The 138,391-nt window shown below is 37.7% G+C and overlaps 1 protein-coding gene across 1 annotated transcript; it reads right to left on the minus strand.

The window, feature by feature from the left end:
- Window positions 1-46,180: 46,180 nt before the first annotated feature.
- GUCY1B1 (guanylate cyclase 1 soluble subunit beta 1) lies at window positions 46,181-117,053 on the minus strand. The gene is made up of 14 exons (XM_036764893.1): window positions 116,787-117,053; window positions 115,912-115,985; window positions 85,935-86,035; window positions 84,073-84,191; window positions 70,128-70,325; window positions 63,264-63,494; window positions 62,030-62,146; window positions 60,362-60,495; window positions 56,698-56,895; window positions 55,596-55,833; window positions 53,889-54,029; window positions 50,520-50,674; window positions 49,930-50,056; window positions 46,181-47,512 (listed from the first exon to the last, which is right to left on the minus strand). Exons 1-14 carry the CDS (start codon window positions 116,787-116,789, stop codon window positions 47,489-47,491), a joined length of 1,860 nt encoding a protein of 619 aa, XP_036620788.1. The 5' UTR covers window positions 116,790-117,053; the 3' UTR covers window positions 46,181-47,488.
- Window positions 117,054-138,391: the final 21,338 nt, after the last annotated feature.

Here is a 138,391-nt window from a genome sequence, read left to right on the forward strand (position 1 = left end):
ATAAACTTGTAGTATTCTAATGTCCTTGTCCTTGATGAGCAGATGCCATTGTATCTATTAAAAAAGAAAATGCAAATATATATGTGTGTACACGTGCACACGCACACATATTCCTTAGGTGGAACTTGCCTTTGCTTCCTCTGATTTAGGAGTTTCCTTTCAGACTCTGTAGTTCCAGATCTAAAGCTCCCTGGACTCGGCTTCTGATTCTGGAACACACAGGACTGTCTTTTATATAAGCCCTTTGCCTCCTCCCCCATCCCATCCAACCCTGTGGACTCATATCTAGTAGGTGCTAACTTGCCTGGTTCACACCTTGATCACCTGGGCTCCACTTTGGAATCTGGTTACAGAGCTTCATCCAGTTCCTGGGCTGGAACAACTAAAGCTTCACACCTCATTGATATCACCTCCACTAACACTTTTCAAATGCCTGTTCTTATCCTTGGATGTTGTTTGTACAAATTTCATAACCCCCATTTTAAAAATGGAGACCTGAAACAGAGATCTGTAATAGAACTAGAAAAAGTAGGTAGATGGACAAGTTTACATGGGAAGAAGATATATGTGATGTGATCCTGTTGTTTCTGAGATGCCTTTGGGAAAGGCAGTTGAAAATATGAGGCAAGAGTTCAGTTGACAGTTGCAAATGAAGATATGAAACTTGGAATCTGTGCTGAAGTGAAACTTTGACCCCTGGGAGTGGATCAGATAGCTAAGGGTAGGGATTTTTGTATTGTTTGCATGGTTGAATTAATTAAGTTGGATTCCATGCATTGGGAAGTGTAAATCTATTTAGCATTTCTGAAGCACTCCTTAGTATATGTGACATCAAATTAAGGGTGAATCAGCCATAGTTATACATCATACATTACATATAGCAATATAGTTAAGATTTTGTTAAGGGAATGACCATAAAGGAAAGGAACTCCCATACTGGGTTCAAGTTAACTGTCAAATATTGAAAAGGTTTTTTAAAGAGAAGTGTCCCACTAAACTCATTTCCTCTGGCACCTTATAGATAAAAGTGGGAAATCACAAACTTCTTCAGTGTCACATTATTACTGACTTGAGGAGACTTCTAAGAACCATGGGTGAGCAAGATAAGGATATTAGATCAGCACCAGAGGACTTAAGATTTTTTAAAAATTAATTTCTTTCTTTCTAGTTTTCAATATTCACTTCCACAAGTTTTAAATTTTCTCTCCTTCCCTCCTTCCTTCTCCCTCCCCTCCCTCCCCAAGATGGTATGCCATCCAATATGGGCTCTACATATACATTCCTATTAAACATATTTTCACATTAGTCATGTTATATAGAAGAATTTGAAATGAAGCTAGGAGTAACTGCTGGGTCCCAGGTATAACCCAAACCAGATTAAAATATAATTGGGAAATATTTAACAAAATAAATAAAAATACAATAAAACAGAGATTACATTTTAAAAACTAAGCCCATATGCCTCAGCAGGAATTCTAATGTATGGATTAGTGGCATCCATTTCTATTTGAGTTTGATACCACTGAGGTACAGTACATGCTGTTAGCATTGTCTGTATTCTGTGTCCTGGTAAATCTAGCTGACCTTTGTGGTCTGATCAGCCAATGGAATAATGGGGAAAAGAGAACACTTCTAAAAGTTTCAAAGTTTTCAAAGTATATCTTTTTATCTCCTTGTTCCTAATTCCGGCTAAATTCAGAACTCATCAAGAGAAAGACTGAGAAAAAGTCCTTGCTTCATTTGTAGATATCTATGATGTTGAGAAGAGAGACTACATTTGTGACTTAAGTGTAATCTGTTTAATGTGCATTTCAAAATTATGATGGGAGTGTGTTTCAATGGCTTCTATATACTGAAATGCTAGGAGGGTTTGTAGGTGTGAAACTCCTTAGAATTATCAAAAGTTGGGGCAGCTAGGTGGTGCAGTGAGCAGAGCACCTCCTGGAGTCAGGAAGACCTGAGTTCATATCCAACCTCAGACACTTGAAACATGTACTTGGCTGTGTGACCTTGGGCAAGTCACTTAACCCCAATTGCCCTGTGCGCCCCCCCCCCCAAAAAAAAAGAATTATCAAAAGTAGAAACTTTGTAGCTTTGTGGACAAAAAGTCCCAGAGTACTCTATCACTTTTCCCTTTCAGTGCAAAGAGAAAGACATTATTGTTTTGGTTTAGAGCAGGAAAGTCATTTCACAGACTACAGAATGCTCATCCCTAAACAGAATTAATACAAGGTTAAAAGTTTTATCTCTGGTAATGCTAAAAACTGAGAGGCAGGAGGGATGTAAAAAAGAGAGATTTGTTTAAAAGAAAAATGTATTTTGGAAAAATGCAAAATTTCATTTTATGAGAGTGATTAGACCTTTCTATGTGGTCTTCTGTAAATAATAGTAGAATTTAATTCCTTAATTTGAAGCAGAATCACCAGAAAAGGTAAAATAATCCATTTATTTTCAAGTTCTTAAGTATGAAACCAAGTTGGAAGCATTTTATTTGGCACAATGAGAAATTAATTGAAAACCTTGAAATTTCATCTTTGGGGAAAATTAAAGTTTCATTCAGAAAATCTGACAGAAAAGTGTGATTTGCAAAGCAGAAATTCAATGAAGTAAAAGGAAACCAGTCTTGAAAACTGTTTGGGACATGATTTGGAGACAGCACTAATAAAGTAGCAATGTTGGAAAAAAGTAGGCTATTGAATAAATATGTAAAAAGAAGCACCATTTGTGATTTTCCATGCTCAGCCTGGGTTTTCATGCTAATGTTGATTAAGGCAATGCCCTAGACAACAAGTAGCAAAGGTTCAGAATTCTTGACCAAAGCAAGAAAATGGGGCTAGGGCCCACCAACCAGAGACACACAGAGCAGGTGCATGCCTGAATGGTCTCAAACCTCCTGTGTATAAGGAGGGAGAATCAGAACAAAATATACCATTGTAGGCAAGTGAGTTTAGGTGATCTAATATCATCCCTCACCTCACCAGCAGTTCTGCCTGTCCTTGATCCTTAGGTCTGTCTTTCATACACATAGAAACTTTTACTCTCAAGCCTCCCAAATTTTTCTAATGAGATATATCCAAATTAGGAATGCTTTTCCTGTGCTATGTGGTAATTATTTCTCTTACGTCCATACTTCTGAATTTCCACATTGAGGAGCAGAAAAGACTTCATTTAGGCTGGACTTGGTCTTTGCAGTATTTCAGGAAACACTTTGATCCCTTCTCTTCCTCAACTTCTGCAATGAACTAGGACTGCCCTATTTTAAGAGAATGGGCATCCAGAACAATACAATGGCACAATTGAATCAAACCACAAGGTAAGAAGGAAGGGAAATAGCAAAAGATAGAGACTTGAGGCTTTCAGATGCTATTTTTAGCAGAGTATAGAGTGCAACTTGTATGGAAAAAAACTAACACAAAATTAATAAAATACCCTTTTATTAAATGAAACAATAGATATATTAACAAATAAAAATAATTGAGTCATATCATATATTGCCATATCATATATAACATAGCTACAATTTCCTAGAAGAGGATGTTTTCCACAAAATGAAGAATCCAGGACCTGATGATGCAAGAAGCCTTATTCAAATTGCATTTGTATGAATAGTGTCATTGCTTGCAGAAAAACTAATTCTGGATCCATGGTTTTCCTCTGGGACATCACTATATTCTTCATCCAAGATTTTAGATTTTAAGTTGCAATGCTACAATCATACTCATTTGTTCTAGTCAAATACTACATTTTTATAGGTGTAGTTGTGAATATAATCTATTACATTTATATGCCGGGTCCATTACTTGACAGATGGTGAAATAAAAGCTGATTATTTAGTGGATGGTTTCATTTGGTGATTGGAGTTGCCTGCAATGTAGTTGATGTAGCAATGAAATGTCGAGTTTCAGTGTAGAAATGAAATAGGATTCTAATTATTTTTATTTTTGATGACCTAATTAAACTATTCTATTTAGCTTATTTATTGGATCCAATTAATAGAAATCAAATCAACTCTTACCATTGACCCTAGAATTTAGTAATGATTTTCATCTTAAACATCTAGTACTTTAAGACCTCATTCCAAAGGGAAGACTAAGGGGCACCAGCTTCCTCAAGAATGATCAGTCATAGTACAGATGGTGAGGGGTCTAATGATGCTGTCTTTGTTTGGCATGCAAGGAGAAAAGAAAGGCCGGAGAGGACCTTGGAAGTCAATATTTAAAACACTATAGATAAGGGACTTGCTGGTGACATTGTAAAATGCTATATGTCCACATTCATAGTCAAGGAAAATGCCTAGATTATGCAAAGGTTCAGGTATTAAAAATGCTTCCATCATGTCATGAACCCAGAGAATGAAATCACCTCCCATTTTGAAGCCTGTAAGAGAAAACACATCTGCAGGCAATGACTTGCCCTTCCTAGCAATGGATTCTCTGCAGATTCCCACTGACCACTCAGTCTTATCTCCCATCTCCACTTCCCAGTAATGTCTTCCCTGGGTGAATTTCTGAGCACCCAAAACAATAGGAGCACAGTCAAATCTCTTGGGGTTGTCAGGAACATCTTGGCAGATACTTCCAAATGTCACACTTTTGAGATCCTCAGACAAGAGGAGATGGGGATTGGCTGTTTCAGGGTCCAGAGTTATATTTCCTGAAAGGAGAGGAAGCATTTTAGATCTGAACATTCTAAACTTCAGAGGTCAACATCAGAGAGTGGAAATAATATTCAGGAAATCACGTAATTCCCTATCATTTATTTTTGTCCCCACTGGGTATACCATTATTTGGAAATCACCCCCTTCCCTGAGCAATTCCTTCTTTCATGCACTTAACGCATGCATGCATTCATTCTTTCTTTCATAATCCATTGTCCATTTAAAAAGTACCGTCTACCTACACATACTATCATGATCATGATTTGATCAACATCAGAGAATAGAAATGCTTAAAACTAGAGGGACCTTATCATAATGCTTAGTCCCAATTGGGTATAATATCAGTCATTATTTAGATACTGTCATTAACACGTTTGCTCAACTGTGCATTAATTCATTCATAATTCAACAACCATCTATTAGGTGCCTTTTCTCTGCAAGCAACATGTGCTTCCTTGTAGTATTTTCTGAAGGAGTGAGTTGCTAATGCCATTTAAAAAGTACAGGTATAAATATCTGATCTCAGATATGCATTGAGGCTTGGTAGAAATAGTTTTCTCTGAAACTTGACTTCAAAATATGCCGAAACACATTTAATAGATTCTGCTCTTCAAAGGTCCCAGTCCTCATGGAGCTTGCAATCCATCAGAGAAGATATTTTTAAAATATGCGATACTATCCAATCAAGATGAAATAATTATGTTGCAGTGAGGGATATTATCAGAAGATTAAATAGTTATGCCTTTCTTCTGAAACAAGAAAGGAAGAGAGACATTGGGGAGATAGAATTCAACCATGGATGTAATTGAGTCACTAGAAAAGTTGACACTCTTGCAGCTTCCTCCATCATAACATTCACTGACCCACAGGTCTGACACATTTTCCTCTGTTAGGGGCACCACAATAACCCTTTTGATCAGTTTGAGGGGGCACAAACATAGGAATCTCAAGACAACTATAGGGATTTAACGCCCCCCCCCATGTCATCATATAGCCAAAGCCATGATTGCTTTACTATAGCCGTACTTCACACCCATCATATTTACAGACATGGTACATAATGGTGAAAATTCAACATTGGCAGGGATGCTGGAGCACACACTAAATTCACTATTGGTGGTGCTATGATTTGGACTAAACTTAAAAAAAAAACAATTTGAAGTTAGGCAAAAACATTTGAAAAACTAATTATATTACTTGACCCCTAAATGCTTCTTTTGGGTTTCTACCCAAGGAGGACATTGACAAGGAAAAAGAAATTCCATCTGTATGACAATATTGGTAGAAGTACTTTTATCAAGGGGACAAGCAGACGACAAATACCAAACCCCATTGTTGGGGAACGGCTGAGAAAGCAAGGGAGTCTTACTGTGGAAGGTCATCAGCACTTCCCTCATCCCCAGGACTCGGCACAGAGGCCACTTTTGGGAAGCAGCCTGTGGACGCTGAAGTAGCAGGGCCTCACTCCTACAAAAAAGACAGCTAGTTACCCTTCCTGCTGTTTCCAGGTCTTATGACTTAAATATTGAGCATTAACCTAATCACAGATATATTTCAGAGATAAGTTATACTCCTAGACTACATCCTCACAAATGCTGTATTTCTGAATGAGTGTCTAATGTGAGCTTACCTTTCCAACATGCTTCTTGCATCCTGTGGGAAGAAAAAGAAATCGATTTAGTCTCTTGAGCTTTTGACAATTCCTAAGATGTTGTGATTTTTAGAGATCACAGAAGCCTCTCTTCAAAGTCTCCATTCCCCTGGAAGCTACTACTCACACACAATACAAAGGTTATAGAACTTAAGATGAAGAAAAAGGGTTTAGAACCATATTCTGATACCTCTTTGGGTGGATTTAATCTAACTGGTCCTCTCCTGAGAGAGAGAGAATAAAAGATCCATTGTGATAATAATCTTATTCTCCTCCTCTTCCTTGAAAAGAAAACCTACCTGACAAAAGTGACTTGCTTCTTTCTCAGAATGAGAGGGCAAGTCCTGGTGAGATCAGAGGCACCAATGGGTGTTAAGGGATTGGAAGAATGCATCTGGCCTCATTTGAGGATAGTTACACAGAGTTGAATACAACTTACCAAGTTTTTAATTCAACAAGGCCCAGAAGACTGAATGAGAGCTTCAGTGGGACTCAAGTCTTCTCTTTGTGCCCTCAATTCAAATCCTTCCCATCTCCTCTGGGAATTTGATTTTTTTAATGATCTTCTCTCCCTAATTCTTAATCTCTCCTAAGCCTTCCCTTCTACCTATCAAAATGTCCAAGGTCTCCTCATTTCTGGAACACTTTCACTTGAACCGACCATCTCATGTGTAATTGTTTTATAAACATATGTGTGTATATATATATACATATATATATACATACACACACACATATATATGTGTATGTCTGTATATATACACACCATACAATACATGTATTTATATATACACGTATACTATGTTATGGAAAGGCTTGTTTTATTCCATAAATTAAAAATAAAATAAAAATTTGAAACAAAAAGTAACCCCACCCCAAAAGAAAAAAGCTATCATTCTAGAACTTTCGATTTTTCCATAAGCAAATCCCTACATCTACCTGTGTACCCTCATCATCTATGCTTCCTTTCCTCTTTCTTCTTAAGACTTTGTAATCTAGCTTCTGACTTCATCACTCTTGTGAAACTATTCTCTTCAATCAAGCAATGCCTTTTACATTCTAAGATCTTAGTTTCTTCTAAGTCCATATTTTCCTTGAGTTTTCAGCAGCATTAGATAATGCTTATGTGGACTACATAATAATATAAGCAGATAGGCACAGAACTGGTTGAATGCATGACTACACATGTATAACCTAACCAAAAAAAAGATATTCCCCTGAAGGGGGCAAGATGTATTGGAAATGAAAGATATATAAAACCAAAAGATATCAATTTAGAAAATCATGAAATAGAAATAAAAGATAATTCATGCTTAAAAGAATAAAATCACAGAAAGGCTCAATTTTTAGGAATGAGGAAAGCTGTAGCCCCTTCTATACCCTCTTCAAACAGCACTTGGGGTGGTATGTTCAGTTTGGGGCAATACGTTTAAAAAGGACATAGTTAAGCTGAAAAAATCCAGAGGAATTCAATCGAGATGGTGAAGAGTCTCTATTTTTGGTCAGGTTAGAAAGAACTGGGGACATTCAGCCATGGGAAGAGAAGACACAGAGGATGGATGTGTGCAAATGTTTGAAGACCTGTCAATGGAAGGAGACTTGTATTTGTTCTGTTTTTTTCCCCAGAAGGCTGAACCTGAAGTACTAGTGAGAGATGTAAAGAGACAAATATAAGCTAAATAACAGGGGAAAAGCTTTCCAACAATTATATGCCTTTTTGAAGAGAGGAATTGCTTCATTGGCTCTGAATAAACATTTATGAATGAGATGAAAGATCAGGTCCCCAGTTGTCCAATCATTATCCTTCAAAAGGGAGGGAGGGAGAAGAACCTACTTCTCTCTTCACCAGAGGGAGAAGAACATACTTCTCTCTTCACTACCAGACAGCTGCATTTGTAAAATTTCTGTTTCTTAGAAAAATAGGAATAGAGTTGGAAGAGTTCTCAGATTCTTCCTTCTCACGTGCATGTGGGAAGCATGAATCTTTTGAGATAGCTGTGTTTCTCCTTCATTTTCGAAGAGGACCATGACATCAGGGAAATGATGACATGACTTGCACTTGACTTTGATTTAAGTAAGGGAGGGCTATGCAAGGCCTCACTTTCTCCTCCAGAGTTATCTGGGTCCAGTGGCCTGATATTCACCAGGATGACTGGAGATGGCCCAGGATGCATTGCGAGATCCTGGCCCTTTTAGGCCAAGGTCTTTTCAGGTGCTCACTGTGAGTGAGGTGACTTTTGGGATAGTGGAACATCTCAGAAGAGTGTTCATCTAGCCTTCACAGCCTTGTTGTGGCAGATGAGGCAGCTCACCATCTCATGAGGCAGCTCATTACATTTTTGCACAGTTCTAATGGCTAAGGAGTTTTCTTCAAGTCACAGGTTCCTTCCTAGTACTTCCATTTGTTGTGCTTCTGTCCATTGTGGCCAAGCAAAACATGTATAACATCTTCATGACAACTCCACTTGGTTGATTGAAGACAAGAGAAGTATTTCTCCTCTAACCTTCTCTTTTCCACTACTAAACATTCTCACAGCCTTCATCTGACCCAGCCACAGTATACTGCTTGCCCTTTTCTGGACACAAATCAGAACAACTATGTTCTTTCTGCACTGTGGCATCAAAACCTACACAGAGTCCTCCAGATGTTATCTGTCAAAAGTAAATTACCACTGAGCCCAAATCATGAGGAAAGAAAAGGAGTGGGGTGGAGTGGAGAATAAAATGCTTGGGGTGAATTAAAAACACCTGATCAAACTTATTAAAAGTGAGCATTCCTTTCAATGTCCCAGGGATGGCACTACATACCCCTTGTGCTCATAGCTTTCCAAAATACAACCATGTTTTGGGGGGTTTTTGTTTTGTTGTTTTCAAATGCTTACCAGGAGCATCTCTGAGGCTGGCCTTTCTAAGACATCCTCTAGTTCTCCAATTACTTTGTGTAGGTGCTGGTTATGCCGGGATGCTTGGGCCTCACTCACATTCTCTCTCATATGATTTTCCAGGCATTCCAGATTTTGCTTTTCAGCCTCCATCAAGAACTGGTACATTTTTGCATATTCAGACACAATTACCTGTTTAAAAGTCTGCATCTTTACCTGCCAGGAAAGAAATTGGGATAAGTTAACGATTTGAATACTATCATATGTATTTTTCCTGTCTACCTATTAGGAATTCTATTGAGTTAAGAAAATCCACACATCCTTCTCTGACACAGTTATGCTTTTTGAACATTTATTTTTCCTCTTATTCCTATTCCTCGGACCCTGGTACCCGTTCACAGAACAAGACAGAGAGATCACAGGCCAAGACAGATAGAAAGACACAGACCTCACACTGTTCCATATTCTTTTTCTCATTGTTGATTGCAATGTCAGCCTCCTTTGTTTTTTCTTTTAAATTCTCCAATGTCTCCTGGAGCTTCTTCTGCAAGGGAGATGTGGACAGTGAACCCCAAAGAAACCCATTTTAGATTCACATCTGATTTCAGATAAGAAGTTTACTAAGGTTGGGAAGTTGGCTTTCCAACTATGAGTCAGAGGCCCACAGGTTCCTAATTAGTTAAAACAGGGGAGGGACCATCAATGGCTAAGGACAGAATGAAGTGAAGGGGCTAACATTTTCCTGGGGATTCAGGATGAGTAGAAAAATCTTACCCTGTAGATCTCAGCAGCCTCTTCTAAAGGGAAGACCTTGTGAGATGTGTGTTCCTTGGAGAATAAACAGGCGTTACAAAGAAGTTTCTGGTCATCCTCACAGAACAGCTTCTGGGCCTTCTGGTGTTCTTCACAGAAGCTTGGGTCTGACAGAAGTTGCAGTAAATAAGGTCTGATCTGTCTGACAGTGGGGGTTAGTTTTTCCACTTCCAGACTTGCAACAAAGCTTCTGGATTCATTGACTGTCTTACATTCCGGGCAAATAGCTTGTGTGGGAGCTTCCTCCCAACACCGGAGCAGACATGCTTTACAAAAGGTGTGCCCACAAGGGACAAGCACTGGCTCAGTGAAATAGTCCAAACAAATGGCACAGGTGAGGGTATACTTCATTTGTGCAACCAGATCTAGAGGCTCCATGTCCCTAGACCAGGAGAGAAAGAAACAGTATTGTGGTTTTACTCCCAGAATCATCCACTCAGTTGTTTCCCTTTTCTTTTCCCTTTTAACAATTTCTATTGATTTTTAAAATTGTCCATCACCTACATTCCCCAATATATTCCTCCTTCTTCTCCCTCCCAGAGAATCTCCCTTCAAAAACAGATTTTAAAAGGTTTTTTTAAAATGAGAAAAGTTAACCATTTAGAAAGACAATGTGACATTATGTGTAGTATTCTATAGACATACACCCTGATTCAGTAGAGTGGAAAGACTGTACTCTTTGAATACAGAGGAGCTTATATATATATATATATATATATATGTGTGTATATATACACACACACATATATATACATATATATATACGTATATACATATACATATATATACATATATATTTAAGCTTATATATTTTAGATAGTAAGTCATTTTCAGAGAAACTTGCCACAAAGATTTTTCTCTTCAAATTTTACCTGTATTGGTTTTGTCTATGAGAAGAATTTTAAATTTTATGTAAATTGTCCATTACCCCTTTTGTGATCCTCTTTATCCCTTGTTTGGTCACGAACTCTTATCCTGTGCCTAGAATGGAGAGTTCATTCCCTTGTATCTCAAATCTATTTTATGATGTGACTGTTTAGATCTAAGTCTCAAATCCATTTGGAACTTATCTTGGTAAATGTTGTGAGATTCCAGCATAAACCTATTTTCTGCCAGCCTGGTATCCAGTTTTCCAAATAATATTTGTTAAATAATGAATTTTTATTCCAGGTTCTGGGGTTTAGGGATTTATCAAACACTGTATTACTATGTTTGCTAGCTTCTGTATGTGGTGGCATTAGTCTGTTCCACTGTTTGATCTATTTTTTAACCAGTTTTTTTTGTTCATTACTGCTTTGTAATAGTTTGAAATTTGGTACTAACACAGAACCTCAGAGCATGTCCCCATTTGAGGCATGGATCATGATGGTAAAAATGATCTGAAAAGAAGCAACCAAGAGAGGTAATGAATTAGCAGACCATTATGAAAACCAGGTTGGAGAAGTAGTCAACACTGTCAAATGTTTCAAAAGCTACAGACTGGCGCTGAGAAAAGGACTGGAGAAAATAATTTACCTGCCATAGCTAGTATTCTGGAGCAAATCCTGAACCCCAAGAATCCAGGCCCTGTTTTAAGGACTTCCCAAGAGGAAATTCACAGTCATTGGAAATCTCAGGTCTTGGGAAGTCAGAGACAATAGAGATAGTGTGTCAGAGTAGACTTACTTCTATCAGAGATCTTAAGCATATGTTTCAGAAATCAATGCCCAAAATCCTGTTCATCATAGACTTCTTCATCTCTGTCTTCCCTATGGCATTTTTTGAAAACCTGACAAAATTCAGACAATTCTCTATCCCTAACTGCTCTATTAAATGTTAGTGGGATTTTCTCCCTATGGCCCCAAATTGGGCCAGGATAAGAAATCTGTTTGCCTCTTGCTCCCTTTCACCACATTCTTCTTCTTCCCCTCTCCTCAATCACTCTGGAAACTATTTTACAGGCTGGCTTCATGTGTCACTCATCCTTTTTGATGAAATAAACTGACCTACAGGTGGCTTCCATTCCATTTTCAAGTAACTGGCTCACCTGTCCTCCTACTTCAGGATTTTAATATATTTTATGTTGATATCTCCTTAGAGACCCTAGCCTCCCAAAATTGTCCATCACCTACAGCTCCTCAACATATACCCACAATACTTCAGCATGTGATCACATTGGTGTCATGTCATATATCTCACCATCACTAACACATTTCTTTGATTTTAAAATTAGAAATTCCCCTTTTTCCATATTCTTAAATCCATTTAGCTCCCTTGTGTCACTCTTCTTAAACCAATTTTTCATCCTCACCATGATATCCAGTCAATCCCTGCTCATTATCCCAAAGTTTCACCACATTTCTGGATTTGCTTTTATCTTGTTACCATTTTCCCTCTAGTTGACCATTCAAAAAGATTGTGTGTTGTGCCTTTGAATTCTTGTCCCCCTGTCCTATCTGAATTCGTGCCTTGTCATTTATCAAGCTAATCATGGCTAAGAAGAAGAAAAAAAGCACACTTACCCTAGAAAGGCTGTTATAAAAACTGGAGTAAGGGTCAGAAAAATGTAGGTGTCATTGTTAAAATTCACTTTTTCAATCAAGAGCTATACTGAAAAACAAAATAAAACAAAAAACCTTATCCTAAATTCATTGACAGAAGTACAGGTGACCTTGAAGAAGCACTGGACATCTTCATCAAAATATTAAATATTCAAGTAAAAATTATCTGGGGGATTTGATGTTCTTCCTTACTTTCACTAAGCCTGGAAGTCTTGTGGCCATTGAGCAAATGAAGGAATCAGATAAACAATCAATATATAGAAACATTTAAATTGTTTCAGAATTTGAGAAATTTTCATTTGAAGCGAGGATACTTCACCAGAACTCTGATAGGAGGCTCAGGAAGTCATCCTAAGTCAGAAATGGCAAGGATCTTGAAATGAGAAACCCTTCATCTTAGTCTTTCACCTCATATTAGCCTGTCTTCTGTGGTATGACTCCACTTTCCCACCCCCCTCCTCCTACACCCAATCTGGCACCTGATTAGCATTCTACCTACACTCTCTTGGAAGACATTAATCAGAAATAAAAAGGAGACACCTGCCCAGGCAAATTTTATTTCAAAAAGCTCAAATTCTCCTAATCACAACAATCATTATTTCCGAATATTAAGAGGTAAACAAAAGTAATAGGTGACAAACATTTAATGAATGTTTGGCACCAAATACCACATAAGATTTAAGCCAAATTTATGAAAGCAGTTGAAAACTTCACTTTCTGAACTCCTAATATGTCCGTGCCTTTCATGTACAAAATTCCCTGGATTGTGGGCTCACAGAAGTCAGTTTGAGAATAAGGTTGAAAGATGATCATATCCAAATCCTTAATTTTACAATAAGTGAATGGAGGCCCAAGATTCACTAAAGTAGATTCCATATCTCACTGAAGGCCAGTTTTAAGTTAAATGTTGGAGCTGCTAGTTAGAGATGAAAAACAAATGCATTTTTTTAACCAAAGTATGGAGTCAGAAACAAACTTTATCTTTGCTATAATCCAAATACAAATCTTTGCCCTGTCTTTGGGGAAGCTTGAATCTCTTTTTTCTATCCTTTCCCCCTTTTTCTATTTGAGCTGGTGTCCTAATATACCCCTCACCTTGAAACAAGGTCATGGCCTTTCTGGACAGGAATTGGTGACTCTCATCATTTACTTATCTCCATTAAAAATGAAAAAAGGAAAAGCAATATTCCCAAGTAAGATGTTTACTGCAAAGAGCTTTCTTCCAGGGTTTACACTTCCCAAGAGTCAGACTTTGGCCCTGACCCTGACCCTTCTATGAAATTCTAAGTCCTTAGTTATCTCTCTGGATTCACACCTACAAGGTGTGAATTTGTGGGTATCTCACAGTGGTGACAAGATCTCTGCTCAATAGCTATATGCCAGGCACATATTCACATGGAGTTTTGGGGTCAATAACTTCATGCAACAACCACCTTAAATGCTATTCATGGAAGGCTCTGTGTTACATCCTCAAGATTGAAGAATTAGAGCTGCTTTTAAGTGTTCTAATAGGATGAATAAGACACACCCACAAATCAATGTGATGTTAATTAGAATAGGATATGCACAAATAGTAGTTCCTGATATTCTGTGGAAATTTATATTCCCAGAATTACTTTCTAATAATTATCTTTTAAACAAATTAACAGTCATATGAGTAGGTTGTTAAATATCTCAATATATCTGTTTTAAATATCAAAACCTAAAGTACAGATTCATGATAAAAATAGGTACATTAGGTAGATGTTCAAATTTGTGGAGGAAGATGGTGAGTTGAAATGTCCAGATGTTTTTATTTGAGGTGCTTTTGGGCTGCCTCAGTGGTTATTGAAAAGGCAGTTGGAAATACAATTATGAATTCCTTGTGATAGTATTTCAGTTTGATAAAATTAATTTTGGAGTCTTTGTCAAGGTGAGAACTGAAACCACACAAATGATTTATTGGCATGAGTTTGAATCTGGCCTCAGACACTTACTAGCTCTGTGACCCTGGACAAGTCACTTAACCCTGTTTGCTTCAGTTTCATCATCTATAAAATGAGCTGGAGAAAGAAATGGCAAAGCACCCCAGCGTCTTTGCGAAGAAAACCCCAAATGAGGTCATGAAGAGCTGGGTGTCATTGAACAACAAATGCAAAGAAAGAAGGAAATTTAGATATAGACAAATATGTCTCTGCTAACATGGAGTCCACTCTTAAGAGCCCCTAAGGGGGCTTTGACAGCTATAATAGCAAAATCATTCCTGAAAACTGGAAAAACAAGGTACTTGAGTAGGCTTTTATGTCCAGAAGGTGCACTGTGTAGGAACAACAGGACCAAAGATGATATTATCATAGATTTTAGGCTAAAAGGCATCTCAAAGCTAATCTAGCATACTAACTATATTGAGAGCTTTAAAGAAAAGGAAAGAGCTGACTCAGCTGCTGATACTGTCAGGTCACATGACTGCCCATAGTTCATTTAACCCACCAGAATATTTGGGGGTGGGGGGTTGAGAGGAAATATTGCCAGCATGTCCAGTATTATTCACAGCTGCTTACCTCCAGTAATATCACAGTGGTGCAGTGGATCAACAGTCAAGAAGACCTAAGTTCAAATCTAGCCTCAGACACTTACTGTGAGACTCTGGGCAAGTTGCTTAAACTCAGTTTACCTCAGTTTCCTCACATGTAAAATGAGAATTTTTTTAAAAAAATTTATTATCTAAAAATTTTCAAAATTTATTTTTTATTTTTAGTTAATAACACTCAGTTCCACAAGTTTTTGAGTTCCAAATTTCCTCTGCCTCCCTCTAGAATGAGAATTATTAATAGTAGCACCTCCCAGGGTTGTTACGAGGATTAAATGAGATAATAATTATAAAGCACTTAGCACAGTTCCGGGCACGTAGTAGGTATAATATAAATGTCAGCTATCATTATTATGATCTATGATAAAGGTTTACACTCATGGAATAACTTCATAACTGGTCTCCCTGCATCCAATCCAATCTCTCCTGCCAACTGTCCTTCATAGGGTTGCTAGAGTATGTGTGTGTGTGTGTGTGTGTGTGTGTGTGTGTGTGTGTGTGTGTGTGTGTGACCATGTTGGCTACCTCAGTACTTGAGTACTTTGGGGGTGAATTTATTGATTGCTTTTGACTAACAACTCAACACTTGGACAATTTGAGAGTGATGAAGCCAATCCCTGCCTTGGTCACTGAGCAGGATTAGAAAATGTTTCAGTGTTTTTTATAAAACGAATGACTCTCTTCCTTAAATCTTCCATGGGCTAATGTAATTATGGCTCTCCCTGAATTGGTGTGCAGGCTGGATGCCTCAACCTTTTTATGACTTCAGTCACCAAAACGCCATGAGCACATGGCAGCCAAATTACATGGTGCCTCTGAGTGATTTCAGAAGCCTTGGCTTTTCTTCTGTTTTATGTTTCTTCATTGTGTTTAGCTTGTTGAATAATGACCTCAAAACCAATATTTCTAGGCTTGGATATGACCTTATGAATTCAGAGGTCAGGAGGTCCATTTTGGGTTCCTTGTTTAAATCTTGCTGGCAGCTGAGAGAGTTTTTGCATCAGGGGACATAACCACTTATACAAAAAGAGGAGTTCAGGTCCTGGCCTGGCCATCCAAATGACAAGGACTTTGAGGGGACAGTGCAGACCTGAGGTAAGTGTAGCAATAACTACTCAGTAATCCCACAAACCTAGTTATATTCTGATGTGCCAACAAACATTTATTAAGTGCCTACTGAGTCTCAGGCACTGTGTTAAGCACAGGAGATACAAAGAATTCCTGCTCTCAAAGAATTCATTCTACTGGGGGAGAAAACACGCAAACAATTCTGTACAAACAAGATATATAGAGGTAAAATTGGAAATGATCAATAGAGAAAGGGCACTAGATTTAGGGGGATCAGGAAAGGCTTCCTGTAGAAGTTGGAGGTTGAGCTAAGAATTGAAGGAAGCCAGCAGTCACCTTACCATGTACTCAATGAACAAATAACAGGGACTTCCTTGTTGTTCTTCAAACAAGTTGTTCCACTCCTCAGTTCTGAGTGTTTTCACTGGCTGTTCCCCATGCCCGGAATACTCTCTTTTCTCATCTTCATCTCCTTGATTCCCTTAATGCCAGTGCCTTCCTTCTCTTGATTATCTCCAATGAACCCTGAATACAATCTTGTTCATCCATGGTTGTTTTCAAGCCTCTTCCCCATTAGCCTATGAAATCCAGGGAGAATAGAGTTAGAGGATAAGAGAGTTAAAGTAGGAGAATGGAGAACACCAAAAAATGGATGTCCTACTGCCTATTGTAGTCACCCATTTATTTAGTCGGTCAACAATTTGACCTAAATTTCTATTTACTGCTACCCAAATGACATTTAGCTGACATCCTGAGATAGCTTGAGAAATGGGGTATTCCTACTTTGCATGTTTTAAAGAACCAAGCTTCTGATTTTTTTGAGCTCAGTGCAGGTTTTTTTCCTTTCTTGTTAGGCAAATCCAGAAGAAAAGAAACTATTGGAAAAAGTGAGAGCAGCAAATGGAAAAGCACCAAATCACTGTTTCCCATCTACCCCCACCTTGACCTCCCAAAGTCATATACTCTATGTTCTAGACTTCCTTGAGAATTTCTCCTCAGCACCACATTTTTTCCATCAAAATGCTTCAATACCTGGATCAGATTCATTTTCTTAGAATAAAAAAGCAGACAACAATTAAAAAATACCTAAGTTCTTAGGTGAAAAATTCACCTCTTCAACATTTGGTCTCAGCTGGCCAGCTGTGTCAGTAACAGATCTCACCTCTGTTAACAGCAAAATTCTGAGGCTACCTTGCTTTGGCATTTATCTGCCTCTCACGGTGAGAAATGACACAAAAGATGACCTAATTCTTATCAAGCTTTTAGTCATTGAATGAGCATTGCCTCAGACAAACAGACTTGGGAAAGACCTTAATTTAGAAAGGCCAATGTCACCCACTGCATCCCCAGTTGTCTCCAGTTGTCTTGACTTTTGTCTTGCCACTGGACTTAATAATTCTGGAAAGGAGAGTGAGACTGGTGAGTTTCTGATGCTCTGCCTCATTTAAATCCAATTCATGGAGAAGTCAAGATATCACTGTCATGATGTCATTCATCCTCATCAAGAACAAGGGGCCAACAAAGTGAAAATATTTTTTTTTGCTGTGACATAACTGATTTCATTTCTTAAGTCTCCATTTGGTGACTGAGTAGTGGTTATGAAATTTATTTTTGTGTAATAAGGTAAGGATTTGAGCAGTATAATTTGGCAATCATGTGTGTCCCTCAAATCTAAAGATATTAGCTGTGATTGATAATTTCCTTTCATCATAAACTTAGGTAATAAACCACCAATCAGAACTTGCGTGTAACCAGTTAGCATCCATAGCTCAAACTATAAAAAACCCATGAGGGACCCCTGATCTTTAGCCTAATTGTGTCAGAGTCAGAATGAGGCTCAGTCTCTTATCCTCTGGTTACAGAGAATGCTCATTCATGGGAAATGACACAATGAGAAAGACATCATAGGTATTCTTCACCCTCAGATTTAGTTATAAAGTCTCTACCTGGTTGTCACTCTTTGTTCCTGTATTTTTTCTCCCTTTCACTGATATCCTTAGGATTTAAGAGAGCTACTAGTATGAATATTAGCAGAGAAAGGAGACATTCTTATGTTAGTCTTGAGCTTATTTACAAAGCTACCTGTGTTTCTTAGTTCCAAATAACACAAGCTTTTGGTATAAGACATATGCTTTAAAATATATTCAAAGAGGTTGTATGCTTCAAGGGGATTTTAGCATAGATGAGAACAATATTTTCTAGCAGGGCTTGTTTTCATTTGTCGTTATGGTTTTTTTGTTAGTTTTGTTGTTTACATGTAGGAAGATTAGTTTATTATTAAGACCCTAAGTGACAGAAGTGACTATGTTTGGTCACCATTGTTGCTGTTCATCCGTCATTTTTGAAGATGATCAATGACATCACGGAGTGATATCTTGACTAGAGCATGAATTGTAATTAAGTGAGGCAGAGTTGCACAAAGTTGTTGGCCTCACTCTCTAGAGTCATCTGAAGTTCAGTGGCAATGATGAGAGTCAAGACAATAACTGGATGGCCTTGGAATCTTGATGTCTGACCAAGCTCTAAGCACTCCACAGAGCCTGCTTCATGGCCATTGGAACAAATTATTCTTGTCCACCTATTCCACCAGGGGAGGCTTTCATATGCTTCAGGCAGACATCTCCCTAACTCACTGATGGGTTTGAGACCTGTTGGTTACCCTCAACGTGGTTTAGACTGGTGAGACAGTTTTACCTGGGTGTGACTGCTGTGCATGCTACAGCTCCTTGGAGCCATAAAATTGGTGGACACCAAAGGTGGATGTTCAGTCATGAGAAGAAGAGTTCAGCAATCCCTCACACCAGGTGTGCTAATCCTCCTGAATACCGCATAGACCCCTGTTTGGGCACTAATTGACTCTTCTATGTAGGAGAAAGTTTCTGTGTTCCCTGTAATTGGTTTAGCATACTTCATCTATTCCAGGTATATAAGATATGAAAATCCGTTCTAATCATGAAACCTCATGGTTTGTATGAAGGATTGAAGTTGGGCTACATATTGAGTGACTACCCCTGTAAATCTTCCCAGCAACAATAATCAGATATAAGGGTAGAGACTGAGAGTTGAGGGCTCTCAGCCAAGTTATGCCCCTCACCTAATATGCATTGCCTGTGCTTTCCATGGGACTGAATGGTTGGGGAATCACATGTTTGCTATTCTGTGTATTGTTTTTTTATTTTTTTATTTTTTTAAATTTATTTAACATATTTAGTTTTCAGCATTGATTTTCACAATAGTTTGAATTACAAATTTTCTCCCCATTTCTACCCTCCCATCGACTCCAAGATGGCATATATTCTGGTTGCCCTGTTCCCCAGTCAGCGCTCCCCTCTGTCACCCCACTCCCCTCCCATCCCCTTTTCCCTTCCTTTCTTGTAGGGTAAGATAAATTTCTACACCCCATTGTCTGTGTATCTTATTTTCTAGTTGCATGCAAAAACTTTTTTTTTTGTTTTTGAACATCTGTTTTTAAAACTTTGAGTTCCAAATTCTCTCCCCTCTTCCCTTCCCACCCACCCTCCCTAAGAAGTCAAGCAATTCAACATAGGCCACATGTGTATCATTATGTATAACCCTTCCACAATACTCATGTTGTGAAAGACTAACTATATTTTGCTCCTTCCCAACCCATCACCCTTTACTGAATTTTCTCCCTTGACCCTGTCCCCTTTCAAAAGTGTTTGTTTTTGACTACCTCCACCCCCATCAGCCCTCCCCTCCATCATCCCCCCCATTTATTTTTATCTTCTTCCCTCTTCTTTCCTGTGGGGTAAGATTCCCAATTGGTTATGTATGGTATTCCCTTCTTAGGCCAAATCTGATGAGAGCAATGTTCAATCATTCCCCCCTCATCCGCCCTCTCCCCTCCTCCCACAGAACTGCTTGCTCTTGCCTCCTTTATGCAAGATAACCCACCCCATTCTATCTTTCCTTATCTCCCTCTCTCAGTATGTTCCTCTCTCATCCCTTAATTTGATTTTATTTCTTTTAGATATCTTCCCTTCCTCTTCAACTCACCCTGTGTCCTCTCTCTCTCTCTCTCTCTCTCTCTCTCTCTCTCTCTCTCTCTCTCTATATATATATATATATATATATATATATATATATATATATATATATATATATGTATACACACATAGATACACACATACATACACATTCACCCATATATATACATAAACATATATGTATGCATATTCCCTTCAGCTACCCTAATACTGAGGTTTCATGAATCATACTCATCATCTTTCCATGTAGGAATGTCAACAAAACAGTTCACCTTTAGTAAGTTCCTTGCAATTTCTTTTTCTTGTTCTTTTTCTTGATTACCTTTTCATGCTTCTCTTGATTCTTGTGTTTGAAAGTCAAATTTTCTATTCAGTTCTGGTCTTTTCACTGAGAAAGCTTGAAAGTCCTCTATTTTATCGAAAATCCATATTTTGCCTTGGAGCATGATACTCAGTTTTGCTGGGTAGGTGATTCTAGGTTTTAATCCTAGCTCCATTGACCTCCAGAATATCGTATTCCAAGCCCTTCGATCTCTTAATGTAGAGGCTGCCAGATCTTGGGTTATTCTGATTGGGTTTCCACAATACTCAAATTGTTTCTTTCTGGCTGCTTGCAGTATTTTCTCCTTGATCTGGGAGCTCTGGAATTTGGTGACAATATTGCTGGGAGATTTCTTTTTGGGATCTATTTGAGGAGGCGATCGATGGATTCTTTCAATTTCTATTTTGCCCTGTGGCTTTAGAATATCAGGGCAGTTCTCCAATAATTTCTTGAAAGATGATATCTAGGCTCTTTTTTTGATCATGGCTTTCAGGTAGTCCAATAATTTTTAAATTATCTCTCCTGGATCTATTTTCCAGGTCAGTGGTTTTTCCAAGGAGATATTTCACATTGTCTTCCATTTTTTCATTCCTTTGGTTCTGTTTTGTAATATCCTGATTTCTCATAAAGTCACTAGCTTCCACTTGCTCCAATCTAATTTTTAAAGTAGTATTTTCTTCAGTGGTCTTTTGGACCTCCTTTTCCATTTGGCTAATTCTGCCTTTCAAGGCATTCTTCTCCTCATTGGCTTTTTGGAGCTCTTTTGCCATTTGAGTTAGTCTGTTTTTTAAGGTGTTGTTTTCTTCAGTGTATTTTTCAGTATTTTTTGGGTCTCCTTTAGCAAGTCATTGACTTGTTTTTCATGGTTTTCTCACATCCTTCTCATTTCTCTTCCCAATTTTTCCTCTACTTCTCTAACTTGCTTTTCCAAATCCTTTTTGAGCTCTTCCATGGCCTGGGACCAGTTCCTGTTTTTCTTGGAGGTTTCTGTTGTAGGCTCTTTGACTTTATTAATTTCTTCTGTCTGTATGTTTTGGTCTTCTTTGTCAGCAAAGAAAGAATGCAAAGTCTGAGACTGAATCTTGGTGCGTTTTCGCTGCCTGGCCATATTCCCAGCCAACTAACTTGACCTTTGAGTTTTTCAGTGGGGTATGACTGCTTGTAGACTAGAGAGTTCTATGTTCCACGTTTGGGGGGGTGGTGCCAGCTCTGCCACACCAGCACTGCTCATTCCCCAAGAACCCCCAACCCGAACTGGGCTTAGATCTTCGTCAGGCAGTGCACCCCTGCTCTGATCCGCCACTTAATTCCTCCCACCAGGTGGGCCTGGAGCCGGAAGCAGCAACAGCCGTAGCTGCCCCACCTCCGCTGCCCCCGGGGCTGGAACCCGAACCGCGAACTCCTTCCACTCCTGCAGCTTTTCCCACTAACCTTCTCAGCAGTCTTTGGTGTTTGTGGGTTGAGAAGTCTCATAACTGCTGCAGCTCACTGATTCAGGGCGCTAAGGCCCCCTCCGCCTGGCTTCTGGTCTGAATGGTCCACGCCGTTCAGGCTAGGTTCTGCTCCACTCCGTTCCCAGCTCCCAGGTTCCAGGTCCCAGCTCCCAGCTCCTAGCTCCGTGTGGGATAGACCTCACCCAGAGACCATCCAGACTGTCCTGGGCTGGAGCCGTGCTTCCCTCTGCTGTTTTGTGGGTTCTGCCGTTCTAGAATTGGTTCAGAGACATTTTTTATAGGTTTTTGGAGGGACTCGGTACAGAGCTCACGGTATTCCCTGCTTACCAGCCGCCATCTTGGCTCCAGCCCCCTATTCTGTGTATTGTTAATGTATTTTTGCTTAATGGGAGTTGCTCAATGGGAAGATCTTTCCCATCTAGTAATAGGCGTACGTGACCTGCTTTGAGCCTGAATCACTTGCAACCTGAATCACTTGAAAACCTGAGTCACATCAGCCGGGGTCACAAGGGTTGTGATGCCCTCTGACCCTGAAGACGTGGATATATACTCTGAGGTTAGCATTTTGCTTTGAGGCTCACTCATGGGAAGAACATTTGTGTGATGTAGCCAGATGAGACACTGGGTAGCCATTAAGGAGCACCCCCTGGCTTTGAAAAACTCAGGTGTTGGTGCTTCTTTCTCTGGTAACTATGTATGTATTACCATGGTCAGACAGTTAGAAGCCCTATATGCTAGTCTTTATTCCTTTGTTTACATAATTTCTCCTTGTAATTTCTGTTCATTTTCTCTGAAGTTCAGGGTGCTGACTTTTCCCCTCAACTAATTAGATATAGATATAGATATAGATATAGATATAGATATAGATATAGATATAGATATAGATAGATAGATATGTGATTAAAGTAAGATTGTTGACCCCTTTAAAATTGCTTTCCTTCAGAAAAGTAGATCAAAGAACCTGTGCCAGCAGCCCTCCTGTGTGCTGGTGTCATTGGTCTTACACCCCCACAGCAGCTGCAAGCAACATTGTTGTTATGTTCTGTAACTAGTCAAATGTTTGACTTGTGATCCTTGAGTGCTTGTTTTCTTTTGGAGTACCTCAATCAAGATGGCACAATATGATTTAGGTTTGCTAATTACATCAGTAGAGAGGAACCATTTCTTCATCTCTGGTATAAATATAATTTAGCTATATTGAGTTTTTTTATCTTTTTGTAGTCTCTCTGCTAAATATCTTATTTAAAGTTTTTTGCTTCATTATTCCATAGAGATTCTGATCTAGAGTTCTCTTTCACTGTTTATCCCTCCCTCCATTATGTATCAGAGCCATTTTTGTCTCAAAGGAAGTTTGGTAGTTTACATTGCCATGGACCATCATTTATGTAGCATGAATGAAAACTGAGTTTCAAAACCTATTGGTACAAGACTCTGTCCTTGTTGGTAGAGATCAGTGTCCTGTGTCTGGTGAAAGGCAGGGCAGAATTGCCAAGAGTGGGAAGGCAGAAAGCTCTTCAGTTTTATTTGAGGTTGGGAGCACTGCAGTTGCTTTATGTGCTTCTGGCTGCCAGCTCTAAGAAAGAAGATGAAGATGCCAATTCTACTTCAGACTGATGAAGGAAAAGATCTTGGAAAAAAGCTGACATGAGAGGAGTTGATAGCCTCCATCATGTCTCTATATCCAGTTTGCTACACTAGAGACTTTGGAGAACTTCCTCTTGGGTGAGATCTAGGATTTCTTTGGTTGAGCTGAGTTACCTCTCTTCCAATGTAAAAGCTTCTTTGATGTGTATTGTTTGATATATATTGTCATACGTTTAATTTCTCTGATTTCTGTTTTGCTATTGAAATGGATGAATGGATTTATTGGTAAATTACTATTTGTATTCTTTGTGGAACTGGTATTTGTTGGAAAAGGAATCAAGCACTAGATCCTGCTTTTCCAGTTAATGAAACAGCAATCGGAAGTGAGATAATAGCTGAAAACCATATCCCTTAGACTAATGATACTTAGAGGAGCAAATAGATATAATTCTAACCCAGAATCTCACCTGTCTGAGGAGAACAGAATTGAGGCTTCTGGACCCAATTTACTGCTTCCCTTCCTGTCAGGAATAAAAATTTCCTTTAGAGAAGGTGGGTGGAAAGAACCTAGAGATCTCTATTCTGCCTCCCTTCAAGTCATATAACACCCCATGCTACATGTCAGGGTCAGCCCCCACAACATAGTTATTAGTACTTAAATTTTCATAGAACTCATTTGTAATTCTAACTATACTGAAACTGTTTTGAGAATTCATAAATTACCTAATTGGATTCTCTTTTGGAGAATATTAAAGATATTAAATATCTTTAAAGATATTTGAGATATTTCTTTCATATTTTGATAATTTAGAATATGTATTTTCTGTAGATACTCAAAACACCTTTAGATGCCTTTTTGCAGTGCATAATTGTGCCATCACTTTATTTTATTTTAATTCCCCCTCAAAATTCTTTGCCATATTATTTTTATTTGGAAGGTTTGATTTTTCTCTATTTTTTGTATTAGATTACTATATTATTTGTATTAGTCTACTTTTTAAACTTTGAAAAATGATATTTTATAACTGTTAATCTTTATATTATCAGGCTTTAAAGATATTTCTGCTCTGATTATGAACTTTTCTTCTGTACTTCTTATGAAATCATTAGCTTTTTTCCTCAGGTAATTTTGATTTCACTCTGAATTTATTCTTTTTATAGTATATTAATGTATGTTTTTATTAATGTATGCTTTTATGGTATATTAAGGTATGTTCTCAGAGGTATAATTTGCATTGCAGCAATGCTGAAGCTTCCTCTTAGGAGTTTTGCTGTATTGTCTCATTGTTATGATCAAAATATTTATGGTTCCATTAAGTTGTTGTCAGACTCACTATTTACTTAAGACACTTTGACTCTTTTCTTTAAATTAGCTCTGCTTCTTTTGCTCCTTTTCTTGATTCATGCCAATTTTGATTGTGAATCATGGCATAATGGAAAGAATTCTGATCCAGTAGGTGGGAACAATTAGGTACAATTTCTGCTTAAGGCACACATACTACCTGTGTGGCCCTGGGAAAAAAATCATTTAACCACAAGTGCCCCCTTCCCACAGATAATGTTCTAAGGCTAAAGTGTTAGAGAGAACATAAGTGTCTGTCAGTATGGGTGTGAGTAGAAAAAGCTTATTGCTAGGCTCTGCTCATGCTGATAAAAGCCATAAGTAAAAACAAATATGAAAGGATTGGCAAAGGATTATTTATTATTTCTGGCCCTAAATTTTATGAAGGGTAAACAATGTAAATAATATAAGCAATGTATGTATAATATGCACATATACATAACATATATATATATAACATACGCAATGTAAAGACACCATGTAATGTCAAAGAATAGCCTATTATTTACTATTCCTATTCACAAGTAGTCATAAGGTGTCAGGGAATTAATATACCAAATCATATACAGGACCAGTATAAATGAAAGTACAAGACAGTCCTTAAGAAGACATAAATAATTGGGAGAAAAAAAACATTGCTTATGGTTGGGACATGCCAACATAGTAGAAATAACAATATTCCCTAAAACGGATGTTATATTTGATGCTCTTCAAAATAAATGACCACAGTGTTCCTTTATAGAACTAAAGTAATAGGGTAATCCAAGACAGAAAATGTTTCTATCTATACAAAATAATCCACAGTAGCTATTTTAAGAGAATGGAAAAATATATGACAAAATATGGCCCATAGATCAGGGAGCGGCTGGACAGATTATGGTACATGAATGTAACAGAATATTATTGCACCACACAGTATTGAGAGAAGCAGCATGGTATACTTACTGGGTAGAGGGATAGACTCACAGACATGAAAGTGTGGGTCAAGTCCCACCCCAGCCATGTAAATACTAGCTATAGGTCCTTGGGCAAATCACTTAATCTCTCAGTATTCTAGGAAACTTTTAAAACAGCAAATTGTATAGCAGGTGCCAACTTGCCTTGGTAAGGGTATTTTCTATAAGTTAAATTCTCCAAAGTTTAAATGTCCTCCCTCTAATGAAACATGCTTTTTGTACCTGTCTCCATCCGATTTCTCAAAATTATATAACATTATATGTCAACCTTTCAAAATAGGCATCCATAAAGCATGGGCCAGGAATGCCCAAGGCACAGATGAATATTTATTCTCCTGAGGAAATGAGTTGGTGACATTAAAAATAATGATAAGTAATGGTCACTCCACTTTTTTCCTGAATGCTCACATACATTCTAGCTTCTCACTGACTCTAGCTTGGGTTTGACACTAACACACCTGTGTCCTGTGGTCCTTGTCCACTAAAGATCCCCTGAAGGAATGATTCCTCAGTGCTCAAATCCTCCATGATCAAATATCCATTTTTTGCTTTATCTTATCATATGTGTGAATAAGAGGAGCCACAATTGGAACTTCTATCCTCTGCCTCCCCCAAATACACACTTGCCATGACCATCATGCAGCTCCTGACATAATTGAGATGAGACAAGAAGTTATTTTTCCCTTTTAACTTTTAATGAGATTACATAGCGATGGTCACATACCTTTATTGAAAGTCAACAACTTATACAAATAACAAACATTAACATAATTTTCCATCGAGTTTTATACTTACAAAGGACTTTAGATACATTATATCATTTGAGTCTCATAATCACCCTTGTACAGTAGGTGGCAAAGGTAAAACCATATTTATTTCTGGAGTGAAAAAACACAAAACCGGCGATATCCTATGTCTTCAAAGCAGTGCATCAGTTAAATGACAGAGCTTCACCTGAACCCACTACAACATCAGATTTTGACTAAGCCCAACTGATGGCTCATTGGCTGTTTACATTGGAGCATAGTTGTCTTTCTGAAGAGGCTCCTTTGATAAATCAGTGTTGCTACCAAATGTTTCCCTACCAATCACTGAATAGGAATGCTTTGAAATCACATGTCATGAACAGTATGCCAGACACATTAGACTTGGAGTTGTGTCTCTTAGTAAACGTCTGGGAAGAGGGCAGCTAGGTGGCACAGGGGATAGAGTGCTGGCCCTGAAGTCAGGAGGACTTAACTTCAAATTTGGTTTCAGATACTTGCTACCTGTGTGACCCTGGGCAAGTCACTTAACTCTGATTGCCTCAAAAAAAAGGAAGTGTCTAAGAAGAAACTAGTTCAGGCATAAATATTATAAATACCTGATAGTCATTGGAATTCCACTTTTTTCCCCCATTGGAGGACAAGGAGAAAAGAGGGGTCGAAGAGGCCCAGGGAAGGGGAAGTGAGGGAAATGACATATGAAGCATTTCTTCAAGGCATCATAAAATGAGATGGTCCCTTCATCACAGTCCAGCAAAATCCCAACCCTGTGGATAGGTACATGGACTTGATGGTTGAAGTAGGGAGGAGTAGTCATGGCAGTGTACATATCTCCATTCCTAGTGTATGAAAGAAGGAATACATCCTCATCAGAGAGGACGTGGCCACATCTACTCAATGACTCCTTGCATACACCAACTGTCCATTGCCTGCTGTCTCTCACATCAACCTCCCAGTAGTAGATTCCAGATATGAAGACCTGAGCCCCCAAAATGATACTGTCTTTACATCCACCAGTTACAGTCTCTGGGTAGCCTCCATGTACAACAGTCTTCAGATCATCAGACACAATAAGACATGCACAGGCACTTTCGTGATCCAGGGTCACATCCGCTGAAAAAAGAGAACAAGTAGTTGAGAGATTTAGCTTCTCAAGGCCTGAATGGATAAACAAGTACTACATGAGGTCCCCACTGTTCCAGGTTTTCTGTACCCATGAGCAAACTTTGTAGAAAAAAATCTATGCATTGTTACATGGTAATAATATTGGGGCTCCTTTGGCTGATCTGTAGGTAGTCTGATGGCTGAGAAAATGTCCCAGTTTCCCTGGATGCCCACCCACCCAACCTCAGTTAACCAAGCCATTAAGCAATACTCTAGGTCCTTTGAAATGTAAGTTCAATACCATCAGGACAGATTCTCACCTTTGAAGTATGTCAGCATTTCCCCCATCAAAGTGTAACAAAAGGTGACCGCTGGAGTGGGGACAGTCTCTGGACGATGACTCAAGAGTGACTCACACCTGCAGAGGGGACAGACTCATTTATCCTGAGTGATAGGCAACAGGCACCTGGTCTCACTGCCCTCCCTCCCATCAGACAGACCCTCCATATATTCATTACATCATTCCATAGCTCCTTTGTATACTTCCCTTCACAAACCTCCTGCTATTCTAGTTCCCTTGGAAGGACCCCAAATTAAATCTTACCTGGTCAGTGTATCTCCTACCACCTGGGGAAAAAGAGGAGAGAAGGTAAGTGCTGGAATTTGCTATGCCTTATACACTGTCACTTCAGTGATATAATTCTCCATTTTCCCCACTAAATCATGTGTACCAAACACAATTTACCCTCAGTTCCCATGTACTGCATTGACCTAGGCTCATTGTGGCTTGAGATTTTTATCAAGAGAATTATGCAGATGTGGAAAATTCAAGGGCCTTATGCTTACACACTTACGTTTGATTTCTAAAACATTTCTCTTAAGTTTTGCAAAAACTTAGGCCTTAGGTCCTTCTGAACCAGAGCACATACGTCATATTTTAATATTTTGGGGTGACATATAAGCATTATTAGGAACATGTGCTACTCCTATGAAGAGTTTCATGAGCCCTTCAGCACTACTGAAGAGTCTGAACTAGCATATTTGCCTTCATACTCATGGTCTACAAGACTTTTTGAATTAGGAAATCTGTTTGTTTTTGTTTTTTGAGGGTTTTTTTAAATTTGTCAGCTGTCATATTTTTAGACCTGTATTTCCAACAACTTTAGGACACCCCCAAAATAATTATCTTTTCTTTATCCAGTGTACCCTTGGAAATCTGAGAACCAAGCGTGTTGGAATTCTTTACAAACTGGGAAGCAACCATTTTCATACATTGCACAATTAATTTCGTCTCTTATTTTCTCATTCTTTGCTAGACTTAGAAGTTCTTAGGGAATTGAGTCAAGTGTTATTGGATTATTAGATAATTTCCAATTCCTACCTGCAGAAGCTGGACATTGGGTTTCTGGAAATTCTGTTCTATGTCTACAATCATCTCCCTCAAGCTTTGAAGGTGCTGGGAGAGTCTGACCTCACTTTCTCTTATATTCTTCAAGTGATCACTTTCCTGCTTGGCCAGGCCTTCAAGACAACAATACTCTTCTTCCTGTAGCAATTCATGGAATCTTCTGTATTCATCTGCCAGACTCTCCCTCTGAGCTTGACCTTTTTTCTACAAGGAAGTAGTTTAGTCTGTTAAGGTTCAAAGATCTCTCAATCAATGTGGAAAACAAAACATGGCCCTTTCTCCATTTCATGAGTAAGACTTTATGTATAAATATGTATTTATTTGTACATGCTAATATTTTATTACTCTCTAATTTGAGAGATCTGTTGATGTAGTGGATAAAGAGATGGCTTCAGAGTCAGGAAGATCAGGCCTACCAGATCCTGCCTCTGATACATAATATCCTAGTGTATAAATGTCTTAACCTTTTGATGGTCTAGGGCAGTGCTATTAAAACAAATAGAAACGGATCCCTGCTGGCTGAATAGTGCCTTAGAAAACTTCAAATTCACATTATCTATGTTGTATTTTCTTTTTTTCTTTGTGGTTAAATATTTCCCAATTACATTTTAATTTGGTTCAGGTGAATTCAGGAATTTTTGTGGGCTTCTTGATGCCCAGTTGACCTTGAATTGAACACCTCTGCAGCCAGGCAACTCTCTGAGACTAAAAGTTCAGAGAAGTTGCAGGCAGACCTGTGTTGGCAGAGGAATTTCCTCATTCACAAATTCCCAACAAAATTGCAATGCCCGGTGCTTCTCCTGGATAACCTTTTCTGTAATTGAAAGCTTTTAGGAGGTAAGATTGCCATGAATATCTACTCCCAGAAAGGAGCCTACGAACTTTCCCTTGGGATTATGCTAAAGTCCTTGGAGCTGCAGACCTTCCTAAAGATTCTGACTTCAATCCAAAAGAAGTCAAGACACTTACCTTCCAACTGTCCTCTTTCTCCCTCTCTTCAGTCAGCATCTTCTCAACTGTCTCCATTTCTTTCCAGCAAAGATCCAAAGTCTTTTGGAGCTTGTCCTGAGGAAACACCGCCATTAATTAGTATATTATGTTCTTCCCTATGCTAGATCAGCAAAGTCTCACCATATTAGCTCATAGAGGCCAGTGATAGAGTGCTTATTGCTGTGTGTGGCCTTGGACCTAAAAGGTCTTGCTAATGCAGATACTTCAGGAAATCCATGGCCTCCAGCCCAGCTATATTTGACAGAAACGACTGGTTCAAAAGAACCACCAGTGGGAGTGAGGGAATGCAAGCCCTTCTCTGAAGCACTTCTCCATAGAAATACTTACCCTAGAATCCTCTGCAGCCTTTTCTATAGGGCGGACTGTATGCCTGCTGTGCTCTGGGGTTTGAAGGCAAAATGCACAAAGGAAGGCTTGGTCTTCTTCACAGAATAGCCTGTGTTCTGCCTTGTGTCTGTTACATTCAGTATTTTCCTCTTTAATCTTCAGCAAGGAGGGTTTGATGTGCCTGGCCATGTTGGCCAACTTTTCTAGACAATGACTGCGCTCAAAGTCTCTCAACTGGAAGGCTCTTTTGCACTCAGGACAAGGGCAGGGTTGGTCAGCTTTTCCCCAGCTCTTGAGGAGGCATAGGCGACAAAAGCTGTGGCCACATCCCAAGGTCACTGGGTGGCTGAAATAGTCCATGCACACAGGGCAGGTCAGTTCTTCCGTGAGGTTTTCAGCTAAATGAGCCATGGCCATGTTCTTGAGCAGAAATAAAGACTAATCCAGTCTCCCGAAGTGATAGAGAATAGATCTTCGGCCTTCTCTGCTTGTTCTTATTTTTCTCCCAGGGTCCTTGGGCTACTTTCAGCTTCTCGCCTTCTCTGAAAGAGAAGCATCATTTTATTCAGGATGAAGAGAGGAATTATGGCAAGTTTGTGAATAGACTAAGCCAACGTTGCCTAAAAACCAAACCTTCAAGGATCTGTGGTAGAAGAACTTAAGCTTTCTTCCTTGAACCCACCAACAGTCAGAATCAGCCCTTGCACTCAACTTGGAAGCCCCCCCCCCCCTTCATGGATTAAGTTGTCTCCTCAGCTTCTACCCTTCCCCTCCAAACACAAAGTCTAATTCATGCCCAGGTTCTCCTGGCGATACTAATCAGAGATTAAAAAAGAGGCATCTGCCCAGACATCCTCTGAAATTTCCAAAACTCCAACTCTCCTAACAATTTCAAAAATTTTTTCTAAATATTAAGAGTGAAACTGCTGTGTTTAACAAGCATTTAATGATCATGTAGTAACACTTTCACATTAATCTTCATCCAGTTTTGTGATATGAGTTTTAAACTTCAAATAATCCTGGTCTATACCTAGTATATGGCCTTATTCTTCAGGTACAAAGATTCGTAATCAATAGCCTATCAGACATCTGCTCTGGAAGAGGCCAGAGAGAACATGTTAGCCAAATTCCTCATTTTACATTTAGGTCGTGGAGGTCCAGCAAATCTTAAATCTCTCAAAAGCCCAACTTTAAGGTAAAGAGTCAGCCATCAGGTTAGTAAAAAACAAAACTAAATAACATTTTGTAACCAAATCTGGGGCTAGGAAAAAAAGCACATCCTTGCTATATAATCTGAATAAAAGTGACTCTGTCTTTAGGGAAGCCTGAAACCCTCCAGGGACAATCACTGTTCTAATATATTCTCTTTTCTTTGATTGAGCTGGTGGCTTCATATTCCTTCACCTGGAATAAGCAACCTTTATGGCTTTTCTTGAATAGGAGACACTTCCTGAACATAAGAAAAAATTATTCCAAAGCAGGAAACTTACCTTTACTTCCACAGAGCTAGGTTTCCTTCAGGTCTGCAACTCCAGAGTTGAGCTTCTAAGAACTAGGCTCTGACCTGGCCCCTTTATACCCCTCTGGACCCCTAGGCTCCACCTCTCTAGTTCACAGCTAGAAGGTATGACCTCCTTAACTTGGGCTCTGCTTTAGATGGGCCGAGTTCACACCTAAGATGGAATTTCTATGCCAGAGCTTCCCAGGGTACTGAGTTCATTTCAACAAACACTTCTTAAATTCATGCTAGTGCAAGACACTATTCTAAGTAGTATTGAGGATGTAAGGATGAGAACTTTTTTAATTTAAATTTCAAAAATTAATTAATTTAATTTTAGTTTTTAACATTCACTTCTACAAGATTTTTGGTTCCAAATTTTCTCCCTATCTCTCCCTTCCCCCTACCCCAAGAGGCATGAATTCTTATTGTCCCTTCCCCCAATCTGCCATGCCTTCTATCATGCCCTCCCCTCCCCTTCTCTTATCCCTTTCTCCTTCTATTTTCCTGTAGGGCAAGATAGATTTCTATACCCCATTGCCTGTATATCTTATTTCCCAGGTGCATATAAAAGCAGTTTTTAACATTTGTTTTTAAAACTTTGAGTTCCACATTCTTTCCCTTCCTTCCTCCCCACCCACTTTCATTGAGAAGGCAAGCAATTCAATATAGGTTATACATGTGTAGTCATGCAAAACACTTCCATAACAGTCATGTTGTGAAAGACTAACTAAATTTCCCTCCATTCTATTCCGCCGTAGGTTTATTATATTCTCTCCTTTGACCCTGTCCCTTCTCCAAAGTGTTTGCTTCTGATTACCCCCTCCCACAATCTGCGCTCTCTTCTATCATCCCCCCTCTCTTATCCCCTTCCCCACTTTCCTGTAGGATAAGATAGATTTCCATACCCAATTGAGTGTGTATATTATCCCCTCCTTAAGACAAATCCTATGAGAGTAAGGTTCACTCATTTCCTCTTACCTTCCCCCTCTTCTTCTATTGTAAAAGCTTTTTCTTGCCTCTTTTATGTAAGATAATTTACCTCATTCTACCTCTTTCTTGCTCCTTCTCCTACATTCCTCTATCACCCCTTAATTTTCCTTTTTAGATATCAACCCTTCATATTTAACTCACCCTGTGCCCATATATATGTATGTAATATATAATACATACACACACACACACACACACACACACATATATATATTTCTTCCAACTACCCTAATGCTGAGAGAGGTCTCATTAGTTACAAATACTATCTTTCCATGTAGGATTATAAACAGTTCAACTTTAGTGAATCCCTTATGATTTCTTTTTTCTGTTTACCTTTTCATGCTTTTCTTGAGTCTTGTATTTGAAAGTCAAATTTTCTTTTCACCTCTGGTCTTTTCATCAAGAATGCTTCAAAGTCCTCTATTTCATTGAATATCCACCTTTTCCCCTGAAGGATTATACTCAGTTTTGCTGGTTAGGTGATTCTTGGTTTTAATCTCAACTCCTTTGACCTCTGGAATATCATATTCCAAGGCCTCCAATCCCTTAATGTAGAAGCTGCTAAATCTTCTGTTACATGATTGTGTTTCCACAATACCTGAAGTGTTTCTTTTTGGCTGCTTGTAATATTTTTTCCTTGACCTGGGAACTCTGGGTTTTGGCTATAATATTCCTAGTAGTTTTCCTTTTGGGATCTCTTTCAGGATGTGATGGGTTGATTCTTTCAATTTCAATTTTACTTTCTGGTTCTAGAATATCAGGGCAGTTTTCTGAGATAATTTCTTGGAAGATGATGTCTAGACTTCTTTTTTGATCATGCCTTTCAGACAGTTCAATAATTTTTAATTTAACTCTCTTGGATCTATTTCCTAGGTCAGTTGTTTTTGCAATGAGATATTTCACATTGTCTTGTATTTTTTCATTCTGTTAGTTTTGTTTTATTGTTTCTTGATTTCTCATAGAGTCATTAGCTTCTATTTGTTCCATTTTAATTTTTAAGGAATTATTTTCTTCAGTGAGTTTTTGCACCTCCTTTTCCATTTGGCCAATTCTGCTTTTTAAGGCATCCTTCTCCTCATTGGCTTTTTGGATCTCTTTTACTATTTGAGTTAGCCTATATTCAAGGTGTTATTTTCTTCAGTATTTTCTTGGGTCTCCTTTAGCAAGCTGTTGACTCTTTTTTCATTATTTTCTTGCATCACTCTCATTTCTCTTCCCAACTTTTCCTCTACTTCTCTTACTTGATTTTCAAAATCTTTTTTGAGTTCTTCCATGGCCTGAGATCAATTCATATTTTTCTTGGAGGCTTTGGGTGTAGGAGCTTTAACTTTGTTGTATGTTTTGATCTTCTTTGTCACCAAAGTAAGATTCTACAGTCTGAGCTTTTTATGCTGCTTGCTCATTCTCCCAGTCAATTACTTGACTTTTTAACTCTTTGTTAAGGTAGAGCTCTGCTTCCAGTATGGAGGGTGTACAGTCCCAAGCTTCTGAGGTTTTGTGCAGCTATTTTCAGAGATACTTCTAGGGACCTGTAAATTTTTAGTTCTTCCCATCAAAGGAGAGGTGTTTACTGCTCTCATGTCCTGTGCTCTGGTCTGTGAGTGACCACAAGCACTCTTTTCTGCCTTGGAACTGTGAGGAAGATTCCCTCTCTGCTGACACCACAAGCTCTGCCACACCAGCGTTCCTCCTTGCACCAGGACCACCACCCAGGACTGTGACACAGATCCAAGCATGGCAAAGTAAGAGAATCCTCCCTCAGCATCAGCAAAGAGATCCCTGCAATCCCCATATGATCAGCTGCTGGATCCTTCCACCATCTGTGGGCCAAGAGCTCTGAAAGCAGCTGAGGCTGGACTGTGCTCCTCTCTCATCCAGGTCCACCAGACCTTTCCTACTGACCTTCTAAGTTGTCTTGGCATTTGAGGATTGAGAAGTCTGGAAACCACCACAGATGCTGTGATTCAGTATCCTGGGGCTTGCTCCAGGTTTGCTGGGGCCTGGTCTATGCTGGCCTATTTTGTACTATACTGCGCTCCTCTCCTAGCCCTGTGCAATAGACCTTTCCTGTCGACCTTCCAGGTTGTCTTGGGCTTGAAATTTGTTTCACTCTATCATTTTGTGGTCACTGCTGCTCTAGGATTTGTTTAGAGTCATTTTTTACAGGTATTTTAAGGGGTTTGCGGGAGAGCTCAAGCAAGTCCCTGCTTTTATTCCACCATCTTGGCTCTGAATGGTGATAGTTTTAATGGCCCTAATAGAGAGATTTATACAACAAAAACATTATAGAGAAAAGGAACTTTGAATGACTTTAGAATGCTAATCAAAGCAATAATAAGCCACTACTTCAAAGTAATGAAAATGAAACATACACTCACCTCTTAATACAGGTGATAAAGTTGAAATGCAGAAAGATACATATGTTTTTGGACATAGCTAATGTGGGAATTTATTTTGTGGTACAATATAGCTGTGTATAGAAAGATTTATTTCGCAAGTTTTTTAAAAATTATTATTCTTTGCTCTAAGGAGAGGGTAGAGGAGTGGGAGAAAAAGATTAATTTTAAAAATGCTTCTTAATTATAAAAATTAAAATCATAAATTATTTAAAATACTATTCTTAAGGGGAAATTTTGATATTTTTGACATAAGAATGACAATTGAAGGAGAAGGTATCTACACTGATAGTGCCATGTATCTTTGTGTATATTAGAATATAAGCAATGGTATTGAGGGGGAAAGACTCAGCAAATCAAAGACAAATGACAAAGATCATTAAGTCCTAGAATCTCATAGCTGCAAGATGTCTGACAGGTCATGGAAGTCAATGACTGAACAACAAACTATTTGCAGACATTGCAAAATTTTAAAATATCACAATTAGAAAGGAACTGTTTTTAGTTATGTCTGACTCTTCATGAGCCCAGTTGAGGTTTTCTTGTCAGAGATACTGGAATGGTTTGCCATTTCCTTCTCAAGCTCATTTAACAGATGAGAAACTGAGGCCAACAGTGTTAAGTGATTTGCCCAGGGTCACACAGCTAGTAAGTGCTAATAAGTGTCTGAGGCCAGATGTGAACTCTGGAAGATGAGTCTTCCTAACTCCAGGCCATGCACTCTATCCACTGCACCACCTAGTTGCCCCAGAGACCATGTCTCTGAATAAGATATCTGAATAATACCTGAATAAAAAAGAATATCTGAATAAGAAAGCCCTCTTCAAGAAAAGCCAAGAGATCTTCTACCTTCTGCATGTAGATACTTCTAGTAAGGCAGAATCCACTATCTCCTTCTTATGTCCAATCACCCACCTCCAGCCTATTTCACCATGGGATAATGGCTATTTTGGTTATCATATCTTTGAGCTCAGGTAGACTTGGTGGTGGCACTTCCTCTGAACTAGTTCCCCCTTTATTTAATATACACATATATTTATTTAATATACATACATACATATATATGTGTGTGTGTATATATATATATATATATATATATAGTATCAAAGGAGGTAATAAGGAAATCACCAAACTATTGAAAGTTTTGGAACAGAAAGCATAATTAAGAAAACCGTCTGTACTATTCTCTTGTTTGGCACATAAAAAGGCTAGTGGTAAGTAGAGACTTACAGTGGACTATACAAAACTTGATGCTTGGACTGAACCTATTAAGGAATCCCTTCTAAATATTTAAGAAACTATTTATGAAATTAAATGACATGATGGACCTTGATTTTAGTTATTGATTTAAGTGTTATGTAGCTGAGGAAAGTCAGGTATAATTTTCTATCAGATGACGACGAGCACAGAATACATTTTTATGGCTTGCCACAGGGATATCTTAACAGCCTATTTTATAGCTCAGTTGTTTTCAGTCATGACTGACTCTTTGTGACCCCATTCGGGATTTTTTTGGAAAAGACGTTGGAGTGGTTTGCCATTTCCTTCTCTAGTTCATTTGACAGATGAGGAAACTGAGGCAAACAGGTTTAAGTGACTTGCCCAGGTTCAAATATCTAGGAAGTGTCAGAGGCCAGATTTGAACTCAGGAGCATGAGTCTTCCTGACTCCAGGCCTGGCACTCTATTCACTGTACCACCTTGCTACCGTGCCAGAATTTGTGTATACCAGACAAAATAAACACATTACATAGATGGCATGTTATTCAGGGGATATATGATTAGCAGGAGAGAGAAAGTTAAAACAGGGTTACTGAAGGATTAGCTGATAGAAGGTGAAGAGGTGTCCTACAAAAAGCGCAGAGAGGATAATCACCAGTTCAACGTTTAAGGTTGATGTGAGCATCATAAGGAGTGTCAATCCCTTGACCAGTTATAGAAAAAGATCTTAGCCTTAAAACACCCAGAGGATGAGAAGGAAACACAGAAACTAATTGAACTGTTTAGTTTCTGTAGAAGCCAATTCATAATGCCAGAATGTGTGACGTTACAAGGAAATTTAGCAATTTCAAATGGGGCCAAAGCAATAACATGCTTTAGCACAAGTGAAGGAAGCCAGACAGCATGTCATGACCCTTGTTGCAATTTCTTTGGACCCCTCTTTTAGACTAGAAGGAAGCTACAAAGGAAATTTTATGACGTGGTCTTTGTGGACCAAGATAAAAAGGAATAATGAGAAAGGTTACATGCCAGTAGGATTCTGGACTAGAGAGATGAGTGGACTGGTCCACTGATTAGATAATTCTGATCCCTATACTAGCATGGGCCATAACTTTTCCTTCCCTCCAAAAACATGTTGGAACTGCCACAACTCAGTCACTGTTGAAATGGAAATGGCTTATAACAGAACCAGTAGGAGATATCAGCCTATACTGTTAATATGCTATCTAAGCTTCCAGAGAGGGATGTTTTTTTTTGCTTAGGCAAACCTCTTGCAGTACAGTCTCCAACCTGGCAAGAGCTAAAGGACAAAAGCAATGCACTATTCATAATGGAACTGCTATTCTCATTCCACAAAGTGGTTAGTGGTGAGAGGCAGCTCTCAAGTCATCTACTGGTGACTGAAGAAGGGGCTGGAAAGTCAGCCCTATATGTTGAATTAAGGGTAATGTGATTAGTGGTCATCAAGATTGTTAGGGAACAGCTTAATAAGTAGCGACATACACTCACATAGGCATTGGCCATATTATCAGCTAAGTGGAAAAATGACGATAAATAATAGTGATGTTTGGGGGCAAGAAGCTGTGGGAAGGAATAGTTAATGTAAATATTAAGACTACAGTTGCATATGTCTCAGAACATCTAAAGTATAATCAGAAGAGGCAAAATGGAACAAGAGGATGGATCATATTAGCAAATTAAGAAATGTCAAGGTGAAGGAAAAGAGTGAAAGACAATGGATAGGAGGAAAAGGAGAGAACAGGAGGAAGAAGAGGAGAAGAAAGTGGAGAAGGAGAAGAAGGAGAGGGAGGAGAAGGAATTTGTCTCCTCAGGGTTCTTTCCTTAAGAAAGACAGAGGTAAAAGAAGATAGTGAAAGAGACCTAGTTATAGTAAAAAGGGCACATGAAAATTGAACATTTGAGCACTCAGCCCACCAAATCTTGGATTGAATATGAAACTGGACAAAAAAGAGAAATATTCAATCCACTGTACTGTTTTGTCGTAGCTTAAAATCCACAGGCTATGTGGCTGATAGAAAAAAAATTAATGGATTGTTTAAGAGCTGAATAAAGAAAATATTGGGCTGTTAGGTGGCACAGTGGAAAGAATGTTAGCCCTGGAGTCATGAGGACCTGAGTTCAAATGTGGCCCCAGATTCTTACTAGCTGTGTGACAATAATGGCAAAGAAAGTGGGACTTTTTGTTGTCTTTTGTTTTGGAGTGCTTCTCGGGCTAGGGCAATCAAGTGCCTTTGATTGGGTCTTGCCTTTGTTTGTAAGAAGGCTCACATCCTTTCACTAATTAGGTCAGGAGAGGTGTGAAGCCCTCTGATCCTGAAGGAGTGTATGTGTACTTTGAGGTTAGCATTTTGCTTGGGGCCCACTCACTGGAAGAGCGTGGTGTGGTTTGACCAGATGAGACTCTGGGTAGCCCTCAGAGCCCTCCAGCTTTGAAAAACCCAGATGTTGGTGCTTCTCTCTCTGGTAACTATGTATGTAATGTCTTGGACAGACGGTTAGAAGCCCTGTCTGCTGAATTGTGTTATTTTGCTCTGTTTATATAATTTCTGCTTGTAATTTGTTTGTCTTTTCTCTGAAGTTCAGGGTGCTGACTTTTCCCCCTGAACTAAGTGAATGATATGTGTATGTTTAATTAAAGTGAGATTGTAAACCCCTTAAAGTTGCTTTCCTTAGAAAAGCAGATCGAAGACCCCATGCTAGTAGCCCTCCTGTGTGTTGGTGTTATTGGTCTTACACAGCCACAGTAGTGGCAAGTAGCACTGTTGTTACAGTGACATTGGCCAAGTCAACTTAACATTGTTTGCCTCAGGTCCTCATCTGTAAAATGAACTAGAGAAGAAAATGGCAAAACACTCTAACATCTTTGCCAAGAAAACACCAAATGGAAGAGTCAGACATGACTGAACAACAATAAAAAATTCTTAGGACAAACAAAGGCTACCAATTAGAGAAGTTAAGCGGCTGCTAGGTGGCACAGTGAGTAGAGGGCTGGCCCTGGAGTCAGGAGGACCTGAGTTCAAATCCTGGCCTCAGACACTTGACACACTGACAGCCCCAATTGCCCTGCCTTACTCCCCTCAAAAAATAAAGTTCCTATTTTTAAAAAAGTTAATAGAATTTCAGCAAGGCAATTAAATAACAGATCTATGAAAAATCATCCCATGCCTTTAGATAAATTTAAAATTGTAGTCCAATATTTAACTGATTCAGATGAAAAAGGACAGGATGTTACTGATGGATCCAAAATGTTGTGGAATAAACACACAAAGAATCAACTAATTCAAGTAGAGATTATTAGGATAGGAAATTGGAAAAAAAGATACTATTTCTCTTTTTTCTTTTCCTCCTCCTCCTCCTCTTCCTCTTCCTCCTCTTTCCCCTCCTCTTCTTCCTCCTCTTCTCCCTCTGTCCATGTGGGAAGTTTTACCCTTACATGTGGGTGCTCTGCCAAAGGAATATAAATTTTGATCACTTAATACTAATGTATCTTGGGGTTTGAGGGGGTGGATTTTCTTTCTTCTCTACTTATTCTATCACTGTTGTTGCTTCCCTTCCCCCAAAAAACTGGGACTAAGTCTTTTGTCTCATGTAATTTTCACTTATTATTCCTTGAAATATTGCTCTGGAAAACCAAGCTTTGATAAAGCCCATTTGGATTCAAATGGAGCCACCTGACTATGCCTTTAAACCCAAGTCATTCTGGCTCTCATGGACTGACCAATAATAGGTCTTAGCCCAAGTTTCACTTGCTCATTGTTTGGGTTTTGATGGGTTTTGAGCGTAAACAGCAATTGTTTCAGTTCTGGCCAGAAGTTCTGTGGGTCTTCCCTTCCCAGATAGATTCTTTTGTGAAGGCAAACTAAGCCATCTTTTGCCTCAATTCTTACCTAGCCTTTAACTGATGAATGGGTGTTGCCTCAGACAAACTGATGCCTGGGTAAGAAGTTAGTTTAAAAAGGCCAAGGTCTCCCACTGCATTAGAACCTTTGCCAGTTTTCCTGACCTATGTCTTGCCACTGGACTCTGATAATTCTGGAGGAGAGTGAGGCTGGTGACTACACAGCTATGCCTCCTTTAAATCCAATTCATGTGAAGGTCAAGACATTACCCTTGTGATGTCATTGGTCCTCTTCCGGAAAGGACAAATAACAACCCGGCAGTAACCAGTTTAAGCATAAATTGGATCAGTGCCCTACTCAGCTCAGGCAGTTAGGTGGCACAGTGGATAGAGTGGGGCCTGAAGTCAGGAGAATGGGACTAAGCAGGGCCAGTCATCTCATCCGAATGCACTGAAGAGCTGGAGCTTAGTTCTGGTGCAAAGTTTCATTTCAAGAACTGGAGTGATGAATAATTCAAAGGCAATAATAGCCAGTATTTGTACTGAGCTCTTGCTATCAAATGTTACTGAAAATCAGCAGTTTTCAGATGAAGAAATCAAAGCGATGAAAATCAAAGCATATGAAAAAATATTTTAAATCACTATTGATTAGAGAAATGCGAATTAAAATGACTCAGGTACCACCTTGCATTTATCAGATTGGCTAGTATGATAGAAAAGGAGGGAATGTGGGAAAAATTGGGACATTAATGCACTGTTAGTGGAGTTATGAACTGATCCAACCATTCTGGAGAGCAATTTGGAACTATATCCAAAGGACAACCAAACTGTCTATACCCTTTGATCAAGCAATGCCAGTACTAGGTCTGTATTCCAAAGCAATTAAAAAGGGCAAGGGGAAAGACCTATTTGTACAAAATCTATTTGTACAAAAATATTTGTATCAGCCTTTTTTATAGTGTAGGCAACTGTAAAATGAGGGGCTACCCACTAGTAGGGGAATGGCTGAACAAGTTGTGGTATGTGATCGTAATGAAATACTATTGTGCTTACAAGCTTGCTGATTAAAAAAAAAGACCTGGAAGACTTAAATGAACCGAGGCAAAGTGAAGTGAGCAGAATTAGGAGACCTTTGTACATAATAACAGCAATATTGCACAATGGTTAACTGTAAATGACTTAGCTTTTCTCAGCAATACAATGATCCAAGATAATTCCAAAGGACTGGCGATGAAAAATGCTATTCCACATCCAGAGAAAGAACTGATGGAGTCTGGATGCAGATCAAAACATAATATTTTTCACTTTCTTTACTCTTTTCATGTCTTTTTTTCTTTTGATCTGTTTCTTCTTTCACAACATAACTAATATGGAAATATGTTCTACATGATTGCTCATATATAGCCTATATCAAATTGCTTACCATCTTAGGGAGGGCATAAGGGAGTAAGGGAGAAAATTTGGAACTCGGTTTTTTAAATGAATGTGAAAAATTATTTTTATATGTAATTGGGAAAAATAAAATGCTATTTAAAATAAAACAAAAACAAAACAAAAAGCTGCTGTAAATCTGGAGACCCCTCAAAAGAAGGATCAAGTAATTCAGTGACATCTGCAATGAGAGACTCAAATTTTAAAAAAATGTATTTTCCACAGAGAATAAATGAATACCTAGAAGAAACGAGTCAAAAGTTTTTAAAAAATAGAAGCTCTGGAGAAAAAATAGCTTAGAGGAGAAAGTAGTAAACCTTACCCAAGAAGTGTACTCACTAAAAAACCCAAACAGACCAAGCAAAAATCTATGACTCTATGACCTGGAAAGAAATATTAGAACAAAATCGAGGGCTGAAAATCATGTGACTATGAGGAGGATTAATTTTTTTTACCCCAATCCTTAGGAACTCTCACAAGACCCTATATAAAGAATTATGTGCAAGCGATACAGTAATTAAGTGCACCTGTTTCCCAAGCCAATCTACCAACAACCTGTTAATTACACATAATATTTCCTAATTATTTCTGTAAACTATTGTTTGTAGCTGGATTCATAGAGTCCTTGTGTATATCTTGGAAGGTGGACTCATAACAATTTTATATATTCTGTAGAAATTTAAAACAGAATCTCTCTACTCTTAATTGCTCATGGGTAGGACAAGCCACTATAATATAAATAACAATAATGCCTAAATTAGTTCAATGCCACAGGTTCTCAGAGATCTTATAGATTCTATAGTATTTTTAAATGGAATTTCTCTTTCTATCTCTTAAGTGCTCATAAGTAGGATGAACTAATGTAATAAAAGCAACAATAATACCTAAACTAATTTACTTATTCAATGACATAACACACTGACAAGCAGCTCTCTTCTGCCCTCTGCTGGGATATAGAACTGTGGATCTGAAGTAGCTTAGTCTAAAATTTAGCCTGTTGTAGTGCAATTAACAGATTTAAAAGGATGCAGATTAAGGATTCATTTATTTCCAAAGATATATCAGTGATGCAATGAGCCATGGTTCCGGTGGAAAATGCAGCAGTAATGCAAAGAAGAAATCCTCCTGTTGGGCATTTGTTCTTTGAGAAAGCAGAGAACATTTTTTTCTTTTTGTCTTTGTGTTCTGTGTCTGGCATAGTGTCTGACAAAAAGTATCCTTTTAACAAAAGCCAATTCATTGACCCTACCCTATTCAACCCCATCTTAGTCCATTTCTACTAAATTCCCCTCAATGGCTATATATAATAAAGTGCTAAAAACAGACAACTTAGCATGAGAAAAATCTCTCAACAAAATTAGTTAGATTTCTCTTTTGCTATTTCAACCAATGTATCTTGAAGTGCCTCTGGAGTCCCAAGTCCCAAGTTCCTTTGGAGTCCAAAGTATTCCACAATTGAATAAAGATAGGTGTTAGGAGCAGTAGCTCTCTACTCTTATGTTAAGCACCTGAGTATTTAATATTATAGATCTAGATGAAAGATAGAAAAAGCAACAACAGATTTAGCTGCAGGTAAGAGTTCACTTTCTAGTAAAAACAGAGAAATGGCTCTCTGAAGAAATGAAGACATTCATGGTTATTTGCAGACAGACTGCTGTACCTAAGGAAGCTGTATTTCTCTATTCCTCCCTCATAACTCTGAACTAACCTGCTCCAGACTGAAAAGGACAGGAAAAGCAAAACCAGATTTTCTTTAGTAGAAATTAAGTGTGATAAGTTATGCCCTCCAACATTCTACAGTGTGTTTGTGCCAATACAAGCCAATGTTATGGTTGCATGAAGTGGTACAAGAATCTTTGAAACAAGTTAAATAAGTATAGTCTTACATAGGTGCATGTATGTCTATATATGAGTATGATTATAGATATCACATATATATACACACATATGTATGTACATATCTGTGTATATTTGTATAAATACATATGTGTATGAATGTGTATGTATATATGTGTATGTGTGTGGATAGTTGTTGTGTTTGTCCTTTGTTTTCAAAGAAGAACATGACATCAGGGACTTGCAGTTGACTTTGATTTGAGTGAGAGAGGGCTGCGCAAGGTCACCAATCTCACTTTCTTTTCTAGAGCCATTTGGATCCACTGGTCATATGTTCATCAGGATGACTAGAGATGGCCCAGGATGACCCTGGCCCTTTTAGGCTAAGGCCTTTTCAGGTTCTCACTTTCAGTGAGGTAATGCCCATTCAGTGAATAGGCCTCTTAAAGAAGTAAGTGATGGTCCCTTTAATTAAAAAAAATCAAACTGGGAGGAGAGGACCTTTTATATATATATATATGTATGTATGGATATGTGTGTATATATACATATATATATGTATGTATGTATGTATGGATATGTGTGATATACATATATATGTATGTATTATTGTGTGTATGGATATGTGTGATATACATATATATATGTATGTATTATTGTGTGTATGTGTACAAATATACCCACACTTAATTGTAGCTTTCTTGGAGGACATTGGTGAGGGGAAAAAAAGAACGAAGTAAAAAGTGCATAGCAGAGAACAAAAGAAAAGTTACAATGAAGCAAAGAAAAGATGGACAGCTCTAAACATGATGCATTGTACTTATTATATAGGCTTTCTTGAAATGCAAATTTATCGCTGTATATTTTGAATCCTTTCTTATGTTCTGCTATGCACGACAATGCTTTTATTCTTTTCTTATTTTTGTTTATAATGTTTTTTCTTTTCTTATTGTATATTTAAGCTTAAAATAAATCAATAATTAAAAAAATGAATCAATAATAAAAAATAGAACTTAAACACTGGGAGGGACTTGAGAGACCAATTCCTTCACTTTTAAAATAAAGAGGTGAGACATATAGATCATTGTATTAATTTATTTATAAAAGACTGTATTTTTAACAGGACTATGTATTTTTAAACATTTTAACAAGATTTCAAAAGCACTACCATAGGGACAGTAGCTTAAAATATTTTATTGATTTTGTTTAATTTTAAAATTTTATCTTTAGATGAATCTAAGAAAGCCATTAATGTCATCTGAGGCTCAAATTAGGGACTCAAAACACAGGAAATGCTGATTGGTTTGAGGATTATTTCCAAGTTCTGATTTTGCTCCTATTAATAGTTTTTAGTTGTTTTTTTTAAAGCAAATTAGAAGGTATGTTTTCTATTCAAATAGTCATTATATAATGTATTTATACGATGATTTAAGATTTAGGGAACAAAAACTTTATACACATTATCTCATCACATTAACCTTGTGAAATAAATGTTTTGGGCACTATTATACCTAGGATATTAAAGCTCTGAGGACTCAAGCAACTTGTCCCTGATCATACACGAGAGGCAGGGCTAGAATTCAGGTTGCTCCTTTCTGTGAAGTTTAAAAAAAAGTTTGGTGTTCTGGAGATTAGTATATTTATAATGGTTTTTATTTCACGGTTCAGTCATTTTTCAGTTGTGTGCAACTCTTCAGGACCCCATTTGGGGTTTTCTTTGCAAAGATAATGAACTGGTTTGCTATTTTCTTCTTCAGATCATTTTAGAGATGAGGAAACTGAGGCAAACAGAATTAAGTGACTTGCCCCAGATCACACAGCTAGAAACCATCTGAGACCAGATATGAACTCAGTTCTTCCTGACTCCAGGCCCAGCACTCTCCCTACTGTGCCACCTAGTTTTGCAGTGGGTTTAGTTCAAATTCCAAGTCTGAATTTCTGACTATAATTAGAAACTCTAAGGGTCTCCGCCTCCCAGACTGATTCTTTTGGTAAGGCACACTAAGCCATCTTTTGTCTCAGTTCTAACCTAGACTTTAATGACTGAATGGCTATTGCCTCAGACAAACTGAGACCTGGGAAAGACCTTGGCTTTAAAAGGCCATTGCCCCCCACTGCATCCTGGGCCATCTCTAGTCATCCTGACTTATGTCTTACCAATAGACTCCGATGACTGCCTCAAAAGTCAATGATACCCAACACTTATGCTCAGCTCTTACTGTTGCTTATTTTCAGGATGAACATAGTTTGTATTCATTAAAATTACCCGCTTGCCAGTTAATAATGAGATAAAAATGAACAATATTTAAGAAAGCCTTTTTGAGAAAAAAAAATGCTCAGTCGTGGCAAAAGTTCAATCTTTTTGTGTTTCTGGAAAATTTCATTCTTTATGAACATTTGGGTAAATGTGTTTCAGTAAAAGAGCTTGTAATCAGTCACAAATAATACTCAACTTTAATTTTTTTATTGAAATACAAATTGTCTAGAGACCAGTGGAAAAAATAATTTATTGCCGGTTCGGTTCTTTTACACATAAACATGAAACATTTATACATATATTTATGTGTTGATACAATATACTAAATATAAAGACAAACTTTTTTTTACACAAAATTAATTGCACTGTACTGTTCTGTATTATTTTATAAAGACATATTCAGAAAATATTAAGGAGAGAATTAAGAATACAGGCATTTTCTTCCAAGAGGAACATGCCTTCTGTAGGAATTGAGCTAATTATTCTGGACCTCAAATCCTGAATACTATAACATTTGTCTAAAGAAAGCAAATGAAACTAATTTCTGAGAAGTATCGAGATCAGGCATAGACTCTAACACCAAGAGTCCCAGCAAGAAGTTTCCAACTTTGTTCTTGGATATTTCAAGAGCAACCTGACATTCAGCCCAATCCAAGATAAAAACTCAACAAAGTTGTACAGCACTAAACTACAGCTGTACATAATTAACTATATTCAATTTGATAGATACAATGGAATATGAGAGATGCAATGTAAAGGAAACATGGCACATGACCGGAGCAATGGTGTACTTGTCCATCATAGAAAATGTTTTGTTTCTCGTTTCCCCCCCCCAGTCCAATAAGGGGAAATTGTATCATACCTTGACATAGCTGTTATTTTCTTAGCATTAAATCTTACTCTGGGAAATTAATGCTTTCTGAAGACATAGATGAGAAAGGTCTGTTACACAAAGAAAACAACTCTATAACTTGGTCCCTAAATCTTGCTGCCCAAAGTGCGCCAGTAATGTGACTTTCTTCTGCCAGTTAAAATCCAGACAGTGGTAGAATGGATTCTCTAATGATGAACACCAGCATGACAAAGAGCAACATGTAGTAGATCTTGCTGAAAAACATGTGTGCAGAGCACCAAACAGAAGTGGTCAACTTTGGTACCCAGACATATTGCCAAATGCTATTCAGCAGTTCATGAGGTTTAGGACACAAAAAAGGTTCATTCACATCATCCACAGAGCAGGAGCTAAGAATATACCCACACCAAAAGCACAGCAATCTCCGAAGCAGAGCTGAAATACAAGCTTAGAGAGACTAGAGGCAAGTAGAAGAAAAATATACATGTGTGTATGTATGTATATATATACACATATACATACATATATGAATATATGTATATGCCATATAGACCTATGGACAAGGGATGGGGTCATTGAAAGAGATGAAGCAAAATGTATAGCCACATAGAATCACTGCTACTGGGCTGGGTTGGTGTCAAGGGACAGAGGACCCCCATCTGCTGTCTTTCTTCTTGTCCCTCACTTCAGCTCTCATCTTGTTTTGTTTCCTTAAAATAAAATTAAGGAGAGAAAACCTTAGTTTATAGAAATAAACAAATTTGTTCACAATTTAAATAGGAGCAAGCCTCTAATATTTTTTCCTTCATATCAACAGTGAAGACTGAAGGTCGTTTTGTGTGCATGCATATATGTATGTATGTGTGTGTATGTATATGTGTGTATGTGTATATATATACATATATATATTTTTAAAATTTCATGGGTATGATAGTAAGAATGGCTCTGAAGGATTCAGGCAAAAGGATCACAAAAGCATAGAATGTTATATTTAAAACTGGAAGACTTTGAAGGTTAACTAGTCCAATTCTCTAATTTTAACAAATGAAGAAACTGAGTCCTAGAATGGTCCTGATTTGCCCAAGGACACACAGTAAGTGACAGAACAAAACAACTGAGTCTAGGTCCAGATCCTTGGATTCTAAATCTGGTGGTCTGTCCACCATAGCATCCTGCCTCCTATAACTCTTGATCAAAGCAATTAGTTTGGCTGCTTATCAGCACAACTGCTATGACTAACACTTTTGATTATCATTTAGTATTTTTATGGAAAAACAGGATTAGCGCCCATGATTTTATAGGCTTTCTTAGCCCGATATAATTGTCGTTCAGTTGTTCTCAATTCCTTGTGACCCCATTGACTATAATGTCCATGGGTTTTTCTTGGCAAAGATACTGAAGTGGTTTGCTATTTCCTTCCCCAGTGTATTTTTTTTTGAGCCAATCAAGATTAGATGACTTGCCAAGGGTCACACAGCTGGAAAGTGTCTGAGGCCAGATTTGAACCCAGGTCTTCCTAAGTCCAGGCCCAGAGCTCTATCTGTTGAGCTATCTAGCTGTCTCCTAAGAAATGTATAGCTGATTTTATGTAGTGCTTTCAAGTTTTCAAAAATTCTTTTCCATGCTCTCACTTAATTCTCCCTTTTCAAAGCCCTATGAGATGGGTACTACAGATATTAGTATCCTCATTTTAAATATGAGAAAACTGAGATTTAAATATACTGGGCCATAGTCATACAGCTAGTAGTTATCCAAAGTGAGATTCAAACTAAGATCTTTCTGACTCCAGATGCAGCACCATTCACTAGATCTATTTCTTTTCAGAAGAAAACCAACACACGTTTACCCCATAACTATATTAATAATGCAGCAAAAAAAGTATGTAGATAAATATTTTTAAACTTGACATCAATTCCCTCATAGACTTAAATACTAAAAGCATTTTCTTGGAGAGAATGCACAAATGCAAAAGAAATGTAATCAGAGTTTAACTCACAGTCAAAAGCTAATACATCAAAGGGGGCACAAAATATCAAGTATGCTGTTGAAAGCATTCTTTGGTTAGCTAGAGGCTTGGCATGCAGATGCCTCAGTTAGTAATGGTATACAGACAATGAAATAAGCAGCTTGGGGATATGCTGGAGCCAGATCAAATTGGCTCAAAAGAATCAATTGTTAAATTTTTAGTATGAACATTTACATCTCAGAAATTGGCAAGTTTTATAAATCAGGGCTTGATTTATTGTTTTGCTGACTGGATTTAAGAAAGTGATGGAAAAAAGATTAATAATGTAGATTAAATTTAAAAGGCTGTCTTGTATATCTATGTATATGTATGTACATGTTATATATATGTATATATATGTTTCAGGGAGTTGGTTGTTAAATATTTATCAGCATGCAACTGCTAAAGCTCAGACCTATTCTGGAAACCCAGGGCTCTAAGGATTATCTTTAGGATGTGAGCTATGAATTTAGACCTGCCTTTTACCTGCTCTGAAGAATCCCCAGAGCCTGAGACAACTGGGGTATTCTAGAACTCTGAGAAGGTAAGGCATACCAGGATCAGAGATTCTGGTTAGCTTATAAGAGATTTGCAAAGAATCTGGAGCAAAGTGGGAATCACTTCTCTTCCTAGAAGGCACTCAAAGTGAACTGGAACACACCTGTCACTTTCAGCCCTGGACCCTGGTTTGGAAACCAGCTAAGTCTAGAAAGAGCTCTCACATTGTCTATGGAAAAGATTAGTTTTCATGAACCCAACATGGAGGATAAGGGACTATCAATGTGTTAGAGGAGCATCACATAGTCATCTGTGTAAGAGGTCTCTTACCACAGCCCAGAAGCAAAAGGCAAGGAGCAAGACTGAAATGGGGCAGGTACTAAAAGTGTGAGTGGTCTTTGATTTTCACTGCTAGGCAAAAGCAACTAACCACAGAACAGAGCCTTTAAGAAGTACCAGCTGATTAGCTAGCCCTGCACATTAATTTCCTACTTGTTTTACTTAACTAATGGTTAGTATCTTTGGGAATATTTTCCCCCCAAAATGAAAAAAAAAGTTTCTGATGGCTTTGATTAAACTTTATAATTATGCCATAAAAAAGCTTTACTCCTTTCTTAATCATACCTCACCCTCTGTACTTTTTCTGGACAGAAACCAAACTTGCATCGGCTCTTTTTTTCCCTTCATGGACACTGGTCCTCTGTGCTCCAGATGAAACTGTGGGTCTGAATTATCTGGTGTCATAAGACATCTGGAAAAGAAAGAACATAAAACACACATTCAGATTTTCCTGAAAATATGGCATAATTCTAACAGCCACAGCACACATTAAAGGTCATCACCGAAGAACACTCAGAGCCATAGTGCTCTGGCCATCCTGGATGTTGCCATGGTCACAAGGTTAGACTTGAATAGAAATAAATATTAGAGACCATGATGGATGCCAGGGCCTGATGAGGGGAATGTAAAAATTAACAGTTAAATCTGCATTTTGTTTTGAGGGGGGAAGGCAGGGCAATTGGGATTGACTTACCCAAGGACACACAGCTAGCAAGTGTGTCAAGTGTTTGAGGCTGGATTTGAACTCAGGTCCTCCTGACTCTAATCACTGTGCCACCTAGCTGCCCCTAAAATCTGCACTTCTTAAGTAAATGAGGCAGGTTCAGAGAGTGCTGGTTTTTCTCTAATTCTGGTAACAAGAAGTTTTTCCTTACCTGTACGTATACTCAGACACATTGATCTTCCCCTTTTCTCCCGTGGTTTCTGTGCGGCTTGTAAGGTTAACGGTGTTCCCAAAGAGGCAATACCGAGGCATCCTCTGGCCTATGACCCCGGTCACTACTTCTCCAGTATGGATTCCTATTGTGATCTGCAGAAATAAAGGCTGGTCCTTTAATCACTTCAGTAACTCAGTGACAGCCATTCCCTGGGACTCGATGTGATAATTACATAGCATACACGCTCATACCTAAGGTGCAACAATATTTTCATTATGTAGTTACTGGTGGGAGCAAATCCTTCACCTGAAAACTCTCTGAGGCCAGATTCGGGATTTCCTGGATGAAAGGGACTCTTTTTCTAAAACAATTGTTTATTTACAAGAAGATGCAAAGCAAGGTACACCGGAAAGGTAATTTTTTTTTATAGCATTTGGAATCTCAGTTTTGCTCTTTATTATACAAGGACCGTCAACAAATCACTCTCCTCTCCATCTCAGTTTCCTCATTTGTAAAATCTGAGAATGATGATGATCATTCTAAATTCTCTTCCAGCTTTAAATATTATGCTTCTATGGCAACACCACAAGAAGCGGTACTTTCTTTGTTTTTAACTGAAAAAACAAGTGTTCTTTCAGTGATTAAGTTGAAGAACACACACCCCACCCCCCCCCCCCCCCACACACACACGTAGACTTTCAATAGGGTCTTCTAGATCACTCTATATTTCTTTGTGTTGTGAAGCTGAAATAGCTGTATAACCTAAAATTGCTGAAAGTACTGAACCAATGTCCAAAGAAAGTGGGCGTCCATCTGGTTCTACTCTGCTAGCCAAGCAATAGGCAGGTCACTAACCTCCTTGGACCTCGGTCTTCTCATCCTTCAAATAAGATAACCTCTAAGGTCTCTTATAAATGTAAAATTCTATGTTTAGAGATATTAATATCTATATTTTAAGCACCCTTTATTGCATACTTTTTTAACATAGAGAAGAAAACAAAGTACAAACGGAGGTATATACAAGTACGGAAGTGTTGTTATTATCCCTTCCTTCCTTCCTTTCTTTCTTCCTTCTTTTCTATCTATCTATCAAAACTAGATATAACAAGACGTATTGTTGTGGTTTGGTTAGCTGTATCAGACTCTTGTCGACCCCATTTGAGGTTTTCTTGGCAAAGATACTGGAGTGGTTTGCCATTTTCTTGTCCGGCTCATTTTACAAGTGAGGAAACTGAGGCAAAACAAGGTTAAATGACTTGCCCAGGGTCACACAGCTAATAAGTGTCTGAGGCTAGATTTGAACTCTGGTCCTCCTGATTCCAAGCTCAGTACTCTATACCATGCCACCTAGCTGCCCAACAAGACACATGTGTGTGTATGTCTGTATATATGTATATATGTATATATGTGTGTGTGTATATACACACGCATACACACACATATATAAACATACGCACTTTTAAAAACTACACATAGCAGAAATTCAGTTTCTTATACATTTCTATTTCTTGTTCTTTTTTGAATCATAAAGTATTGATGTTTGTTCATGATTGTTTATGGGGGGAAGGGAAAGGAATAAACATTTCAACAGTGCCTAATCTGTGCTGATCACTAAGTGCTCAGTGTGCGAAGTGCTTTACAAGTATCATCTCATCTGATCATCACAACAACTCTGTCAGGTAAGAGTCGTTATCATTCTCTTTTTACTGATGAGGAAACTGAGGCAGGTGGGAGTCAAGTGACTGGCCCAGATTCACACAGTTAGTGTCTTGAGACTGGACTTGAACTCCTGACTCCAGGACCAGTGCCCTAGTCAATGCATCATTTTGCTGTTTAAGTTAACCACCTTTTATTTTTATTTTTTTTTTAAAGAAAGAAGGGAAGAGGGGCAGCTAGGTGGTGCAGTGAGTAGAACACCGGCTCTGGAGTCAGGAGCACCTGAGTTCAAATCTGGCCTCAGACACTTGACACGCTTACTAGCTGTGTGACCTTGGGCAAGTCACTTAACCCCAATTGCCTTGTCTTTCCCTCTCAAAAAAAAAGAAGGGAAAGGCATGAATGGGATGTATAGGCTATAGCACTGAGTTCGAGTCATGGGGCCTAACACTGAGTAGCTAAGACATTTAGTCATATTTAGCATGAGTTTCCTCATCTGCAGATTGGAGGTCATAATGTTCTCATGACCTTCCTAAAAAAGGACACCTAGGTGAAGAGTGCCTGAGTTATCAATAAGCCTTCAAAACTCCTGTTATCCAGGATGTACAGAGGTGAAAACTAAGACCCAGAGGTTTCTTGATTTGTTTCATATCATTCCGAGATACTGAAAGTGAGAAAACTATAAGAGCTCCGAAGCCTTATCCTCAGCATCAGATACTAATAATGCTAATAATAAAAAACAGTAACAGAAATATACAAATGGACCTGTGATCTTATTAATCTGAATATTCCCTCCCGTGGTGCAGATCTCAACCCATCCTTGCCTAATAGCGCACATACCCCTTGCCTATAAGTTAGTAATCACAATACCCTGTGAGACAGGCATTCTTGTCATCCCCGTTTTACAAATGAGAAGACTGAGGCTCACAAAGCTAAGTGACTTGTCTAGGGCCACATAGCTAAAATGTATGAGAGTCAGGATTTGAACCCAAATTTTCACATCCGATTCTAAATGTTTTACCTACTCTGTCAGGTTATCTTTATGTCAGGGCACTGCTTATATAGTATCGGTATGTACTTGTAAAGTTAAATTCAACTCACTGATAGAATGCCAATTAACAAGTACAGAAAAAATAGTGGTGAGGTAACAGTGGCTCAGGTGGGGTGAGAGCAATCATGGGATTCCTAGACTAAAATGAAACAGGTATAAAGTATCATCCAAGAGGCGGCACAATATGGTGGGTAGAAAGGCAGCTTTGAAACAGAAAACAATTGGGTTCAAATGCTACCATAGATACATATTAGCTAAGTGAACATGGAGAAGTCACTTGACCTCTCAGTGCATCAGGAAAAACTGGAAGTTAGAGATATGCTTTTGAGCTGCATCCAGGGCAGAAGTTTGTATACCAAGAGTTCCCCATAGCAATTATTTAACAAATGCAACCTCATCTCACAACAACAACAACAACAACAAAGGGCCCATCTAGTCTGTGTACTATCTTCAATAGAGTGTTAAATGTGTATTCCAATCAAGAAAATAACCATCATGCCTTCAGGGAAGAGAGTTGGTTCTAGAACTTTATGCCTTTTATACTGTGTACCATTTTTACTTATACATATTAAGATAATGTATGAAATATGAATCAGATCTCAAAATTTAGTTGCATACTTGTATAGGGGCACTGCCAATTCTGTTCAGTATTTACTAACCTGCACGGATTCTCCATCTACTTGAACCTGGCCAGCTATTTCCATCATGTCAAGGGCCAGGTGGCAAATGGAGCGGGCATGGTGGATACAAGGCTCTGGCAAACCACTCACAGTCATATACTTATCACCGACAGTTTCCACCTATTATAGAACATAGAGCATCATTGGTACCACATAAAGTGACTATTGCTGTTATCTCCACTTCCTACAAATGACCCACCAAGTTCTCTAGTAGCTTCAAAGTTTTGATGTTCCTCAATTTGTTTAAAATTCTGAGACAGTCAAACACTAACAGACTGAATCTTTGGTGTGACAATGTGACATTCACATGTATTGGAAGCATCATTTATGGTGTTGATGTGGGTGGGTCTTATGGCAATGTTAATTTTCTTCAAGAAATATCTCTCTGGTGCCCACTGATCGAGGAATTGCTGAATCACCTTTAGTATGTAATGTTTTTGTACTATGAGAAACAATCCATTTGAAGAATTCAGAGAAGCCTGCAAAAGCTTGTATAAACTGATTCAGAGCAAAAAAAAAAAGCAGAACCAGGAGAACAATATTCAAATGACTTCAATAATGTAAGTTAAAAAAAACATAGATGATCTCAGTCTAAATTACCAATCATTGGTTCCAGAGGACAGATAATGAAATATACCCCTTCAATCTCTATTGGGACTATGGACACTTATTGTTGCATACAATGGCAAATGTGGTTATTGTACTGGTTGGTTTTATTTAAGCATTTTTCTTTGTTACAATGGCAAGTCTATTAGGATGGGATGGAGTAATATTGGGAAATTACAATGAACAAAAATGGAAAACAACTTTAAAAACTACTCTGCTAGTTCTCTGCACAATAGCAGCAAAATCCACTGTCAACATCCTCTTTCCTAAATCAAGGGAAGAGAATCACAGCAAGTGAGAATGACGGCAAGTTAGTCACTGAATAGAAGCTTAGTATATGATTTATCACTGTGATTAATCATTTTTTTTTATGATGGGGCCACCAGGTGCTGAGCTTTGTAAACCCAAACAGATCATGTAAAATAAACAGTCTTTGAAGAGCTTACATTATACCAAAGGTCTGGGGATGATTTGGTTAACTTTCCTGACTTTATGGAGAAAGAGTCGGCTGACTTAATTTTTTCCAACATTGTATTTGTTTCCAGTTGTAATAGAGTACAGGAATACGTCGTAAATATTTATGCTCAAGTTGATCTTATCTGAAGGCAAATGGGAACCTTCTATCACCCCTCCCCTGCTCTGGGGCTCTCTTAGTGAGAAAAGCTAAGTAAAAATGCCTCTGTGAATTCTCCAGAATGGAGGCTGTGTTTATTCCAAATGTAATCAAGACCCAGCACAGCTCTGTAACCCTAAGAGTGAGTGAGCACCTAAACATTTCATTTCAACTAAGGAAATCATTCAGTGGATTCACCCTGTTTTCACTGAAATCCCACTGTTCTCAATGAAATCATAATGCTCTCAGTGAAATCACATTGTTTTCCTAAACACCGTTTGGGTACAAGGAAGGGAAAGTTTCATCACATGAGGTAATATTTGGGCAAATGTTAAATGCTGAATAAACAATGGCTTTCTTCAGGTCTCCGCAGCTATAGTCATGAATTTGTGACCATGATGATGACTGTAGAGTAATTTCATGGAATAAAGGCTCCCCCATGTCTAAAATCCGAAATGACAACTTACCTTATAGACAAATGGATTTTTCCGTGAATCAGTCAGTATATCAAATCTGGTGTAGAGGTCATTTAGAAGATTGACGATCTTCATGGCCCCTTCTCCAGATGCATGTTTGCTGCAGAAGGCATTAAATCCCACGATCCCACTAAATAGGATAGTGACATTGTCATACCTCTTGGCAGGTACTGGGCGTTTATGTCTCAGCTCATTAGCAACTGAAGGGGGAAGGACAGAATACAATAACCTGTATAAAGAAATAAAATCAGAATGTGAATGAGAACTGGAGAAACCATACAACTACACCAATACTAAGTCTGGCATTTCTACAGCCTATCTGATCAAAGACCCTTTAAAGGTTGACTCTCTTACAAGACCATTAAAAAGTGTCTTATGTAGTTATCTTATACACATTTTTAGGTGAGGGAAAAGAAAAATATTCAGATTTGGCCATCTGACTATACTTGACCACACACTGATTGGTACAACTGACAAAGGAAACCACAACTCTTCTGGTGCCCTCTATTGTGATGCTATAATATAAAAGAAAGAGGAAAAAAAACAAATCAAAACCAAACAAAAAACTCCCAAACCTTCTTGTAATCAAGACTTGAAAAACTATTAAAATCTCAGTGACATCAAAGGCACTACTCCCTCATTTACACTTTTCTTCTTCATGGAAGAAGCTGATTGAAATAATGGTGGGAGGTAATTTGGAGGAGATGCTATTTAATTTGTAGAGACTATGCAAGGGTAGAATAGGAAAGTATATTTGTGAGGAAGTTTGGACAGGTTAACAAACTGATGAACCAATCTGGAACCAGTCTTCAAGCTGATGTTTTTGCCAAGTACCATCCTTTTAATACATTCTAAAGAAATGTGTATACTTTGAAAATCTAAGTGTTCACAAAAACACGCCTTGTTCAGCACTATTCCACATATCCTCTAACTTTGTAAATGAAAATCAGAAAGTTTCATCTCATTTTAAGGAGAACACTTCAGTTATATATCTCTTACTTTCTTCTCAAGTTGACAGTCAAATTCTATTACACTAACAATGCATGACAGTTATGCCTGCCCCCATTTATATAAAACATGGGCTCTTTCTCACGTGTCTGTCTTTTTCTTTTCATCTTCCAGTGCTCTCAGAGTGAGCTGTAGTCTGTCTGTGAGGATTTCCAGTTCCTGTGTCAGCTTATATTCTTCTCGGAACTGCTCTCCCAAAAGAACAAGATCACGAGTGGCATCATGCAAGGGGATGTCACTCAAATAGAGACCTCTCCTCGTTAGGTCATCCAGATTCATAACACTGTTATAAAAAGAAAGCATTGCAAATTTGTCCCAAATCACCCAAGTAGAATTATCACCACTGAGATGTGGCAGAAGGAGGATATCAAAGGTCACTGCCAATCCAAGTAAACAAAAATTATTAAGCATCTGTTCTGTGTGAGGTGCTCTGCTAAATGCTGAAGGGCCATTTTGCCTGAGCTTCAAGCTCAAAGGGTGCCTCAAACTTATTAAAGAATAATCTGTTTGCATGTGGGATGAGGATTTTCATATGTGTGCTTAATTTAATTGTGCTTTATTTCAAATGTGACATTATATTAAAACCAGAGTTTTACTCCAAGGATTGGTGCACTAGCAAAGAAAAAAAAGCTAGAAAAGTATTTGTTATAGTAATTTAAAAAACCAAAGTTTTGTCACATTTTGGGGAATGTTATATTTTATTTTCATGTATCTTCATTTTTAAAATATGCTTTGGGAGAAATCATAAGGGACTTACTAAAGTTGAACTGTTTACATTCCTACATGGAAAGATGATATTTGTAAATCATGAGACCTTTCTCAGTATTAGGGTAGTTGAAGGGAATATACACATATATAGACAGAGGGCACAGGGTGATTTGAATATGAAGGGATGATATCTAAAAAATAAAATTAAGAATATATTGGGAAAAGGAGAAAGGGAGAGATAGAATGGGGTAAATTATCTCATATAAAAATGGCAAGAAAAAGCTGTTACAATGGAAGGGAAGAGGGGGCAGGTGAGGGGGAATGAGTGAACCTTACTCTCATCAGATTTGGCTTAAGGAGGGAATAACATACACACTCAATTGGGTATCTTACCCTACAAAAAAGTAAGGGGAAAGGGGATAAGGGTGGGAGGGATGATAGAAGAGAGGGAAAATTGGTGGAGGAGGTAGTCAAAAGCAAATACTTTTGAATAGGGACAGGGTGAAAAGAGAAAATTGAATAAAAGGAGACAGGATAAGATGGGGGGAAATATAGTTAGTCTTTCACATGCACATGAATATTACGGAAGTATTTTGCATAATGATACATGTATAACCAATATTGAATTGCTTGCCTTCTCAAGGAGGGTGGGTGGGGAGGGAAGAGAGGAGAGAATTTAGAACTCAAAGTTCTAAAAACAAATGTTCAAAAAAATTGCTTATACATGCAACTGGGAAATAAGATATAAAGGTAATGGGGTATAGAAATCTATCTTGCCCTACAGGAAAGTAAGGGGAAAGGGCATAAGGGTTGGGGGGGGGGTGACAGAAGAGAGGGCAGAATGGGGAAAGGGGCAATAAGAATACATGCCATCTTGGGGTGGGGGGAGGGTAGAGATGGGGAGAAAATTTGTAACTCAAAGTCTTGTGGAAATGAATGTCAAAAACTAAAAATAAGTTTTAAAAAATGAAAAAAAAATATGCTTTGGGCTTCAAAATCTAGAAGCATCTTTAGCCCCTATAGACTTTTAGGAGCCCTTGTGAAGAAGAAAGTAGATTTCTCCACTCTTAAGTCAAATTTCCCTAAAGATGTGGTGGCTGTTTAGAAAATTTTAATTGGGGGGCAGCTAGGTGGCACAGTGAGTAGAGCACTGGCCCTGGAGTCAGAGGACCTGAGTTCAAATCCGGCCTCAGACACTTGATACACTTACTAGATGTGTAACCTTGGGCAAGTCACTTAACCCCAATTGTCCTGCCTTGCCTCCTCCAAAAAAAAGGAAGAAAATTTTAATGGAAAATAATTAGCTTGGCTAGCCCTTAATTATAAACTGATATATTATGTTTCCGCATCATTACTTTTCAGAAGTTTGGGTTATCTGCCATATGTTTTCACTACAAGCACAGACAAAAGATGAGGAAGTCAATTCAGAAACTATCTGTACATTCTAGGAAAAATTCCTAATGCAGAAAGATCTATCCTATTTTTAAAGAAAAGTTATGTTAAATGGGAGTATTTAAGTCCTCTTTTTCTGTTCTTTGTATATATTTGATATCTTCAAGCTCATAATAATTAAAAAATAATTTTAAGTGGTATATCACATAAATTATAATATTTATTATGAAATTATAAGGAATCTCATCTAAAAGAACGTTTTATCAGCCCAAGGTCACTTTAAAATTATGTCTTCAACGCACTGCCCTCAAAATATTATTTAACTGTTGTACATTAAGTTGCATATTGTTTTTACTACACAAACTATTACATCTGTATAAACCATCCCCCAGAGAGCTCAATGGCAAAAAGCAAAAGAAAATATGAATAAATATCCCTAGATATTCTTTATTTTTATTAGGACAGTTTCACAGATTCCTTCCACATTAAGAAAGCAAACTTTAAAATAATTTCATTTGTCCAGTTGTTTCAGTTGTGTCCAACTCTTTGTGATTTGGGGTTTTCCTTTTTTTTTTTTTGCAGGGGGAAAGGCAGGGCAATTGGAGTTAAGTGATTTGCCCAAGGTCACAGAGCTAGTAAGTGTGTCAAGTGTCTGAGGCCAGATTTGAACTCAGGTCCTCCTGACTCCAGGACCGGTGCTCTACTCACTGCGCTACCTAGCTGCCCCAGTTTGGGGTTTTCTTGGCAAAGATACTGGAGTGGTTTGCCATTTCCTTCTCCGGTTCATTTTAAAGATGAGGAAAATGAAGCAGATAGGGTTAAGTGACTTGCCCAGAGTCATACATCTAGTAAATGTCTGAAGCTAGATATGAACTCAGTTCTTCCTGACTCCAGGCTGAGCACTCTATCCACTGTGCTACTTAACTGGTATGTCTTTATTGTCCCATTGATATTTATAAACAAATTAAATGCATCACAAACATATGTATCTCAAACAAATTATTTTACCTGAACTTCAACTCTATGGAAATTTAGATGCTGTATCAGGTACTAAATTTATAATTAAAAAAAAACTATTTGTTTTCGGAAATGCTGTTTATTAAAATAAGCCTAGATAAAGCAATAAGCAGCTAAGTGGAATAGTGGATATAGCTCTGGGCCCGGACAGGATTAAAAAATGACTGACCAACAACAGAAAGATATACTAACATGCTCCTAGCAAGAAATCTCTGCCTGTTAGACATTGAAGTATACATACACATGTGTGTATGTGTGTGTGTGTGTATTTATATAAAACACAAAAACTGAAATTGCTTTATGACCTTACTTTTGTACAAGTCTGCTTTCCTGATGGCTCTATCACCGAGTTTTGGATTAAGTTTTTCATAAATGTAAAAACACCTAAGTTCCTTTGTGCAATTATTAAGATGCAGAAAATAAAACATTTAAAAATTATTTCTCTATAGTTCAGTAAATTTAGACATCAAATTACATAATTCTAGGTATAAGGCACTACCTTTAAACAGTCATCATTAGGTAATAGTCATTCAGAGTGTGAGAACACATGCTAATCAAATTGTACTGAACTAGGCAAAAGTAGGGGATGTACTACCTTCAGGCACCGAAGGACAAATTATCTGTTGTAATACCTTGGAGAACACAGGAAAAGAATGCTCTCTGCTTCAGGTAGGTATATCATTTGCCCCTTAAGACGTAAACAACCGATCTCAGTCCCAGTCAGTTCATCTTCACACTCCAGTTTCTCCACATCCAATAATCCTTCCTTAAGTAAATACACCATGGCTGTTAGTTCACATCAATCAGATTCTTTCTCCCCAGGGCGCCCATATTTAACCATCCTTTTGAAAGATCCAAAATAGAATATTTCTTATAGAAACAGACAATGGTTAAAAGAACATCAGCTGGGTGAGGGGATTTGAGTTCTCCTTTTTTGGTTTTAATTTTGCTTTTGCATTTTTAAAAATACTTGCATTTCTGTAATTATAGTGCCACAGGACAAAATGTGAATGTGATGTGGTGAACTTTCTCTTTCATGCGTACAAAATAATATAGCTACGTAATGTCCCAGATGAGGAAGAATAAAATCTTCCCTCCATTTGAACTATCATTCTTTAGTGCAAGCACATTTATGCCAGGCTGCACCACAGCGCAAGCCAGCAACATTCCTCACTTTATACTGGCAATCAGAAGTGGGACCAGCTGTACAGGGAAATCTTTTGGGTAAGTGAGGTACAATAGAGGGTATACTACAGAAAACCTAAGTATATTCTTCAATTCTGGTTCCTTCTTGGTTATGTCTCTTTCAGGGGCTAGATGCCTGTAAGACCCAAATTCATAACTAATGGCCATACATCAGTACACTTGGAGGGATACTGCAGAAGGGAAAAAGAAGGTATGTTCTCCCTATATGTAAGTGTGCATTAGAACATGGTAAGTATTTTAGAAAACTAAAGGCCTTCCTGGAGAAAAAACTTAAGAGTTAGATTGTATCTTATGAACAGATTGGACGTTCTAGTACTTTCCCCTCCCCTTTTCCTCAAAAAGAAATTGATAACAAGAATCTAGTTAGGGAAATAATAGGCTGGTTGGTTTTATAAAAGCAAAACCAGAATGCCAAGGAAAAATTCAGTTCAATTCAACCTCTCTGGGCCTTAATTTCCTTATTTACAAAAAGAAAGGTTAGACTAGACTATAACTTTGAGGTCTCTTCTGGTTCTAATATCTACAATCCCATAATCTTACAGACAAATATTTATTTAGCGACCACTCCATACAAGACATTGTGCTGGACAATGGAGATACCAAAACAGAAAGAATGGTAGCCATCAAGGAGCTTAAATTCCACCGGGGGGGGGGGGGTGAGAAGGAAAGAAGGGAAGGATATACCTTGCACACAGACAAGTTTCCTGTCCACCATTAGCTACTATCAAGAAAAATAGCTTTGACAAAAGGGTAAAGCTACAATTGAACTTATTTTTTAGAAACCAATTTTATTTGAGGGTTGAGAACGTTTCTACTTAATGGGACTGAGTATCCATCACAAAGACCAACAATACCAATTTATTGCTTTACTGTTCGGTATTGATTTTTGCAACTCTACAGCACCCATTTCCTATCATCTAATGATAGAAACAACAATTTTCAGTTTGTTATTTATTGTTTTATACATATACATATATATATATAAATTGTACACATGTTATATAACATACATACATATAAGTTATATGTGTGTATATATGTATATAGTTATTTATCACCTTTTAAAATTTTAACTAAACTGACACTTTGATTACCTTGCTTCTCAAGACAAATACAGTGTTGATATGTGAGAGGATCCCATGGAAACTGATGTCAATATGGGGACGAACCAGAGAGAAGACGGATAAGAGGCTGCAATTTCCAGGCTGAAGCTAAAATGTAGGGGGAGAGAAAACAGTACTCAAATAATTAAGACAAACATTTTATATAATCAGTAATCATTATATTACTTAACTGACAGTATAATATAGAGATATTAGTTCTTTGTCATTTTATTAGTCTTGTAAGTTATACTGTCTTGAAATTTAGAAGAAGAAAACAAACTCAACTAGGGGCCAGACTCTGAACCAACACAATAATTTGATAAGCATGGAGCCAAATGTTTGAAACCAAATGGAATTGGGACCATTTCTATTCAAACACAATTTACTTCAAAATGAATCTAAAAAGAGTAATTTGACCTTTTAATGAGTAAGCTGGGAGTGGGGTGGGTTAGGGCTTATCATTTTAAAGTTAGATTTTACCATAATTTTAAAAATAAGCTGCATCAAATTTTAGATGATCCCTTTTCCTGACTGTATTAATTATTCTTGGATCTATGACAAAAATAATAAAAGTGGGCAACCACTATATTCTCCTGTCTGAAACCAAAGCTGACTTTGGTTGTCCTCCAAATTGGGCAATTTGGTATCCTATTATGGCAATTAGTTTTACAGGGGTAAGGTGATATTTTACTAACGCAACTGAAAGTACAGGGCAGGAAAAGCTTCAAAAAATAGAGAATGAAGCATTGAAAAAAGCATTCAGCAAACTGCTGTTTCCACACTATCCAATGTAATCCTTACTTTCCTCTTTCTATTTCATGCTATCTCTCACGCTACTCTCCTCAATATTCTTCATGTCCTTCTAGGGTGTCCTTAGATTTTATTTTAAAGCTTCTGTCCTAAAATGATTTGTTATATGAGGATCATTCTCTCTAATAATTAAAATGATCCACCTGTACTTCAATTGTTCATTTTCTTAATAGACTGTCCAAATGGAAAAATTAAACAGGTAAGAGTGTGGGGAGGGGGAGCAGAGATGGAGGCAAGAAGGGAAAACAGTACTTTGTATTGCAAAATACAAGTCTCACATATCCATAAGTCACACCACAAAAAGTTTTATGTCGTGAAGCACCACAAAATTTGCCTAAGAACAGAAATGTTAGACGGAAACAACATTTGATGTCTAAAGATCCTGTGGCACTAAGAGAGAGTGATGTAATTTTACCTGGGGAAGCACTCTGTATATGGCATTTCCACACTGAGTTACTACTAGATCCCTGTCAAATATTATATGAAAAGGAAAAGCTTTGCAGAAAGTATAAGGACTGATGCGGGATTCCTGGGTACCATTTTCTTCAAATCTGTCAAGATCTTCATAAAAATCCTCTTCCTTAGATTCTTTTTCTTCAATTAAAAATTGTGTGTGGTCACATTCTTCATTTCTTTGCTGAATAACCTGCCCAAAAGAGATAAGAAAGCTAGATGATAGCACTAGGGATCTGCTTTTCACTGGCATAGTTAAAATGCTCATAACATCTTCTAGAACGTAAAGGTGATGGGAACAGTAAGATTTCCCATATGAATTAAAATGCTTATATAGATGTACTAATTTACCATATACTTGAAACAATGAAAAAGTGTTCAAACTCAAACAAATAGATATTTGCTTTTCCCTCTATAGACAATCAAGGAGAAGATGGAATAACCACTTAAAATGAAATTGCAATTTTGAGGAAAAACTACACTAAAAACTATGTCTAGGTCTTTGAAAACCAACTATTTCTACGTTCCTCATTTCCTTGAAAGGGTTCATATAGGCACAAAAATGTATATTTTGTTCAGGATATAATCAATATGTGAACTTAGTACCTATTTTAAAAATTCTTGATTAATAATAAATTTGTACAAGTTGCTACTATTATGGAGAAACAAACTATGGAGAGCTAAAAGAAATTATTTTCTTTCTTAATATAACTTTATTGTTCTGAAGTTACAGAAATAAGATTTTGGGAGAGAACCCTAATGAATGTTGTTAATTACTCAAGGACTTTGCACTTAGTATTCTTGTAATGAATGTTACTTGAATGCATGAGATCAAGTTAAAAAAAAATCATAATAGCCCTTTATATGGTGCCTCAAGATTTGCAAAGTGCTTCAGAAAAATCGCATTTTGGTTGGTTCATTTATTCTAGTGAACGAAATAGTTTTGTAGGTCATACTCACTGGCTTTCCTGTGTTTCTCTATAAGCTTCTGCTGTTTTCAATGCTTATTATTTTGTGTAATTGTTGTCCATTTTTTTCCTTCTGTAAAATCTCCACAGAGAATCTACTCACTCCATGCTGGAGGCCTTACTCTTTCCTTTTAATAATTGCGGGAGTGATGATGCAAGACTCAGCTGTCCAAATGTTATTTCCTACTTTAGCAAAATGACCAGCCCACCTCCTTTTCTAGACTTATATGTCATTTTTAATGGTATAGTACTTCTTACAGTACTTCTCAAATCTCTGGAAATATGCTGCCACCTACTGTCATTTAAATCACCTACAATTTTGATTCTTCTGAGATTGTAATATTCTATGATTCACAGTCATATAGTATACACTCAAGGGAATACTGCTATTGAAATGCAGGCTTTCATGACAGAGCAGTTTGGAATCCAGGAGCGATCAGTGAAATTTCCCAAATCTCTTCCTCCTATCCAATTCTGGACTCAGGATTATAGATCTAAAACTAGAAGCAACTCCAAAGGTCATGCAGTCCAACTCCCTCATTTTATAGATGAGAAAATTGAGGCTCAAGCACTGTCATGCAGAGAGTGTCAGAGATGGGATTTGAACGCAGGTACCCTGACTCAATAGCCTGTGCTCCTTCCATTCTACCATGGACACTTCCCTTTCCATATTCCAAGTTTACAGTACAAAATTCCAATATCTAACAAATAATTTAGGAGACAAAATTACTGTGAAATGTGTAATAACTAAGACTGCAGTATTTGCCCTGACAAACCTGGTAATCAAGTGGAATTCTTCTGACATCATCCTCCCATGTCTAAGACTCTAATCACCATAGCAACAGTCTTGCAAATCTTGATAAATTATTAGCTTTCAGAGATTTCTAGCTCCTTTTTTTCCCTTGCTGTGGTTGGCAAGAACCTGTGCCTATTTAGCTTAGGTAATTGAAAAGTCAGAACAATCATAAAGGAAATAATTTTAAAATTTGATTTAACTTAGGGAAAATAGCTCTCATCATTCTTCCAAGGCCTAGATGTGAAATCTCCCTAGGGCTACAATACTGTTAGTTCACTGTAATTTTCTGAGGGTTCTATAAAGGCAGGAGCATCTGATGTGGACTTAGGTGGTGATCTGTGCAGCAGGTTGAATTTCGATTGTAAAATAATGAGAATTGTCATCTTTATTTGGGTGCATTTCCCTGACTCCCTTGGTTGGAGGTAAGAGGTGATGTTAGGTTTCTAGCTAACTAATTGATTCTATAATCATCTGGGTTGAGCACATGCTGAAAGTCAAACAACCAAGTGCCTTCCTGAATGGCTGACAATGAGCTTTCCTTTAATAGCACCATCGATACAGAGTGGGAAGACACCGTAGAGATCACCTAGACCAATTCCTTCATTTTATAGAGGACAAAAATGAGATCCAGGAGTTAAGTGATTTTCCCCAAATCACAAAGGAAGTAAATGAAAGAGCCAAGATTTGAACCCAAGCCATTATATTCCAAACCCAGTATTCTTTACCATGTTCTCAATTCTAATGGTCTTGAAGTGTTGTTTCTAAATTTGCATATTCTCTGACCCATTATAAATCAACCATAGAAGGTGCATTGCTGGTGGACTAAAATAGGTAAAGACAAGTGATAAATAGAGAAGGGGGAGAAGACATTAAGAGTTAGCTGGAGCAGAGTCCAAAAAGCCATGCAGTCTAAGGAGACAGGAAGAAACAGGAGGCTCAGTGCTTAAGTTGGGGGATTAAGGGATCAGAATTGAACATGGGAGAGCCTGAGGGCTAACATCAATATTCTTGGGACTTTCTAAAGTTTTACATTAGCCACACCTCCACTTCCCTCCATTATTGTAGTCAGTTGCCAAGCAATTATTAAGTTACGATGTGCCAGGCACATGCTGATGATCAAGAATCAAGTGCATACCATTCCAAGGCTATGTCAGATTGGAAGATGCACAGTCAATTACTAATGGGAATCAATATTTTGTATTTTTATTTATTTTTTTTTGGAGTGGGGAAGGCAGGGCAATTGGGGTTAAGTGACTTGTCCAAGGTCACACAGCTAGTAAGTGTGTCAAGTGTCTGAGGCCAGATTTGAACTCAGGTCCTCCCAACTCCGGAGCCAGTGCTCTACTCACTGCACCACGTAGCTGTCCCGAATATTTTGTATTTTAACAAATAATTGCTGGGCACTGTCACTCACATTTTTATATTTGGAATTGAATTAAGATTATATAGTTCCAACTATGATAATCTTTTCCCTTCTTGGGTGCAAAAATGGGCATTCTTTAGATAACCATGAAGATGCTCTGCCTTACAGATTATGCCAAGTATACAGAAGCTAAAGACAAATGGAAAAAGGAAGCCAGCACCAAGAATATCTTTCTATACTACACCAGAGTTGAGAGAAACTGGCAATTAAATTAATGCCCCTACAAAATCCAAAGGGGAGAACAGAGTTCGGGGTTTACCAAGATGCGGAGTTTTAAATGAACATGTGATAATTTTCTGCGAGTTTTTCCTCCATCTAAGTAAAACATTTTTTCATTGAAATGGTAAGTTTAAGTCGATAATGTATACTTTTAGAATGATAGTAATTGGATGCATAAGAAAAAGACAATGAAGCCCCAAGTATATAAACGTGAAGCTCTAGAGCCCTATGCTGTTATTTATTTAATCTGGATATGCGTAGATAGCAATAGTGGTCTCCTATTTTTCATGTGGCTCCAGCTGCTGCAGTAATCTTTTTAAAAACAAATTTGATTTCTCTAAAGGACGAGCTAAATGAATGCCTGTGATCTGTGACTGTCCAGCAGTTCATTAGAAGCGGTCATTTGTCTTGCAGCACTGCCTCACAGGTCCCTGGATTTGCCAGTGTTATATTCCATATGATATTGGTGGCCAGTCAAAGAGACTAGCGCTAAAGAATCAAAGTCTGGGACATCAGAAAGCTACAAGCAGGTGAACACTAAATATCATAGAGCGAGAGCTAAAAACAAACTAAAGAAATACAAACAAAAGCCCCCCCCCCCAAACACAGACACACACATAACAAAAACAAACAACAACAAAAAACCTTACAAAACATCTAGTACAATTTTTTAAATGACTAAACTGAAGCCTAGAACAGTGAAATCACCAGCCCAGTATCGCACAAACAGTAAGTGGCAGAGACAGGATTCAAACCCAGATCCTCCTGTCACCTATGACTGCCAGGGATCCACTGTCCAAGGAGCTCCTTCTACAGAATTCATTGCTCTAAGTGACTTGTGTGTTTATGCAGAACTACTACTTACATGTTATGATTCTGCCAGTGACCAAAGGACCTTTTGATCAGTCTTCCAACACTGATGCATCATATCCTCCTACTTCCTTTAATACTTAAAAAGATCTGTCGGGACCCATCAGTGAAGATTCTACTTCAACCAATAAAGACAGCAACCCTTTTAATAACCTCAGAGATTGTAATAGATGGCTTCATTGTAGTTGCCGTGGTCAAAAATATTCAACCATCGGTGGCCAGTCTTCTGGAGATCAGCCTCTCTATGCGTAACTAAGCTATTCCATTGAGAACAGATGTGTAGTCAATTATGATGTCCATGCATAGAGCCTTTCCTGTTTGGTAGGGTCTGCCAAAATTTTCACTTCAATGACATGACCTTCAAGGACCTTTAATGGAGAGGATTTCTTTTTATTAGTGTTTTATTCTTTTCTCCATTCAGGCTAGAGCAGATTACTAAACTTTCATGTTACAATTACCTGTGGGAGTTTCTATGAAGATACGGAAGGTGGTAAGAAGGCTCTCTTCATCCTTCTTAGGCACAGGGTGACTGAGACAAGTCTACAAGCTTGATCATTACTGCCATACAGTAACAAAGTGGGTCCATGTATGGATAGGTAACAAGTAAGTGTGCACACAAAAAGTGTATCCAAGTTGGCACCAAGGGGCCTCAACTATTTTTGTCTTCAGGTCTAATTTTAGCAGCTACAAGCCTGGATGCCAGCTCCTTTTGAGCTCTTTATTTCAATTTTTTTGGAATACTCCAGGAAGAGGTGAAACAGATAAGAAGAACTCAAATTGCTTAGAGCAGAGAGGTATCAGACATGCAACACTCTCAAGTGCACAGGAACAAGATTAAAATGTAATTGGGAAATAATTAGCAAAATAAATGAAAATGCAATAGAACATAGATAATATTAAAATGTAGTTTTCTAAATCAATATGTGGTATGCAGGGACTGAAACTACATACAGTTTAGTGGCCCCTATTTCTACTAAGTTTGACATTACTGGTCTAAAGGTCTTCAGGATAAGTTATGCATAGAAAACAAAGAAATAATGCTACCTGAATTTTGTTTAGAAAAATATAGCTTTAAGATGGCCAACAAAACAAGAATTATCTTTGAATGTGGTTGAAAAAAAAATCACAGCTTTCACCAACAAGCTTCATTCTGTTCTACTTGGGCAGAGATTCTGTGCAAAGTCAATAGCTGCTCCAGTTGAAGAAAAGGCAGCTAGGTGGCACAGTGGATACAGCAGTGGGCTTGGAATCAGGAAGATTTATCTTCCCGAGTTCAAATCTAGCCTTAGACACTTATTGGCTGTGTGATCTTGGGCAAGTTTCCTCATCTGTAAAATGAACTGGAGAAAGAAACGGAAAACTATTCTAGCACCTTTGCCAAGAAAACGCCTCATGGGTCCGTTAAGAGTTAGACGTGACTAAAACAATAGCAGCAGCAGTTGAAGATGCAAGAGGTGGCAAGAGGAATATTGCTGAGATGATCCAGGCTTTCAAAAAAGTTCAGCGAAGAGAGAGAAGAGAATCTCTAAGGCTGAGCCTTCACTCAGGCTGCAATTTCCTCAATTTGGCCTTATTTCTCAGAGGGCAATTATTTGGCCTGGAATCAGCTGTTTCCTCAGGTTAAAATGGTCAAAATGCTCACTGATTAAAAAAAAATACAGCCAAATGCAAAAGTTATGACAAAATACCCACGTTCTCAATCCTAACACTTTTCTTTATGAGTAGCAACAACACAACCTACAAGAAAGGCTACATTTCTACCTTTTCAAGCTTCATAACTGAACTTGCTTTACCAAAGGATACTCCTTATGTAGCAAGAAAACAGTCCAGGCTGCAAAATACCACCTCCAAATTGTTATTTTAGCATTGGGGAACAAAAAAGGATAATTCATCCTAAGGAAACAGAAAACAATCAATTATCATATCAGCTGTGTGTGTACCTTGGTTTCCTCATCTGTAAAATGAGGGGATTCATAGGTTTAGAATTAGAAAGGGCCTTTTAGGTCATCTAATTCAACCCTATTATTTTGCAGATGAAGAAAGTAAGACCTAAAGAGGTTAAGTGACTAGCCAATCAATGGTCACACAAATGTAGTCATCTCTGAAGAAAGATTTGATTCTAGGCCATCTGACTCTACAACTGGGGGTCTTCTCTCTGTACCACATTGGGTTGGACTAAATAACTTTTAAGTCCCTCCCAACCCTATGATTCACAGATCCATAATATAATTCGCTTAGCTAATTTCTCCTACTAGATTGGTTTCTTCAGCCCGTATATTCTTGGGGCTTAAAACTAGGTATTGCCTTTAAGCCAATCCTAATCAAAAGTATAAATTATCTATGTCTATGTATCCTCTTACCAGGTCTTAGCATAACCTTTCCACCCCAAAATGAAATTCATTCATTCCAAAGATAAATACAGAAGATTGCTGTTTTATATGGGATTCTGTATTCTATATGCCGTTACTCCCATATATTACCGGTTCATTTGTTATTCCAGTAGGCTAACTGCCGTCCGCACTCACAATAACACCTATCAGTAAATATTACCTTCATGTCAATCTCAGTGCCATGTATCTGTTGGGCTACAGTTTTGATGATGCCAATGACAATATCCTGTAGTCCTTCTCTCTCTGAGTAGTAGTGAAGAATGAGTCCTTTGCCCTTTTCTGCATCAGTGCACCTAAAGGAAGGTGCGCGCATACCTGGATAGATAGTAGCAAGGTGGTCATGGAGAGCATCAAGGTTCTGCAGGGAGAAGGAAAACAGGAATGAAAGCATTAGAACTGTGAAGTATAAAGGGCTTGAGAGAAAATGATATTCCAATACAAGACTCAGGTGTGGTTTACACAAAGAATGGAATTCAGCCTCCTAGCATGCCTATAGGGTGAACAGTCACATAATACATCTCTTCTTCATAAGGATATTTGTACAGTGTAAATCACAAGTGAAGCATGATTTATGAGTATGACAGAAGTGTACTTAAGAGGCAGGATACACAAACAAGGATGATGCCTGCAAAAACAAAAAACTACCTAGAGGAATAGCAAGATAAGATTTCCCCCACTTGAGTACTAAGTTAGAGGTTTAAAAAAAATTTAAAAAAATTTAAATTTGAAAATGTCCAGGAACACCTTTATAATAACACAAAGCAAAAAAGGCAGGATTACACACTTGCCTTCAACCACACAAAAGGAAATGTGAATGAGATGAATCGATAAGCAAAGAATTTTGGTAGATATTTGGGGGGTAACTAAAAAGTTATGATAATCCTTTTATTCATTCAAATTAATTTAAACGTAAATAATTACTGAGCAAGTTTGCTAGATCATAGTGATGTTCAATTTTGTTTGTTAATGAAAAATTTAATTTTTTAAAAAAAGATATGCCTAAAGTAGATGCAGCTGTGTAGACACAGACATATGTCACATGAGGATGCCTAACAATATATGCATGTATATATGTATGTTTTAACTAAGTTTATACATCCTTCAGGCAATGGATCCATCATGGGTGTAAGTAGGCTACAACATATAACAAATAGGGAATTTCAAAGGGGAGCAAGAATAGAAGATCTCCTCCAGGAAATGTAAGCCACATGGGTCCCATGGGTAGGGTGAAGGATGACAGGTGGATAGCTGGTGTTCTATTGGTGTCCTCAAAATAGCAAGAAAAAGCAAGGAAAGCCTGCAGCATTTTTAGGCAGAGCCACGGTGGCAAACTTATGAGAAGAGATGGAAAAAAGAAAGAAACAAGCATTTTTGAAGCCCCTGCTACATGCCAGCCACTGTGCTAAGCACTCTATAAATATTATTGCATTTGCTCTTTGTAGCGACCCTGTGAGGTAGGTGCCATTATTACCTCCTTTTTTACAGGCTGAAAAACCTGAGACAAATAGACACTAATTGACTTAACCACGGTCACGACAGTCAATAAATATCTGAGGCCAAACTAGTCTTCTTGACCCCAGGTCTAGCTCCCTACCCACTGCACCACCTAGATGCCTCTGCATATATTGCATATTGATGGACAAGTATGGGTATGTTATGACTTGCATCCTTGGAGGCAACATCCAGAGCCAGGAAACTGGAGATCCATTTAAGTGTTGACTATCAAATGCTGGCTGATGTTCAAGGTGAAGGACATTCAATAACAAATAATCCTCTTACATATATATGTCTATATGTATATATACATATTTCTATCTTGAAAGATATTTGTTAATTTATATATCTGTATCCATATCATCAGCCGAAAGGAGTTTGACTTCCTGATGAGTCATAAGACACTTCTAAATTTCCAACATATTTGAGAAATTTCATTTTTCATTGATCTCCCCTCCCAATCAACCAACATATTGGTTTATTTTATTTTTTTCAAAAATTTAAAATTGATTTTTTTAATATATAAAAATATATTGTATCTCCCTCTCACCCACCCCTCCTCTTGGGGGGGAAAAGTATTTCCACAAGTATTTATTAAACACCGACTATATAACTATATGCACTGTGTAGGTGCTATGGATACACATGCAAAAATGATCCAAGATGGAACAATTAGGTTTGAAATAAAAACTAAGGATAATTCATTTATTTGCTAAGTTGTGACACAAAGTGTATAAAAACTTTACATACCTAATAGAGGGACCTAAGTCATAATTGTGAAGACAATTTTTTTCTTTTAAATGTTATTAATACCTATTGTTTTTCCACAATAGACACTTCACAAGAAACATTCAGATTATTTTAATCTTACCTGAAAAGAGGAACATGTCTTTTAATTTTGAGCGTGTGAGACGACGATTATTTTATTTGACTGGAGTTTTGTTGGCTCTCAATGTTGGCTTCATTTATTATTGTAAATATTATTATTATTATTTTTGTAGTTGCGTGTGTGTGTGTGCGTGCACGCAGAGAGAGAGTGAGAGAGAGAGTGAGAGAATTTGGTCTTTTTATTCTGAATCACTTCACACATCTACCTGTGTTTCTTTGAATTCTCCATAGTTACCATTCCTTATAGCACAATAATATTATATTATATCACATATCACCACTTGTTCATCCACTCCTCAGTTCTTGGGCACATATTTTGTCTCTCACTTTTTTTTGTAAGGGAGCAGGGATTTTTCAAAAGAAATGAAAACATAAACACTGGAGAAAACAAAATTCAGGTAGCAATTACACAGGAAAGTGTATCTAAGAATATTTCATCATTGGGCCCAAGTAAGCTCCATTGTGTCTACAGTGAAACAAAATGGAAAATATTTTAGATAAAACAGGGCAACTCTGTTTGATGCAGGCATCTGTACCGATGCCTCTGAGTCTATGATATTTCATATATGGTAGCTCACATTTACAGGGTGCTTTAAGGTTTTACAAAGTGTTTCTTTTACTACAACCCGGTAAGATAGGTATTCCTATCAACAATTCACAAATAAGGAAAATGTGGTTCAGACAGGTGAAGTGGATTTTCTAGGGTCTACTAAGAAGTGTCTCTGATTTCACCTCCCACCCCAGCCCCAAACCACTGGAAACATGGCACACTGAACCTTTAATAAGGCCTTGTTGCCAACTAGATAAGCAGAAATCACCTTAGAGAAATAATCAACATTTTTTTTCACAAGATAAGCTTAGGTAATCACATGGATACCCTAGGCTACTTTCAATAATGTTGTATAATTTCTCTCTCTCCCATAATCCTAACACACTAATCAAAAAGGCAGCATTTCAAAGAAGTGTTTGATTGAATCAATGTTTTTTTGAATATTGCCATAAGGAAAAGACTAGACCTTTTTTTCAATAAATGCTTTATTGCTTGATGACCACCAGAGGGCGCTGTTGCTACAGAATAGGAGGCCACTCCTATTTTCCATGTTGGTTCTTTCTTCACCCCGAAATATTCATAAAATTACACTTGACTGGGAGGAGCAAGCAATTATATTTTCTTTGACTTTGAGAGAAAATTTGGAAGGAGAAGAGCTGGGGTAGGGGTTTATGGTAATTAGCTGTACTACTCAGAAATTCTTTACCCTTCTTCCTTACACATAGAAAATGGTAGGGAGTATGTTTTCTCCTTCACATCCAAAATCACCAAACGAGGCTCATGCTGCTTCTGGGTTTCTTTAAAGCAGCTGAGTCCTATCACCATGAGAGAGTAGCCAATTTTACAAACACGTATTAGGTCTTTACAAGGTACCTTGCCCTGGTCTAGGTAGTGGTAATACAAAGACATTGGACTCTAGCCCAATCATCCAGGAGTTTGCAACCTAAGGGTGAAGACAAGGAGGCAGGGAACACATACACACACATATATTTAAACACACATAAATGCATGTGTGTGTATATATACTATGTATATATATATATATATATATATATATATATATATATATATGTGTGTGTGTGTGTGTGTGTGTATATATATATATATATATATACATATATATATATCCACCCCTACTCCCCACAAAACACATACACAAACAGATACAAAGTCTATCATGCTAGGTCTAAAAAAAGATCCAGGTAAAATGCTGTATAAATTTGATTCCTCATTACCTTCCTGAAAAAACAGAGAAATAGCAGAAGTAATGATTTGATATATCAAATGATCCACCATTAAAACACACAACACTGTAGATGTTGCCTTTCTAGTATCAAAAAGGATTATCTTTTAAGTCTTCCCAGTAAAATCCTATTAAGCTGCCTTATCATGGTATGAGATGACCCCCTCCCCCATCTTCTTAAACTTTCGGCCAGCAGAGGGCTTTCTCTGGCTTTGAGTAAGGGTCCGAGCCTAGCTGAGGTCAGAGGGGTTCATAACTAGAGGACTTATTAATAGATGATGACTTTTGCAATGGAGAGAGGAGCCCAGCAAACTCATGAAGACTGCTTGTTGAGGCACCAACTATATAACTATATGCACTGTGTAGGTGCTACGGATACACATACAAAAATACAATTAACAGCTACACCGTGGAGCAATTAGGTTTAAACAAAAACTAAGGATAATTCATTTATTCGCTAAGTTGTGACGGGAAGTATATAAAAACTTTACATACCTAAGAGATGTACCTAAGTCATTATTGTGCAGACTTTTTTTTCCTTTGGCATTTCCATTGGTATATCCACAATGATGAAATTATGAACCTTTTGAAATACTGAAGAAGTATTAATATTTAGCATTCACACAGCACTTTAAGGTTTGCAAAGTTCATTTTAAATATCTCATTTGATCATCAGAACAACTCTGAGAGGTAGGTGCTATTATTATCCCCATTCTACAGATGAGAAAGCTGAAGCGTAGAGAGGTTAAGTGATTTGTCAAGGACCATAGAGCTGGGAAGTATCTGAGAAGAGATTCGAACTCAGACCTTCCTTACTCTAGTCCAACACTCTATCCGGTGTGCCAACTAGCTGCCAATGAGGTATCAAATGACCTTCTTCTATATTGCATATATTTTCCTATGAACAATTCGCACTCAAACAAGAAAGATGACATTCCAGAAACATTTCCCACTAGGTGTCTTGATGATGGATAAAATTATCTTCTCCTTTCGTTAGTATATGTGAACAGAATAAGGAGATGAGCTGTAGTGAAACAAAGTGACCAGGTCTGTTATGCAGAGATGTTGATGTCATCTGATTCATAATTACTGATAATTAGAATTAGAAAATAAGGCAAAAATGTAACTTTTTGAAGGAAAGGCCTGTTTTTCATTCAGACATATCTCCAGAGCCTAGAGTAGTAGTCTCTCACAAACTGTAGTCCCTTATTAAATGCTTGCCTGTGGGATCACTGGATTATATTACCACCTAAAAGTAAATTGCTCTAAGATGCGAATAGACGGTGATAAATTTTATTGTCATCTGTGGCAACCAAACCTCAAAATATCAAATGTATTATTGAGTTTGCCATTAATTAAATGGAAAAATAAAGTAATTGCCTTGTGCACGTAAGAAATAACACCACTTTAGCGCAGTATTGATTTCCTTTAGGTACAACCTCATATAAAAGCCCTCTTGAGATTTTTTCAGTTGCAATTACCTTTAATCTCTCTTCCTGCCTCTGTCTATCTCTGTCTCGGCCTTTTCTCCTCCTCCCTCTCTTCATATTATGGCGATGACTACCATGGGAAAAGTAAAGAATTTGATTCGATTACATTTGACCACCTCTTTCTGCCACCATCACTGTTATATTATGCTTTTAGGAGCTTTAAAGACTACAAGAAGAGATTCTAAACATAGGATTTTCTTGCCAAGCCTCAAAGAGAAACCCCATTTCATGTTAACAACATCACCTATAATACAATCCATTATTACTAGAGTGGTTACTAATAGCTCTACCGACAGATTGTGAATAATAAAACTTTCATATCAAAGCAACATTTTAATTTTTGGAAGTCCTAACCTTATCAGCAAAAAAATCTTGTTTATAAGGAAAAAGAGGTCAGTGTCCAATTAAAAAGACTCATGCACATACATTCATATGCACATATATTCATGTCTTGAAACTAGTCTTGAAATAAACTCAAAGCTAAGCAAATGCAGCTCAAATGCATGGTTAGCAATGATTAGGCTGCAAATATTCTGATGTTTTCCTCCCACTTCATAACTGCTGAAGTTTTCTCAACTACTTCAATTTGGAAATGAATTGAATAGAGAGCAAACACATTCATTTTTGTCATCCTTTTAAAACCAAGAGGTCATCTTGGGCTTTTCTACTGAATTTTTCAGTGGCTTGCTCTGATTTTTCTGGCATCTTCCATAAGCCAAAGGGATTTTTTTTTTTACTCAGAGTTATTGCTATTCATGAGTTCACTATGGCTTCTGACCTAACCTGGAGCACACCAATTATAGATAAGAATTATTTCTCAAATCCTGGGAAACTGCACTGCAGATACAGATTTAGGATACTATTTTTAGAGGCAGGAGAACCAAATGCAATTTCTTATGCCCTCGAGAAATGTGTGAAAGATTCAGGTTTTTCTATCCCTTCAGGATCTTTCCAGAGAAAAACAGTTTCTCTATTTAAATATGTAAACTAAAAATAAGCTTACATATGAGCCCAGACTCAAAAGGAAAACGGGAAGGAGCATTCTTCCTGATACCAGACATCTAGATAGACAGATTTAAGGCATCACCCATAAATGGGTAAGTCCTTATTTTAAAATTCTTGAGGAAGAGAGACTGAAAAAGAGAGACAGTGAGCTGTCTCATTTTAATTCAACAATTCAATTTGACAAGCATAATTAAATATTGATTATATGGAGGACACTCGACTAGTCACTGGGAATGAAAAATGAAAAACAACATAGCCCTGCCCTTTATTGCATTTTGTATATTCTTAGATATGTATACATGTACATATACATACATGTTGTCTCACCTAATAGAATGTAAGCTCCTTGAAGGTAAGGACTGTTTCTTTTCTATGTACTATTCTCAGTTCTTAGCACAGTGTCTGGCATTAGAAGGTGCTTGTAATTCATTCATCCGAGTCATGTCTGACTCTTTGTGACACCATTTGGGGTTTTCTTGGCAAAGATATTAGAGTGGTTTGCCACTTCCTTCTTCAGCTCATTTTCCAGATGAAGAACTCAGGCAAACAGGGGTAAGTAACTTGCCTAAAGTCACACAGCTAGTAAGCATGTGCAGCCAGATTTGCATTCAAGAAGAGGAGTATTCCTGATTCTAGGCCCCATATCCTTTCTACCGTGCCACCTAGCTGCCCCTTCCTTGGTCGGTGCTTAATAAACGCTTATTGATTAACTGGTCTCTGTATAGCTACAGCAGTTGTGACCATGCACCCAGCACTGGGGTCCCAATAGAGGTTTAGCACCTATTTTGGAGCACTTACAGGGAAACACCCACAAGTCCCACCATGAAGGCAGAGTATCAATCTCACCATTTGGCTTTGCATACAGGATAGATAGGAACATTGAATACAAGAAACTGAATGCTTTCACTCATTTTTTATTAGCATTTTCTTTGAGGTAATTTTTTTCCATGGTAAGCAATTGTTAGAAATATACTTAGTCCAGGAATAAACAATACTCACTGGAAAGCCAGGAAGGTTTTAATTATATTTTACATTTATTAGTTCTGAATAAATTGGTACATCCCCTGAACAGAGTACAGGAGAGTACAAGGACTCAGACAAAAGCCAGTCCTTTTATTGACTCCCAATTCAAACCTCCTGCCTGGCTCTTCATTGGCCAGACGCATCCCCCGACTGCCTAGCCATGCCCTCCTCAAACAGCTGGCTAAGCATGCGTACAAGCTTCTATTCTTTCACCTGATCAGAAGCCTGGTTTCAGCTAGATCACAGCTCTGATTAGAACCAGTCACCTGACTTACATCTGCTATCACTATCCTGTGGAAACAAAACTCTTCCCACCATTTCTCACCGCAATGCACACAATCCTTTCTTCAGAGCTGCAGACATGTCAAGAATGAAGTTTTAATTCCTTTTTATCTTTGCCAAGTGAAAAATACAAGAACAAAACCACTATCATGATAAAGAAAAACAAAAAAAAATATATCTGCTAATTTAAAAAAAAGCAAATTTTCTTTAAACTTCTTAGAAAAAATTTTAAAAATTGAAAACAAGTAGTTAGTTTTAGCAAGACCTATATGAGATGGCATCTCAGATCTGCTTGGGTTTGAGTCCCTTTTTTTCGCCTGTGTTTATTTGTTTTTGTGGTAGACCTCAAAAGAAAGAAGCCTGGGCATTAGTGAGCATGATTAGAACTGGGGCAAATGAACAGCTGAGGCTTTGGCTACTATTCTTTCTTCTCTCCCTCTAACTACTATGATTCAACATTTATTCAACAAACAATCAAGCGGAACACACTGGGTGAGAAGTGCCATGACTGATAGTTCCAGGAGGAGAAATAAAAGTTTCAATAAATCAGTCAGCTAATAAGCTTTATTAAGCACTGACTTACATTTATTTATTTACATTTATTAATGCCAGACTTACAGCAAAACACTAGGGACATAAAGAACAATTAAAAAAATCTCTGCCCTCAAAAAGCTTACATTCTAATAGGGGACAAAACATAACTAATTAGATTCATAAAATAGGGAGAGAGAGAGTAGCTGGAAAGCAATGCACGAGGAGAAGGGACGACCAGCTGGGACAATAGCTAACAAATGTGGTTTCTGCCTCAATAACCTTACAATCAAGTACATTACCTGTACTCTAATGACTAGAGTGAAGCTACAGACACAAATAATAATTCTAAAACACAATATGAAAAGATATGTTTTAGCGAGTCACAAAACAAAATGCTGTGGGCTTTAAAAGATCATCAAGGCCTCAAAAGATAAAGAAAAAGAAAGGGAGTCTCACGAAATATCAAGAGCAAAAGTCCAGAGACATATGGAATATCAGGGGAAAACAGCTATCAAAGAAATGGGTTCTCACTAATGAATCAGTAAATTAGTTTTTAAAACACTCTAAATGCATGATCTTAAGGCAGAGAGTTATAACTGGATTCCCCTGGAGGGGGATGTTCCAATGGAAGTGTTTCTAAGGCATCATAATCACTCTCTCCAAAAAAGCCAGTTTAATTAAAGGGAAAAGAAAGTCATCATAGATCCATGGCATACTTTTAAGGGCAATCTATTCTTTTCAGGAATACAAAGGGTGAGGGGTAGGGGAAGGGGATGATTTCATTGTGTTTTCACACTCACCCAGGCAACCTTTAAAAACATAAACAAATTAAAAAAAAAGTCTGGAACAACCTAGACAACATTCATCAGGCCTGATAATGAATCAAGGTCTTCAACACTATTTCAGACTTGAAAAACATAGGGCAGTTGTTCAGAGGGGAGAAAAAGTGTGTCATGTGCCACTGATCTCTGTTGGTGTTGTTTATTACTTCCTTTTCCTGCCCTCTCAGTGACTAAGCTTCCTCCTGCCCTTTATGTACTCCAGGGTTTGAAGGCAGCCTTTCTGTGTCATGAGAAAGCAGTTTCCTTTGAGGTCCAGGAGTTAAAAGTAAGGGAATTTTTCTAAGTAAAATAAGTAATCCAAAGTGACAGATTTTTACAGCTGTTTGGGAAAATGACCATATTTCCCAAAATAGCACTTCTCACGAACACTTAGGCATTGTATCTGACATAGGTCATCAATTCTAGACAGCTCCTGGTAGGCCTGGCCAAATCACACTTTCACATTAAAATTGGCTGAAAAAGATGTTAAGGTTGCCAGAAACTGTCTCAGAGAAAAAGGTCCTGAGGATTCCTCTAAAACCAGGGAGGAATCCTTCTCCTTTTCCCCACACTTCCTTCTCAAACTATATGTTGCCCTTCAGAGACTCTTTTACCCTTCAAAGCAAGAGTTACTTGTTCATATGATTTTATCTGAACTACTTTAGAACACTGCAAGGAGAAGAAGCGGGAAGCCGCTTATCATGAGATTTGTTCTGGCCCTGAATTTCCCTTGGGATGACCATGAGCATAGATATGTAGGGGACCACAGGAGCCATATTTTCCTGATTTAGGGGATCAGAGTATATTCAGGGTCCCTTAGATACTACTCTGAGAGTGACTTCTCTATATGTTCTTTCATATAAACAATTAAGGTGAGTTGGGAGTAGGAGAGTTGTATGAAGGAATCAGAGGGCTCCAAGAGCAAGGCCTAAAATATCCTGGGTCCTGAATCAAACTAGTCTCACCAGAATGCTCTGAAAGCCTGCAGTACTATGAGGAAGTCTGTGGAAGGTCTTTTTATGGATTATAAAGAACACAATTCCCAGGTTTCCTACTCTATTACCCAATTCAAACATTTCACTTCCTTGCCTAATTTACAGAAATTTTTTAAAAAAAGAAGAGGGATGGGGCTAATAAAGGACAAGAGGAAAACATCTGTCTGGTGGAGACACAGCTTGAGACACCGGAGAGTCTCACTATCATATTAGACCTTCCTGACCAGCTGTCTTTTCTCTGTAACAGCCTTTCAACTTTTCTCTCCGGTGTTTACATCAATACCACAGAGGGTTCAAATAGCAATTTGCCATAGCAACAACATGGCTGCCTCATTTTTTTCTAATTTAAGAAGAAATTTGGCAAGTATGGAAGAGTTCTTGTTGAATTACAGACTTTTCTACAACAGAGAATATCTAGATAAAATCCATGCCATTCAAAAGCCAAAAACAGAACCTCCAAAAATTGTGGTTCCTCTTTTCCAAGGGCCAAATCTCATCCTCTTGATTACTGAAGTCAGTGGACATAACATAAGAAATCCCAACTGAGAAACTGGACAGAAAGTTCCATGAAATGAAAAGAACTAGCTTTGTATAATTTGTATAGCTTATAAATAGCTTTACAGCTCAAAAATCATAATTGGGTTGTTTAGCTTCTTCTGTAAATCCACTATTTTTTTCATACATATGACCATACATATGAAAAAATGCATGATATTAAGAGTCTAAAAAGCACCTACAAAAACCAAGTCTTCAAGTACATTGATTCAAAGTCTGGAGAGACTTGGGTTCGAATATCTATATCCAACACTTAATGGCTGCATGATGATCCTCAACAAATTATTTGACCTCTTTGACTCTTAGCTACCTCTATACAATGGAAATAAAATACCTGCAGTTCATACTTCATAGCATAGTTGTGAGATAAGCCAAGCGTCAAGCAACCCTGCACCTCAAAGTGCTATTCAAATGTCAATTCATATATTATTGTTAGTCTTACCTTTATTGTGCTCAAAGAGAACTCCTTGTATTCACCCACCTCCAACCCACTACTCTTCCTAATTCCCCTAGTTCTCTCTGTAGCGGGATCCTTCCAGTCGTGCAGGTTTGAAAATGTGCCACTGTCCCATGCATGTCGTATCCTATCGGATGCCAAGTCTTGCCAATTGTTTGCATGTGTGCACATGTGTGATTTCATCGGCTTAATGAATTCTTCAAAATTTTTCTCCAACTTATTCTTGCCTGGGTCACTGAGAGGTTAAGGAACATGCCCGGGGTCACCTAGCTGCTATATTTCAGAGGTGCAACTCAAACCCAGGTATTCCTGATTCCAAGGCTAGTCCCCTAGTCACTGCCACACTGACTCTCACTTCAAATATTCCTTTCAAAAAACACCTGTGCTTTAAGATACCTGTATTTCATCGGTTCAAGGATCTATGAATTTTGTCATAACAACACAGAATGCTGCACTATCTCAACAGCATATTTTGCTGTGGCCAAAAAATTGTATGGTCACAGAGTCAGTTTTGTGGATCTATACCCAAAGCTCTTCTAACTGGGTAGGACTTTCCAGGCTCCCTACTCCAGAAGCTTGGCCTACCTGTAGGCCATGATGAACCACTGCAGTTAAACTTCAGTGGAGAATCTTTAAAATATACCTTGCAAAAGAAATTAAATTTGGTGACAAACCTGGTCTGAGCAATTGGTGGCTGCTGTTAAATGTTCAGTCTAACATATCCTTTCTGTGTCCTCAAAGGTGACAGTAGCATAGTAAAATATCAAGAAAACGCCAGTGTTCACTTATGAGATTCCATTATGACTCTAACAGAATGAAGCTGGTTCTACAAACCACACATGAGAATCGTCCTGATTACTTTACAGTAACGCTTGTACTGCATGGCCACTGGCCTGCCCTAATCAGTAAACACAGGCTGCTAACATGAGTATATCAGCCCACTCAAAAGCACAGATGAAGGATGGAAAGTTACTTAGTTAGATCTAGTTCAACCCCAGCATTTAGGAGATGAGGGAACTCATCTGTGCAGAAACTTGCCTAAGCTCGCACAAGCATTTTAAGTGGCGGGACACACTAATACTAATACTACGATAACAGATGCACTCACTTTTTACCCTCCACAATGCCACATCACTAAGGAAACAGTATTTGCACATATTTAAATGTCTTTGCTAGGTAGTGAAGCTATTAAGAGCACAGAAAACTATTGAGCAACAAAGATGCATAATCTAGTAAAAATGCCTGGCATAGTAAAAGGAATATGGTTAGGAATTAGGAGAGGTAGGTGTGAGTCTTAGCTCTGTGATTTACTAATACTTGTGTGATATTGGGCAGGTCTGTTCACCTCTCTGGGCCTCAGTGGCCTCATCTGTAAATGAAGGGACTGGATTTTTGATGACCCATAAGGTGCCCTACAGTGCTAACAGTTGGTGGGGGAGAGTTTATATCACCATAATTCACTGGAAAAGAAATTATTTATAAAATCTTATTCCTCTCCATTCCTGAAAGTCATTCTATTTAATTTTAAAATGTGATTTGCCTAATACTTTGAGAATTCCTGTTAAAGGACATGCTTCAAACACTTTGATACTTTATATAAATATACCCCTCAAGAAAACCAATCATTAAACTAAGTGGTTACTTATGATAAATAAATATTGGTGACAAAAGTACCACATTTTCCCTTCTGATGGTTTTTTTTACTTTAATACTGTGTTCTGTAAAAAACTATTTAAATATGCTATCATTATTTGTTAATGTTTATGGTTAACTTTTAAAATAAAGGTTTTATTGGTTGGGGGGGGGTGGTAAAAACAGCATAATTCAATTGAAAATAAATAAATACACCCTTCATGACTGCATACTCTCTCACTGTTTTATTACATGAAGGCAACCACAAGGAATCCTGAAACAAATAACACAAGGCAACTGGGTACTCTGTGATTATGTAGACAAGGGAAATATGTGTCAGAGTTCTAGGTTCAAGCACTGTAAGGGCTGTGATGACTTAGAGGACAATTAAAGCTGTCACCTTGGCAAGTGGGATAACATTAGTCTAAGGACAGTACAATAGAGTACATAATTGTACAACCAAGACACAGAATAATTTACTCAGAATCCAAAAATATGACCAGAGACTAAATTTCCAAACAAACCCATTTGAATACGGCATGTTTAATTTCAATTTACATTTCTGCAAGCAGCTATTTCACAAAGAAGCAGAGCTTTTCTGACACCAGTAGTCTGGCAAATTCACGGAGGTGAGGGCAAACCAGTTTCCATCTTGATTGAATACTGTTTTAAGTTCAGCAGGGGGGGAAAAATGTTACTATGTAAACATCAGCCATTTTGATTAAACACTCGGGTTCTTACTGTGGTTGTTAAATCAGTAATGCAGCTGGATGGGAACTGGTTTACATTCTCTTAAGCTGGGCTTCAGTTCTGCTGGTGTCCCACACTGACATCACTTTCCAGCAAGACATTGCAGCAGCCAGGTCAGAAATACCAATTGTAAACAAGAACATCGCTTTCAAAGCTAACACATTTTCAGAAGAGGGTCTCTCTCACAAATGAGGGTGCTTAAAATAGCCCACTTCACCCAGAAATAGCTCCCTCTTCCATTTTTTCTCAGCCTTCCAAAACTGCAGAGATGTTATTAATCAGAGAGCCTTGACTTTTCTGGCTAATCAAGCAGAGGGAGGGGACAAAAAGTCTGTTCTTACATCAATCAGGAGTTAACTAATACAAATAAGACAAGTATTTCTTACCTGTAGAAATTCTCTGACATTGGAGCCCAGAACACGCAGGATGGTATCGTAACCTGACTCTTGGCAAAACACAAAAAACATTTTCCCAAACATCTGGAGGATTTCTCCTGCATTGAGATCTGCATAAAAGTTTAGGAAAAAAAGTTTGAATACTTAAGAACTTGATGTGGGAAATTTTTATTATCAATAATTATGACTAAAATGAACTAATGTGTCTTCAATACTTCTGTAGATGACTTTAGAACAAGTTTGTCACACAGGAAAACCAAAAGAGAAAGTCTGCAATGTTTTTTCAAAACAATACAGATATATCAGATGATTTTGTACTCATATAGTACATTTCTAATTCATTTGTCCCATAAAAGTATTCTAATGCTCATTTTATATTTTGCTAATTTATTAGCTATTTTAACAATGAATTTATTTCATTTAAAAGGAGTAAAATCAGAATGAATGCTTGTTGATTATTTGAGGGACGTACCATTTTACATGACTTGCTTAAAGAGTCTATTTTTAAGTCTCTTTCATTTTGAAGTAATCTTAATAACCAAAGGAATCACTGAGGTTAAGAACATTTGGTTTTTTTCTACAAATTTATTTGGCTTGCTAGTGAAATTGGAAAAAAATTATTGACCTACCTTTCCCCTCTTCTAAGGTACAATCTGATTGTAAATCAGGTTTGTCTGGATTTCATTTCGGGCCACTAGGGAGCTCTCTTTTCCTCCTGAGACTTTCTTATTTTTTCTTGGTCTGACTCTATTTGGTATATTTTCCCTCAGTATTAGTATCTCTTTCTAATGAATCCCCTTCTATGAAGTTAGGATATAAGAAAATGATTTAGTTTTTTAAAAAATTCTTTCATTATTGAATGTGAGTAAAAATTGAATAGTTTACATCAATCCCTCTAACTGTGGGTATTCCCCAGGGCTCTGTTCTCTACCTTTTTCTCTTCTGTCTCTATACTGTATTGGTGACCTGATTAGCTTCCAAGGGTTTAACTATCATCTATATGCAGATTACTCCCAGATTATGCAGATATGCAGATTACATATCCAGTCCCAGTCTCTTCCCCAAGCTTTAGTCCTATATCATCTGTTGCCTGTGGGACATTTCAAACTGGATATCATTTAAACATGTTGAGTGTCATTATCATTCTAAGCTTTCCCATCTTTGTCAAAGGCACCAACATCCTTCCAGTTTCTCATCTGTTATCTCGACATTTTCCTTCATCCTACATATTCAATCATTTGTAAAATTTTCCAGTTTCTAGATTCACAAAATTAAGTGTATCTTATGTCTCTCCACTCACATAGCTACATTTGTCACTTAGATCGTTGCAGAAGTTTCCTAATTGGACTCCTTGCTCACCACTCCAGTTCATATTACATACTAATAGCAAAGTAACTTTTCTGAAGTGTAAACATGACCACATGTCTTTCCTACTCAACCAACTCCAGTGGCTTCCTGTTACCTCCAGCATAAAATATAAACACATCTGCTTGTCTTTTAAGACCCCATACAACTTCACTCTAACCTACCTTTTGTCCATGTCATTTCTTTGTTCTTATCATGCTCTCCCTATATTGCACTTGTTTCATGTAATAACCCCTGGGTAGATTTGAAGCTTCTAGAGGACAGCGAAAATATCTTTTTCATCTTGTACCTCTAGTGCTTAGCACAGTGTCTGGCACATAAAAGACACTTAGTAAACTTTTGTCAAACTGAATTGAACTGAAGGCTTATTTTCCCCACTGACCAAGAGCTTATGGGCATAAAGAAGGAAATAGAGAGAACATTTTCTCACCAAATGTCCTAGGTGAGCAAGTAGGTTTAAAAGTTAAAAAGAAATGATGTGTACTTACTGAGAACTTTGCTTGCTGCAGCAACCAGATCATATGTTTTGGAATCATCATATATTATTCTGACAAGAAACTGTCCTTCTTCATCTAACTGTGCCTCTTTTCTGGGGGAAAATTTTTAAAAAATAAAAGGAAAAATACAGTTACAACCAAGGCAGAGTTTAAAATGCTATACTGATTGTAAAAAAAAGAGACAGTTTTTAAGCATCTGAAACACCCCTTTTTATCAAAGAAGTTGCTAAAATTGATATGGAACTGAAACACTAGAGATCAATGAGAAACTCACTCAATTTACAAATATTAGGTTGTTATACATAAGAAATGCCTTGGTATAATTTTCCCTACAAATCTATGTTTCTTTTTTCCCCCATTATTACAAATATCATGCTAAGGGGGTCATTGAGTCACAAAGAATGCTAAAAATATAAGCATACATACAAAAAATATCTCTTGATGACGGTAACAATGAAAACACTGGGTTTCTGAGCATGACAATTAATATGCTCATTTTAATCCACAAACCATTCTGTGCCGTTCAAACAGGATCTCAATATAACACAATGTTATGCTGAAAGAAATGAGAGATATGAGGAATACAGAGAAACATGGAAAGACTTATATGAACTGATGTAGAATGATAAAAGCAAAACCAGGAGGAAAATATACACAGGGACTATGATGACATACTCTGAGTAATTCTAATGTTTAATTTTAGAAACAGAGGACATATGCTGAAACATACTTCCCTCTTCTTGTCACTAAGGTAAGGGGCAACAGATACAGAATGTGACATACATCATCAGACACAGTCAATACATCAGATGGCTTTGCTTAACTGTTTTTCTTCCTTACTAGGAGTTAAATTTTGGATGGGGAAAGGGAATTTGTTTGGAAATGACTGTGACAAAAAAAAACCAAAGGCATCAATAAAATTTAGTACAAAGAGGATCACTGTGCAAATATTTTTTTTATTATCATTTTAAAAGCCAAATGTTCAAAGTCTAAATTCCTACTGTTATAAAAACAAATAAACTGTAACCTTATAAATAGAATGGTTAGAAATTCTAGCATTAATGGAAAGATATTCCAAATACCTTCCCGGATCAACACATGATTCTTGAATCGATGTAAGATAAACCTCTTTTTAAAAAATTCTGATAGGACTCTGATGGGATTCTGGATAAGTCACCTAATCTGTTTGCCTCAGTTTCCTCATCTGTAAAAGGGCGATAATAATTGCACCTACCTTTCATGGTGGTTGTGAGGATTAAAGTAGATAATAATGTGAAGTGCTTAGAACAGTGCCTGGCACACAGTAAGTATTATATAAATGTTAGCTATTATTAAATGTCCTAGAATTCTTAAAGAGACAGTGTTCTAGAGACAGAGTAAGAGGAAGAAGGGGAACCTCAAGGGCTGAGCTAAAAAAATGGTTACTTCCTTTATTCTGAGTTGCTAAAACCACATTTAACAAGCAAAGCATCTCTCAATTTATTACTAGTCTTGACTTTCAGCTAATTAATTTCCAGACAGGATCTGCATACATCTGAAAATATTCTGGAAAATAACTAGAATAAAATAAAAACTATTGTTTCTTCTTTTAATAGACATCTGCACTTTCCCCCATTGAAGTGCTTAAGAAAGAATATTGATTACTGTAGGGAAAAATTCTATTTACATGATATGTTAATCAAAACTGGCTTAGTCAAAAATCCTTTCTTGGTACCATTTATGGATCTGTAAAATGAAAGGACTGCGCTAGACGATCGTTACAGTTTCATTCAGCTTTATTATATTAAGAGTGTACTTTAATTGAACACATTTGAAGATCAATTCACCATGTACTCCTGACCAGAGGAAAGCTGCAAGATACCAGCAACCATTGACAAAAACGGTAATTCATGGTGATAGATGTTCAAGATGGCTCTTAGTAATAAGTTTTTGGAGTCCTAACGTGTTGTTATTGCCTTTTTTCTGAATTAGTCTGCCTCTTTCCTGAGTATTCATTTCTGATGGGTATCTTTGGAAAGAAATATAATATCACTACCACTAAAAATTCAGCTATCAATGCTCTGGTATAGACTACATCCTTCTTGAGAGCAACAACTATTTTTTTCCTTTTTTGGTTGTTTTTGTGTTTTTAGCATCTAGCACTGTGCCATGTACACAGTACATGCTTTTAAAAAATACGTTATTATTTTCAATGATTAAAAGTCTATTTCCTCTCTTTATTACTTTCCTTTAATCATTAAAAAACTCTAAACAAAAAGCGTGTAACAAATGTGCATAGCCAAGTAAAATAAATTCTTTCAGTGGCCACATCCAACAAAATATAGTTCTCATTTTGTATACTGAGTCTACCACTTTTCTATCAGAAGATGGGTAGCATGCTTCATCATGGAATCATGGTTGGTCATTGCTTTGATCAGAAAGCTTAAGTCTTTCAAAGTTGTTTATCATTCAACATTTTTTGTATAAATTGTTCTCCTTGTTCTGCTCCCTTCATGGTAGATGCATAGTACATGCTTGCTGAATAGTATAGTCTTGGTTATATTACTATAATTGATAAGTAAAGGCAAATTAAGCTCTTCTCAAGAAAATTCAATGCCAGGATGTCCATGATTCTGGGTTAGAGAGGTAGGACCTTTATACCTAATTTATCCCAACCTAGGTAAGGTAGGGCTAGGTAAAACAGCTTGACTAAATTTTCAATGAACTCTCACTCACGACCAAGCAAACTTGCAAAACCAATTTTATATGGTGATGACCTCCAGCCATATGATGGACCCATTTTGGTGTAGTTTGTCAAGATAATTTCAAGAATTCTTTTTCAATTATCTATGAGTCTAGATATTAGTGAACTACTACACTTCAGTCTTAATGAAATAAAATTCATTTAATTAGCTAACTGTATTTTAATTACTTTTCATACCAATTATAAATATTCAGATGATGTTTATATCAATCTTTCCATGGCTTTGACTACTCAGCTTATTACTCAGGACACAAAAACTAGAAACTAAAAGATATCTCTGTGTAAATGACCTTGGTCATCGACTTATTTCGCTGAAATAAGGAAAAATACATTTTAATTTGTTTCAATGAATCTATGATGTGATGTCACTGATGTGGGTAATCTCTCCCCTCCCTCCTCTAATAGGGACTGTTAATCGATGAACCAACAAACAATGACTAAATACATACTATGTATCAGGCAGAAAATGGAAATGTCATATGTTTGCAAAAGTAAATATTCCAGTTTGGGGGGAGGGGGGGGAGAGAGAAGGGGAGAGAGAGAGAGAGAGAGAGAGACAGAGAGAGAGAGAGAGAGAGAGAGACAGAGAGAGAGAGAGAGACAGAGAGAGAGAGAGACAGAGAGAGAGAGAGGGGGGGGGGGAGGGAGGGAGGGAGAAAAGAGAGGAGGGGAGAGGTGGGGGGATACACCTAGAAAGGCAGGCCAGTACAATATTTGAAAGGGTATTAAATATCAACAGAGGAGTTTATATTGTATCCTCAAATGAACAGAGTCACCGAGGATTCCTGAGAGAGGCAAGGATGTGATGATGTCACATGTCCTTAAGTATATTAATCTGCAGTTAGGTAAAGGATAGATTAGCAAGGAAAGGATGCACAAAAGATTAATTGGGAGGTCAGTGCAATATTACAAGCAAAGATGATAAAGACTCAAACTAGGGTGATTGTGAAGCGAGTAGAAAGACGGGTATAACCATGAGAGATGCTGGAACAGTAACAACAACAAACCAAAACAGGAGCCTTACCTGATAGTATATGCAACATTCCAAGCTCACAGCCTCATCTCTTCTCTGTAGTTAACAATGGACCATAAATACGTAGCTTCATTTTAGTGTCTTTTTTTCATTTATGGTATCATAGTTATTTTGCATATTCTTCTACTTATGCTTATTTCACTTTGTAAACAAGTCATTCTAAATATTTCTCTGAATTGCTCATAATTTTTTCATATAGCACATTAATGTACTATATGTCCATATATCACAGTTTGTTCAGTCATTCTAAAATCAAAAGCCACTAATGATTTTCCAGTTTTTTGGTACCAAAAAAGATGCTATCCATATTTTTGTGCTCAACCCTTCTATATGGGTTATCTCTTCCATTACAATGTGATCTCCTTCACAGCAGAGACTGACTTGCTGTATTCCTAATACTTAATATGGTGTTCTGTGAACAGTTGGTGCTTAAAAATGCTTTTTCTTTATTTATAAATTAAACTTTCCTGCCTTTGTGTTCCTTGGGGAGGTGGTTGATTCGATAATCCTTTCAAAGTCAACTGATAATTCTTTTCCTATATAATATTTTTCCAAGGGTTTTTATGTTTTCTCAAATATTTATTTAATCCCTAGTCAGCGCATCACTGGAATCCTATTATGGTCCTGTAATGCCAAACAGTAAAAGAGACAATGATAAACTAAAGCACGTTCAGAAAAAGACAACCAGGATGGTAAAGGTCTTAGATATCATGCCACATCAGAATCAATTAAAGAGCTGAGGGTGTTTAATAAGAAAAAGAGAAGAATTAGAGGAGACATCAGTGTTCACATATTTGAAGAGCCCTAATAGGGAATAAAAAGTGTTACTTTAAAGGATAAGATGTAGAACAATAGGAAAATGTTTCAGTGAGGCTGATTTCATTGGATCACAGGGGAAATTTTCCTCATAATTAGAAATATGAAAAAGTGCAATGGGTTACTCCTGAAGACAATGAATTCTTCATTCACTGGAGCTTTTCATTAAAAGGGTGGATTACCACCATCATGAATGTTGTAGAAGAGATTCATGCTCAGGGGTGGGATGGTCTACATTATCTCTAAGGTTCCTTGCAACTCTAGACTCAAGGATTCTTTAACACTCCGAAGGTGAATGTTCATTCATAATTATCAATCAACTCATTCTCATCTCCTGATTCCTCGTTCCTATCTATTCACCCACAGGGATTCAAGATGCCTGTGTATCCTTCTCAGAAACACAGACTTTGAAATAATCATCTGATTGTAATTATCATGAAGGTTAGAGAACTCAGGCAGACAAGACTTATCTGATGGTAACCACAACTGCTTCTCTTTAAAGCAGCATTATCTTCCTGGAAAGATTTTAGCACTTTAAGCATCCCCTTGAAAGGCTAAAATAAACAGATAATGGCCAATGCTGGTATTGGGACCCACTTGGAACATTTCTCTTTTATGACCCTTCTCTCCTTATCCAACGCTTGTTACAGCTCATCTCCTGTAGCATTTAACTGAAGCCCCACGCTCACTTTCTCTTCCCTCCTCCCCCCCGCCCCCCCGTCTCCCCAGGCACATATATCCTAACACTGAGACTGAAAGCTTGGAAGGATAAGGGCATAAAGAAGGACTAGTTAATGTTAAAAATCTCTTCAGGCCCAATCAGTAATCCATCTATATTTCACCTCTAAGAGCCCAATCCTCTTCCAGTTCACCAATAATCCTTTATAGGCTTCTGTATCCTCTAAGTGGGACCTATGAAGAAGAGGTAAGGAGGGAGTGTGGGAAGATAAGACTGGGCTTTGGCAAGAGGAAGGACATCTGGCCAAGAAATCAGATAATTTCAGAGAATGAATAACTGCCAAAAGATTGCTAAAGCTAAAAGGGATCACACAGATCATTTAGTCTAATCCCCTCAGTTCACAGGAGAATGTAAACTCCTTGAGAGTAGGGATTATGCTATTTTACAATTTTTATTCTGCAGGGCCTTCCTGGTGCTAGGTGCTACTTAATAAATTTTTACCAGATTCAATTATCTAGGTCACAAAGGGGTTAAGTGACCTGTCCAATATCACACAGTAGTAGAGCTAAACTGGACTGAATTGAATTGGGCTACTATACAGTTAATTATTTTAAAATGTAATCTTATGACTAATATGGAAATGTTTTCTGTGACTGCACATCTATAACCTGTATCAAATTGTTTGCCTTCTCAATGAAAAGGAAGGGGAGGGACAGAGGGAAAGAATTTGGAACTCAAAATAAAAAAATGTTAAAATTGTTCTTATATGTAATTGGAGAGAATAAAATATTAAATACATTTAAAAATAAATAAAATGTAATTAGGCTGGTTCTTTCAATCAAATCATCAGTTTTTAAAATTATGCACCTACTACGTGCAAAGCACTGTGTCGGTCACTGCCCACAAAAAGACAGAAACAAAACAGATCCTGCCCTCAAGGGGCTTACATGGTCCTACGTGGGGAGTAAGGGATATAGCATATTCTCAAATTGGAGGAAGTGGAGGAGGAAGGGAGAGAGCTGCAAGAAACAGTCTAAGTTTTACAAAGGAATAAGTGCATTCATATTCTGAATTTGGATATAGTTTGACTTTTTGGTTCTAAAAGATTATTAACTTTCATCAAATTATATGGACTCATTCATTTCCTCATTTATTTATGCATTCATTCAACATCTATGTTAGTCATCTATATACAAAGCTCCATTTTAGGTTCCGTCATCATTTTATGCTAAGCCCACAGAGTCACAGGCTAGAGGTGTATGAAAAAATGCTAAGCTTCTGCGGTTGCCCTAAGTCAGAAATTTTCCAGTAAGGGCATTGCTTAGTTGGGGATATTTAACAATGGGCAGGAAGGCAGACTAATGTCAAATTTTTATTTTTAGCAATGATTTGGTAACAAACGAATTGAGTTTCCTGGGGTAATGGTTTAAAATAGGTTCAGGTGGTATAGATAGGTCCATCAACTAAAATAATTTTATGTGCTATCCTGGCAAACATGATGACTTTAACTGTTTCCTGGATGACTTGCAGTTGTCCCCTTTATCTCTGTTGTTACACTTTGCTGATTCTGTTACAGTGCAAGGGCTTTTTCTTCTGCAAGACCTGCCTGCCAGGGTTATTTTTTCTACTGTAACATCAACATTCCTCAAAGAAGGGGAAACAGGCCAAGCTATTACAATACCAAAGCCTTAAAGAGGGGCTTGTAGTGATACCTTGTTAAAGTGTGGAACACACACACACACACACACACACACACACACACACACACACACCCATACTTTCTTCTTTTGTTAAGGGAACTTGAGTAGAAAGAGTATGCAACTGAAGGAGCAGCTAAATTCCATAGTAGATAGAGCACAGGTCCTCCAGTCAAGAGGACTGAATTCAAATCCAGCCTCAGATACATACTAGCTGTGTGACCCTGGGCAAGTCATAACTGCCTCTTAATTAAAAAAAAAGAGTATACAATTTTCAGAAGACAACCTTTCTAATATACCTACAAGTAAAGTACAGTAGTACCCCACAGTAAACTTCTAGCTTTCATGTGGGAGCAGTTCTTTAAAAGCAATTTCCAAGTAAAACTGAAACAGAACAACAAAGTAATTGATGAATTAAGTCACCTTTGGATTTCAGAACCAAAACAATGTATTTCATTTTTAATTACTGTAAGTGAGGAGACAAAAATCTAAACAAGATTTTTACAGTGAGTGTTGTTTTTAAAAACAACAGCAGCTGGTTTACCACAATGATAGAAGAGTTAGTTCTCCACAGTAAACTTAAAATGGGGAAACTTGAATACAAGCATTGGGAGGACCTGGATTGGAATCCTAGCTCTAACACTTACAACCTACCTCTTTGAGCCTCAGTTTCCTCACCTCTGAAATAAGGGGGTTGAATTAAATGATCTCTAAGCATCTCTTCCAGCTCTAAAATTCTGTATATACAAATGATTTGCCAACTCTGAATAATCTTAAATTAAATACTTTAATTGAAAAAAGACCTAAGATAACTTGGGAGTCATATTCTATTTTGTTTTAAGAATATCCTACAATTTGTATAAAGAATCTCGATAGAATTCCACTAAGTGAACTTAAAAAAAAAAGCAAATTAGAACAAAACCTGATGAACATGTAATGGGATGTAGCTGATGACTGAGAGCTCAAACTAAAATATTTCACTTTGATCATTCTTTCCATAACTAAATCTTTCAATATTCATTAAAAAACCAAAATACTTATAATAATTTTCCTTGTATTGTGGGAATGGGAAAAGAGGACAAAAAAGGTGGTGGTAAAAATGTAGTAACCAAAAAAGGAGAGGTGGATTTCTGCCTTTTTTTCCTTTGTAAAGGAGGAAAGACCACTGAGAAAACTTAACAAGGTTTATAAGTGTTGGAAATATAATAAAGACCTTTGTATCACAGCTGATACAATATCAACATTCAAATCACTTTCAAAATTCTAGGTATTTTGAACTCCCCAAAGGCATCAAATCAAGGTGTTTTTTTTAAAAAAAATGTAAGTACCTGCAATCAGGTACTATCTAGAATTCTCTGGAAGCAATGACTAAAACAAAGCCCTGCCCTCAAGGAGCTTATGTTCAAATGGTGGGAAAATAACATGCACACAGATAAGTATATACAAAGTACATACTGTATAAATACAAAGTAATTTAAAGAAAATAGAATTAACAATTGAGGAATCAAGAATGACCTCTAGGAGGAGGTGGGACCAGGGCTGTGCTCTGACATCAGTGAGGGATTCTATGAGGTAAATGTGAAAAAGGAAGGCATCTCAGCAATGGGGAACCTATTACTTTGAAAAGATATGAAGGTGGGAGATGGTATCATGTATGGGGAACAATAAAGAGGTCGGTTTGAATGGATCATAGAGTTTGTTATGTAGAGTAAGTACTGAAAGCTTTCTATAGGAGTTTGACAGTATGAAAGGTAGTTTGGAGATGGTATGTGAAAGACTTTAAGTGGTAGGCAAAAGAGTTTGTATTTTATCCTATTATTGGGAATAGCGAGTCATTAAAGCATTGTAAGCAGTAACATAGTCAGATCTACATTTTTTGAGTTATGTTTTGAACGTGTTAAGTTTGAAATGCCTGGGATACATTCAAGTGAAAATGTTTAGGAGGCAGTTGGTAATGTAGGATTGAAGCACAAGAAATAGAAAAGGGGTAGGGATGTAGAGTTGGCTGTTGTCTGAATGTAGATGATAATTGAACCCATGTAAGCTGATAGTGGGCATGTAGGTGGTACAATGGATAGAGTGCCAGGCCTGGAGTCAGGAAAACCTGAGTTCAAATCTAACCTCAGACACTTATTAGCCATGTGATCCTGCAAAGGAGAGACAGAGAAGACATTTTTAGAGAGGTAAAAAGGAGAACCAGGAGAAAACAGTATCAGGAAAATCTAGGGAGAAGTGAGCATCCAGGAGGAGAGGGAAGTCAAAAGTGTTAAAAGACACAGACATGAGGATGAGGATGGAAAAAAGGCCACCAGATGTAGCAGTCAAGAGATTACTAAGAAATGTGGGGAGAACAATTTAAGTGGAATACTGGGCTCAGAAGTCAGATTACAAAGGATTGAGAAGTGAGTGGAAGGTGAGGACATAAAAGCAACAAGTGTAGACAACAACTTTTTCCCCCCTGGGGAGGTCAAAGTCAAATGAAGACTTTTAAATACAGAGGAATTCTGAGACTGTTTGGAGGCAGTAAGAAGGGAGTCTCACACTGAAAGGAGATGGTTGAAGGATTGAGCTCCTGGGAGAAAGAAGACTGATGGCCATAATGATCTTGGTAAAGTCCCCTTCTGAGTAGGGAGGGACTAGTGTAGTTTCTTGAACAGGGAAAAAGAATGTTTCATAGATGTGCACAGGCTATGAGATAAGGATGCAATCAAAGAAGTCTCAAAGGACTGGCATGTGGCAGGGAAGCCTTAATTAAGATTAGATAAAATAATTTCATTGTGGACCCAGTCTGCAGAGTTGTGTGAATTTCTTCCATCACTGACCAGTAACACTTAAGTAGAAGGAGATATAACAGATGGTATTGGTGGTGATCCAAGCAAGATAAGAGTTTGGATAGGGAATACTGGGTAAAGGGGCAATAATTTCAAAGATAATGGGCAACATCAAATTAACTTGGAAGGACCGAGGCGTTAAATAAATCAATTGATGAAATTTTTAAATGCTTTTAATTTTTAAAAATAATTTTATTATAATTTGCTATTTCCCCTATATGTGTACATTTGCCATAAATGCAAAGAATTCCAATCAAATGTAATTTTATTTTGAAATAATAATTTTTACCCTACTATCTCTGTTATGTACAAAGGTATTTAGTCAATTAATGCAGCTTGGTCCTTAAATTCTGATCCTTCTAGTGCAACAGCATTTCTAAAGAAGTACAAATTCTAAGTGAGGAGAGTGATACCACGGCAAGAGTTTATAGACCAAGAAAGTAGAGGGATGCACCAAGTGGAACTTGGGATAAAGATGAATAAGAGGTTTAAGAGGTATTAAGCACAAGAGAGAAGGAAGGATAGGTGATGATGGTCAAACAGAGAAATTTCAGTTTTGGATTGCAGAGGTAAAATACTTTTGGGTGATGAGGGCAAAGGTATGACCATCTTTGTGTGTGGCTGGAGTGGAGTAAAGGTGCTGTTGGTAGAAATTAAGGAAGTAAATTAAAGAAGTGGGAGAGAGGGTATTTGGAGAAACAGTAACTTCTATGCTGGTGTCCACAAGTAGAAAGTAGGGGTTGGGCTAAAGGAGAAGACTATAAGCTAGGTGTTGAGCTATATGAGACAAGCTGGGATCTAGTAGATAACTGTTATCAGGATCAGAGTAATAAATCTGGTTGTTGTGAACTTCAAAAGATGATGGTTTCTTAAGAGATAGTGGCACAGAAAGGTTCTGGAAGTGGCAACTGTGATGCTCCTTAAAGCAGAGTCTCACTCAATGCTGAATTTTTCTTTCTACTTTTAAAGAAAGTTCTGAGTGGGATTAAAGAAAGAAGAATTGGATTTAGGATCCCTTTAATAGGCCCAGTATTGGGGGGAATGAGAAAAGGAAACCCAGTTTTGGAGAAGGTGATCAAGGATATTTTATAGAGACCATCTGATGGGCATGGTAAGTATCCACTCTCCCCAAGCTCTAGCCCCATAGCAAATTAGATAACTGTATAAATCAAAGCACTTGAATTAATATTCCTGAGATTCCAAGGAAATGGAAGAAATATGAAAAGAAAAAGAAGATCATGAATAGAAATTTGTGAATGAACAAAATAGAGTGGGAGTACCGGAAGACATGATGGAGAAAGGTGGAGTGGGATGGGGACATTAGAGGAATGATGCTGATGTGGATGAGGATGAGAGTAAGGACTGGTAGTAGGAAATTGGAGGGTGGACCTTGGCATCCAACAACTCAAAATCACAAGAGGGAGAAGAGAAAATGTGCTAGCTAAAGCAGTTTAGATTGTTATAGGCTTCCATTGTAAGCAAGAGTAGGTCAGCACCAAGGTTTAGCTTTCATATTGATTTTAGATTAATGCTCCATCAGGTGGAAAAGAGATGAAGCCTAATTTTTTACTCTGGGTTAGTCCGGGATGCAAAGGACTGCATAATGAGAGACTTTGTAGTGGGTCTTCAATAGCTGTTAAGTTGATCATTCATCCTACCTCTAAGGACTGGACACTGAATGGGAAAACACAGGTAGAATTACACATTGGAAGAGGGCAGGGAGAATGTCGTATCACTCAACTTTACTATCTTGTATGTTTCTCCCCATGTGTATTTGGCAAGTATCAGGCATTATGATCTATTATAAAGAATGCTAGACTTGGTGTCAGAAGATCATATCTAGAGAAGGAGAAACAGTAAAACAGAAAGGTCCCATATACACTAAAACATTCAAAGCAAGTACTTGCACTCAAGTATTTCAGAAGAGCAAAAACCTTTTTCTAAGGGAAAAAAGTTTTAGTTGCAGGTATCCCCAGCTGTCTCTATTCACACAAAAAGAATTTGTCCTCCCTTTTGCCCTAGCATACATTTTAAGTCAGGCACTAAAACTTTCACAACATAAACTTGAACATCAACTTTTGCAACTTAAGATAATTGGCTTTTAACAAACAACATAGTATATCTATACTTCAAGTAATCCCATAGGTATGAGAACTATCCATTTAGGTTGCTCTCCCAAGCTCCAGCCTTGTGGCAAATTAGACCATTGTAAAGCTAAGTACCTAAACAAATAGTATCTCAGCTTCCAACAGAAATGTCTTCATTCAATTAGTTTATGTTTTTATAGAGTTTGTAGACATAAGAACTATCCAGTTGAACATTTCTCTGTCCTTTGTTGGTTTTTAAAGTAAATACTGCATTGCTCTCCAAATTAGGGATGGGGCTGCACCTATGTTTATTAAAAAATGATTTGATTTCAAAACAATTCTCTTCAAATTGAAAAGAAAAAGAAAAAAAAACCAAACCCCTGTTAAAAAACACAACATGGAGTCAAACAACAAAAACCACAAAAATAATTTTTCAATCAATTCATTGGTCATGTCCAAAAGATGAAAAGAAAAATTTAATATGAAATACAACAAACTGGCATCATCACAAGAAGTGCAGAGATGAGGCAGAACTTTCACACAAATCCTATATTGTGTGTGAATGATTACAGGGAATGGGTGAAAGGGAAGAATGGCTAGAAAAGAATCAGGTATGTCCCGGAGACAGCTCTAAATGGAAAGCCAATTGTTAAATTTTCAATGTGAGCATTTACACCTTGGAAATGGAAGAGCTCTAGAAACAGGGCTTGATATATCATCTTGCTGATTGTTTGGATGGAAGACAATGTTAATAATGCAGATTAAATTAAAAGTGTGCCATACATACACATATACATTTATATATGTGTGTGTATGTCGTCACTTAACTTCTCTGTAACTTGCAAACTCTAGTAAAAATAAAAGTTTGACCACAATCTCCTCCCTGAACTGTCTTCCCTTTATGTGACCACCACTGTCAAAATGAAAACCACATGGCAATTTTTCTTTTTAAATTTTAAAAACTACATTAAGTGTTAGGCACAGTAAAATGCTTCTGACAGAGATTTTCCAAGATGGGTCTATACCAGTGCTTCCCATACTTTCTGAATATTTAGATATCTATATGAATATTAAAAAATTCTCTTCTTGGGTTTGATCATACATTGAGCATACATTGATTGACAAAAGATAGTGACAGAATGACTAAGCTCGGAGCGCATAGGGATGCATGAAGTCTTTGCAATAGCCTCTCAGCCCTACAGGGAACCACAAGCCCCAAGTTGGAAACTACTGTTCTGTGGAGTATCTTTTAATACACAAATTGAGGGAAATAAGCAAGGAAATAACTTTTATCTAAATGCTCCTTTGTTAATACATTTAATTGTGCTATGCTTAAGTCCCCAAATAGCATTTGCAAATCTGATGATTCTCTGAGATCTTTTCAATGCTGTCCAAAGAGCCTCCAAACTTATATTCTTTTGCAACAGAAAGCTTTACTTTCAGTTTTCCCTCCTCAGACTACATCTGAGATACAGCATTCAGTTCTGGGTATCACGTATTAGGATTGTCTCTTCTGGAGTAATGTGACATACCAGGTAGAAAGTTAGCCTCAGAGTTGGAAAGACCTAGGTTCAAGACCTACTTCTGACACAAGTCACCTTAACCTTTCAGTGCCCCCAAATAATTATCTAAAACTACAAATTGAAGAGCAGGTGCCTATTTGCCTTGGTAGATGGTGTTTTCTCATTTGCTCTTTCCTACACCCATAAAGGGGGCAGCTAGGTGGAACAGTTTATAGAGTGCCAAGCCTGGAGTGACGAAGACCTGAATTCAAATGTGACCTCAGACACTTACTAGCTGTGCGAATCTAGGCAAGTCGCTTAACTGTCTGCCTCAGTTTCCTCATCTGTCAAATGAGCTGGAGGAGGAAATACCAGCACCAAAGGAAACCCAAACGGGATCGCGAAGAGTCAGACCTGAGCAAAATGGCTGAACAACAATAGCACCAGTAAAATCACGGGTCTAGTTAAATTTTTGAAAATTGTATCACATTCTGAGAAAGGAGTCCAGGATGGACTCTAAGAAATGGACACTGAATCACTGGAGGATCAGATGAAGAAACTGTGGTCTGAGTCTGAAAATCTGTGGTTAGGCTAGAGAATGAAAGCATTCTTCAAATCCCTGGTGGGCTGTCAAATAAAAGAGCATTAGACTTGCTTTGCTTGATCCAAGAGGGCAAAAGCAGGAGCAGTGGATGAGAGCTGCTAAGAGGAAGATTTTAGGTTGTGAGGTCAGGAAAAACTCCCCAACAGTTACAACTGATCTCAAGTGGAATGAGCTGTCTCAACTGGTTGTGGGGCTCTCCATCTACTAGAGGTCTTCGAGCACCTTTCAGAAATGTTGCAGCGGGGATTCCTGCTTGTAGAGGAGTTAATCTAATATCTGCCTCTTTCGCAACTCTGAGATTCTGTGATTTGTCCAAGGATACCAGATTTCTACCCGTAGGTGATTTTGACTGACTACACCATCATTTCAATAATATCGGTTTGAATTCAATTTCATCTTTCACATGGACCAACTGCATGAAAAATCACCAAAAACAGGTAAAAAATGTGACTGCTCTCACAGAATGGTAGAATAGACCTTTTAATGATATTGCACAATAAGGAATGGAGAATAATGTATTTGTTTCCAGACATAGAACATAGACCCGAGGCTAGTCAAGAAGGCTAGGTGGCCAGGCTGGGTGGCGAGAGGTCTGATGTCTGAGTCTTGGATGCTTATGGAGCAGCAGATTCATTTACCTTTTCTAACCAACTAGGATAGTCTCTGATGAGAAAATACGGGCAGGTAGTTTTCTGAAACAGGATAAGGACCTCTTTTCTCAACCAATTAAACCCCAAAGAACTTCATGTGTAGATGGCATTCATACGGCTGAATGGATCTCTCCAATCTTATTCTTAGACACAAGCATACACTTCCAAGAATCATACAGAGAGACAAAAGGAGGTGAGCCAGATACATGGAAACATATAAGTTAGGGAGTGCTTCTCCGGCCTTGTCCTTTTCTGAATGGTGGCCAATTTGACATATTTCTTCAGCGTGTTTATTTCCTTAAGTTTGTTTTCTTACTCATGACTGCACAGCATCAAGGACACTCATCATCATCTCTTCCCAGAATGCAGAGGAGACAGATGTGAGTATTCTTGGCTCTGGGAGGAGGGTAATTGTACTGAGGAAGCACTTTCACCTTTGACATTGCTCCAATGCCTCCTCTGCCCTAGTTGTGATGTCATTTAGATAATGATCTGCTGAGAAGTTTCAACTGGGTCCACAGTTTCATTGAGAAAAAATCCCTTAAAACTAAGAAACAATCTTTTCCATAGCAATAAAAGCTGGAGGAAAAATAATTGTAGTTTCACATCCCCTTCATTTTAGTTTGCAGAGGCTATTTAACACTTTTTAGAATGTCGATACTTATGATTTCATTTGTTCAGTCACTCAATAAACATTTATTAAGCACCAGCCATGTACCAGGCACTGTGCTAAGTGCTGGAGACACAAAGAGAGACAAGTGTCTGCCTCAGGGAACTCAATCTATAGGGAAGTCAACCCACAAATGACTATATAGCAATAAGCTTATGTATAGGAAAAACTTCAGATATTCAACAGAAGGAAGGCATTAAAGGGAATTAGGAAAAGCTTCTTGCAGAAGGTGTGATGTTAGCTGAGACTTGAAGAAAGCCAGGGACGACAACTCATGTTATATATAAAGGAGCTGAAGCCCAAACAGACTGAGTTGCTTGAGGTAACCCAGTTATTTAATGGAAAAACTAGGCTTAGAACAGGCAGCTGGGAGGTGCAGTGGATAGAGTGTCTGATCTGGGGTCAGGAATACAGCTCTTCCTGAGTTCAAATCTGGCCTCAGACTTACTAGCTGTGTGGCCCGGGGCAAGTGACTTAACCCTATTTGCTTCACTTTCCTCATCTATAAAATGAACTAGAGAATGAAATGGCAAATGGCCAGTATCTTTGCCCAGAAAACCCCAAATGGGGTCATGGAGAGTGACTGAAAAATGACTCAACTTAGAACTCAGTTCTCTTGGTTCCAGTCAAGGGTCTTTTACTATACATCCCTTTGCCACTAATTTGTAGAAACAGGAAACTCATTCTGGTGAATTTCCTTTCTAGAAAAGCCAGAATTCCAAGGAAATGCAGGCAGAATGAGCTCACTTCATGGGGAAACTTTCAGATCAGCTCAATAAGTCTAGAACCAAGACTTCCATCTCTTCCTTTCCAAATACATTAATTTGTCCCTTAGACCTGATTTAGTACAGCCTCAGTTGGACTGGGGAAACTCGTATCAACCTATTTTCAGGAAATTATTCAAGACTAACATGGAGACCTAGGATCTTACAGCTGGAAGGGACTTTAGAGATTATCCTCCAGTCCTGTCCCCTCAGTATATAGACAAGGAAATGGAGTCCACTGAAAAAGGTGATTTGTTCAAGCTCACACAGCTAACTAGTGACAAAGACAGCACTAGGACTCAGATCACTTGATTTGTAATCCGTTGTTCCTTCTACCATACAAGATAACTCCTTTCACCGACACTCACAGAAAGGGGCGTAAATGCACATGCTCCAGAATATTGTAATCCTAACCAAAAAAAAAAAAACTCTTCTAAGTTACAAAATCTACCAATTGATGGTCTTTTGGTCCATCTTTTAGATTCAATTAAAAAAATATTTCTTAAGCACCTACTATGTGCCAGGGACTGTGCTAAGCTCTTGAAATACAAAAAAGGCAAAGGACAGTCACTCAAGGAGTTTACAATCTAATGAATAATAATCTATCATCGCCTTTATCAGCTTAAGGTTTGTTCATAATCTGTAAATCAATAACTTTTTCTTCCTTACCTCTTCACCAGTTTTTGTTTTTATATTTGCCTTTTGCATTGTGAATGTGTTTACTTGGCACTAAGATCTTCTGAGTTTTCTTTGTAGTCTATTATGGAAAATATTTATGTTTCTATTCAACGATAATTTCATTAGGCAACAATTGTTTGGATTGAATTCCACCTAATAGAACTTTATGGGGATTTAAATTGTATCCAGAAATGTGTAGTGGAAAAAGCACTGGACTGGGATTAGAAGATACAAGATAAAGTCTCAGGTCTTCCATTTATTGCCTGAACTACCCTTAGTCAGTCAGACAATAAGCATTTATTAAGCACTATAAGCCAGGAACTATACTGAAAGCTGGGGATTAAAAAAGAAAAAAAGGAAAAAAGTAGAAAACAGGGTCTCTGCTCTTAAGAAGCTCACATTCTACCACAGGAGAGAGCATTTGAACAATTATATATATATATATATATATATATATATATATATATATATATATATGTAAATATACAGTGTAAATGAAAGGTAATCTCAAAGGGAAGAGCCTATCAGCAGACCTGGGGAAGGTCTACTATAGAAAATGGCATTTAGGATTCATTTTTCTCAACCTCAGTCTTGTTATCTATAAAATGGGTGTAATAGTACTTGCCTAACCCATCTTCTATCTCAGAAAGTTGCTGTAAGTAAACTGCCCTCTACATCCTAAAGCAGTTTATGTAAGTGAACTACCCCAATGTTATGAAAAACAGAAGCCTGCTGCTTCAGTGTTGTAACAGGGAGACAATGCATGCTGATATTCAGTGTATATTATGTTTTCAAATAACAAAGGGGAAAGTGACCTAACAAATTAGGTATCTGCAAAATGATATCACTGACTAGTTTTAAAACAGTGCTTATATTTATTCCTTCTGCCTTAATTGTATTAAATTTTTAGCCAAGATATTTGCAGTGCAATTTGTCATGTTTTTCATCATGATACATTCTTTGTAGTTCCATTGTTCTTAAATTGTTTTTTTGTTTTACCTTTCTTAAGTCTGAAACACCTCCCTGTTGTTGGTTCCTGGGCTGATGGGGTCTGAACAATGATAATGATTGAGTCAGTTCTGGGAACAGACCTAAAATCCTATAGGACAGAAAACCGCTGAGGCAAGCACTTCAGAAGAACTATGGATAACTGGTGACTATGACCATAATAAGGCAAAGCTGAGCAAAAAACTTCACAACTAATTACCAACTAAAGCTGAACAAAGTTCTATCATCTTAAAGCTCCTGTCAGTTTAGGCGCAAACAGTCAAAAAGTTTTCTTTAAGGAAAAGGAAAAAAAAAACCCAGCATTTTGGAAAACATTACATTTTGTTGAAAATATCTGACATTGTAAATAACTTAACTATTCTCAGCAACACAATGATCCAAGACAAAACCAAAGGACTCACACAGAGAAATGCTATTCTACTCCTGAGAAAGAAGATGGAGTCTGAATGCAGGTTGAAGCATCCTTTTTTTTAACTTAATTTTTCTTGGGGTTTTGGGTTTGTTCTGGTATGTATTTTCTTTGCAACCTGGCTAACATGGAAGTTTTGCATGACTGCATATGTATAATCTATATCAAACTGCTTGCTTTCTCAAAGAAGCAGGAGCAGAGGAAGGGAGAGAGAATATGGAACTCACAATTTTAAAAAATGAATGTTAAAATTTTTGTTTACATATAATTGAGAAAAATTAAAATTAAATGTAAAAAAGAAAAGGGAATACTAAGCAATAAAGAACGAGAGTTTTTATTTTTTAAAACAGAAAATATTTGACATTGTATTACTATTCTGCTGTATAGGAACACTTAAAAAAGCAAATACCTTGATTAAAAAGCTTACCTGTTAAATGTATAAAGATTACTGAATATGTTTAATACACACTATTTTTCATTAAATATATTTTTTCTGTCCTTGTCAGTCTAGCAGTGTTAGCATGGGCTGCTATGGAGTTGTAGAGAATAGCATTATATGAATTCATATTTATTAAATGGCAATTGTTATAGTAACATGCAAAAACATATATTAGAAAGGAAAAAGATCCTTTTCTTAATGAATAAACAGAAATGCCACCAATATTCTTATTCTGAAGGTTGAAATATTTAGCATAGAACCTGAATAAGAAAAAAATTCCAATTGTGATGATGGTGACAAATTTTTAAAAAAGCTATTTTATTGAATGACACCCATTCAGATTGACTACTTCAGCAGTGATGATTAAACAGGGTTTTATATTGTTGTATTCAACAGCTTGGATACTTTAAATGAATCCCAAATTAAGACAACTAAGATTACTCAAGAATTTTTTTCACCATAGTAACTGTTCCATTTATGAAATGAAACCTCTACCATATTTCTGTTATGCCTAATTCTTGATAAACAAATAAAAACTCTATAAGGATCACATGCTACAAATCATTGCATCACAGCTGAAAGGGAACACTGAGGTCATTTATTCATTCCAGCTGATTTTACAGATTAAAAAAAATGAGAATCAGAGAATTTAGAGGATTTGTCTAAGCTCCCAGAGCTGGCAAATGATACAGCTAGAATTTGAGCCTTCCTAGTCTGACTCCAACGGAGAGTTCATTCCTCTACATTCTGGAGCCTAAAGCTCTTTCCCATGCACCATTTCATCTGACCTACCTAAAAAATACTGAGATATTATAAAAACTGGCTAAGGCAGTTATTATTATCTCTACTTGTAGATGAAGAAACTGAGATGAAAAGAGGTTACATGAATTGACCAGGATTACCTAATTAATAAGTGGTAGGTTTGCTAACCCAAAGTCCAGTACTCTTTCCACAACACAAGGAAGCTAACGAACAATGTGTCATTGTTTCTATAAATAAATGAAAACCACAAAATCTTTCCAAGCAAGGCAAGCTTATGGCACGTCAAAGGTATTGTTTATTCAGAAAAAAGGTAGATAAGTGAAAAATTTACCTGGATCATTAATGCTTTCAGAAATTTCTCTCCTCATATTTAGCAGGTTATTTCTGTCCAAAATGATATCTGCGGAAATTCTCAAAACAGTTGCCTCCACCTCCTATTTAATTTTGTATGTGTTGACATGACCAATCTAACCCAATAAACATTTATTAAGTGCCTACTATGTGCCAGGCACTATGCTAAGTACTAGCTTAACATATGGCTACGATAATGCAGCTCCTAAGCACTGCTTATAATGACCAAGAGAGGCAGACTACCATTGCTAATTGTCATTTACTGGCCTCCTTTATTATGCATTCGCTGACATGTCAAAGAGCTAAGAAATCTCACCCAGTGGGGCAGAAGGTAGGAAAAGAGAAGATATCACTGGATCTCAAATGTTTTTTTTTAGTTAGGTGCACTGGAGTAATTTAAATGGGCATCAGGAAAAGAGGTTGTTTGGTAAAGGGTTTGAGATTATTGGAATTTGATGGTAAGTGTTTTTGGATTGCTAAAACTTCACTGAAAGAACACACTGATGGATCAGGCTATAAAAATTTAAAACAAATAATTTGCCTTGGAAACAAAAGAAGGAACTGCTTCGATATCTATGAGAGGCAGTGTCTCTAACACATCATCCATTATTGTCTTATCAAGGGATTTTTGTGAGAAAGCCACAAACTGCTGAGCTAAAGGCCATGGGAGGAATAGGCCTGAACAATCATACGTTATAACCAGAATATTGACAAAAACCCAAATGTGTTGTTCAGCATAAAAATAGCAACTGATGCTTGACTGACATCTACTAGAATAATTTTGTTGTCGTTGAGTTGTTTTGTTGTCATTCAGTTATTTTTCAGTCATATCTGACTCTTCAGGACCCCATTTGGAGTTTTCTTGGCAGAGATACTGGAGCAGTTTGACATTTCCTTCTCTAGCTCATTTTACAGATGAGGAAACTGAGGCAAACAGGGTGACGTGACTTCTCCAAGTTCAGAGAACTAGTAAGTTTCTGAGGCTGGATTTGAATTCAGGAAAATGAGTCTTCCTGACTCCAGGCCAAGAACTCTATCCAATGAGCCACCTAATTCCCTCCTACTAGAATATATATTGATTTAAACCCAAATCAATGATCAAACGGAGGAGCTTAAAAGCCAATTTCTCACACTGCTTCCCTTTTTAAGTTTTAGTTTTTGTTGTTTTAACTTATGTGTGTGCCGACATGTTTGGATCAGTGATTACATTTGTTTGGGGTACTCCCAGTATGAAAACTTCCTCTACCGAAGATGAGCAACAACTTGCTAAGAACCTAGAGGGTAGTCTGGGTCACTTCAAGGTTAAAGGATTTTATTTGTCCATGGGTATTGGGCTAGTTTGCATCAGATGTCAACCCAGGTCTTCTTAACTTCAAGGATGACCCTCTATATCCTAGGCCACCTTTTATCTGAATTATTGCTTAAAGGGGAAAATAAAATAAAAGGGTAACTGTGAGTTTCTTTTAAAAGAATTGGGAGTTCTCATTTCTATCAATAAAATACAATCCCTGGATGTGATAATAAAAATTAGGAAATAAAAGACCTTTTCATTTTAAAAACTCTCAGTGCTCAGTACCGGCAGTGCTGTACAGATGATCCTGAGATACTGGCCTGTCAGAAGTGAAATACGGCAGCTAGGTGGCACAGTGGATGAAGTGCCCACCCTGGAGTCAGAAAGACCTGAGTCCAAATCAAATGGGGTCAGAGAAGAATGAAATGATACAACAATAGAAGTAAAATATGAGTCTCTAGGCAGTAATCCCTTTAAGCTTTAAGCTTTTTAAAGGATAATTTTAGATTTGTTCACAAAAATCTGTTTGCTCCAATAATCCAGGCCTTTGGGCTTCCAAGCAGCTATTTCGAACATATTTCAGGATCTGAGGCAGCTAGTGGGGTATTTTAACTCATTTCAGCACACACTTATGCATACGGCACAACAAAAGGCACTGTCGATATGAAGATAAAATAAAACTCCCAGCACTGAGGCACTTTACATTTTCTTCTGAAGGTGGAGGCAGGGTAAGATGAAATATATAAAATCAAGTTTGAAAAAAGCTGATACACATACTTATATGGGTCTTGTGAATGTTGGTGAAGAGCTGTCCATGTAAACTGAGAACAGTGCAGATTCTTGCTCTTAAAGTACAAGATTTATAGTTTCCTCCAAGATTTGACAATGTTGCCACCAAACTTTTAACAGCAAAAGGGCAGCAGAAGAAAAACAAACATCTAAAATTTGTGCTTTCAAAAATAAGTATTTATTGAGCTATACTTTGCATGCCTGAGGATACAGAACAAGGTTCTTGGCCTCAGGAATTTGTTAAAAAATGGAGAAATAAATCAATGAAGAATAAAGCACTGAATTGTGAGGAACTACCTCAGAAAAGGTATTGTTTGGAAAAGCCTTCATAGAGAAAGTTGCAACTGAAGCTGAGCCTTGAAGGATAAAGAGGATTTGGAAAGTCCGAGGGAAAGAAGGAGGGCATTTTAGCTGCTAGGAAGAAGGAGATGGAAAAAGACTGCAGAGGTTGAGCGCAATGGTCCAACCATAGCAAATAATATGTCTTGGAGAAGAGAGAAAAATGAGGTTAAGTAGGTAGGTAGGATGAGGCGCAATCGTGGGGGACATTAAAAGACATGCAGAGGAGTTTAGATTTCATGGGGGAGGGAATGAATCATAGAATGTTAAGCAAGGAGGTGACATGCGGACTGCATTATTTTATGTAAGTTATTCCGGTAATAGCACGAGGGATGGATATAATAACTTACATTTATGTAGCTCTTTAAGGTTTACAAAATACTTCCTCATGATCACTTGGTGAAATAGTAGGTGGTACAAGTATCTTCATTCTCTTTTTATAGATGAACGAACTGGGGCTCAGAGAGGTGATTAGCCATGCTAACGTCACAGCCAAACATGCTGACCCCATGGATAATATATGTTGGTTTCTTATTAGAGAGGTAAAACCCAGAAGCAGCAAGAATAACCGGGAAGCCCTTGCAATAGAAAGAGTAAGCAATGACTATCTAAAGTAGGGTAGTGGCAATGGGAAAGGGAAGGAAAATGTGAATCTAAAAGATATTTCAAAGGAATACAGCACAAGACTTAATGACAGAATGAATTTATAATTATAATACCTAGCATTCATATTTATAAAGCACTTAATATGGGACAGCTAGGTAGTACTGTAGATAAAGTTTGGAGCCTGGAGTCAGGAAAACCTGAGTTCAAATATGGCCTCAAATACCTACTAGTTGTGTGACCCTGGGCAAGTCACTTAACCTCTGTTTGCCTCAGTTTCATCATCTGTAAAGTGAGTGAGGATAATAATAGCACCTACCTCCCAGGGTTGTTGTGAGGCTCAAATGAAATAGCATATGTAAAGTGCTTAGCACAGTGCCTAGCACATAGTAAGCACCATATAAACGTTAGCTATTATTATATAGCATTTTAAAGTTTACAAAGCACTTTTACAAAGATTATCTCATTTTGTCCTGGTACATGACAACAGCTTGGAAGGTGAGTGCTACTATTATCCTAATTTTACAGCGGAGAACACTGAAGCAGAAAGAAGTTAATTTGCTCAAGGTCACACAGTTACCAAGTATCTGAGTCTGAATTTGAACTCAGGTCTTTCTGACTTCAAGGCTGTCTAGTGCACCACTTAGCTGGCTCTGATAAAGGAAGAACCCATCATGGGAGGTCTCTAACTCAAAAGACTGAAAGAATAGTGGTACTATAGTCAGAAGCTGGGCTAAACCCAAGATGCAAACTTAGATAGAAGTGTTGCTTTTCTTACATATTTTGTGCTATTTGTCTCTTTAGGCATAACTTGCAATAATCCCTTCAATTTGAGTTGTGGTTCTAAGTAGTGTCTATTCCTGAACACAACATCCAAGTTTATTTTAACTGGATGGATCCCAAGAAAGAGTGACGGTTATATTTAGGTCAATAATTGTTACTTTTCTTTTGATTAGAGGGGGATCCAAAGGGGCAAGAATTTAAAACTTCCCAATGACTGCATTAACTAGGGCAAAAATGATTTCTGACTAGCCAAGCTAGCTATTATAGCAATATAGGGGAGGGAGGGTAGGATAGGAGAGAGGTGGGAGAGACAGAGACTTCAATGAGGGAAGGAGAGGAAGACAGAGGGAGAGAGGGAGAGAGGATTCATTCCATCCATCAGGAAGCTTCCATGGAGCAAGTAGGACAGAGAAACAGGAATTACAGGCTCTGGTATAATCAAGGAGTGTATCCCACTGCCTGTAGGCAAAACCAGACATAAAACTATGTCACAGATAAGACGTGTTGGCCTTGAAGTAGATAACCACTTGGAGAAACCCAGTCTATTCCAAATTCGTGACCTTTCATTATGTCAGACCTAACCACCACATACAAAACTCTATTTAGGAATTATTTGTCCTTTGTAGAGAGGGAGAACAGCTGAATGCTATTGCATGTATAGTTGTTTTTAGTTGATCCCTCAGTCTTTTATTCTCCAGATGAAATAATCCCTGATCCTTTAAATTTTCCTGAAGGTTCTTATTCTACAACTCTTTAATTTGTTTGGCCTTTCCACTTAAAACCCTCCACAAATTGGCTATGTACACTTATACTTTGTAATCTTAAACTGGACCTAGTGTTTTGTCAAAAACCTAACCCATTGATTTCCAATTCTTAGGCACCACAAAAAGAGCTGCTATAAATATTTTTGCAAAAATAGGTCCTCTTGCCTCTTTTTGGGGATGTCTTTGGGATATAAACCTAGCAGTAGTATTGCTGGATCAAAGGGTATGCACAGTCTTATAGCCCTTTGGGCATAGTTCCAAATTGCTCTCCAGAATGGTTGGATCAGTTCACAACTGCACTAACAGTGAATTAGTGTAACAGTTTTCCCACATCTCCTCCAACAACCAACATCTTCCTTTTTTTGTCATAGCCAATGTGATAGGTATGATGTGGTACCTCAGAGTTGTTTGAACTTGTATTTCTCTAATCAATAGTGATTTAGAGCATTTTTTCATATGACTACAGATAGCTTTGATTCTTTCGTACAAAAACTACCTGTTCATATCCATTGACCATTCATCAGTTAGGAAATGACTTGTACTTATTATAAATTTGACTCAGTTCTCTATATATCTAAGAAATGAGGCCTCTATCAGAGATAAATTTTCTCCCTAGTTTTTTGCTTTCCTTATAATTTTGGTTGCATTGGTTTTGTTTGTGCAATTAAAAAAATTATATAATCAAAATTATCTATTTTACATTTTGTAATACTTTCTGTATCTTCTTTGCTCCTACATTCTTCCCTTATTCATAAATCTGACATATAAACTATTCCTGGGTGCTCTTAAGTTGCTTATGGTATTGAGGAATGGCTAAACAAGCTGTAGTATATGATTGTAATGGGATATTATTATCCTATAAGAAATGACAAGCCGGATATCATTTTAGAAAACCCTGGGAAGACTTATATGAACTGATGCATAGTTAAGTGAACAGAACCAGTACACAGTAACAGCAATATTGTCCGATGAAGCATTGTGAATGACTTAGCTATTCTCAGCAATACAACAATTCATGATAATGCCAAAGGACTAATGATAAAGCATACTCTCTACCTCCAGAGAAAGAACTGATGGTTTGAAGACAGACTGAAGCATGCAATTTTTCAGTTTCTTTCTTTCATTTTTTTCATTCATTTGAGTACTCTTGTACAACACTACCAATATGGAAGTGTTTTACATAATTGCATATGTATAACCTATATCTGATTGCTCACCATCTCAGGGAGGGAGGAGGGGAGAGTGGAGGGAGAGAAGGATAGAATTTGGAACTCAAAACTTTAAATAAAAATGCTAAAATACAAAAACCTAACCTAGAGTTTCTGGAGGACAATGATTTTGTTTATTATTGGGGAGTGTTAGTTTCTAGTAGATGACTTCATGAGCTTCACAAGCTGTTCCTACAATTCCTGGTGCATCCTGGGATGACAGCGTGGTATAGAAGTGCCACCTCTGTTACTTACTAGTTATATATGACCATAGGCACATCACTTCCCCTTTTGGTTTTCCTTTTCTATAAAATGATGGCATTGGACAAGGTGATCTCTAAGGAGGGCCCTTTAAAGTTCTAAAGATATGATCCTATGAAAATAAAATTAGCTGGCATTAATATAACAGTTTAAGATTTTGAAACTCTTTATATATGTAATACTTTTTTTCATTAAGCTCTCCCACAGAGACAACTGAGACATCTATTCTATCTTCAAGTTACAAATGGAATATTGGAGAAAAGGCAGTTGGGTCTGACAGTCTGGAGTTACATTTGTAACTCCAAAGTTACACCATGAGACGTGACTATCTTGTGCTTCTCCTTTATGGAAGCAGGAAGAGAATTAAAAAAAAAACTTTGATCTAATAAAATCTATGAAAGAAAATGTAGAGAAGCCACATATTTCTTATCTCATTTGAACCCCAAAACATCTCTGTGAGATACCATCCCTCCCATTTTACAGATAAGGAAACTGAAGCATACAGAGAGAGGTTCAAAAAGATATACCTATGGTCACAAAGCCAGTCAAAGTCTGAGGTGGAATATAAATCCAAGTTTTACTATCTTCAAGATAAGTGCTTACAAATCAAATAAATACTGCTTCATTGTTGCTTTCTTTTTTGTTTTACCAAAGAGAAACAATGGCTCCTAGAAATACCGACTCCTTCAAAGCAACAAAGGAGTATGCAGAAAGGAAAAACAAAGTCATTGAACTATATTTAAAAAAAAAAGTCTGTCTTCACGGGCCCCTCCTGGCCTAAGGATTCTTCCTGCCTTAGCCTCCTAACTCCTCCCCTCTCCAGAAAAGGACAATTAAAAGTGGTGGTGAAAAGGTTACATCGTGGTCAAGAGAGAAAGTGGAAATTAATAGAATGAGACCTATTGAGAGCTTTTATCCATTTAGTGCTTCCTGTCTGGAACCTGTCACTTAGGTTTTATTTGTTATTAAGTATTTGGCAGTCTCTCTGATGCAGGATAGATCTGACTATCTGGAGATCTTATTCTACTAAAGTCGACTAAAAATACATTAGCTTTTATTGTCAGCTTCATAAGGGCCACTAACAGATCAGAGAGAGAGGGAAAAGTTTGGCTAAATATGAGGTACAGGTGGGGAGTTGTAAATGTTTTTATTTTTATTTTCATACAACATTTTTATTCAATCTATGGAGCCAATTTTTTTAAACCAGATTTTAAATTCCATAAACAGAGAAGATACTCTTTGGAATGATAAGACCAATCAGCAACTGAGCCACTTTCTAGGTTCTATTTTAAGCCACAGTATTTCCTTTCCAAGGCAACATAATCTTTGAAGTCAATTATGCATGAAAAATACTGATGTGGTTTCTCACATGACCCAATGTATTTCTTATGCTGTTTAAACATAGTTTCTTAAGCAGAATGCAAGGATATTATTCAAACCGACATAATAAGAATTAATGAGCTAAAAGCCTTAAAAAAGAAACTGAAAATATGTTTAGATTTATTAAAGATGGGGGTGTGGCTGGTTTCTTAGCATCATCTGGCTGAATCAAAGCCTTGCACGCATGTCCTTTTTTTTTTTTTTTGCTTTTGGAGAAATTTTAATGTTCTACAAGGGGAAGATTTCAATACTGCTCAATGCAAACACCAATCTTCTTTTTTAGAAAAAATTAACTAGAAGCAAATTGTATTTAAAAGCTGTCTTTTTATCATCATCACTAGACAAGAGTGTAAATTGGAAGTTGGGAATGTGTGAGCTTTGCTTCTGTTTTAGTCATTCAGATAAAAAAAAATCGGGGAATGCCAGTGCTGGAAAAGAACATTAGAAATCATTTCACTCAAAAGCTTCATTTTGCAGCTGAGAACACTGATTCCCAAAGATACTAACTGGCTTGCCTTAGGTCACATAGCTAAACTGCTGGGACATAGAACCCAGGTTGCCTGACTTCCAGCCCAGGACATTGTTTTTTTAACCATCCCATAGTTTATATGCTTATATTGTGCTAATCAGCAAGCATTTATTAAGTGCCTACAACATGCAAGAACTTGTACTAGGCACCCAGGAGTCAAAAACAAAAATGGTTTAAATAAACAGGCCTTGACCTTTCAGAGCTTACATTTTATCAGAGGAGACAATACGTGCACCTACGAGTACAGACCAAACATATGCAAAGTAATTCCATCCTAAGTGCATCTGGAGGGATTGGGAAAGACCTCACATAGTAGGTGTCATTTGAGCTGAACCTTAAAGAAAACAAGTAATTCTAAGAGGTGAGGACATTTCAGACATAAAGGACAGCCTACACAAGGGTGTGGTGATAGAATTTCCCATGTGAGGAACAGACATTTAAAAAGCAAACTTTGATTAGCTGTCATTGCACTTCAGAAGCAAGAAATGATTAGCATTACCATTTTACAGATGAGGTGAGATTATTCAATAAAGGTTACCTATTTTATCTAATGTTGAAATAATTTCACTAATATTCTAGGCCTATACTAATATTTAAATCACATTGTTAAATAATTAAATTTTAGTGTCTTATGTCTCCATGTTTATGGCAATAAAACTAAATGGGAATTATCCAATTATCAGTGTAGAGGCAGATGCCAAATTCATGGCCCAATGTAGACCTGAGGATTTTATTTGCCCAGCTAATTCAAAAGGTTAATTGCCAAATCTAAATATTCCTTTATGATTCAAAAGATAAGATAGATTCCCAGCCAGGGAGAGGTAAAGAAAAAGCCCTAGAAAAGGCTTATAATTACAATATTGTTTTATTTCTTAGTCTCAATTTGAAATCCTGATTATCTCCATGAAAACAGATTCTGTTAGAGCACAAGAAACTTTTAACTGATTAATAAAAACAGAAAAGGATTAGTTAGTTATAGCTGTAAAATGCTGAGAAAACAAATAATACAGAATTATAAGATTAATGACTTACAGAGAAAATCCTTCTTAAATATCACATCATCGAGATGAAAAAAAAAAAACAGCAGTAATTTATGGGAGGCGTGGGGAAGCATCCTGCTATTTAGCAAATGTGAAAGTTCCAGAAATATCTGGTTGGTATTATTGGTAGTGGTTAATTATATAATATAGAGTAACCACAAGTTCCAAGACTCATTTGAAGGAAAGTCTTTGTGACTGCTAGTTGTCTCTATTAAGTAGTGACTGTCACTACAGAAGACTTCTGGGTTCATCAATGTTTCCTTGCTGAGCTTGGACACTGATTTCTCTGATTGCTGAAGACTCAAAGTATCTGGCACAAAGAAGATATTCAATAAATGCTTGTTGATGCCTGAAGGAATGGTTGATAGTTCCATAGAAGAGACGAGGGTTAAGGCTGCAAATTATTAGCTGGAAAATGATTCCATGAAAAGTTGGAGAAGAGGAAGCAGAAATTCCTACATATCTTACTTTACAAGTATTTCAGAAGCAGCAATGAACAACCACTTAAGTTAAGTTGTAAAAAACAAAAACAAAAACAAAACCATGCCTTAATAACATTACTCTTCTTGTTTTTATAAAGACTGTGCAACTCCCTCCTCTTCCCCTGCCCCCAAATGGTCCATGTTTTCCTTCAGTCAAAATCCTTCAGGGGGAAAAATTCCTTGGAGGCAAGAGAGTCCATGGCCTGCCAGGGTTTGGCTAAGGGCTGGTGTCCCTTAGGCTCCCAAACAGTATGGGAGAAGAAGGAACTGACCAGCTCTAGGGTCACTCAGGGGCATTAGCAGCTCTTTCCCACGGCTGGGCCAGAGGCGCAGCAGACCAGACTCTGTAGGGAGATGGTCGTGACCACAGGACCTTTTTCCTTCCTTTTGTACTCCCTCCCTCCGTATCCCTCGCCCAGGCCTTGAACCGCGCCCTCTCGGCGGCACTCACAGCCTCCCTTGCCTCCATCCCTCCCCCTGGAGCGTGGGAATCCAGAGCTCAGGCCTCGCTGGGACTGGCCAACAGCTGGGAGCAGAAGCAAGGGAGTTTCTCTGGGGAGGAGGAAGGAGTCTGGGTTGCTCAGCTCGGGATTGGTGGGAAGATACAGAGCTTGTTCCTTCTGCAGCCCTGGATCTTAGTCCAGGGGTATAAGGCATGCGGGCAGGGTTCTGCTCTCTCTCTCTCTCTCTCTCTCTCTCTCTCTCTCTCTCTCTCTCTCTCTCTCTCTGTGTGTGCGTGCGTGTGTGATCTGGGAGGTGAAGAGTGCCACACTTACTTGATATCTTCCCAGACCTCAGGGCCATAATTCCGTATTACCAGGAGTTCTAATGCGTGATTCACGAATCCGTACTGTAAATGTAGACAGAGAGACATTACAGGTAAAAGGCAGATGTCAGTAAGGAGAAACCATCTTCTCCCTTCCTGCAACCTCCCCGCCCACCTCTCGGAACGCAGTGGGTTAACCCATTTGCAAGCTTGTGCCCGTGTGATTCCTCAGACTGGATCTTGGGTCCAACTCTCTACTGGAGGCTTGCTAAGACGACCAGAGCTGGATGCATCCAAGGGCACCAAGAGTCCGGTCCCAAATTCATCCAGGCCAGAGGGCTCCCTTATTCTCCTTTGCTCACCTGCTGCCACTGCTTTCTGCGGAGCTGAGCATCCGCACAGAGCGGGAGGGGGTGAGCACGCTTCCCCCCACCCCAGCCCCCGCCACAGTGCTGCACCCATCCTTCCTAGCACCATCCCTACCCCCAGCTATGACACTAGCTGGGCAAATTCCTGGGGCCAAGCCATTATCTCCCCTCTACTCCATTCCCCAATCCTTTGCCAAGAGCAGGAGGCAGAGGAGGAAAAAGGGAATGGGGCAAGGGAGAGGAGGAAGAGATAGCTTGCTTACTTGTTTCCATTTTCCCTTTCTTCACATTCCCACTTAGAACCACCACCACCCCATCTATGTCCACCCCTCTAATCCCCAAGCGAAAAAAAAGGAGCCCAGGGTGAGCCCTGGCACGCTTCTCCTTCCAAATGGGACCTGGGAGGACGCGGGTCTGGCACTCCAGGAGACCGGGCCACTGTTCCAATTCAGAAGCGCCCCCGCCCCAAAGCCGGGTGAAAAAAAAAAACACAGGCCCCCAGGGCTGCTGCACTTACCATAGTGTAAGCCGGGCCTCAAATTTTCCTCGGAGAGGTCCCCGGAATCCTTTCCCCAGACGCTGCGCCGAGCGAGAGATCCTGGCAGTCGCAGCAGCTGCAAGGACCGCAGCAGTAGCGGCGGCAGAAGAGGTGAAGGCGCAACCGAGCTGCAGCGGAGGCGGCGGTGACGGCGGCGGGGTAGGGGTAGCAGCGGCAGCGGCAGCTGCAGCGGCAGTAGCCAGAGCCCCGAACCCTCTCGCTCCGCCCTGATTGCCACCTCCTAGCGGCCAATGGAGAGTTCAGCCGTGGGGCTGCCTTTTTCTGTCCTCTACCTCTCGACCAATGAGCTCTAGAGGAGGGAATTCGGATGCCCTGAAATGAAGCTGACCTGAGTATTCCCACCCTTACCTCTACTGCCTTAAGAGTGCGAAAGTCTGGGCAAGAAGCTTTTGTAGGAATTGCGGAGAGGCGTGGAGTCTGGTTTTGAGGCTAGTTGCTGCTGCCTGGGAGGAATACTTTTCGAGGGGCCAGTTGTCAAGGATAAATATGAGGGCTGCTGTCGGCTAGCTAGAAACCCAATTCTCGAGTCCACTACGGATGTGATTATATACTGTCACCGCATTTATTTGAAGAGCCTTTCTCTCATCAGGTTCCGATGATCTAGGGTCTTGGTCTATTAGCATGTCAACCCAATTAGAATTAATTTCGTTTTAATGTGTAACCTTGAGCACATCATTTAACAACCCTGTGGATTCCTGTGGTGCTTACTACCTTGGGCAAGTCACTTAACATGCTTGGGCCTAAATTTCCTCAAATCTACAATGAAGGTCTCTGCGATCTCTCCCTATGATCTGGACAGGATCTTAGGTCTAAAGGTGAGAACGACCTCAGAGGCCATCTACTCCAGTCCCTTTCCCTCTCCTAACCCTCCCCTTCCGTTGCATTTTATGGGAAAGGAAATTGAGTCCTAGAGAGAATAAGTGACTTGCCTAAGGTTACAGAGACAATACATCCTCCACCATACCATTAAAAAAAAAAGCCACTTAATTTTCTGTAAGATCACTGCATTCAGATTGCCTACTCCATTTCATAGAGCTTCTATACAAAAGAGTATGTTTATTTAAACAGGCAGAGCCTTCAGCACTTCATCAAATGTTAGACTCCAAGGGATCAGCAGAGTTTGGAGGACAAGGGGTGGCTGGCTCTAAGATTTAGGGCAGATGGCCAAGGCCATTGCTCCAGGTGGTTTTTAATCCTCAAGTAAAGGCTGGTGCCTGAATCTGTTATTGCCTTCTCAAGTGACTGTTGATGTCTCGGAAAGATTCCAGTGCAAAAGTTGGAGCTCGATCTTGGCTCAGCCATCTCCAGTTATCTCATTATTGGGCATTTGGCTCAGATCTCCATGTCCAGCAAAGGAGTGAGGAGAAATAAGGAATAATGCGAAAAAAAAAATCTGTGCCTCGGCCATTTGTTACCATTATTTTAAGTGACTCAGCAACTGACACAGCCTAACGGTTATGAGGTGACTTGTAAATCTGATGACTGGTAAATAAAATGTAGTCTTCTGGGGGGCCAGGAAAGCATACAATCTTGCTCCTGTCTTGTGGGAAGAGGTCAGTATGGTTAAAAATGTTTTGAAAAAAATCCTATAACTATCTCTTATAGTTGCTGATTTAGGACCTTTAGCTGTTTGAATCTCAGAGGTCATCTTTGCCAACTCCTTTCTTTTATAGATAAAGAAACTAAGACAGAAAGATTAGTGAAATTTCCCAGATATAAGGTAGCAAAGGCAGGATTCAAATCTATGCTTCCTGTTACCAAGCACAATAGGGTTTCTACTGCTCCACTGCTGCCTGCTACTCTTCATAATTTGATAAAAATCAGTCTTGAACTATTCATTTGACCTCACCTTCCATTCTAGGCAAAAATAACTCTACATAGCTGGGAGCAATTGGGGTTAAATGACTTGCCCGGGGTCGCATGGCTAGTAAGTGTCTGAAGTCATATTTGAACACAGGTCCTCCTTGGGCAGTGATTGTGAAATAAAAACAAAAGACATTAGTCAATCTCTTTGAACCTCAGTTTTCCCGTCGGAAAACAGGCATAATATCTACCCTGTTTACTACATTGGACTGCTTTGTGGATTAAAAACACATTTCTAAAAACAGTACACTTACTCTGGTATTGGGCACAAGTTGTGAGAGTAAACAGTTCTCCATTTTCCCCAGCAATCCTTGTTTAAAAGACTTCCACAAAGTAGTTTATGTTCTCGCATATATCAAACACATGATAATTACTTTTTGCTTTGTTTTGCTTCTGTTTCTTGCAAAAATAGCCTGCTTTACTGATTTATTTTTTAAAACCAGTACCAAATAGTTTTAATGACTACTGCTTTATAAAACAGTTGTATTTCTGGTAACATTCTGTCTTTCTCATTTGTACTTTTTCTCCATATTCTTCTGGAGATACTAGAAATTTTGATCTTTTAAATTAATCTGGTTATTATTTTTGAGTTCTGTGAAGTATACCATAAGTAATTTGAAAGCCATGGTAGAGAAGCGCAAATGAATTTAAGTTGCATGATAATTTTTTATCATATTAAACCAATATCACTCTAATTATTTGTCTCATTTCTGTCAAGAGTTTTGTGGTTGTATTTGCAGAAATATTAGGTGCATTGGTAGATTGACTCCTATATATTTTATACATTTTCAGTTACTTTTAATGGAATTTATCTTAGTATTGTTTCTTCCTGATATTTTAAAGACTGGGAAAATACTAATGATTTTTGTGGATTTATTTTTTTTTTCATCCCATTACCCTGCTAAAGCTATTGACATCTCAATACTGTTTCTTCACTGATTCTCTGGAACTTTCTAGGTATATCATCATATTATCTGCAAATAGGCATAATTTTATTTCCATTTGGCCTCTAATTCTGTTCTCTTGTTCTATTGTTATGACTAGTGTTTCTAGAACTATGTTACATAATAGTAGGGAAAGGTTACATCCTTGCTTTATCCCCATGTGTACTGAGAAAGCTTTCAGTAATTCTTCATTGCAAAAAAGTGCTAGTTTTTTATTTGAAATATAGTTTTTGATTATATTAAAGAAGGATCCATTCATTCTTAGGGATTTTTAATAATAATTATATCAATATAAATGATTGCTTCTTTTTGTCAAAGGCTTTTGGGACATCTAAAGGAGTAATCTAATCGTTTTAATCTTTGTTGTTATTGTGATTATTTATCCTAATAGTTTCTCTATTATTGAAAAAGTCTTATATCTCCAGTACAAATATAACTTGGTCATAGTGAATTATTTCTAAATATGTTATGGTAGTCTCCTTTGAAAACGTTTTCTATATATCTCTTTTTGCTTTGATGTTTACTAATGAGATTGATATATGAGAACATTGATGTATCAGCTATTGATATATGAATTCACTTTAGAACAATAGGAAGTTCACTTTATATTCTTTGTTTCTCCCCAGTTTGAATATCAGAATATCTGCTTTATAAAAGAAATTTCCTGATGTCTTCTATCTCTATTTTAACAATGTTTTTGTAAGATAAGTATTTATATTAAAATTCACATAGCCTAAGACTTTTTCCCCCTTTGATAATTTTTTCATAGATTGCTCAATACCTTTTTTTTCCTGAGACTTAATCAAGGCCTTTATTTCTGGTTTTATTAATTGAATATTTAATACTTTTGTAAGTACTCATTTCCTCTGAATTCTCAGTTTTGCTGACAGAAAATTATATATACAGTAGTTTCTGATAAGTATTTTTGAAAATTTATTACTTATTTTGAATTCAACTATCTCATTTTCATTTTAGTAGTTTGATATTCCTTTTATTTTTTCTTAATGAAGTTCATCAATTTTATTAGTACATTATTAAAAACAGCTTTCAATTTTATAGGATTAACACATTTTACCTTCTATTTGTCCTCTTTTTTTCAAGGTTTCTCCTTTTGTACTTTAAATTTTAGAGTTGTTAACTTACAAATTATCTAGTCTCTTAAATTGAGTGCTTAATTTGTTAATTGTCTCTTTTTCTAATAAGTTTTTAGAGATATGATTGTTTTTCTCTGAGGAATGCTTTAGTTACACCCTATAGGTTTTGATATGGTTAATTTTAATTATTTTAACAATTATCCATTATATGAATGAATTTGATACTGTCATTAAGTATGCATTAGTTTATTTTCATTTAGGTCTACATCTTTTACTCTTTTTCCTTTATTCATTACAAGTTTTGTTATAATATAATCTATAAAGAATATATTTATCACATTATTTTTAAACAGTTCTGTAAAATGACTTAATGTCCTATCATATGATAAATTTTGGTGAATGCATTAGGGGATGGTGATATACAAATTCTTTAATATTCTCGTTTAGAAGCCAAAATAGAGTAGACAAATCTAGAGTTTTAAACAATTTGTTCAACTATAGAGTTACTTATATTATCTTTTGCTTACATTACTTCTTCCTTAAAATATCTTTCTTAGAGCTTTATCCAGTTTTGAAAGAGAAGTAATAAAGTCTCCTATTATTATTGTATTGCTATCAATGTCTTACAGTTTACAAAACAGTCTAAAACTAGATTGTTTTAAAGAACTAAGCCAAAAATTAACAATAAATGTAGAAAAAATAAATGAAATTATTAGAAACTATTTTACCCAACTATTTGCCAATAAAACTGATAAATGAAAGTCATGTATAGTTATAAAGTATGAAATGCCTAGATTAAAAAGAACAATAGAGAAATTAAGTAATCTAATCTCATTTTAGAAAGAAATCGAACAATAACTTCCAAAGGAGGAGGGAGTTAACCTTGGACCAAATGTATTTATAAGTTAGTTCTATAAAATATTCAAATAAAAATTAATTCTAATATTATATAAATTTTGAAAAAAATAGGAAATATGTATCCTCTCAGATTTCTTCTATGATATAAACATAATCTTTATATACACACATGGGAGAGTCAAAACACAGAAAGACAATTGTTGACTAACATCCCTAATGGGTATCTGTATAAAAAGAAGGTTAAATAAAGCAGAAAGCTATATAGCATTATATCAAAAGGATTATATGCTATGACCAGGTTGTATATACTCTAGGGATGTTGGATTGGTTCAATATGAAGAAAAGTATAAAGATTATATTAATAACAAGAACAACAAAGACACATATACATATCAATAAATCCAGAAAATGATGTTTAAAAAATACGTCTGTTTTTGTTAAGCGTGTTAAAAACAAAGGAATAAATGGATCTTTCCTTCCTTATTATGGTAAGTGGTATCTATCTAAAATCAAGGGATAGCATTATATATCATGGGATGAACTAAAGATATTTCAAATAAGATGAGGGGCAAAACAAAGATGCTCATTATTAGCAATATTATTTAAGACTAAAAATACTAGCTCTAGTAATAAGATAAAAAGAAATTGAGGGAGTAAGTCTAGGAAACAAAATTGCTGCCTTTTAATTTTTTTTTGTAAATGATACACTAGGGAGTTAACTAAAATGAATGAAGGCAATGACTTTGGCAAAGTTGAAGGATATAAAATACACCCACATAAATCACCATTATTTCTGTATATTACAAAAAAAAAAAAAACAAAACCAACCAACGACAACCAGGAAGAGATAGAGAAATTCCATTTAAAATAACTACGGAATGTACAAAATACTTAGTAGTCTACCTACCAAGAAATATACATTTATGAGTATAACTACAAAGCACTTCTTTTTTTTAAATTGCATTCTATATTTTGTTACATTGCATTCTATGGATTGTTACATTATATTCTATGGGTTGTTACATTCTTTTGACCATCTTCCTCCTTTTCTCCCTCCCTTTCCTTGCCATCCTGCAGATAACTCATGGTCCTGGCTCCCCAGATTCTGTAGTCTGAAGGACTTTTGGAAAAGACCCCACCAGCGATACGAGAAGCCCACAGGAAATATAGTACACATCAGACAGAAGATTTACCACAATGGCCACCATAGCCCCTGGCACCTCTGAGCCCCTGTCTTGTCTTGGCTAAGCCCATGGAGGGATTTGGGACACATGGACAGACCATTAGGCCATTGGGTGGACCCAGCCCAGTGTCTATAGCTATATTCCCTGGGGGCCTGCGGCCAAGCCCTGTGGACCTACACCTGGCAGGGTCCACCCCATGTGGAGCAGGAGCCAGTCTGACCCTGACCCTGGCCTGCTTGGGCCGCAGCACTGGACTTCGGCACATATGTAAGAAGGATCTTTGCTTATAAACCCTTCTCCCACTCCCAGGCCAGGGGGCTATACAGCCCAACCCCTTAGACCCTGGACATCACTTCTCTAGGGCCCCAACCCTCTCCTGGCCCCTGGGCCTAGGATGTCTGCTGCCTGGACATCCTGGGTGGTCATCCTGGACTTGGGTGAGGATCCTGGAAGAAGATGCTTTGTCTTTTCTCTCTTTTTTTAGAGGCATAGAGTTTGGGGTAGGAAAGGATGGGATGGAGTCGCCGTAGGACCTGTACTGACCTGGGGTCATCTGATGACAGGTCAAGGAAAATCCAGGGAAGAATAAAATTGGAAAGGGGGGGAAAGGCTCATCAGAGAGATGATAGGGTAGGACACGAGGTCGGGAGTCCCTCTTTGCATCTGGGACTCCCAGGCTGTTTCGCTACGTGGTGTCTCAGTTTTCCAAGCTAGAAGTAGAAGATGAGTGCCACACTTGAAAATCCCTGAAGACATGCTGGAAGGATGGGCAGAGGAGGGGTGAGAAAGTTGCAAAATCAAGCAGGGTGATGCCCTTCCCTTAAGTACTTTGAGCTCTTGGAAGGAAGGTGCTAGAGCTAGATAGGGTGGGGTGACTTTGTACCGCTGGAAGGGGAGATGTGTGTGTGTGTGTGTGTGTGTGTGTGTGTGTGTGTATGTCTAGAGTGAGTGTGGGTGATTCATGGTGTTTAGGTTTTAAAAATTGACTACAGGTATATAAAACACTTCTTTACCCAAGGAGAGATAGATCTAAATAATTGGAGAATTATTAATTGTTCAGGTTTTTTGAAGTTTAGGCTTGGCAGGGGTTTTTTTTTAATGCCATTTGATCCTCTTTGCCATTCAGAATATCTTATTCACATTTTTCTTTTGATTTCCTAGAAACATGGAATTATCCTGCACTATTAGGATTAGTTTTCCCTGGGATGAGAATGTTTTCATGCTTGCCTTGAAAAAAAGAATCTATTTTTTGATGATGTAGTTCTGGAATTTAGCCACAGTGTTTCTCAGGGATTTTTTTTCCTTCTGAGGCTATTCTGCAGATTTTCTTAATCTGTACTTTTCTATCTAATTAAAATGTTTGTAGACAGGGCTCTGTCTGTTTTTTTTGTAAGTATGGTGTTTGTTTCTTTTTTCAGAAAATCTATAATATTTTCAATTCAAGTTCAATAATTTTGTATAATCAGGTACTGGTCAATGATGGCCCAGACCTTAGGGCATGTACTAATTTGCACTTTCTGGTAATGTAAATATAGTATATTCAATATTCCATGCCAGATGTCAACCCAACACGTGGAGATTTGATAAGATTTGAAAAGAGCCTTCTTCCCATCATGATTGACTGAAGGTCTACTCTTGTGCAGTTATGAGTTTTCTAAAGTCTTTGGAGATGGAAAGATTGATGATACAACCAGAACTGAGACTGAATATAAAAAGGACCAATGTCCCCCCCCCCACCCCCCGTTGCCATTTTCCTGCTTTTCCTTCCTGGATACAAGTGAAACAAGAACTATGATGAGCCACCAGGCTGCAAGAAGGCCTTATCTCCCCACGTGGCCACCATGAGTCCCTGAATACATACTACCTAGCCCTGTTGAATTTGTTCTTACCTAACCTTAGGAGAATGAATATCTTGAGATGAATGGACCAGGTTACAGCCCTGTGAGCTTTGCAAGGTCAGCAGAGACATCAGAAATCCCCTCAGCCAATGGAATAAGGTGCAGAGACCACGGGAGCTGGTTTAGCAGGAGTAGCTAGTTCGGTGAGTAATAAGCCCTGAGAATGATCTTCTTGACCTAGCCTTAAAGTGACATATCTAGTGGCTTCTCTACACCCAGAACCAAACTTGATGGGGATTTGGAAAAGGGAGAAATGGATTCCCAGGACCAGGAGGCATCCCATGTGTTCCCTATATGTATGCCTATGTAAGTTTGTGCCTTAAGAGGAGAAAGTCTATAACTCTAACCCTAAATGCATCCCCAGTTTGGGGGATTTTTTTTGTATTTCCAGTCCTGCTATACCTTCTAGGTAAATATGCCTTTGTAAATGCTAATTGATATCAACTGGTGAATAATATGGGATGGAAGTTCTGCACTTGATGGGAGTTCAGGAGCAATAGTACCAGAAACCTCAAATCCCTCAGGGTAGCAATCCTAGGGGAGAAGCAGTCAGCCTGAGGGCTGACCCTGCCAATGAGAGTCACGATTTAGAGAGTGAGACCAGAGAGTATGGCTGCAAAACATTAGTTTTGTAGAACTTTGGTATGTTCTTTCAAACTTAGAAAAAAAATTTCTATTATTATTGCTTCTGCTTCTGAACTTTTACATTCTTATCTTATAAATCTCCTTTTCAAAGAATCTATAATTTAAAAAATGTTTCTATCCCTTATTCTAAATTTGTCATAGGGCTTTTACCTTTCACTACTTTCTAATACCTTATTGGTCTTTAAATCCCTGAATCTCTTTGGATGCATGGGTTCAGAGCTCTTCTATACTTACTTAGTTTCTAATTACCTGACCCCCTTCCTGTGACACTATAATAAATAGATGTCCAATGCTGGCACATACTTCATTTTTCATTTTTTATCTTTTTCTGCCACAAACTCTAAACTACAAGAGTTCATTTTTTGCAGGTTTATTTACAAGGAAAATGATGACACAAAAGCTTAAACATGGAAAACCAGAAAATGTCATTGGAAGCCCATATCAAAGACAACATCTGGTCCAAGGCTGGGTAGTATTTAACTTCTAAGCTACTCTATCCAACTATGGTCCCTGGACATGACTTGAACAATGATTTTTATAAAGGCCTGGAACATATTCTCATAGGCCCCTGAGAGATTGATGTTTTCTATTCCAGAGAACTGTATAATTATTTTCATTTTTTTCCCACCTAATCACTCTATATTGATTTCCAAAGACCCTCATGTTTTATTCAAACTTTGTACTTCCCCCTCCCAATGCCTATTCTTGCTTTATACATACTATGTAATTAATAATTACTTGATAAACACTAGCCTGAATTGAATTGACTGTGACTATTAATGGTCTAAACGAAGATAGGTTTCAATTAGAGTCATACCTTTTTGATGCAGCCATTTTTTCAAATGTTATTTTGTTGATGCTGGAAATAGGAAAGACTACACTAAAGGAAGCTTTGGAGTGGTCATATAACCATTTAAATCCATCATGAATGTAATTTTAAATCCAGATATTTCCCTGTTGCTGTCTCCTTTTTTTGGTCATGTCAACTCAATCATTGCTCACTTGCAGGACTCCTAGGGAAACTATTTTGTGGGCAAACATCATGTAGAAAGAGCTTGGTCTTAGAGCCAGCAGATCTGAGTTCAAATCTCAGCTCTTTTACTTCCAGTATGAATTTGGACAAGGGATTTAACATTTCTAAGTCTTGGATTCCTTATCAAAATAGACATAACAATACTTTTATTATCTATTTACAATGTTGTGATAAAAGTCCTTTATGTTATATTTGGGGCTATTAAGAAATCTTCCCATAACTTATCTACTGGGCCTTAACTAGGAAATCTTCTGCCGCCTGCTGCTTCTATTTCTAAACCTTATATTATTTTTCCTTCTTCTTTTTCAAATGTCAATGCCAGGAAAAAACACAGAAAAGGTTAGTAGTGAACAAATGACTGGCTGTTCTTAATGCCTTTGTTGTATAAATCAATCCCCATGGATTTATAGCTTTTCCAGACAAACCAGAAGATGAATTGAGATGATGAAGTTTCTAACAAATGAATTATGTGCAAGAGTAATAAGAATGAGGCAAATGACTCATGAATCTATTTACACAGTAGGACATATCCCTTCCTGGAGTGGTACTTTGGCAACCCCATGATGTTCTGAAAAAAAAGCATGCATGATATAATATCTTTGACCCATGGAACAATTTTGAGTGAGAATATGGGTATATCTAATTTAAATCCCTTGAGAAGCATATGAGACCTATATACTGAATTATATGTGGTTTGTGTTTTGTATTCTTCACATCTTAAACAATGGTTTCCACTGTTATTGAGTGACTATAGGAGTTAAAACTGAAAGAGACCTTAGAAGTCATCTAGCTTCACCAAGTCATTTGTAAATTGCAGAAACAGCATCAGCCTCTCAAGGGGTCCTTTCTTCAGGTCTCTCCCAAGGTTCTCCAGAGCCAACTGAAGTAAGTTTGTTGTTGTGTTTGTCGTTCATTTTCAAAGAGGACCATGACATCAGGGAAATGATGACATGACTTGCAGTTGACTTTGATTTAAATGAGGGAGGACTGTGCAAGGTCACCAGCCTCACTTCTCCTCCAGAGCCATCAAGTTTCTTATACAGCTATGCAGCATCATACTTAGAATTCTCTCATCCAATCAAGATTCACATATCTCTTGTCTATGCAACACAGTGCTGCCCTTCAGGAAACTGTCTTGAGCCCATTCCTCCTCTGGGCTGAAACTTTTTGTATTTCCTTGTAAAAATCAGCTGGAGTAAGATTAAAACTTGTACCTATACAGCATAACCACAAACACCAGTACTTTAAATGACAAAAGTAATTTTCTTGCCATCCCAGGCAACCAACCAATCAAGAGCACCACTGAAAACAAAAGAAAACAATGAACATTAGCAGTATATTCAATATACATAGCACTCCCTATAAAACATTACCCATCAGGGTTCTTCAGTGATGGTCTTAGTTATTTGCGGGACAGAGCACAGGCATAGTTCAAGAGTATGTAATCTTCATAATACAGATCAATTAATCATAAACAAGAAAATTACCATCTTTTATAGAGAACAATTTAACATATACATTTAATGTTCCAATATTCCAATGGATTTGTGATTTCATCTGTATGTAAATTCTTCAAGTCTGAGATTCAACCTATCCATAAGTACCCATTTTAAATAATTTTTATTCCCATCCTTCCATAAATCTAATATATCTGACCCACCCACCATACCGGGTGAGAGGGTAGAGGCGCTTCCTCTAATACTTTTCTCATTGCACAAAGCCCCATATAAACTGCGCCTTAATCGCTATCTATGACTGATCTATAGCTATGTTTATGTGTACATATACATACATACATACATACATACATACATATATTATATCTACATATAATACACAAATATATTAGTTATACATATACACATACATACACATGTTATAAAACTACATATATTTGTACCCACTTTTTTGTATACACATTCTCTCCCCCACTCCCAATTCCATCCTCCATCTATAGATATTTATCTGATGAAATACTTTAATTATAGATACAATAAATAAAACTTCAATAATATACATGAATTACTCTAATTAGTAAAAATAGTAAGTAAACTCAATATTATAGATGAAGATATGCAAGGTATAAATCCTGACTCTAAATAGCTTTTTTGTTGTTGTTCAGTTGTTTAGTCACGTCCATCTCTTCATGACCCCATGGATCATGGCACTCCAGATCTTTCTATCTATCCTCTACTATCTCTTAAAGTTTTTCCAAGTTTATGTTCATTTTTCCATGACACTATCTATCCATCTCATCCTCTGCCATCCCTTTTTCCTTTTGCCTTCAAGTACATACTATTAAACAAGACAAATATAGAAACAGCAAAACACAAACCACAAGTCATTTCCAAAATTCCATTTGTGACTAGTGAAAAAACTTAGGGGTTGATTTTGGTCAGTAATGTTGAGTCACTGACCACATTATTTTGTACTCATCATGTGACAAGTGTGGAGACCATCTGTGTGACTTTTACAAGGAGAGAGCATTGTTAAGTAGTTAGTGAATAAATTTAGGAATTGAGAAAGGTATCCTTTGACCTTTCTAGTTATGGGAACCTAACACTGTCTGGTGATATTTTTTCCTGCCTTTTCACAATTGGAAATCCCCCATGTAACCACCATCACTAAACAGCCTAACTCTGACATTTTAATGGATTCTTCTTTTCTTTCTCCAAAACTGAACACTTAGATCAGGAATGTATAGGGAGGAGATGATTCACATTAGGAGATCAGTCTGGGGTTTGGGAAGAGGCCAGTATTGAAACCAGCAGGACGATAAGGGAAAAAACAAAGAAGCTGGTGACCTAGGAGGAAAGAGTCAGTAAGAATCAAGCTCTAGGGAAAAGAATATACCCAAGCAATAAGTCCTTAAAGAAAATGCTTTGGAAGATCATGGAAAGTGTAAAGATATCACTTGTATAAATGAAATAAAATACCTATACACCCAGTGCTATGTGGAAATACATGATAAGAACATACAAACAGTTTCCCCAACACCTAACAGCTTTCCTACACTACTTTAGCCTCTGGGATAGTTTTAGAGATTAAGCTCATAATTCACTTCTTGCATATCACTGGTCCTACCAAGTTTACGTCCAAATGTGGCATTGCTGCTGAGTCCTACTGAGCAGGGGTTCCAAAAAATCACTCTCAAAGATTCACTCCATGGTCCTCAGGGCATCAATACTATTCTGACTACAAACTCCACAAGACTTGGCCTGGATTTTGACTTCTAAATTTCTGTGGCTCATGCACTTGGTCTTTGAAATTCTCCAAATCAGAGATTTCAATACATATACACACAAATATAGGTTTATACATATTTAATATATAAACATATATAATACAGGTATATGTGGTATATAATGTATGCATATATATCTATATGGAGATATGCATTTATTCACATACATGTATATGTTATATCTACATATACAAAACAAAATATATTAGTCATACACATGCAGTCATATGTTATAAAACTACATACACACATGCACACACATATGCACACACACACTTGTACCCACTTTTCTGTGTACACATTCTATCCCCCACTCCCATTTCTATCCTCCAAAAAAATCCTTAGGGGAAGGAATTGTTTCATTTTTCTCTTTGTCACCCCAGTGCTTTTTATTATGATTGGTACATAGTTGGTATTTAATAAATACTTGTTAAATGAATGAGTGACCCAGGAACTAAGAATAGAAAGACAGAAATTAAACAGCCTCTGCCTTCAAAGATTTTATACTTTACTGTAGTTGGGAATGCAAAAAGGATTTTGGAGAAAAAGGAGAGTATTCACATCCAGGGAGATGTGGAAAGGCTTTAGGAAGGAGATGACGTCTGAACTGAGTATTAAAAAGCACTAGAGACTCCAAGAAGCGGAGGTGAGCTGGGATTTTCATGATTGTGGAAAATCCAGCTTTGAGGTTTTTTTGAGGAAAGATTAGTTACCTAACAGTCAAATCTCCATATGTTACCTCGGAAATATGGGAGACACAGATTTAGAAACTGAATATCTAGATTTGAGTAGAGACTTGACTTTCTAAGCTCTTTAAAGAAGGGAAGGAAAATGAAAACCTATTGTGTGGGACAATAATTCCCCCAAAGTGAAATAACAATCAAAGGTCTCTCATGGTAAAGACAGAGGCTTTATTTGCAAGTCTCGCTTGAGAACTGGGCATCGCCTACCCCAGAGCAGAATGGGGTAGGGAGGCCAGCGACAGAGAGCAGATAGGCAGTTTATATAGCCCAACCCCCCTCACAAAACAATTCTAAGAAATGCCCCTAAAAACTCCCTTACAAAACAATTCTAAGAAAAACCCCAAAGTCTGGACATCTATCCCCACTGGTGGGAATAATTGGCCTCACATTCTTGAAACAAGGAAAGATTCTTAATCTAACACCTTAACCCCAAACTGAAAGACAGCAGTTACAGGCATGGTGCAGGATGTGGGTATATGTGGTATATGTTCAAATTTAAGTGTGGAGGGGGAAGGTTAACTTTAAACTTTATAATATAGCTCAGGCTTTACGGAGGCTAAAATATTAAGTATCCTTTTCCTTAAATGAGAGATTTTCAGCCATTCCACTCACTATTCATGAACACATTTTTTTTTTAAATTAAAAGAAATGGTTTGGTAATTATTTAGCATCAAACTGGCTCTGAAGATAACATCATTTGAGGCAATCTTTCTCAATAAGCCCGTGGATTTGGGCCCCTTAGAATTTGATTGCATATAGTAGGAGTTTTTAACTCTGTGTGTGTGTGTGTGTGTGTGTGTGTGTGTGTGTGTGTGTGTGTGTGTGTGATGGACCCATTTGGCAGTCTAATGAAGCTTATGGACCCTTTCTCCGAATAATGTTTTGAAATGCTTATAATAAAATACATAGACTCACAAAGAATACCAATTATATTAAATACAATGATTAATTTATATATCCATATACATATGTGTATGTGTATATATACATATATGTGTGTACACACACACAGGTTTATGTATCTCATGTTAAGAATTCCTGAAGTCTATAAACTGAAAAAGAATTGGACTATAAAAGTACTAATTATAAATTCTCATTTATGTAATACTTTGTTATATTTCACAAAGCACTTAACTCATAACATTTCTGTGAGTTAAGTACTGGAAAGGGTTATTGTGCCCATTTTAAAGATTAAAAAAAACCCTGAAACTCTGAGAAGTGAAAGGACTGTCATGCAGCCAGTGAGTCTGAGTCAGCATTTATATCATCTGTTGCCTAGAGATCCAGCACTCTCTCCTGGGCTGTGCTGGAGGCAGCTCAAACCTTTACAATTCATTGTAAAATTTCCAGTGTGGGCATTTACACCCTGGAAATCAGCAAATGCTACTAATCAGGACTTACCTTTTCATTTTGTTGATTGTCTAGACTTAAGAAAGTGATGGAAGAAGTATTAATATGGAGATTAAACTTAAAAGTATGTCATAGGCACATTTTTTCCTCCAGATTTTAGACTTTCTTTACCACCACATCACTGCTCTTTCCTCACTTCCACATTTCCTCTCAAGTATTGTAGATGCCCATTGCTTATCTTTTTTTGTGAGCTTCACTCAAGCCTTGTGTCTGTGACCTTTTCATCTGTGATTTTATATCGTTGGGTATTAGTAACTATTTATGAAGAAATACAGCTCATTTCAGAAAAATCATGTCCTCCACTGCTTCTGTCAACAGTGAAGCCACGCAGCTTCCGTTTGCACCTTTACTGGGAAGAGGTCTAAAGAAGTAGGATCATAGATTTAGAATTGGAAGGGACTGTTAGAAGTCACCTAGCCACTCACTTCTCTCCTGCCGGTACTCCACATCATGCTCATCTCTCTCCTCCACCCACTTCAGACTTGGAATCTCCTCTCAGTACACAAGCCTAGGTGAGCTTGGACCTTTTTTGACTGGAGCCAGGCCTCCATAGCAATTCTGAGCTATTTCTACACCTTGCTGCTGCCCTCCAGCTTTCCTTTATGTTTTTTATCTTTGCTGGGAAGAGTATAAGAACTCTCTTTCTGGCTTGCATTTCTATCACCAATGCTCAGCAAATGACCAGCAAATGACCAAATGACTTCTCTCTCGCCTCCTCTGACTCTCCCTCCCGCATTTCTCTGCCTCCTTCACCACTCCTTCCTCCTTTCCCCCCTCCTTCCCCACTCCTTCTCCCCTCTCCTTTCCTCCCTCCCCCTCCCCACCCTCCTGTTTATCTATCTATCTATCTATCTATCTATCTATCTATCTATCTATCTATCTATCTATCTATCTATCTGTCTGTCTTACAGATGATGATCAGAGAAGTTAAATGACTTATCCAGTCATTCCTGCAGTAAGCGGCAATGGTCAGGTTTTGAATCCAGGTAAATCTTCTAATTCCAAATCTTATACCACTGTTCTTTACTACCTATTCAAATACATTTCTGCAACCTGCCAAATCTATGGCTTCTGTAATGAATTTTTAGTTGTAAAATTATAATGATATGTTTCATTTGTATTTAGGAGGAGGTTGCAGGGTGCAGTTGGAAATCTATGATATCATTCCTGTAAAGAACTTACACTATATAGCTAAGTGACTCCTCTGTAGCTTATAGCCTTAGCCACTAGCCTGGCAGCCCCAAAAGGCTTCGGGAGGTACTCATGCTCACACAGCTAGTAGGAGCCTGAGATAAGACTTAAACCTAGTTTTTCTTGATCTTGAGGAAAGATAGCTATCCCTCATGCTACTTGTCCCTCTATATTTAAAAAAAAAAACACACTCCAATTTTCAAAGTGCTTTCATTATCTCATTCGATCCTCACATGATTTTCTAAGATGGGGCAACCATTACCTCTGGTTTACGGAGAAAGAAACTAGGATTCGTGGAAGATAAATTATTTGCCCAAGGTCACACAATCAGTAAGAGATAGATCTAGAATTCAAAACCATATGTAGTGAATGGAATCCGACATTCTTACCAGAACATAACAAGGCAATTAGTTTGTATTATACACACAGCTTTCAAATGATCTCACGACATTTGCTGAATATGTTGTATTCTGTAAGGTAGGACTATGGTTAGGACAAAGGGTTAGAATTTAAAGCTAACAAAGACATGCTATCCTAAGAGTGAGATTCTGAAGGGAAAAGTTTTAAGTATGGTAATATTTACCCTCTAATAATAAGAAATATATTTCCATGTATTTATTATTTGTGGCCATGGGCAAGTCACTTAGGCTTTTGGGGCCTTGGTTTCTTCATCTGTAAGATGTAAAAATGTATAACAGGCAGTGGTGCTCAGCATGCTTTGGTGATAAACCCTGCATGAGTTCCAGTCCTATTACGATTGCAATAACTCCCCTAATGATGAGAGGGTTGAATTAGCAGACCTTGGAGGTATCTTCTAGCTCTATATTTATGAATCTATGAACCTTAGCTTACATCAGAACTTTCTTTAATTTTAACATACTGTTTTTCCAACCCACTATACTACTGGCCTTCATCATCATGCCCTCTCTCTGGAAACTCATCATCCTGCAAGATCACATCAACCCTGAATCTCATACCTCTTTAGTACTCCTCAGGCCCCTTCGTCCTTCTGGTTGGAGAAAGTAGAATGTGGACAGCGGAGAGCTCCTCCCAGACCCTCCATTTTAGAGGGGAGGGGGGTAGACAATCTCATCATTTTCCACCCTTGTCATTTCCCATCTGGCTGTACTCCTGCATTTTAGCACATACCTCACCCTACTTTTTCTCTCTTCTCCCTCTTTCTTTCAGCTTCTTTCCATATGTTGTCTTCCCTGATTAGTCTGTGAGCTCCTTGAGGGCAGGGACTGTGTTTTGCCTTTCTTTGTATCCTTAGTGCTTAACACAGTGCCCAGCACATAGTAGGTGCTTAATAAAAGTTTATTGACTAAATAAATGGCTTTTTCAAAGGAGGATAAAAAAAGTTGCACTAAATTTTGCCATCAGCATCTATACAGCTACAGAAGGTCTACTTTTATGCTAAAACGAACAGCAAGCAGGTTACATATTTGTAACCCTACTTCCAAGGTCCATTTATATGGGACTCTCTCTTCATTAGTGGAGGCCAATGCCCCATGCTTGCACAAGGGGCAGGATGGAGTTGATGAGAGCCAGAGAGAGGAGAGCTCTTCAGGTTTTGTTATATTTTTGTTTTTGTTTTTATGCTGCTGAGTGTCTTTGGACTTCAGGCCTTCTGGCTTCTGGCTTTGAGAGAGAAGATGGATAAAACCAACTCCACCTCAGGTTATTGAAGGAAAAGACTCTGGAAAAAAGCCAACATGAGAGGAGGTAGCAGACACTAGAGATTTTGTGAAACTTTCCCTTGGATGAGATCTAGAACCTTCTCTCTTGGTTTAGCTGAGTGACCTCACTCGCAATGGGAGAACTCCTTCACTCTGTATTGTCTGGTATATATTCTCATATATATACTTTCTCTGATTTCCATTTTTACTACCGACTGGACAAATGCCTCTTTTTGCTGTTTCCTATAAGTGTGTTCATTGTGGAATTAGTAGGTGGTGGGAAAAGGATTAAGCCTTGGATATAAAGCTTAGGAACTCCCTTACCCCCAATTAATGAACTGTGATAAGAAGTTAGATTAAAACTGGAAAAACATATCCCCTAGCCTAATAATTTTTAAGGAAGCAGATAAATGTAATTCTAGCCCAGTAACCCCCTTTCTGAGGAGAGCAGAGTGGCCACGCCACTGGTCCGAACTTCCTGTTTCTACCCTGGCCAGCATCAAAGTCTCCCGGAGAAAATGCTAGCAATGTCTATTCTGCCTCCCTCCAAGTCATAAAATGAAACCTTCATGTTACATGTGATGGGGAGGGACAGCCTTCACAACATATTTAAAGCCATAATCCAACTATGGAGCCATAGCATGTTATAGGTGGAAAAGACAATAAAGATCATTTAGCCTAATCCCGCAATATTTGCCTTTTGAGAAAATGAGACACAGAGAAGTTGTGCCTTATCCAGAAACCACTTTACAAATTATGTACAGGGGTATGGTTAGAATCTGAGTTTCCTGAATATGAGCCAATTGTGCTTTGCATTATATCACACTACTTCTCAAGGGACATTCACGGGTCAGTAAATCATATTTCAGATGCAATAGCAAAATCACTTTTCTAAAGAATCCTATTGAAATCATTCTACAAAGTAAAGGATTCTTTTTATAAAAAGAATCATCAAGCAAATTATCATCGGTCCCATAGAATGTAAGGTTCTTAAGCAGAAGGAAATTTATTTTTGTCTTTCTAACCCAAGTGCCTAGCCTAGAAGCTTACATACAACAGATACTTAATAATTCTTTGTGGAATTCAATGAAATTCACTTACCTTTAACATAGGCACATTTTCTATAGGACAGTTACCTAACCAAGTTATACTTGTTATATACTTGTAAGAGAGGTAAGAATAACCCTTTCACAAAGTATTATCCTGATATTGTAACATGGAGTAGATGTGACCCTGGATCCTTGAAAGCTGTATGTCTTACATGAAGAGAAGCTGTTACCTCTTTAGTATTCCCTTTATAGTGTAGCACGCCCTTGGGGATAGATTCCCCCCCCTCCAACACACACACACACACACACACACACACACACACACATACACGTACTTCAGAGCAGGTATGAATACCCTTTGACTGATTCCTGTTAGTTATGACAACTCCTTTAGTTGCCTGATCTGTGACTATACTAAAGAGGTAACCTGTCCCTCAGTCCTCTTTTTCTTGCTGGCCTTGAAACAGAAAAATGACTCTGAGCTCTGCAGAGTTTAGTATATCCATGGAATTCCAGCTCAGTAGCCAATGAAAAGAGTCCTCCTGGCCAATAAAAAACAATCAGAAGATATCTATACTTGCTTTGAAGTTGGGGGGGGAGGCAGAGAAAAGAAATGTCCCCTCTATTACATATCATGAAGGAGGCAATAATATTAACTATCATTACATGCAAATAGATCTTCCGGGCATGGGTAAAATGACCCATCATCCAAAGCCAAGTGAACCAGCATTTATTAAATGTGTCAGATATTGTGCTGAGGACTCTTGTAAATGGTAATCTCCATTGCTATCTTGTTTTTTTTTCTGAGGGGGGAAGGAAAGGCAATTGGGGTTAAGTGACTTGCCCAAGGTCACACCGCTAAGTAAGTGTGTCAAGTGTCTAAAGTTGGATTTGAACTCAGATTCTTCTGACTCCAGGGCTGGTACTCTACTCACTGTGCCACCTAGCTGCCCCTCCATTGCTATTTTAAAGAATTTCATGTTTTCAACAAATGGTCTAGCAGAGGGAAGGACTGATAGAATTGCACAACTTGGAACAATATTCCTTTCATGTGAATCAGATGCTCCTTTTGCAATAAAAAGACTCATTTTATTTTATATATATATTTTAATTATGTTTTAAATAGTTTCATTACAATATTTATATGGCAGCGTATCAAGGAAGCTCCCAAGAATCTTGGGTAACATTTTGCTAGGCTTTGCAGCTTGCCAGAAACAAAAATCAGGTATAAACAATTTGCTGAAGGTAGTGGTGAAAATAATTCCTCTTTATCTGTAGATACATCATCACAATAAACATCATGCAACTTTTCAACATAAAGTCTAACATTTGTTTTCTTTTTTTAATTAATTGAAGTTTAGAAAAACCATTAAATCAAAAGAAATATACCACCTGCAGTAACAAACATCAACCAGATAGGGTAGGGAAGAGGGAAATATTATTTGCTGTAAATAAAAGCTGGTGCCTTGGAATATAAGTTCCCAAGACTTACTTTACACACAAGGGCTGAGAAGAAAGTCCCTTTCTGCCTCAAAAAGCAAAACTAGGAAACTTTAAATTTAGAAAGTGTATAATGACAAGGAAACCACAGGTCTGGATCAAAACCCAACCAAATCAGAATAACCAACAGATTGGATTTATCTCAAAATAGGTAGATTTCAAGTCATTTCATTCCAAATACATATCTGATTTGGTGAAAATCTATTTTGTCACTTACATTTATGTTTTATATATATATATATACATATATATATCAAATAAAAATTAAAATGTCTAATGACAGCAGAGCCTCATTTCCAACTCTCAGCCAAAAAAATCTGAATTTAACTTCCCAGATCTCCTATTTTTTTGTTGTTGTTGAAATTGAATTTTTTTCCTCAAGTAGATAAATTAGTATATCCATAGATTAAAATCTATGAAAAAAACTGATGATCTTTAAAAATATCACTCTGTCTTATTATATTTTCATGGTATATATTTCATGGAAATCATTGTGAATTCATGGATGTTGGTGCTCCCTCACCCAACTCAGATTGTCAGTCCTCTATAACTTTGAGCAGTGGTTCTCAAAACTTTTCTTTAGCTCATGGCACAACATTTCTTTATAATAACGGATCAAATTTAAGTTGGCAACAAAAGAATATTCTGAGATGGAAGGAGATCCAAGCCCATTGTTCAGAGTTTAGAATTCTTCTGCCTCTTCTCTTCCCTCTCTCTTTTTCTTTTACTTCTCCAGGATATCAGAAGATGTGTGTTTGAGCCTGCTGATAGAGAACTTTTATCATGAATTTCTGCAGAAAGTGGGCATCAAACTACACCTGGGGAATGTGAAAGCCCTGAGGTATACTTAACTGAACTTTGTGGTGGTGCACTTGTTTTGGCAGGGGTAAAAAGCAAAATTACCTAATGTCCAACTCTGGTGATAAGTCATTTTGAGAACAGTTAGAGCAGTCATTGTTTAGTTAGGGTTATACACACCTATGTACATATACGTATACTGTATGTAGTTAGGGTAATCGGAGTTTATAGTCTTTTTACATTTTAGCTTATTTTTATTAATATGCTTTGATTTTTACATTACATTCATTTCCAAACATATCCTCTCTATTTCCACTACCCAGCAAGCCATGCTTGTGTCATAAAGATGAAAAAGAAAATAATAAAAAGCAGTTCAGAAAAACCAAATAACACATCAACCACATCTGACAGTATATACAAATACCCCACA

This window comes from Trichosurus vulpecula, chromosome 6 (genome assembly GCF_011100635.1).
Source record: "Trichosurus vulpecula isolate mTriVul1 chromosome 6, mTriVul1.pri, whole genome shotgun sequence".
In the NCBI taxonomy this organism is placed as follows: Eukaryota; Metazoa; Chordata; class Mammalia; order Diprotodontia; family Phalangeridae; genus Trichosurus; species Trichosurus vulpecula.

Excerpts from the sequence above, each read along its gene's own strand:
- GUCY1B1 (XM_036764893.1), bottom strand. Across the intron at positions 84,192-85,934 it reads TGCAGCAAGCAAAGTTCTCA|ATCTCAATGCAGGAGAAATC; the intron begins GTAAGTACACAT and ends ACTTTTATGCAG. Across the intron at positions 56,896-60,361 it reads CTTTTCCTGTGTTCTCCAAG|TGTTATGAATCTGGATGACC; the intron begins GTATTACAACAG and ends TTTTTATAACAG.